General features: G+C 39.7%; 1 protein-coding gene across 2 annotated transcripts; it reads right to left on the bottom strand.

Annotated features, from left to right (window-relative positions):
• Positions 1-45,856: 45,856 nt before the first annotated feature.
• On the bottom strand, positions 45,857-108,569 carry C1H1orf87 (chromosome 1 C1orf87 homolog). Of its 2 annotated transcripts, XM_032889320.1 has the most exons (11): positions 108,463-108,569; positions 93,025-93,259; positions 85,024-85,161; positions 84,152-84,415; positions 79,705-79,826; positions 75,893-76,058; positions 69,316-69,413; positions 60,138-60,202; positions 53,450-53,523; positions 50,254-50,452; positions 45,857-46,017 (listed from the first exon to the last, which is right to left on the bottom strand). In XM_032889320.1, the coding sequence occupies exons 1-11, from the start codon at positions 108,567-108,569 to the stop codon at positions 45,857-45,859; spliced, it is 1,629 nt and encodes a 542-aa protein (XP_032745211.1). The 2 variants fall into 2 exon arrangements, with proteins under 2 accessions (XP_032745211.1, XP_032745216.1); XM_032889325.1 differs by lacking the exon at positions 53,450-53,523 and having other exon boundaries at positions 50,254-50,442.
• Positions 108,570-144,179: the final 35,610 nt, after the last annotated feature.

The following is a 144,179-nucleotide window of genomic DNA, read 5'->3' as shown; positions in this document are numbered from 1 at the left end:
ATGAATTCAGTGTGTCTGCAAGATTTTTCCATACTCTGAATATTTTCAACATCACCTGCAAGTTCAAATCTAAGTCTTCTCTCACAGTCAAAGCAAACTTAGTTATGAGTCCTTACAAAATAAAATAATAATTGCATGCTTCTAAGACATAATGGGATAAATTAAGCATTCTAATTATAAATAAAAGGAAATAGGTCAAGGCAACACTCAAATCCAGCAGGACATGAATTAGACCCTATCTCCAAGTCTCACCCCTTGCTCATAGAATGTAGAAACACAATTGTCTTCTATGATATCCAAGGGATTTGGAATAAACAATATCTTAGGCTTTGCCAACTGCAGGTCACTTGGCCACTGTCTCAGTTTGGCTGTCCTTAGTGCCTATCAATTTGCCTATCAATTTCCTTGGCAGAGCATCAGTATTCCTGGCATCTCTAACATTCTTGAATTACCTGTGTGGCATTGACAACACAAATGCAGCTCCCTGCATTTCCCTCTCAGTGCCTTCTTCCTGGCTATGACATTGCCCATGCTCAGTGGTCCTCATTGTAATGGGATCAATAGTCAGGTTCACTTGGAGTCTGCTGCAACAGCTTTCCAGGGTTTGGATAGATGAACAGAAGGAAGTGAATCCATTAAAGCCATACCCTTTGGCAACCTCTGTACAGTCAAGGTTACTCAGCACTGTGTACTTCTCAATGCCCATTTTCCAAACAAAATTATTTCAAACATCTATCTTTACTTCTTTGATCTTGTGGATAGATTTTGCTGAATCTTGGAATGACCTCGAAGTATCGTTCCTATTGTCTCAGGGAAAAGTTGTAGCTTCTTTTTAATGGCACTAATCTCTCTAACTACCATAGCCACCCTGTCCCAAGTTTATGGGTATTTTTTGATCCTTAGTCATCCTGTAAATATGGCTAAATGTTATAAACTCTTGTGCCAAAATATGAGTTATGTGCTCCTTTGACATTCATCTCTGTTTGATCTTTTAGTCCACCACTTGTGAACTCAGCCTCATGTAACTTCCAGAGCACAGGAAACAAGAAAACACATTCTCTGTATATTATGTTGGCCTCTACTCCAATATGTGGTAGTTTTCTTTCCTACTTTGAACCTCCTGAGCACAATCTTTACTACCCACATTTTCATCAGCCATCTGGTTTCCTGAGTTCCTTAAAGAATCACCCACTAAGGATTCAGAATCACACGATTGGCATAATCACGGCAACAGCCTCATTTCTTGGTACCAATTTTCTCTCCTAATCAGTTTTGTATTGCTGTGATTAGATAGCAATACTAACTTAAAAGGAAGGGGATATATGTTGGTTTGTGTTTTCTGAGGTTTTGGTATGCAGTCATCTGGTTCCATTGCCCAGAATACTGTGTTGAGCACAGGGTGTGGTGACAGAAGTGGGTACTGGAGATTTCTGACTTTGTTTTGATTAGAAAGCAGAGAGATAAAGCATAAAAGAGTAAATATAACTTTCAAAGGTTTATTTCCAGTAGCCTACCACTTTCAACAAGCCTGGACCTTCCAGCGGATCCTCTACCTCCTAATAGTGACATCAGTTGGAGAATAAGCCACAACAGTGTTTGTATTTAAAACTCATGTAAAAATTCTTATTTACATCTCTGGGAAAAATTCATGAAAGCAGAACAATTGGGTGTGACAGTGTATATACTTAAGTATTAAATATAACCTGATCGCCAGGCTAGAGTCTCTACCACTATGTCCAAGGATTTCTGCTTTTCTGTGGTCAGCTCAGACCTTGAGATTATGCGCTGAGTGAAAACAAAACAACACAAAAAGACTGAGTTGCCTTTACTTCCTTTTAGCCCTTTAATTGCATTATTCAAAAACCCTACAGTATCATACATTATTTAAAAGATATTTGCCATTCCATATTTATTACTTATTAAAAAAAATCTCTTCTATTCAGATTTCTTCTTTTGAGTAGCTAGTTCTGTTCTCATTGGTTTGTACTACTTAATGGTTTAAATAGGAATGACTTCAAAAGGCTCATCTATTTGACACTTGGTGGAACTTTTGAAGGAGAATCAGAAGGTGTGTAGTCTCCAGGCTTCAATTCCAGCACTCAGAAAGCAGAGGCAGGTGAATCTCAATGAGTTCAAAGCCATCCCAGTCTATAGAGCGAGTTCCAGGATGGCGAAGGCTATTCAGAGAAACTCTGTCTCAAAAAAGAACAAAAGCAAATGGTGTAGACTTATTGAAGAATATGTGTCACTGTGGGTAGGCTTGACGTTTCAAAAATCCATGCAGTTTCCAGTTAGCTCTTTCTCTCTGTTTCCTATGTCTGTGAATCAGGATGTCAGCTCTCAACTACTGCTCCAGTGCCAAGTTGCTACCATGATGTTCATAGATTTATTCTCTGAACTTCCAGAGAAGTAAATGCTTTCTACTGTGAGTTGACTTGATCATGGTGTATTAGCACAACAATAGAAACATGGCTAAGACATATATGCTAGCATATATTAAGGGAGCTAAGTGTCTATCAATTATTTTATCTTGGTATTATTTCTTTAACAATTGATCAGGTCATTTTGCGAGCAGTATTGCTATTGCAAAGACATGTTTATTATTTTTTAAATATATTGTCAAAATTCTCAATCTCATTTCAGCAAAGCTTTGGAGACTTGGTGCCATGCTCAGATATAATATCCTTATTTAAAAAGTACAGTGTAATATTCCATATTTATAATAAATTTCTTGGATTAACTTTTACATTGCTTTTTGACTATCTGATACATTTCCTGCAAGAACTATATGCAGATATAATTTCACCTACTTCTGTGGAGGACTCATGGCAGTGAAAATCAGACACTTGGTTTTATGACTTTGCAAAGTCCAGTGTCACTGAAAGGAGAGGAAGCCATGATTGGAGAGAACAATCTTCATAGCCCCGGCCACACAGAGCTCCCTCCATTTCCTCATTGCCTGAGTAATCAGGAAGGTGAAATGTCACCTACATCTATCTTCCTCTCTTTCCCTTACCCTAACCCTGGGTGAGTTCATCTCCATGTCTTACATCCTGTTTATTATAAATCTTATCTGACACATGACCTCGCCGGTGGACTTGCAAGCATGTGCAGGGCTCTAGTGCTTCCTGTGCACTTGTATCTGGACCAAAGCCATACCTCTGGGAAAGGACATGGGTTGTTATTTCTCACAAAAGTAAAATTTCTCTCTGTTTTCTACCTACTTATTACACACACACACACACACACACACACACACACACACACACACACACACACACACACACCCCTTTCAATCAAAGCTATCATCTGTTTCTCATCTGTTACCTACCTACCACTTTATCAGTCAATCTGCCTGCCCATCTATCATCTATCTGCTTTCTATCTATCTACTATCTACCTATCCATCTTTCTATAGATCACCTACCTATCTATCACTAAGGTTCTGTGCAACTTCCATTGGCTTTGATATTACTACTGATATTCTTGAAATTAGAGAAAGGTAGTAATTTGTTTGAATAAATTTTAATGTTAGTCATCCCGCTCCACACCTTTCATTTGCTTTAGATATTTTCCAGAGATTCTATTGCTCTGTTTTAACACAGAGTCTTGCTATGTAGTACTGACTGGTCTGGAACTTGCTGTATAGACCAGGCTAACTTCAAACTTATGGCTATTCTCTTGTCTCAGCCTCTTAACTGATGGGATGGCAGGTGAGTAGTGCCAGGCTAAGTTTCCTAAACATCCTTTAATTATGATTTTTATTATCAACCTAGGCATTCTATGGCCTGGCAGGTAAGAAGTTCTCAAGGTAACTTGATGAGTTAACTATCCAGTCTGCTCTCCTCCCAGGTTTTATTTTTAGGGGTAAGACCTTCAGTCTTGTGATTCTCAGACTGAATATTCTGACATGTGTTATTTAGTTCCTAGACTTAAATGAGAGTAGTTCGATCTTCCCGCCCCTTCACACTATCTCTACTGCTAAAGCCCTTATAGCTCTTCTCTCCTCTGTACTTGTCCTGTAGACATTCACGCCCATTTTTCCTGGTGTACCTCGTTATAAACTAAATCAGATAATATCAGAGAGCTGCTCAAACAGATATCTACCAGCTTCTCCTAAAGGCTTCACCATGTCCTGGATGGCCCCTATATTTTGGGCATTGTAATCCCCCAGATCTTGCCCACTACTTCCTGTTAATCCTCCTATAGTCACTCTCCCTCACTGAGGCACCAGTCATATCCCATAATCCCTTCCCCACTTGCAGCATCAGTAGCTATGTGGCTTTGTACACTTGCCCTTAGGGGTTTTGCTCAGAAACCCTCTCAACAGGGTTTCTCCAGTCACCTGCACCAACCTCATCCCTTCCTTTCAGTGGTTTCACCCAGCCCAGAGCACATCTGGATGTCTCCACTCTCCACTAGAAACTGAACTCCTCAAGGACAACTTTCAGTCTGCTTGGATCTTGGTGATATTGCTAGTGATTAGACCCAGTAAAAGCTCAAGAGTCATTTTTGCTGACCAAGCCCATAGATTAAAAAAAAAGAAGAAAAAGAAAATTCACACTCAGAAGTGAATACAAAAAACTGAGAGTACGTCAAAGATTTTAAAAGACTTGACTTCATAAGGTAAAAATAGAATAGTCTACACTAATGTAATTGTTTTAGTCTGAATAGCCCCAACACAATTTCTAACTATGAAAATTTAACCTTTAAAATTATAATTTTGCTATCAGAGACATGTGCTTTTTATTTACTGCTGGTAGTTATTTGAACATACTAAAATAAATTTAATTTGGTGTAAAGAAGGTGACACGGGAAAATTGAGGCATGGGGGTCAAACATATTTTTCCAAGTTATCTAACCATCCAGTGGCGAAGACAGTATTTGGACACAGCGCTATCTATTTCACAACTGTGTTTTCTCTGGCCACACTCCCCCTCAGGGATCAATTTTCTTACCTGTACAGCAGATGACACAGAGTTAGGCTACATGATGTGATGAATTCTGTAAAACAAATGTCAGTGGCTGCTGACAAGCCTTGGGCAACATCATCTGTGTGAATTATCTCTGTGTTGTTATGGACTAAAAGAACACATTGGAATTCGACCTGGAGAATATCAAGTCATAGTCAAATCTCTAAAAGTATTGTTACTGTTTCTAAGAGGGCATTCAGACAACCCAGAACAACACCCAAGGGCAGTGGCTTGGAAAATTCATGGGAAATTGTATTGAAATTTTGAGCCGAGTTTGAGCACATATGAGATAGGACAGCTTTGCGTTGCCCTCTCGTGGTCATAATGTGAAACTACAGAATAAGCCATATCCCCTAGATGCTGGAAACGGGCTTTACCTGTTTTCTTCCAAACATTGTGCTGCAGATGTAAGGGTTTGGCAAGACTACCCATACCAGTGTATTTATTTAAAAAAAAAAAAACAGGTTGATGGGGCCACCCACTCATCTCCAAATTTTTAGCCCGTAATTGCTCTTGTCTAAAGAAAACACGGAGACAAAATTTGGAGCAGAGACTGAAGGAAAGGCCATCCAAAGACTGGGGATCCGTCCCATATACCGATACCAAACCCAGACACCATTGCGGATGCCAAGAACTGCTGGTGGACATGAGACGGATATAGCTGTCTCCTGAGAGGCTCTGCTAGAGCCTGACAAATACAAAGGCAGATGCTCTCAGTCAACTATTGGACTGAACACAGAGTCCCCAATGGAGGAGTTAGAGAATGAATTGAAGGAGCTGAAGGGTTTTGGATGGCTCCTACTGCGTATGTAGCAGAGAAGGCCTTATCTGGCCTCAATGGGACGAGAGGCTCTTGGTCCTGTGAAGGCTTGATGCCCCAATATAGGGGAATGCCAAGGTGGTGAGGTGGGACTGGGTGGATGGGTTGGGGAGCACCCTCATAGAAGCAGTGAAAGGGAGCCTTGGGATAGGAGGTTTGTGGAGGGCCAATTGGGAAAGGGGATAACGTTTGAAATGTAAATAAATGAAATAACCAATAACGAAAGAAAAGAAAAGAAAAGAAAAACAAGTGATCTGAAATGACTTCAGAATAAGACATGGATTCATTAACTAACGCAGCACTGTGATCTGGGATCAATGCTTGCCTCCTTCCTGTCTTATGCTCCAAGTAAAGCCATCTGCTTATGGCCTTACCGAGGTTCTGATCGTATGGATTGTGGTATCCATCTGTGCCTTATGCAACTACATCTATTACAGGCTATTTTATCTGGAAATCCCAGCTAAAACATTGGTAGCCACTGACTGTTTATGCTTTGAGAGTTGGACAGTGTTTGATTTGCCTTTTGTATCTCCCAGAGCCTAGGACCTCAAAAAAGGGAGTACACTTGTGAGTTAAAATATACTTTTTGGAGCAGAGTGGTGGTGATGGAACCCAATGCCTTGCGCATGCTAATCAAGCACTCTGCCATTTCTATCACTGAGGTACATCCCCATCCTATGTATATGTGTATGCATATGTATATAATATATGTATAATATGTGTATGTACATACATGCATATATATGTAAAGAAAGGGTCTCACGCAAGGTTTAGTCTAGTGTTGAAATTTCTATGGAGCCACAAACTGATATTGAATCCTCAAAACTCGAGCTTCCACCTTCCAAGTGTTGGGATTATCTGCAAGTATCAGCACTCATAGTACCGGGGATGAATTGTGGATCCATGAGGCACACTCACTTTTGCATTTCTGTGCCCTTGCACATGCACAAGATAATCTTGAACACCTTTGTCTGTAATGTACACATGAATGAGTCCCCGACGATATTTCCTTTTTATGAAAGGATTTTTATTCTTTCTCTCTCCACCCCACCATGCATGTACCTCAGCAAGCGTGTGAAGGGTGTAGGACAAGTTTTGGAAGTTCTTTCTTTCCACCATGGATTGAATAAATCGAACTCAGATCTTTAGGTTTGCAGTGAAAGCTCTGTTACTCTGAGAGTCATCTCAGTGGACTGATGCCAGTGTATTTTTTGGTAAAACCACATGATCCCACTCTGTGGAACAGAGCAAATGCAATCATCATAGGAAAGATCCAGAGTCCCAGCTTGCTTTTACTTGTCACCATAGCACCAACCCCAGGGCATCTCCAGATTCCTAGCCTTTTTTGTATTTCATGGTTATTTAAACATTTATTTATTTATTTGTTTACTTATTTATTTATTTACTCACGTGACAGCCACTCTCCTCCCAGTCTCCCTCACACAGCCCTTCCCATATCCTCTTCTTCCCTTCTCCTTTGAGAAGAGCGTGGTCACACCCTGGTGCACCAGTCACTGAAGGCCTAGGCACATCTATTCATGCTGTGGCCTGATAAGGCAGCCCAGGTGGGAAAATAGGATCTGCAGGCAGGTAATAGAGTCAGGGACCTCCACACTCCAACTGTTGGGAGACCCCCATGAAGACCAAGCTGCATATCTGCTATATATGTGTTGAGTAGGGGTTAATGCTCACTCTTTGGTAGGTGATTCAATCTCTGGGAGTCCCCAAGAATCCAGGTTAGTTGATTCTGTTTTCTCCCTGCAGAGTTCCTGTCTTCTTTGGGTCTATCAATCCTTCTCCCAACTCTTCCAGAGACTCCCCAAGGAGCTCTGTCTGTTTGGCTGTGGATGTCTGCGTCTGTTTAGGTCAGCTTCTGGGTGGTGCTTCTCAGAAGACAGTTATGCTAGGCTTCTGTCTGCAAGTATAACAGAGTATCGTTAATAGTGTGAGGGATTGGTTCTTGCCCATACGATGGGTCTCAAGTTGGGGCAGTCATTGGTTGACTGTTCCTTCAGTCTCTACTCTATCTTTGTATCTCAGAGCCAAAAGGGTATGCATGATATGTACTCACTTATAAGTGGATATTAGCCATAAAGAACAGGAAACCCATGCAAAATTCTACAGATCCAAATAACAAGAAGGGCTCAAAGGGGTATGCTTGAATCTCACTTAGAAGGGGAAATAAAATGGAGGAAAATGGGGTGGAGGTGTCAGGTGTAGAGAGAACTGGGGAGAGAGGACTGGGGGAATAAACTGAAACTGGCACTGGGGTTTGGGGAGCATCTTTTGGATGTGCCAGAGACCTGAGATGGGGGAGGCTCAAGGGAATCTGACTCTAGCTGAGACTTTTAGTAGTGGGGGATATGGAGCCTAAAGTGCCTACTTCCTATATCCAGCCAGGATTCCCAGTGAGGGGATAAGGACACCAACCCACCCACAAAACACTTCTACCCAATTGTTCTGCCTATACGTAGTGCAGGCACAAAGGTATAACAGATCCTTAGTTTTGACTCTGTCCACATTTTCTAACTCACATTCATTAAGTTAGTATGGTAGCTTGATTCTCAGAAACACTTTGGATTGTTGTCTCCTCCTATGACTCCCTGTACTGTCACCTAAACTGTGAATCTGACTGCCCCATTATGCTCACAGTGGAAGGAGAAGCCATGTCTGTCTTTTTCTCACTACTGTGCAAGGGAAGGCCCAGGAATTATTGTGCTGCTTTAACTAACCAATAGCACTCTCTAGGATCACCCTGGGACTCTGACAGATTGACTGACAGAGAAAATATAATGAACTTCGTGGGGCTGTCTTTGTGTCTGTGAGGATCACAAAGGCAGGTTTTCTCAGTGGGGCTTTCCCCTGAGCCAATCAACTGAGCAATCCCAAGGGGAACCTGCTTAACATTGCCATAATGAACCCTGAGTCACAGGGGCCAACTGGTTGCTAATTCTCTATGCATATGGTGCTCTTTCTTGTTAAACTTCCCTAGAGCACCTCGGCTTATTTAACTTTCTTTAATAACCAGCAGATGGCTTCTGTCTGGGCAGTCATCAACTGGTGCTTAGCAATGGCAGATTCGAGAGGAGGCATGGGACTTGTTAGGGGTGGGGATCCAGATGCTGACATGCAGAGTGCCAGGTGAAGTTATCAGGCGTTGTCTAATTGGTGTTGAAGGCAGTGAGGACCACCGAGAGGGGATGACTCCTTCCTGGAAGAGGAAGACTAGTGTTCAGCAAATGCAAATCAGCGAAGGCAAAGGTTGTGGAACTCAGGCACTGCTGTAGAAGAGAAACTGGTTATTTTCAGAGCTCTCAGCATTACACATGATATCCTAGGCATATGAGGGTTTTTGTTAATGTAGAATAAATAGAAACTGGGAATCATCATTTATTCATCTACTTAAATTCCCAAAAGATTCGTTATGGCCTTGCAGTACATCAGGTTATATCCAGTGTACACAGCACTTGGAAACTAACAGTGAACTATAAATGGTCTCCTCCTTCTTAAAATATAACGTTTAATCATGAATTTTTATTGCATTTTAAAATCTGTATTATTATCTTTGATTGACCAATCATAATTGAGTAGAGTTATAGGGAATGAGATGATGTTTTAATGTATGTAAATAATGTTGCATTACATATATGCAAGTTAGTGTATCCATGAAGTATAATTACAGATAAATAGCTCCGTTAGCTTTAGTGATAGACACTTAATGCAACCGTGAATGAAGATGGTGAGCATCGGGAAGACAGTTTAGGATGCTGATGGATGAGGAGAATAAACATGAGTAGAGTCAAGGTAAGTCTCAACACTATCCTTGGGTCTGTCCATGTACTTTCTGTGTAAAGACTGCAAAATGTGACAGATAAAAGTATCCTGTAAAAGTGTGGGTGAGCATTCTTCACATGAATGCTCAGCTAGCCCCTCTCCAAAGGAGCTTCATTGTCTACTGCTCAGTATGGGAAGCAGCAAGCATATGTGCAACAGATATTTCTTGATCCATTTCCTTGTGCTTGATGCTGTTCTAGGGGTAGGTCTCAAATTACAGAGAGTGGAAGAATGGAGTGTTCTAGTCCTGGAGAGAAAAACAAAGAAGAGTGAAAAAAGCATACATGATGTCGATGTCTTTTTCAAGGAGTGATAAGGAAGAAAAGTGAGTACAGTAAGGGGATAAAGAAAGTGTGTGTGTGTGTGTGTGACTGTGTGTGTGTGTGTGTGTGTGTGTGTGTGTGTGTGTGTGTGTGTATGTATGTGTAGACTTGTATATGCTGAGACAGGCAGCAGATCATACGAAGATCTTAGAGAAAGCACTGTAGGTGGAAAGACTAAAATCGATTGTATATGTAAGCACTTTCACAGTGACGAATTAAAATTACAAGTATCAGTTTTACCACATGATTTCTAACAAATATACATATATGTTGTATTATTCATATACATATACTATATTGGGTATATTGTGTATGTCTAGTGTGCATGTATACTAGTGTATACATGTATAGACATACTTGCACGAGTGTATGCATACATATAGTATATGTGGGTATAAATTCAAACATAAATATAAAGATAACAAAAGACATAGAATGCAATGCTATATGTCAGATAACAGATTCAAGGGAGGAGAAGCCTGAAAAGCCATACTTCTGTATGGTCATTATAATGGCTGATTTGGGAAAGAATCATCAATGATCCAGACTAGAGTCACCAACAAGTCCCAAATTTAAAGGGACATTTAAAAGAAGAGTAGGATAGTTTTAATCCCTCAAGAATCTCTCTCCAGTGAATGATTACAGAGGACAGGAAACAACAACCACACAATTCAATATTGGCAACACTTTACTGAGAAATAAACAGTAAACATCAGCTCTGAGCCACATCTATGTCTCTCATGTTGCCTACATAACATGAGACATAACAGTACCTATCCTTTTGACTGGGCCACAGCATGAAAACATAATCATGTTTTAGGAAATAACAGATTAAGTCAACGTGAATAATGTCTGAATAAATGAAGCAGAGAGGAGGCTAGTACACATTCTTTAACATTTTTGATGCTTTGAAAATAAAACAAAAATACTGAGAACATAATAATTTAAAGAAAATTAAAAAGATGTCACATGAAAATGTTATTAAAAACATCAAATCTAAGGAATTTTCCAAAAATAAAATGTATGGGAACCTACTACTGAAGAATATTCCTATAGTACATCTACATACACGCATAAAATGAGTCAAATTAGATTTACAAAAAAGAATCCTGGCATCAATAAGGATTATTCCTTTTGGATTTGTTGTCTGTAAGGTTCTCCAGGCACTTAAATATTAGAGTTTGCTGCCAGTGCTCATGGTTTCCCTCTAGAACTTAATTACAAAGCCCTATTGCCAAAGACACCACATACATGCATTATAGAACATGGAGAAATCAAGCTGGTATTGATCTGGAAACTTCAGTCATATTGACTAGCTTTCATAATGCTAGAAGGTGCTATGCTATCTACTGACGAGAAAGATAATCATAAGTTACAGTCAGCTGTGAACCCAGCAATCTATAAGGACTGCCTAGATGTCATAACCCATGATGCACTAGGGGTCTGAACATCCTGAGAACAAGCAATCACTTTTAATTGGATTCAAGGGACACTCCACAAGATGCATTAAGTGAACCATTCTTAGACAGAGAAATAATGGTTAGGCAAGGCCTAAAGGAGAACATATTACCTTATTTTTACTAAATGGACATGATATTAAATCAACACTCAATAGCTTATTGTAATACCCATAGACCAATGTACCTCTCAGCCCTCATCCGAGAAGCTATTTATTTTTTGTAGTAGGTGACAATCATGATCAATACAAAGACCCAGAACTGGCCAAGGTGCAGAGATCAAAAGTTTCTGTGATGTTCAACCTTTAAGGGAACATATACACTAAACCTTCTACTATAACACTCAAGATAAATGGATGAAGAGGGCAAAGGAGTATAAGAGCCTGAGACATGTATGACTACAAAGATAGTGTCCTCTGGATAGAGCAAAGCAATTACACAAATGAACCCACAGCAACTGAGAAAGCATGCACAAGACATGGGCAAGCCCAAGGCACATCAAATTCCAACATGGAGGGGAGAATGGGGAGTGAAGTTTTACCCCTAGCTGAGGAGCCAATGGCATTTGTTAGCTAACGAGAAAACATGAGTCAATTTTATCTAAGAGAATAGCTCCTAGAAGTCAAGCTTGCTCCAGTGGAAGGCCACACATGCAAGACTTTTTTGACAAATTAACCATGATGAGGACAAAAAAAAGAAAAAAAGACAAAGTCGAATAAGAAGAAAAGGGAAGGGAAGGTCTATCTGGCCAGAGGCTAGAGATGACCAGCAAACATATTGTACAATTTGTTAAAAGAAATGAAATGTGTTTTCTACAACACTTAGTGAGTGGTAAAGGGGCATTCAGCATGGTTTTGTGCAACTTTAATCCCACAGTATTTAGAAAAATATGCATAAGTATGAATGCATAGAGGTATTAAATGTATACATACTTCTATCTACACACATGAAGGAGAGGGAAAGAAGACATTCAAAGGATGAGACCAATGGGAAATTGGTAAAAATGTTGCTTGCTGAAAGAAAAGGAAGAATGATCTATATAATTTGTCAATTCTTACAATGGTACTGCAAATTGGAAGTTCTCTTCAAATAAGAATAAGAAAAGAAATTCTGAAGAGTCATTGCATGGGACTGTTGGGAAAAATAACAAGAAAATACTCCGTCTAAATTCAATCTAAAATCATCTTGTGCTGCTGAATGAGACACAAAGTGTGTTTTAGTTCAGATGTTATTTAGAGAAGCTTATTTATATGCATATAGAATTTTAGGCATATTAAAGAATTGGTTTTTGAGTGTTCAGATATCTTGCCATAGGTTTGTCTTCATACTCAAACTAATCTTAATAGCCGAAGCAATTCTCAAGCCATAAGAGGCCTTACATTAGTGGCATATAGTGTGTTAGCTTTCTAAATGCAAATGAATGCCAATCTGACTGGCTGTCTCAAAGGCTGAAAACTTACATTACTACCCAAATGACAGCTATTTCAGCCTGTTTTTGAAAAAAACATTAGCAAGTAAAACATAATTCTAAAAACATTATGTAACATTCTGAAGTTACCTTCCTTCAAATGAGTCTATGTTGACTTCTCTGGAACCTGGAAATGGTATAGAAGATGAAGAACTGGTTACAATAGCAGTTGCTGATATACAAAGTGGGGTCATGATAACACCGTAGCTTCTGCCTACTTCCGGGAACTCCGGAATCACTGAAGACTCAAAGTGGCACATATGGAAAGACCACAGGAAGGAGTGTAAGACTCATGAAGAAATATTTGGTCTCCCTTATGGCCTGCTCCGGGACTATTTGACTAAAACTGTAAAACCACATGAGCCTGTAGTATCCATTCACCTGGGTGCATCTAGAATTTTGGTTCCACAACAGCTGCAGGAAAATGTAAATCTACTGTTTCGGGATGTATAACTGTCTCATGAAAGGCAAAAGATAGAGGTGTCAACAGAGAGGTCGGAGCTGTGAGGGTTTCATACCCTGTGTATCCCAGAATCAAAAAAGCAGCTGTCCTACATCTCTTTGCACTCTAGATCTCTCCATTTTACAGTGTCAAAGTTGTGACACCCAGTCTCTAACTGTCAAACCAGTGAGGTGTTTGTCATTCTTGTTTATTGGCATCCTGTTTCCTTTCTTTATTCTCACATCTACTCCTTCATTCTTCTTAGTGTTACAAACATTATAAATTCCCCATATGTGACTGTTTGCATATGCTCTTCCCAAGGAGGGGCACTATTAGGAGTTGTGGCCTTGTTGGAAGAAGTGTGTCACTGTCGGGGTGGGCTTGGAGATCTTCCTCCTAGTTGCCTGAGGATACTCAGTCTGTTCCTGGCTTCCTTCAGACGAAGATGTAGAACTCTCAGCTCTGCCTGTACCATATCTGCTGGGATGCTGCCCTGCTCTTGTCTTGTTGATAATGGACTAAACCTCTGAACCTGTAAGCCAGCCTCAATTAAATGTTGTTTTTCATAAGACTTTCCTTGGTTATAATGTATGCTCACGGCAGTAAAACCTTAACTAAGACACCATACCACATTACTAAGTTCTTTGGACTCATTTCCTTCAGCAACCTCCTCTTCATTTTGGCATGCTTTTCCTTACAAACACTTCTATCTGAGCTACTGGCCAAGATGGCTATTTCTACCCAGGTTACCTAATGTTTCTCCTCAGCTCAATAGATCATGTTTAATTAGTGCCTTTGCAGGCTCACCTGTTACAGTGATGATTTTATGAACCTTATTCTGACAGTGGCCTTTCCTCATATGCACTGGGTCTTGTTGTTAAAGACATTGTCCCCTTTTGCATACATCTCTGATGCCTTTTCTCTGCAGTTAGGCACCTCCTCACTTGCATCATTAATATCTCTGAAGTTGTTGAAACTTTTTTACAAATTTGTAAGCATGCCTAATATTATCAAACATGAAATACATTCAACTCCATATTTCTCTGTTATTCTCACTTAAGAAAATTCTCCAAAGGATTATACTTTATATCCCTAGTTTCTCCTTCAATATACACAGGTTGAAGTCAGGAGTGTTGTAACTCAGATGTCTCTCACAACAAACCTAGAGATAAAGAGCCTCCAGATAAGGATTTATCAGGGAAATAGCTCATTTAGAAATTATAAAGAGCAATGCTCTGGCAAAAGTGATTGAAGGAAAAAGGCCAATGAACTGCACTGCTAGCAAAGCCGACTATTACTGTGGATGACTGGAGGTAATTCTCAGAACTCCAAACATCCTAAAACAAATGCTGTGATATTGTCTGACCCAAGAGGATAGCAACAAGGGAAATAATTTTTATGAGGTAATATATCACAGTAATCTGATTCTTTTGTTTTGGTCCTTTTTGGGGGGGTGTATTATAGGATGGCCATAATTTAAAGGTATATAGAGATGTAAATATGTGGTGAGAAGTACTCTGCGTATACCAAAAGGCCAAGGTTGACAGCTCTGGCTATCACTGAAAGAACTTATCAGCCTTTTCACCACAGCATATTGAGACAATTCTTGGAGGAAGGTTGTTCCTATTCCTGCCTGAGTTCTCTGGCCCATCTTGAGGACAATTCCAACTTTTCTGTTAGTGGAGACTAGCTTCTGTGGTCTTGTCTGTACCAAGAAGACAACAGGCAATAATGGGACCTCTACATCACCCAATTCTTATTCCCTGCAATGTTCTGATTTCCTCTTTTCAGTTCCCTTTCTAGGATCCTTCTGAAGGACAAATGACCATCAATATCACTGATGTCAGTCAAGGTGGAAGAGTAAAGTGGGCATAAGAGAAAGATGACCTGTACTCCAGGCACACTTTGCTAACACACTTACTCTTTTGCATTTCCTTCTATGGGTTGAAAAGCATCAATAACTTTGCTGCTGAGCCATGATGTTTAATAATTGAGCTTAGAAAGGTGTTAAGCTTTCTCAGTCACCTTTGGATTACAATGCCTACCATTCTACACCCTGCTCTAATAAAGAACTACCTATGCAGGAACTCATTTGACTTGGAATTTAGGACTTTGGATTCTGTGCCCTGAGGAACCAAGGCTTGAATACAAATTGAGGGTCAACACTGGATTTGAAAGAGGTACTTGAGCCATCAGTCCACAGAACTACTAATATCAGCTGAGGAAATGACAGGCCTTCTGTTTTAGTCCTGTAGAAAAGAAAGCTTGCACCTTTAAATGAGAAGATGTATCACTGAGCACATAAGTGATTTGTCCAGAGATCACATCGAGATAATAGTTGTCTAGGAACTGTGTCCAATTCCCTTAGAGGACATTATTTTACCTCTCCTCTGTTGCCTACTTCCTGCCTCCTCCCATGTGAGAAGGCCCAGTAGCTTAAGAGCACATATTGGTTCCTCCTGTTCTCCTTTCTCTTTCTTTATTGGGCATCACTATCTGTGGACAGCACGAACGCAATGGCTGACCTGGGAAAGCATGAGCTCCATTCTAATTTCATACCCAGCCTCTCCTCTATTGGGATTTGAAGGTAAATATTTGCATAAGAGCAGTGAAGAAAATGAACAGCTCACACATAGAAGTTTTTCTCCAGGAATTTCTGGAAATACTATGTGCTCTCTTTTCTGAGGGGCTACAACAGGAGACCAGTCATTCTCTCAGCTGATATTAGTAGCTTTAGCGACTTATGCCTCAAGTACCTCCTTCAAGGCCCGAGTTGACCCTCAATTTGTATTCCACTGCTCGTTCATGTCTAGTATCTGCCTTGGTTTCTCAGGAAACAGAATCCAAAGTCTAAGATTTCAAGTCAAATGACTTCATGCATAGGTAGTTCTTTGTTAGAGCAGGGTGTAGAATGGTAGGAATTGTAGTCCAAAGGTGGCTGAGAAGGCCTAACAGCTTTCCAAACTTAATTAATAAACATCATTGATACAGAGGAGCATGGCTCAAAATTATTAATGCTTTTCAACACATAAAAAGGAAAGAAAGAAAGAAAGAAAGAAAGGAAGGAAGAAAGGAAGAAAGAAAGGAAGGAAGTAAGTAAGGAAGGAAGGAAGATGAAGATGAAGAGGTGGATAGGAAGGAGGAGAAGGAGAAGAGGAGGAAGAAGAAGAAGAGGAGGAAGAAACCCTCAACTTACCTCACTCCAACAGGCCCGAGCATTCTTTACTCACACCCCCTTCCTGGAGATACAAAGTTTGATCTATTCCAGCCTAAACATGTTTACTGCCCCGTTTAACTGAGTTATCACCACAGCCCCGTGCTGTGGATACTTCTTACTCTGCTGTTCCTGCTTTGCAGATGTAGAACCTGAAGATCAAGGAGATGTGTAATTGTTAATAGCAGAACCAGAGACAGATCAGTTTAACTCCAAAGCTGATTTTTTTTTCTGCTCTATTACACTGCTTTTGCCAAATGCCATATGGAATTTAACACATTAGCTGGGACTGAAACAAAACTGCTAGGCGATTTTAGTAGGCCTCACTTGAAACAATGCAGATGGGACTGATTCAAAGTCCAAATGGGCTGGAGGTCTTTAATAGAAACACCTATACAAAAAGGTGATTAGTTAAAACAAAAACAAAAACAAAAACAAAAACGAAGGCTCTCTCACTGTCTTCCCTTGATAATTAGTTTGTCTAAATTTAGATTGGAGTGAAGTTATTAAACATACATCTTTCATCCATTGTTCCAAGCCAAGCATGTTTGCTTTTTTCTTACTGTTTTTGTTTTTGTGTGTTTGATTGTTTTTACTTCTGTGAGTGTTAGTTTATTTATCATGTCATTGTAACCTTGATGCTTCAAGCTATCTCGATTTAGGAAAGCTAAGATGTTTTCAAGAACCTTCCGCTTTTTACTCTTCCCTTGAAACATGACCTCGGTTCCTGTTTGTGAACCAATTAGCCTTTGAAAAGATGCAGTTTATGGTTCAGTTTGAGACTTCCAGATTCAGAAGGCTACACGAGTTTGAAGAATAAGATGAGACAGCCATGAAAGAGGGGACCACAAAGCCAGGAGTGGCTGTGCCAGTCATGTACTCACAGTTCATGCAAATGTCTGAGAGGAGGCTCACACAGATACACATCTGATTTCCTCTTTGGAAAGGAGCTATTTCTGTTCAATAAGCTTAGCGAACTATGAGTCCAAAGGCTGAAAGAAGATGGGGTTTTAAAGGCCAGCCTATTCGTTAAGTAGAAAATAACCCATAAGCTGAATTTAAACGGCCCCTGCAGCAGGGAAAGGGATTCTGTGACCTAGGGCATTCAGGTGGGCTGGGACACAGGCTTTCCTTGCCTGCATCTGCTTTGTTATCTGCCTCCTGCAGATGACTCTTGCTCTGCTTCTGAGTCTCCTGGTGTGTATCCACGAATATTTCTGGGCTGTCTGGGATCTAAGTTTGATTGGGATGGAAATAATACCCAGTAAAGTGCCTGCCTCCTGTGTCTACATCTTGGCTATAACTCCTTTTACATTCCCGTCATATGAGAAGAGGTCTGTACTTGGTGTAGATATGGTGCAATTATAGTATTTTAGGCAGAGTATAGTGACCTTTAAAAAAAAACTAGAAAGTATTTTTACATATCTACAATTCAGTTATATTTGCCGTGAGGTAGAATCTACAAAATATTCAAAATATAAAATATCAATATACATGATATACAAAAATCAATATAAAAATTACACAACATATTTAATATACAGAAAGCAAAGGTGCTTAGTGGTCCAGCAGCACAGTCAGATCTGTCGTGAACTCCCAAGAAGTTCATGGTTGTGATTTCTTAGTTTCTTGTACAAGATCTTTTTTCTCCTTTCTTCCAGGACAACATAGGCTATAAATGGAAAGGCTTGCAGGCCATTACATTGGATCTCCATATATTGACGATAGTGTTAATGATGACAGTGATGAAATAGAAATCACTTACAACTCTCAATACAAAGTTTGTGGTAACTGACCGCTTTTATTCCTCAAACAAATAAACAAACAAACAAACAAGCAATCCAGAAAAAAAAACAAACCTTTTGTTCAATAAAGATTCTAAAGTTACCAAACTTCATGAGTTGTCTGAATCAAAACAAATGAAAATATTTAGAATGATTATGACATTTTGCTTCCTATATTTGCCCTGTTCCTTCCCTTTCTTGTTACTTGTCTCAGTTTCTCGTCGTCTCCCATCTGTTTGGTGACCCATACTTCACTGAGCTTATCCCTTCTTGGTCTATTTTCCCCTACTACAAGCAACTGAATCCTTCGAACAGAAAACATGCTCTGGAGAGCATGAAGTGGCCAGGGTTGCAGGGAGGAGAGATGGGGCATGGTCACAGCTTTGAGTCAGGGAGCAGGTTGGCAGCTTTGATTCTAGGGCAGTCCTTTGTAGGGAGTCCCAGCAGAGGCACCGGCATCCTAGTGCACTATCGTCATGGTGTGATGTCACATGGGTCACATGGCTCCATCAACAGTGACATCAGGTGGGTGTGAATGGCCTGACTAGAAAGGCTGCAGCTTGAGGATTACTACAGAAGTAACTCCGTGGTTTGCATGCAGTCTTGGTACGTTGAAAACTGGCCTGCTACCATCAAAGAAGAAATTCATGGTATCAACACCGTGTGTGTTAGGGACAGTAGGTACTGAACAAGTACCGCATGATTTCCAACTCTGCTGTAAAAGTAGCAGTCTCATGAGTCTCACAGGATTTGACTCAGGCTGGTAACAATTTTATGGCAGCACTCGCTGGAGAGGGACACTCTTATAGGATCTTGTCCAAAGAATCCCAGTTAGTTAAAACAAACAAAACATAAAAACAAGCAAACAAACAAACCACTTCCAGACAATGTTTGCCTAAGTAGGAATGTTCACTATGTTCACTTGTGAATTTCTCCAAACCCACGTGACTTTCTGGCCTCTAGTTACACGTACTGGCTCAAATAAATCTTTTCTTGCGCACACCTGGTTGTTCACTGGTTTAGTTTCCTGAATTTGTGAGACCGAGGTGGTAGGGAGCATCTCACTGCTTAGAATCTTGAACCTGGGTCTTACTTCCTTAGTGAAGCTGCAAGAGTGCTGAATCTGGAGTGAGCAGTCAGTGAGGATTCTATAACGGCAGGACAGGGGGTTGGGTGCCATATACATCTTTATTGGTTGGCACAAGAAATAGCAGCAGTGGCCTGTAAGTTCCTGCTTGCTTCGGGACCTTCTGCACGGTGTGCTCACCCATCTCACGCCAAGCTAGAAAGAGACGCAATCAGAAGCTGTGAGGCCTGCTGTTTCTGGTTATCTTGCTTTGTTTATGGGCTCAAAGAGGAATTCTCTAGTTCTCAAAGAGATCCAGTGTTCTTTTCATAGTTTTCCCTACATGTCCACTTGAGGGCGCTGGAACCCACATTACCGAACCCAGCAAGAGACTTATTCAGGGATGCTCAGAAGCTGTCCAAAGGGGCATGCTCCAGATGGTGGCACCAACCCTGCCAGCCTGTCTGTCTATGAGCGTCTAAATGTGCTGACTCGATGAAAGGGAAGCCATAACTCCCAGTTAGGAATCCCACAGCACGGGCTTGAGCCCATTTTTAAAGAGGCATTCACCAAGCTGGAGGGGGGTGGGTCGGTGGGAAATAATTGGAGGAGGGGACACCTGCCCAGGGATCTGGCACCGGTTGGTCAGAATGAACACAGATTTGGGGGCAGTGGGAGATGGCCCTGCCTTTCCGAAGGGCTTTTGTTTGGAAGACAAAATAGCTTCATTTGATGGCTCCTGCGGCTGAACTGGGGCCTATAAATAGTATTTTCTTCTCAGTAGTGAAGAACAAGGCAAGAGAGTCAGCAGCATGCTGCAGCAGCAAACTGTACCGAGACTGTTTCCACCCTATGGCCTGCACAAGACACCACCTTAGGGCTCTACAAGCCAGTTAACCTTTACTAAGCTCAGTCTTTGTACGAAACAGTATCAACAATGTGTCTTGAGGATGGCTATGAGAGCCAATAATTTAAATAAAGCGTTCGGAATAGGGCCTAAGAATTTTGTTTATCTCTATTTTCGAGAGTACAGCTAAAAAGAAAAAAATGTATAGCTGACCCTGAGGACCTATGGTGGGCTCCCATTAAAGGTGGCTGGTTCCCTTCATGCACCCAAGAGTCTGTAATTGTTAAGTGCTCCTACTTCTGCTTTTCAAAATGGGCAAAATCTGTGCTCAGAGAACCGAAGAGATTTGTCAAACTCTCCAGACCCTGAGATAGGCAGGCCGAAAGCCCAAGCCTGGTTTGTGTCTTCCTGTGGCCCCACGCCAGGACACGCCACTGCCTGTCTGTGTCAATGCTAGGTCTGCACCCAGAGGCCCCTAGGTCTGGTGAGCTTTTGGCGGGTTTATTCATCATACACAATGGCGCAGGGGCACATATGTTGCGCTGGCAAGGCCGGGCATATTTTCCAATGTCGGGGGAAGCAGTGGATGAATGAATAATACAGGCAGAGAGATCAACAGAAGGGGCAAAAGGAGGCCAGGGCCGTATCAGCTCCCCTGCCCCCAGCAGGGCAGCAGAAGGCGCAGCTGGCGAGCCGCAGACTGGTGCTCCAGTCCAATCATCTTGCCGCTGGATTTTTGCACAGCTTTCCTTCCCCATTCTTTCTCGGTTTTGACACTTGTGATTATTACCAATCCTGGTGGCGCTGACGCACGGAGTGCAATGGTTACCATGGCATGCTTAATAGCGAGAGCAGATGTTTGGCAGGGGAGCACCATGCATTCTAAATACACAAGGCGAAAGTCGGTGGAGGGCGTAATTGATTTGCTGACTGCAGTGGGAAGCCAGCCCATGCTTGCTCAGGGCCAGGGCACCCTACCACATCCTTGCTTTAACACCGCACAGTCTCATCATCAGCTGACCTCTGGTAGGCCCCTGGCTTTCCATGCTATCAATTCCCACCTGCTCGCTTGTCTTCTGCAGTACTTAACACCTGCAGCCTCCCAAACAAGCTGTGTCTGGTCTGTCTCCCGTCTGGGCTTGGCACAGCTGTTCCTACAATTCAAGACTAGGTTCCTTTGTCTGCCGAGCAACACCCATGCAGCCCCCAATTCTCAGCTCGATCCTCGGTGTGCCTTGGTTATATCTGAGTTGCTGAAACTCTGCTTAGTTTCTTCATAGAAGTTACGGCTGTGCCATAGCTCGCTTGACTTCTCAGCAGAATGGTAGTTTCTTGAGGTCAGGAACTCTGATATCTATAAGGAAAAAAAAATCTTGACTTTAACTGAAAGGGGAAACGACACCAAATTAAACTTTCAACCATTACCCTCAGGATTACATTTCTTGCAAAGTCCTGTATAAACTAGTAGCAGTGCCAGTGGCCACGCCCTCCCTCTACCCAGGCTAGTTATCTGAATGCACAGAGCCATTTCTTATTTCCCGACTTCTCCTAGAAATCTGCAATCCTTCTCTCATTCATCTCTACCTTTTCCAATCTCATGTGCCAGTCAAGATGCTTCTCAATTATTTTGCAGTTTCTCTGGCATACCCTCCCAAGCACGTGTGATCACTTCTTGCTACTGCTTCCCTAACACCCCATATTAATGGCTTTCTCATGGCTACGACAGAATTCCCTGACAGAAGCAACTTAAAGGAGAAAGGACTTGTTTTTGCTTGCAGTCCAAGAAGAATCCAGTCCATCATGACAGAGAGGCATGGTAGCAGGCAGAGAAGGCACAGTGGCAGGAGCAAGACCGATAGTCTCACTGCATTCAGGCTTAGGATACAGAGTGAGCAGGAAAGTGGAGATAGTCTTAAGTCCCAGTCCAATGGCCCCCTTTCTGTGACAATGCTCTTTAACCATTTTATTTCTAACAGCACCATCAGCTGAGGGCCAAATATTTGAAACATAAACCTGTAGGGGACATTTCGCATTCAAATCAGAAGGTTCATCCTTGAAACCTCTTCAGTCAACTTCAAAGGTCCATGTACTTCCAGCACAATCCCAGTACTCTTCAAAGTCCAAAGTTTCTTCACAAACTCAAGGCAGTCTTTAAACTGCAACATCCTGTAGAATTTATTTAAAAAAAATGGCAAACTTCCAACATACATTAGCAGGGTATAGATTCCTTCTCCAAATGGGACATAGTAATGAAAGGTAGAGCCGAAGCAAGACCAAAACATAGTAGAGAAAACGTTAAATTCTGCAGTTCTCTACCAAGCATTTGGGATCATCTTGGAAGTGTACGGAGATGATGAAAGAAACATTGTTGCACCAGGACTCTTCTGTAAGCATAAAGGAAGCACAAAGGCCTATTTGGAATTTAGAGGTAGTGTATTCCTCATATGACTATGTTTATCCTAAGGAAAAGGTGGCTTGGAAAACTGATGGGTATTGAGTGAGTCCCAGAACAGAAAACAGACAAACAAACAAACGAAACTCTTTAATAGGCCCGGGATCCTCTATAGGCTGCTCCACCACTTGAGTCATATGATCCAGAAGACTTGATGGCACCTGTTGGTGTCAGGTAGGGATGCTGTTTGAAGAGTTTGTCAGCACCCCCCCACACACACACCATGGGCCTTGTGATTTGAATGTGTAAATCATAATGGAGGCCCTTTGGAATTTCGGAGCATGGCTCTACCGTCATCTGTAGACAACCATTCCCACTTTGTGAGACAGGTCTTGATTTGATTTTGGGTCTTCTGTGGAAACCAAATGTTTGGCATGATCATCGTTATCTTGTAACCTGAGCTGCCATCAGGAGACGGGTATTAGCTGACCCTCCAAGCCATAATGTTGAGAGTGCACAGCAGAAATCCATAATTAAGTGGAAGAAGGTCAAGCAAGGAACCTGGTGCCATGTTGGATCCATTGTACAAATTTCATCAGGTAAAATGCAGTACTGGTCCTTACTAGGATAATATCCTGGTTATTGCTTTGTCTTTCTTACACATAATGCTTTTTTCAAAACCATCCATGGACTTACAGAATGCCTTATCCACCATAATGATATTCTATTTCTGACTGAAGGTTTCGCTTCTGATTGAGGGACTCACATCACAAAAAAGACTGTGGCAATGGGCTCATGATTATGGATTCTGCTGATCTCACCATGTCCCATTACCACGCTGAAGTAGCTGGCTTGATAAAACAGTGGAATGGCCTTCTACAGACACACAGGACCAGTTAGGTTGTAATACCTTAAAAGGCTCAGTTGCAGTTGTCTAAAAGGTTTTATGGGGCTTCCAATCAACACCTAATATATGGCATTGTGGGGTTTTTTGTTTGTTTGTTTGTTTGTTTGTTTTTGTTTTTGTTTTGTTTTTCTTTTTCCTTTTTTTCCCCTGTGACCAGGATTCACAGGCTCAGGAATCAGGGAGGGAAAATGAGAATAGTATCTCTCTCCATTATCCCTACACCCATTAGAAAAACTTTGCTTCCTGTTCTCATAGCCTTATGATTATTTATCCCGAAGTTTTATTTCTAGAAGAGGAAATGCTACTGCCAGTGAGGTTACAACAGACAATTTATTGAACTGGAAGCTCAGACTTCCTCTGGCCACTTTGGGATCTTCATAACTGATTCAACAGGGTAAGGAAGGAGTGAGAGTGTGAGGAGAGGTAATTGATGGGGATTATTTGGGGAAAATTACACTGGTTCTGAATAATGGAGGTGAGGAAGAGGTATGCAGGAGATTCTTTATGGTATATACTGGTGTTAAATGTCCTGTGATCAAGATCAATGGGAAACTACAACAACCTAATCCAGAAGGAATGATACCACTTCTGAGTGAAGAACCAACACATACTGAGGGGCTTTCTGAGAGTGAAGGAAATATGGACTATATAGCAGACAAAGACAGTTGCCAATACCAGGCGAGACCACGTAACTAGTTGCAGAAGTGAGGACTGTAATTGCCATGGATGTTTCCATCCTTTGTTAAGAACATTTTGTGCATTTGTACGTATAAATTAGGCAGATGTTTGTGTTTTCTTTCCTCTATTTCTTTATCATCTAACTTAGCACTGTACTCAGATATTGTGGGTAGTGTACTGTAAGTCTATCCTATACGATTTAAGTTATGGGACACTGAAAGACTAAGCATCTGTTGAGGGATCTTTCCACCTATCTGAGGGGACAATGATGGGTTTGCAGTTTTTCAAAAGATAGCTATGCCATGTTGGGTTGAATTATGAAATTGTTATAACTTTCATTTGGAAATCATTCATGAAACAAGAAGATAGGATTGGGTACAAGCTGACAAGAACAGGACTTGTGATAGTTAATCTTGGTTGTCAACTTTACTGGATCTGGACTCAACTGAGAGCTAGGTAGATAGGCACAGCTATGAGACATTTTCTTGATCAGGTTATTTGAAGTGGAAAGATCCACTCGAAATGTAGGTGGTACCTTCTATTGGCAGCACAGATCAAAAGAAAAATTATTTCTTTTTTTTTTTTTTGGCTCATTTGCCTTCAAGGCTTACTGGAGAGCTTATCTGCCTGTTCCTAAGTTCATCTACCCTCTTGATGCCACCATCTTGTCCTGCCACGGCTTCTCCCCTCTCTTCCTCCTGTCTCTTCCTCTCTCCTCATCTCCTCCTCTTCCTTCGAACTTCTCTCCCGCCCATCCTTCCTTTTCATCCAATGACAGACCTCCTTCTATCCTGTATCTTCCCCTCACCTGCATTTTACAAATTCAATGGGGAGAAGTTTCTGGTGAAGTCACCTGATTCCTGAGTATGGGACTAGGCAGCTGTCCTTGGGGCAGTGGAATTAGCATCAAAATACAGATAACTCCAGGGCAAACCACAACATACAGAAACATCTCTTGACCAAGTTCTGCTTCACTTTGAGATTTCTGAGTCTAAGAATAGTTTGTAGTTGACTATTGTCATAGATACAAGTGAATTTGAATATATTGCATCAAGGCATTCTGTACTCAGAAAATGAAGAGTAGTCTCTCTGTCTCTGTCTCTCTACCCCCCCTCCATGTGTGTGCATGTGTATGAGTGCATGTGTGGTTGGTGAAAGGTATGAGATTTTGTGAAAGGTATCAGATTTTCCAGGGATGAAAACATTGGAAATTTACCTGAAGAAAAAGAGAGAGAAGGGGAGAGAGAGAGAGAGAGAGAGAGAGAGAGAGAGAGAGAGAGAGAGAAAGAGAGAGAGAGAGAGAGATTTTGATGATACTTTACATAAGTCACAACTAAGAGTTGTTATCACTTTGGTGATTACAACAAAGGTAAGAAATGACTAGAGTGGAATAAGGACGTAAGCATCAAATGGTTGTGTGATTGTGTGAGACCTTGTGAGCAGAGGACCTATGTTATTGCCTCTCCATACTCGAGAGCTTCTGTGGCTTTCCACAAGAACAGCATTCCCAAATGTTCTATGTCCCAAAGAGATGGATTCAAGATTCTTACTTTATGACACTGATCTTATCAGGGCCATCATCCTCTCAATAGGAGAACGCTAGCATTGGACTCCACAATTTAAGTTTATGTGGTGACATCTTTCATTTGTTTACTAGCACTGTGAATTTTATTGATTCCCCTTTGATGCTGAACCAGCCTTGTAACCCTGGCACAGTCTCACTTGGTATTATACATTGTTGGATTTGATTTGATAATATTTTGTGAAGAATTTTGAGTGTTTAGTCATAGGAGGTTTAGCATGCAAATTTCTTTGTATTGTGTTGCTTTTGGTATTTGTGAAATTCTTTGATATGTTTGGTCTGTGCTACTTCCTTTTCTATATAGAAGAAAAATCTGTGTAGAACCATTTTTTTTTCTTAGATGTTCATTAGAATTTTCCAGTAGACTGCATCATTGTGAAGGGTTTTCGTGTTCTAGGGAGCCCCAAATGACCTAGAGTCCTTCTTAAATAACCAAAGTTTCCTCCTGAGAAGGAGGGGAAGGATGGGCCATCAGTGGTCCTGGATAACCTCCATGGCAACAATGTGTTTAGGGGTCCCCTATTCTTGAGAAAACTTCTGATGTTCTCCAAGCCAAGCGTTTCCTCAAATGGAGTCTCAGTCAGTCTTTGGAGATAGTGTGGTAGGAGGGTTCAGTTTTAGCCACCATTTATAAAATTATGATGGTTTCACTGGTTCCTTCTGCATCTAGGCATGGTAACGTTAACTCACTACGTTGTAAGGCTGGAATGAGGAGTTTGTTACCAAGTGTCTGACACCTTAGTGAGAACTGATTTTAGAATTTTTTAGTGAAAATAATAATAGTAGTGTGTGTGTGTGTGTGTGTGTGTGTGTCTGCGTGCGTGCACGCACGCGAGTCATGCAATTTTAAACATTTACACAATTGTATAGTGACTGGATCAGAAAACATTGTTATTTCCATCACCTGGAACATTTATCATTTCTTTGCATGGTACACTCAAATTCTCTCTACTCTATGCCTTCAAATGTACAATGGCCATAAAACTCAGGCACAGTTGCTGAGGAACCCGAGAGCTTAACTATGCCTATCCCTCTGCACCCCTCTACTTTGGGATCGCGGGCATTCAATGAACTCTACTTCCTTTCTCAGGAAATGGAGCCACTTTACTCAGTTTATGAGACCCACATCGCTAGAAATGCTGTTTACCTCTTCTGAATCTGAGAAACCCTTCCTTTTTTTTTTTTTTTTTTTTTTTTTTTTTTTTTCGGATCTGGGGACCGAACCCAGGGCCTTGCGCTTGCTAGGCAAGTGCTCTACCGCTGAGCTAAATCCCCAACCCCTGAGAAACCCTTCCTAAAAGGATCCTAGACACAAATGAAGCTCTCCTTTCATTCCCTATCTGTCCCCTTTTCTCCTCCTTTCCCTTCCCTCCCTCTCTTCAATCTCCAAGACCAATGCGTTCACCTTGGAAAGCTTCATTACACATTACAGAGTGGAAATGATTTGTAGATGGGAACACTCTGTTCTAGTGTTTCAACTCTAGCTTTTTGCCAGATTCGAAGAGGACTCTCTGTTAGTGAGTCTCCTGAGCCTTCCTGATGTGACTGAAGTAAAGGCAGCTTTTTAAACTCTAACTTCAATCTAGAAGGATAGTTCTTTTTGATTGGAAATAAAAATCATGAGTCAGCTGCTTAGGAAAATGCATCGCTGATATTAATACGTCAGTGCAATTTCATTAGTCTAGGAAGCACATTCAGGAGGCAAGACGGCAGGGCACGAAGGACAGAACATTAATAAAGCTGTCAGAGGTGATAATGCAGTTTCAGCTCTGGGCAGCAGAGGGAGCTCTTAGCTCCTAATCCTTAAATTCAAATTTGGCAGGCAACAACACAGTGTCTGGAAGAATACCCCTGGCTTTCTTGGCAAGTGGATTTGGTTTATTTCACTAGGAAGAACTGGAAAAGCAACACTTTCTTAGCTAAAACGAGAGCAGGTACAACAGGTAAGATTCAGACTGAGACACACACACACTGGTTTATATGTAAGTTATGAATTTTAATGTATTCAATTCTCACAACAGCAGTTTGAAGGATAAGTGTAAGGGTAACTGTAAGTGTAGGGTTATAAGGATTAAGGTTAGGGATTGAGTAAGTGTAAAGGTTAGTGTGAAGAGGTTGGGAATGGGGTTGGGGTTTAGAGTAAATGCAAGGGTAAGGGTATGGGTTACAGTTCTGGCAATATTGAAGAGATAATATGACTATGGCCTTTCTGGTTCCAAAGGAATTAGCAGAGATGGGATTTGAATGGAAGTCTTTTGACTCCAAAGTCTTAGCTCTTAATTATGAATAAGTTTATTATAAACACACTTGATTCCATTTCATGTTTCAAACAGTTGATATGTGGTAAGTACTTTTTCTTACCATTATTTCACACACACACACACACACACACACACACACACATACACACACTCATGAGTTGGAGGAAATAGAGAGGAAAGGACTAGAGAGGAAAGGAAAGGACAAAACTCATTAGCCTGAGAGGATAAACAACTTGTTTCAGGTCTTCAGGTATTGAAGTGTTCAGACATTTTATCACTAGCATGCAATATCTTATGGTCCTATGCTCTTCATCACTGATCAGTATCATAGAGTGTCATAAGTTTGACCCAGGCCTCAGTGTTTTGCTTCTAAGGCTAATATTGTTAAATATTCTGCTGTATCCTACTGTACTTCCTCTATGCTAAATTTTGCCACTAGAGGTCATGACATTTAGAGCCTGGAGACACCTCTCTAACCTCACCTCTTCTTGAGCTTTGGTCACTGAGTCAGAAACACAAAAACAGCTGTTGATTTTGTGCATTACAACAACCTGTTGTGTCTGGAAGATTCTATTTCATGGCACTTCTTTTCTCTCCTTCTTCGGTGATGTTTCCTGAGCTTGGGACAGGAAATGTTAATACAGATATCCCATTTGTGGATGAGCATTCGTAATCTTTTATTCTTAGAGCATGGCACCTCTGCATTGTTTGTTTCCTACTGAAAAATGTTTCACTAACATTAAGAAAAACACAGATTTGTGCATATAAACATAAATATTTAGAAAGTAGATTCATGATATTACCACTTAGACAATGACAAAACTAGGCTCCTCTGTAGTGTCCATGACCTCCCAAACAGTACCAGCCATGAGCAAGCCTTAAATCCAGTCAGATGATATATTGTTATCTTCATAGCAGCCATGCCATTATTGCCCTAGTGGATACAATTTGCTTGTCCAGCTAGTTTTGCAGCAGTCAGCCTTTCCAGATCTTGGGATAGCTTCTTCCAAATGTCATATTCCTATTGAAGTAGATCTCAGACAGTGAAGGAATTTGCCCTTTCCATCAAGATAGTTTATTGGGAATCTATAACATAAGTCTATTTTTCCAAGTTTCTTTTTCTAATATCAGATTCCACTAATATTATAATCTCACCCGACAGTGATTCTCTTCCCCTATTTAGTTCCAGGGCAGTGTCAGGACTTACAAGAAGGCATACCTTTCTCGTGTGATAATCTTCTGCCATTACATGCTACAGGTATTGGAAGACACGAACTGTCACGATCTCTAAGTCAGTGACTCCGTTTGAAACACAGTTGAGGAGTTGGTGTTCTGAAAAGAGCCTGTGTTTGGAAAATGGTCTTGGTTCTCTCATGTAAGTTGTGTGATCTTAGTCAAATCCTAAGCCTTTTCAGCTGCCATGTGGGCCTCTCTTGTACTTGTTGGTTCACTGCAGTTGTGCAATGACGCACACACACTATGGAAACAGGACCTAGGGTGTGATCAAATTCATGCAGAATCCAAGTCGAAGTCACTCTTCCAGCCTTCCTTGTGACTAGAAAGAACTTTTTTTCCATGCACTCTCATTACATAGAAAGTAATAACAGTGGGCAATCTTTATCACTAATATGAAATCCATCTGGGAGAATTCTTCTCTTTACATCAGAACTAATCAACAGGGCCTCATGACCCAGCTCTGTCCTGCTATGAGCTCATAGGAGCAGATGGAAAATGGGCTGGGCAGATGGAAAAACTCCATTTTCTGACAGGAATTATTTATTCGTGAAGTTGGAACCACTTGGAGTGACTATTTTGTATTAAGAGGATGAAATATTGTTATATTCACAACGGGGCCATGGAATTAACTAATGCACTGTGACGACTAGTGTCCCTGTTAGACAGGGAGAAGGAATAATAATGGGGCTTTTAAAAATGGTCCAAACACATAAATTATTTACTCAGTGTGTGTCAACCATTCCCTTGAAGCTATTTCTGCTGATGGTATTATCCTTTATGCCCTTCCTATGAAAGACACTGCTCTGTGACTGAGTTATTACAGAACATGAGCATTGCAAAACACACAGTTACCATTAGGAGACCTGCTTAGAGTTCACTGCTACGTATGTTACTTTCCATGTCTTAAGTCTGTTAGTTGTCCAAAGCAGTCACCTTAATGCTGACTTTCTAGATGAAGAATATAAAATTCAATGACATTGATTTCTCTACATCATACAAATAGCAAGAGTTAGGCTTCCCCTCCTCTTTGTTTTCTGAGTTAATATCCCAAGTAGAAATCAAAACCCTAATCTACCATATGATGTTCATGTGGCATCTGAAAGAATATTCAGAGATGGTTGGGTCTGACCCTACTCCCCTGGCTTTGGAGCTTTATCTTTTGTCTGGGTGGTCATTTGTGTTTGCAAACAATTCCATTTCCAGAGTAGACAGCGGATCCCTCACTCAGAAATTTTGCTTATCTTACTTATGCTGCCTAAAATATTCACCTCCGTTATCCATGGGTCTCATCTAATGCACTTTGGCCAGTTGCTTTCCGTCGCTTCACCTTGGTGTGGTCATTCTTTAGGAAACCTTCTCTGACAGCAGCCATGGTCCTGTTACTGTGCCCTGAGCTCTACTTGATCTTCCTGGCATTCTTTCAACATGTTGTTAACATGACATTCCGTTGCACTGAACAGGGTCAATGTCCAATTGCAGCGAAGCCTATAAGATCTGTCTTACTCACTGCTGCGTAGGATTCCAGCGTGACCCAAATTGTATTTTCTAAACTGATGAGTGAATAAATGAACAGATAGATGAACAACAGTGCCAAACGCTTTTTCCTAAATCACCCATAAGGTGTGTCTGCAGCAGTTGTGATGGCCTTAGATTTAAAAACAATATTTTACTATATTTTGGTAGGAGCTAGTTACTAATGCCTTGTTGGGAATTTGAAAAATGTTGAGGGAAATTGTGGTCTTGGCTGAGTGGTGGGAGTGGACATAAACATTTTTACTCTCTAAGTACCAGAGGGCAAAGTTACCCACAAGCTAATTCCCAGCCAGTACTAGTTAAATGTCCAATGTAATCAGTGGTGTTTGGGAAAGAACATTTTGGAAGAGGTCTGAACACAGCTTTGGAAAACCATTCAAATTTTCCCTGATACTTGTTATACAGTAGGCAGTCAGCCAATAGTTATTAAATAGTAAAATGTAAAATATACAGGCTAGGCTCTTTTTTATCCCCTGACAGGTGAGGTAGATGTCAGTAGAGGAAGAACCTTTTAAGACATTACTGATTGCTTCAGATCAGCTTGAACTAGAGGTAACCACATGTTCCACAGCTGGGGACCCCTGTACATAATTCATGGCTACTCTGCTATGTAGAGCCTCATGATGTCTTTTATAAAATAGAAATTATAGGCCCACAACATGTCTTCAATCTTGAGTGTCCTTCTCTTACCCTTAGATTCAGTGAGCCCTGGCCTGAAGTAACAGGAACAAATCGCAGAAGCTGAATGTTGTATGAGACCAACATTCCTTGCATCCTGCCAGCCAGGTTTTGCCTGACATAGGAAGCTAGATAATAGGGTATAATAAAACTATTTGAGTTTAATGAGAATGACAAAAAAATGTTTGGAAGTGAAAAAAATAAAAGAAGGAATTATAGAGAAGGAATCTGAGAATCATCTCTGTTTAATTTTTTCTGGTGCCATTATCAAATGTTACAGAACTTCTCTGAGCTTCATTGTCCTCAACTGCAAATGGCCACCATTATTCTTCTGTCCTACCTAATGTGACCCATTTGTATTTATTGTTCAAGGTCATGGGAACACTTACAAACATACAGCAGATGATACATAGACTATCACACAGACTGGTTACAAACTAATCTTTCAGGATGCACTGAGCCCACCAACCTAAATCTTTGCTTTCAGAAGAAAATGTGAAACTTCAGGCTCTGAGAGCTCCCCCTGGTTACTGGGCTTTATTTAACTGAGAAATAGCCATCCTCTATTTACATGAGATCTTCTAAAGCTTAAAATACCTGGGAAGACTTTGCTGTGTTTTCCAGTATGAAGGTGACTGTAAAAAGAGCATCAATGCCCAGAGGTAATGAGGTTCCTCTTCCTTTTCTGCCTTGGTGTTAAGGTGGTCAGAACTTGACAGTCATTCAGATTCTTCATAACCAAATTGTCTGTCATCCATAGTGTGTAACAGTTCTTCAGACAACTGCTACCAAGAACAGTGATCTACCAATTGTATTTGCAGTCACGTTCATCCATGCAATAGTTCTGTTTCGTAATGCGGTTTTCTTTATGTTCAATCAAAACTGGTTTTGCCACAACTTCTAACCTACCTCTACCCCTCACTCCACAGTACGTCTGGTACTTAGAGACCAGAGTCTCTTTCCTACCTGGTTTTCTGTTACTTTATTCTTTTTCCTAGATGCTGAAATAAGGGTGGGTGGTGCCATGCTGAGTAAAGGACAGGTGTTGTTCACCAAAGCCAGCTCTTTTGGGAAATTAAAATGAATAAAATGCTAGGCTGGTTTGTATCATGTTTTACACATAGAAGGTTAAAAATGGAGGCTAATGATTGAGTTATAGAAAGTTTTGTAGAAATAAGAGATAAGTGGTATAGTTATTGCAAGATAAAAAGGAGTTCAACTCTTTAACCAAAGAGGAAAAAAAGGCATTGCAAGAGATTATGGCACAAATAAAAGCATCTACGAACAGATAAAGTCTCTTTAGGAAGCAGGTGTGCTTCTCTGCCTGGGAGTGAATATGGACTAACACTGGTAGATGGGGGCAGGAACAGAGATGCAGTGCTGGTTTATAAAAGACGACCCAGGCAGAATGCAGTTACATTTGCTAGTAACTTTAGCTGTTTAGATTGAACTGAGTTTATGACGCTTACTTTCATTTCTCAACAGTGTTTATTTAATATCGCACAGGGCACAGCCCTGGACCTAGACATCTTACTGCAAATGAATCAATGGATGCAGTAGGAAACTTGGAAGACTAAGATTGTTGGAACATCACCTTGAATAGGATTTCCTACAATGCCTTGCATAGTTCTCAGGAATCCTTTAGGTGTTACTTGAAAATAAAAAAAAAGTACTTTCATTGACTACATTTGGAGTAACAAAAATGTTGAGAATTTTCTTTTGTGTTTACTTGATATTATTTTAATTGTGCTATGCCTTATACCATGAGACTTACTTTACTGGTGATAGTAGGAGATTGAGTTAAGCTGAATGAAGTTCATATTTATCTTCCTGAGGAAAAAGTCATGACTCATAGGCCAAATCTGATCAATGAGGGAAGAAAGTATTATCCCCCAGGAGAAGGAAACAAACTTTGAATAATATTTATTTTGAGAAGTAGTACAATATTGCCAAGAGGGACACAGAATTTTTATATTTTGTGAATAGGGCATTAGAATGTCCTGTGGGACTCTTCAACAACACAGGCAAGGGTCACATTCTTTTTACAAAAAGGAACTTCTATTTCCAAGTTCATAAATGTCTAAGACTATCCAACCCCAAGCCTGTGTCAGTAGTCTCTGGAGCATAGTACTCACGATGAAAAATGAATTCTCTGGTTCATTTCTGGGGCAAGGGGCAGATATGCTACATAGAGAGTTTTTATGTGTTAAGGAAAGTATACAGTATGACTTGACAGAAATCAGAAAGGAGAGCATATATGCTTGCTTGCTTGCTTACTTGCTTTATTTATTTATTTATTTATGATATTAATTACAGCATTTTCCCTCCCTCTAAACTTTCCCATATAACCTTCTCTGTTCTCCTTCAAATCCTTGGCCTCTTTTTCACTAAATGTTATTCCATGCATATATGTGTATAACTATATATTCCTAAATATAATCTGGTCAGTGCACATGTTACTTGTACGTAGGAGTTCATGGCTGACCATTTGTCACTGAACACAAGTTAGCATGGTCTTCCCTGTGGAGGTTCTGTTCTCAGCCTTCCTCAGTTGCCCATAGTTATTTGTGTGGACTGGAGGCTTTATGACCTTTTCCCTATCAACGCTGGCTTGCCGATCAGTGTCCTCCTTGTTCAGCTCATATTTGGATATTGGTAAGACTTTATGGGTGTAGCTTCTGACATTACTAGAAGACACCATTTCTTAGGAAACTCTCTGGTCCCTTGGTTTTTACTATCTTCCTGCCTCCTCTTGCCCAGTGTTTCCTGAGATGTAGGTGTGAGACTGATAGACATATCCCATTAGGCTGAACTCAACTTTGTTTTGAATGGTTTTGGTTATAATGGTCTCAGCCTGTTACAAAAAGAAAAGTTTTCTTGATGAGATCTGATGACTACACTTACCTGTGGCCATAAGGATGAATATTTATAGCTTGTTACTTGTAATAATGCAGGTTTAGTAAGGTAGAGTTTGTACATTTTTTTTCTGATAACCACAACTTCACTCATAATATTTGGTCTTTTTATACATGCGTTTCTTTTTGGTGGGAAGGTCATGTTTCTTCCCTTACTTGGAAAAATCCAACTCAACATTTCACCTGAGTTATAAGTCTTTCTCCCTCAGGAAATACCCACTGATCCATACCGTTGGAAACAACCCTTCCTTCTATTGTACCTGTTTTTCCCAGGAGAATTGTAAGAAAGAGCTTATCTCACCTACACAATGAATTATGCTCCTGTTATAATTTGAGTCATGTGCAGCATTAAAGACCGGCTGGAGTCCTAACCTCTAGACATTTATTCAATGTGACAGAATGCTTCAAAAAGGGGATGCTTGGTCACAGAGATAGACATGCAACCAAAAAAATATAGTTCTTAATTTTCATGGGAAAATTAAGTCAGAGACTAAGGTCATGCACCTAACATCCAAGGCCTGCCAAGAAATGTCAGCAAACTAGGCAAAGCTATGGAGTGACATAAAGCAAACCCCTTCTAGGTTTCAGACAGAACTAGCCTTGCCAGACTTCAGTTCTAGCTTTCTAGGACCTCTAGTTTCAATGTCTCAGTTTGGAAATTATAGCTTCTAGTCTATGAAGTAATACACTTCTACTTAAATCTCCCAAGTTGAAGTATGTATTTAAAGAAGGCCTAGCAAAGGACTAGGAAGATAACTCAGTGGTTAAAATAGAATTGAAGACCCAGAAATGAACCCACACACCTATGGTCATTTGATTTTTGACAAAGGAGCCAAAACCATCCAATGGAAAAAAGATAGCATTTTCAGCAAATGGTGCTGGTTCAACTGGAGGTCAACATGTAGAATGCAGATCGATCCATGCTTATCACCCTGTACAAAGCTTAAGTCCAAGTGGATCAAGAACCTCCACATCAAACCAGATACACTCAAACTAATAGAAGAAAAACTAGGGCAGCATCTCGAACACATGGGCACTAGAAAAAATTTCCTGAACAAAACACCAATGGCTTATGCTCTAAGATCAAGAATCGACAAATGGGATCTCATAAAACTTCAAAGCTTCTGTAAGGCAAAGGACACTGTGGTTAGGACAAAACAGCAACCAACAGATTGGAAAAGATCTTTACCAATCCTACAACAAATAGAGGCCTTATATCCAAAATTCACAAAGAACTCAAGAAATTAGACCGCAGGGAGACAAATAACCCTATTAAAAAATGGGGTTCAGAGCTAAACAAAGAATTCACAGTTGAGGAATGCCGAATGGCTGAGAAACACCCTAAAGAAATGTTCAACATCTTTAGTCATAAGGGAAATGCAAATCAAAACAACCCTGAGATTTCACCTCACACCAGTGAGAATGGCTAAGATCAAAAACTCAGGTGACAGCAAATGCTGGCGAGGATGTGGAGAAAGAGGAACACTCTTCCATTGTTGGTGGGGTTGCAGACTGGTACAACCATTCTGGAAATCAGTCTGGAGGTTCCTCAGAAAATTGGACATTGACCTACCTGAGGACACAGCTATAAGGCTCTTGGGCATATACCCAAAAGATGTCCCAACACATATCCAAGACACGTGCTCCACTATGTTCATAGCAGCCTTAGTTATAATAGCCAGAACCTGGAAAGAACCCAGATGCCCTTCAACAGAGGAATGGATACACAATGGAATATTACTCAGCTATCAAAAACAATGACTTTATGAAATTCATAGGCAAATGGAGGGAACTGGAAAATATCATCCTGAGTGAGGTAACCCAATCATAGAAAAACACACATGGTATGCACTCATTGATAAGTGGCTATTAGCCCAAATGCTCGAATTACCCTAGATGCACAGAACACATGAAACTCAAGAAGGATGATCAAAATGCGAATGCTTCACTCCTTCTTTAAAAGGGGAACAAGAACACCCTTGGCAGGGAATAGGGAGGCAAAGATTAAAACAGAGACTGAAGGAACGCCCATTTAGAGCCTGCCCCACATGTGGCCCATACATATACAGCCACCAAACTAGATAAGATGGATGAAGCAAAGAAGTGCAGGCAGACAGGAACCGGATGTAGATCTCTCCTGAGAGATACAGCCAGAATACAGCAAATACAGAGGCGAATGCCAGCAGCAAACCACTGAACTGAGAATAGGACCCCCGTTGAAGGCATCAGAGAAAGGTCTGGAAGAGCTTGAAGGGGCTTGAGACCCTATATGAACAACAATGCCAACCAACCAGATCTTCCAGGGACTAAGCCACTACCCAAAGACTATACATGGACTGACCCTGGACTCTGACCTCATAGGTAGCAATGAATAGCCTAGTAAGAGAACCAGTGGAAGGGGAAGCCCTGGGTCCTGCTAAGACTGAACCTCCAGTGAACATGATCATTGTGGGGAGGTCGGTAATGGGGAGAGGATGGGGAGGGGAACAGTAATATAGAAGTGGAGGGGGAGGGGTTAGGGGGATGTTGGCCCGGAAACCAGGAAAGGGAATAACAAATAAGAAATATTAAATTTAATAAAGAAAAAACGGAAAAAGAAAAAAATTCTAATTGCCCCTCCAGAGTACCCACATTGGACAGCTCATGACCACATTTAGCTCAGCGAATCTGAGTCTCTTTTTTATCTCTAAAGACATGTACATGCAGTACATATTTATACAAATGACACAGGCATAAACACACATACACAAATAAAAATATCAAAGAAAAACTTTTAAAATTTGTTTTATTTTGTGAGATTATAATTACATTTCCCCTTCATTATCCTGATGCCATACCCTCCCATATCCCCCTTTCCTTGCTATTTTTCAAATTCATGGTCGTCTTTTTTTTTATCAATAGTACACACACACACACACACACACACTCCTAAATTCCCATGTATACCTACACTCCTAAACACACAAATGTAACTTATTCAGTCTGTATGATGTTACTTGTTTATATATTTTTGTGTTGCTTTGCTTGTTTTCTCACAAATTGGTGGTGGATAGCCAACTGATGTGCTCTACCCTGAGGAAGACTATTTCTCCCCCTTATATTATGCTTTACTTACTTACTGTTCTTTGTATTGGGTTGAAACCTCATGGGATTCACATAAATATATCTACTGTTGTTGTCCCTGTTATATTTGAGCAGATATGTTGGTAAAGCCTTATGGCTGTAGTTCACACATTCTGAGGAGACTCAGGCTCACAGAAAGCTCCCTGATCTTCTAGCTCTTACAATCACTCTGCCTACTCTTCCCTAATGATCCCTGGGCCTTCAGTGTGGCAGTTGTGCTGGAGATAAACGGATATCTCTGCATTTTGATTGATTGTAATTTTCTTCAATGGTCATTGTTTGCTGTAAAGAGAAATTCCTTTGATGAGGATCAAGGATTAATTATACTTGTCACCGGGGCAAAGGATAAGTCTGTAGAATGTACTTAGAGCTTATGCCGTCTTCATAAGGTGGTAGCTATAGGTCCTCTTCCAAGATCCTTGACTTCATTACTCATGGGTATTTGCTTAGGTGCCCAGCAGGAGGAATAATTTCCCTCCTGTTGAATGGGTCTCAGTTCTTCAATATAAAGACATGGGCTGGCTAAATGGATGAAGAAAAATTACATGTATCTGCTTTGCATGAGAAATACATCTTAACTTTAAAGACATACAAGTCTTAGAAAAATAGCATGGACCAAGAGTAATCAAATGGAAGCAGGATGCAAGCAGGCATCACCAACATAATATCTGTCAAAATACACTTCAAACTAAAACTAATCAGGGAAGGTGGAGGCCTGCTTCATCCTAATCAAGGAAATAGTTAATCAAAAGGGGAGCTACCTTTTGCTACCACTCCTAAACTCCAGGAACAGACCATGCTACCAGAGAATATTGGATCTGCAGAGGAACAACACAGACACACACAGTTGTTCAATTTCAACTTGCCTTTTTGGCACAATTGCTGGGCACTATTTATCTCCCACCTGGAGAAGTATGCCCTTATCAAGACTCTTAGCTCCTCTCCACAGACTCTCGACTTTAGTTGCTCAGTTACATCTAGTTCCAGCTAAACATTCCCAACTGCCTGTAGCTCTGCTCTGTCTGTCTCTCACCTGCATGACCCAGCCCTACAATTGACCCACGGCTTCTTTATTGATAGATAAAGAATCAATTGGGGAACAATTGGGGGAGGGGACTTTAGCCTCAAAATGTTACTATCTAAAGGTATATGCACCAAATTTTAGTGGACCTAATTTCATAAAAATAGACTGCTGGATTTAAATTGTGTGTGCATGTATGCATTTGTGCAAGCATGTATGTATGTATGTTTTATATAACCATAATGCACACAATATTTACATAGCAGTTACATAACAATAACAGAAGCCAGAAATTTGAAACAGAATGGTCAGGGGCATGATTAATATCAACCCATTAATTGTAGGTGATTTTACTGCCCCATTTCCTTTAATAGACAGATGATGTAGACAATTAAATGAACAACCAATAACAAAAAAATACTTTAATAAAGAACAATATCTCCTAGACATAATGGAGAAGCTGTACCCAAAAATAATCTCAACAAATAGTATAATTGCTTAAATAAAACCTGCATAATGACCATCCCAGTCAGCATGGATGACCGTTTACAAGGTTCAAACCGTCAATGAACAGCTACAAGCAGTCAGTGACTGTTTCTCTCTCCCTCTCTCTCTCTCTCTCTCTGTCTCTCTCTCTCTCTCTCTCTCTCTCTCTCTCCAATATTTATCATTAATCTTTTTTTACACTCCAGTCATTATGCCCCTCCGAGGCTGCCCTCCAACATTTCCTCATCCCATTCCTTTTCCCACCTGTCTCCAAGATATCCCCACCCCACCTCCACAGCCCACTCTACCAGGCCTACCCACTCCCTGGGGCCTCAAGTCTTTTGAATATTAGGCACATCTTTTCTCACTAAGGCCAGACCAGGCAGATTATCCAATCCCAAATTTTCGGCCCTCAGCACATGTAATAGAAGCAACAATAAATTGAATCAGTGTAGGTGTATACATATGTGCGTGCGTGTGTGTGTGTGTGTGTGTGTGTACGTGTGTGTCTGTGTGATAATGAATGCATATGTATTATGTATGTATATAAGTTTTTTAATGCTTATGTAACAATAAAGGCCAAGAATTAGAAAGAGAATGGGGGAGAGGCCATGAGAAGACTTGTAGGGGAAGGAGTGATGGAAAGAATGTAAACAATATTCGTATATGAAAGTCTCAAAAAGTTTTAAAATTATAGTAGAAGCCCTAGTAACCTAATGCATTTATTTATACATGTTTCTCTAGCTCCCTTTACATTTTGAACTTCCTGAACATGAGTCAATACTTTAGGAGAGAAACAAGATTCCCATTTCCCTCACCCTTACACCTTCTTTCCTTCTGCCAATAAGGCCAGGCACAGGGTGGCAGAGTCATCAATCTACATTCTCTATGTCCACTGGGAGGAGAGAGACGGCTTTTGGAAAAAAAAATTGGACTTGTCCGAAGGGACACAGTGGAGCCACTCTTGGAAGGTGTCTAAGCACAAGGAAACCCGAGGAATCCCTGCTTAGAGCTGGCTCCTTGAAAGCAGAAAATGAGCTTCAGTTGTAATCTTCTGGGGATTACAGAACTTTGGAATTCTGACGAGACAGACTCTCAGTCTAAATCTCTCTTGTAAGAACAGGAAACTGTGTGGGATAGCAGTGTGTGTGTGTGCTTTAGGGCTTGGTACCAAGTGCCAATTGCTCTTCACAAGATAAATCTCCCTTGGCCTTTGTCAGAGCTCAATCTGCCTATGAGTTTTCCTGGACTCTATCCCCAGAAGCACCATCTGCTAGTGATTGTCCTACCATCTGACCATTTACCCTTTGTCAACTGTCCTCCTCTGGGCAACCGCACTACCAGTTGGAGTCTACCCATTGTCCATTTTGGAAAAACTGAGTCTGAAGAGCAACAAAACAGAAGAGGGGGAGGATGGAAACAATGTACTTTGCAAGGATCCGAGGCCAAGATGTGATGTGGGAAGGCCTGGAGTCTTTGCTCAGAACCTGGGGTGGGAGCATGTGGCCAAGCCAGAGCCATATTGTGTCCCAGGCAGCCTGATGGCTCCACAAATAATATTGATGCCTTTTGTTTGGAAACTTTTGTGGCAGCTTCCCACTTTCCAACAAGCCGTGGTAAATGCTGGGCCCTCCCCAAACCACTTTGCCTTTTGCATGGTTTCTGGCCAACTGTGCAGGCAGATGAGGCCCCTCGATGCTAATGAGGGAAAGGGCTGGCATTCCTGAGGCACCCAGCTCTGGGAAGCCCGCCTTTGTTGCTAAGGAGCATTGGAACCGTAGCTGAAAGGCTCCTAAAGACAGGGAGGAGAGGGAGAGAAGAAAGGCACGCACTTGTTTCCAGAACTTCACAGTTCTCTCGATGGCACCAAAGCTCTCCAGTTTCTGATCCCAATTAGAGCATCACCCCCTCCTTACTGTTCCTCTTAATCATCATGGGAAATTCTTCAGAAGAGTTAGAAAACATTTAGCAAACACTGGACTCTACTCTCTCTTCTGTTATGTTTTCGCTTTTGTGAACATCTCACCTCCAGGTGGCTGGAGAAGGCTTTGTTACTTGCTCAGAGGGGTATGGAGCGGAGAGAAAGCAGCTGGGGTTTGCTAATGTTCCTGTGTGGGCTCCATTCAGTAGGTGTTCACCAGTGACCCACATGATGAAGGATCTGGGCTTTGGTGCTGGTGAAAAAGTTGAAGAGGCTTTGCTTCGATTTGCTGCCAGGCCTGCTGAAGAATCAGACCATTCACATGGCAATGTTGTATGAGTTGTTTGCTGCCAGCGCAGCCTACATAACATTGTTGGGCTTGGAGTTTACACAACAGTTTTCCACTCCTGGCTCAGTCAGTCTCACTAGGCCTGTTAGAACCAATGTGATTTCAGCAGTATCCCGAGCTTCAGTTTTTTCAACCGTAGAATGGGTATAATAATGCCAACCTATTTTGTAAAGTTGGGAGAAGCAATTACAGGCAGGAGGGTAATGTAAAAGGCAGTTTCTGCTGATCAGGAAAGCACTCTGAAAATGAGCCAAATGCTAGTTTCAGTATCTGGAAAAGACCTAGGAAAAGACAATAATTAGGCCTGTTGTGAAGGGAAATACTGTATAAAAATAGAGGATACTTGTTTCCTCTGTGGCACTTCTCTGTGGCATGCAAGATACACTGCTAAGCCTTTGATGCAGTATCTCATTTAATGTGAATGGAAGGGTGTTGCTCTGGTAAAACGTAATTGCTCAAGGCTATATGGTGTGAGAAAGTCTGCTCTTGGTGAGAAAATGCCTCTATCCTTTACTCTCCCCGTCTTTACACTTTGTGTGGTTCTTGGAAAGTTAGGGCATACAACACACACACACACATACACACACACACACACACACACACACACACACACACACACTCTGCATCATCTCTAAGAAGCTTACTGCATAATGTTGCCCACTTAGGAATGTCCTGCTTTAGGAAGTTTATCAATCAAGAGACACTGGCCTTTACTCCTCTATCTTTATTAGAACTCCCCAGTGACACACAGCGCACATTCAACAAGACACTATCTGAAAAATCATAGAGAATAGCATTTGCGATGACAATCTGAAGCATAGTGATGTCATATTACTATTGATGTCAATATGTTGGTTTCATAGCAGACCTCATATAACCTCTACTGTCATATTGTTACCTTAATAAATAATCTTCTCTATGAATTTAAGTTTTATTTCCTTAATTTTTACTCAGACAAAAGTAATGAGTATACTCTCATAATACACGCACATGCAAACAGACAAGCATAAAGACAATCCCCAGGCCAAGATTTTCTTCTTGGCTAAATTCTAACCATCCTGTGATCATGTAGTCTGAGTTCATGTGGCCTGACCCTAATTTTGTTGAACATTGACTACAAGTTCCCATTTCTCTTTGCCATATTGAAGTTGGTCCAGTATCTCTCCTCTAGGGTATAAATCTCTCAAAGTAGTCCCTATGCTACCATCATAGTTATAAGTAAAGTCTGTTTTATTGTTCTTTTTAAAATAATGTATGCTTTATTAATTCTTTGAGAATTTCATACAACAAATTTTGATCAGATTTACCCACATTTCTTCACTGATCCATCTTTTCCCCATAATCTCCCACTTCCTGTCTCCCTTTGTTTCAAAACAAACACACACATACACACATACACACAAGTATACACACACATACATACTACACACACATATACACTCATACATGCATTCACACAAACACACAAACATACAAATATGCACACCACACACATGCATGTACATACATGTACACACACACATATACACAGACACAAATACGCACATACATACACGCATACACATACATACACACTCATACACACAGGCACACACATATATGTATATACAAACACAATACACACACACACACACACACACACACACACACATATATATATATATATATGCACATACACACATGTAGGGAGCGGCGTGGCAAAACAAAGATGGCGCCAACAGCCAGCCCCGTCTGAATGTAAACAACTTACCACGCATGCGCAGGCTTGTCCCCTCATCAGGGCAGCTGTATGATCCGGCACCCTCCTGTGGTGAACAATAGTACTGCGCATGCGCGGGTTTTGCACCTGGTGTCAGTTGGCCAGTAATACGCTAATGCGGGGGCGGTACCATGCTGGTGAGGTGATTCGTTCTCCACCAATCCCTGGAGGACAAGTAGTGGGGTGATAGTGGGATGACAGTGGGGTGATAGTGGGGTGACCCGTGCCCCACCAATCCCTGAGAGATTATTAGCATACTGTTGTGTATATAAGGCGAGTGCTCTTGCTGTTTGATGTCCCCTGTCCCTGTTAAAGAGAGCTGTACAGTAAAGGCTTGTTCACAGAAGAATCCTGTTGCCACGCGTCGTTCTTACTGGCGAGACGTTGGGCGCGTGACACACACACACATACACTTACACACATATACACACATACACACAATCTTAGGGGTAAAGCTGTGAATGATTCAAAAGAAATTGCTACTTGTACCTAGAATAAGAAAATGTATTTCAAAATTTGTTTTGGTATGGTAATGGCCCGATTCTCCTGTTTATCTACACAGGCCATTTGTTCAGTTCTTTTTCTTTTTGAGATTTCCTGAGAGTTTATGTCTCATGCATACAAAGAGTTGTAAAAATGGCATTGCTTCCAGTGTTTATCACACTCTTACAAAGCAGTCCAATTACTTCCTTCTTATAGACAAAGAAACAAGTTCAGGGGGATTAAGTCACTGCCAAATCTACTGCATAGTGAATGGATTTTAGCTGTTTTGAGCCTGTTCCTTTTATAGTCTTGGTATAATCTGGATGGTGAGGGTAGAAAGGGGGTTGTGATCTGATCATGGTGTTCCTCCATATAAAAATATCCATTTGGCCCAAACAAAAGGAAACACTGGTTAGAGTCACAAAGCTCTGGGAACACCTGTTACATTGCAGTGTCGTCTGTAAATAAAGCCCTGTCTATTTACATCAGCTGGTTACTGAGGCTGCTAGATCAAGAGCTCTATTGGATGTTGGCTAGAAAAGCCTGAATGAGGGAAAATCTTTGCTGTTGAAGATTCCGACTGAGTTCATTAATTTCACATCAGGTTTAGAGTTCTCTGCACCCCAGCTGCCTCTCTAGTCCATCTGCCCAGAGATAAAGGGTAGACCTTGATCTATGGCTCCCCAGGAAGCTACCTCTTTCTGGCAAATGACTACCACAGCCACAATTTTTATACTCTCTATTTTTCTGAGCCTGCCTGTTTATCTGTGAAATGGACCCGTGAGACATCTTACGGGATATGAAAGTTGGGGAAATAAAGTGCCAAGTTTCTGATACTTAATAGTCGTATTGAACTATTAATCCTAAAGCCTTCATTTTCTTTACTTGTTTCCTTGTCAGGAGGAGAAAGCCATGTCTATTCTTACTCTGTTGACTTACCAAGGAGGTCTAGTGGTTCCAGAAGGTAAGTTGTTCAACATTAATGTCTATTTTTCTGAATCTAGGTGTTTTTGCTTTTGTTCTTGAAGGTTTGTTCGTGAGGTGCTGTCCTAACACACCACACTATAAAATGGACAATATGGCCCACTCAGAAGCTACTTTGTTTGATTGTTGCCTGACGTGACCTAATTCATTCATCTTATCTTCCATACTATCCATGCTCAGCATCCAGTTTAAGGTTCATTAACACGGGTCCTGGGATCATCTTATCTCTGAAGCTTCAAGATAATGCTCCTTCAGATGAACCTATGGCTATTTCTCGGCTGCTTGGGAAGAGAAGAGGTGGAGAGCTGGAGAACATGTTAAAGATAGAACTACATGGTTGGTGAAAACTCTACTAGATTTTCCTGCCCTGGGAGAGCACTTCCAAAGTGTAATCCCAGGTGCCCTTCCCTGAAACTTCTCTCGGGGACTCTCAGAAATATCCCTGAAGCCACTGCTCACATTGCCTAGTTTTGCTCTGGGAAAGGTGCTATACTTACATAGAAAACGCGAACTTTAAATCATTGTTCTGCTTACCGTTAAGACAATGTCAATACTTTTATTTTTTATTTGTTCGTTTTTTTCTCTTTGAGACAGGGTTTCTGTGTTGTAGCTTTGGCTCTCCTAAGAACTCACTCACTAGACCAGGCTAGCCTTGAACACAGAGGTCCACCTGCCTCTGCCTCATAAGTGCTGGGATTTAAAGGTATGAGCCACCATACCTTTTGTTACTTATATAGTCAAAATCATTCCTAGAATAGAGGCAGCATGGTGGCCTATTTAACTACATAGTAAATTATGTATTAAAGCCCTTAGGAATCTGAGGCAGTAAGATTATGACTTGAGGGTCCAGCTGGACTACATGTGTGTACACACACACACACACACACACACACACACACACACCTTATCTCAAAATCCAACCCAACAAAAAGAACTATTAAGCTCTATTCTGTACCAGACATTCTGGTGAGTTATTAATATTAAGAATGCATTTTGACACATGAACTCATGTTTTTTTCAAAAACAGTTTAACAATTTGTTAGAAATGTAGAAAAAAATCTAACACATTGATAATACCATACTGAAAGAACAGAAGAGCACTTCAAATGATTAGACTCTTATATCGGAAGAGAAAGCTGCATCTCTGATCATTGTGAACTGTTCCTCCTCACAGCCAAATCCTGCTCAAAACTGGCTAGAACAGCTACATCTGTCTTAGTTATGACAAAATCTCTGCGCAGCCCTCAACCTGAGCAGAAGCACAGGTCCCCGTAAAGGGGGCATGAGAGAGACAGCTGCTCTCACAATGTGTGCTTGTTCTCACAGCTCCTTTAAGTACTGAAGTGCTGGCTCCAAGATTATGTTTTCTCCAGAACGGAATCTTCGAAAGGCCTGGTCGATTCTCCGGGGACTCAGGGACAAGTTGTAAATGAGGTTGTAGTTGTCAATGAGGCGCTTGGCTCGCTCCCACTCCAGCACTCCTGTGATGACATGAGTAGATAAAGTTTATTATTTTTTAAAGAGGAAGGGAGACTAAAGAACAGATATGTGTTCACTTGAATGAGTTGTAGGTACATGTTAAACACTAATTTCTATGACTTTAAGATTCTTAAAATTTACTTAAGATAGTTACAGTAAGATACAGCTTAGAGACCAAAGACAATGACTTTGGGGTAGAACAAAGCAGATAGATCCAATAACATCACAGATTTGTTCTAAAGAATTTAAGCTTATTCTTTGTATACATACTTAAATTTAAAGGCAATTTTTCAAAGAAGAAGTGTGCTTGCTAAGCATGTTCCTAAATATTCAGAAGTTTTCTTATGAACGTACCTACGAATCTTCCCAGACATGGAAGAGTTAAGCTGCTGCTCCTTGACACACATTTTCTGTGACTGTCTTCAACTAACATGTATGATAGAGGTGTGGATCCACAGTAAGCATTCTGTCATCCATATGTCATCTGTCTCAGCTATGACAATGTCAGCATGCTTTATGCATGGAGGTTAGGTGTTAGAATAGCTGCAGGGAGGCCAATAGGTGTAGATTGCAGCAACTCTAATGACCACTAACTGCTATATAAGCCTGAACTGTGAGCTTCAACATGTTAGATGTTGCACTTGGGAATACAGAGAAGCAATCTGTTGCTTATAGAAGTTCTGCAACCCACGGAGAAGGTAAGTTAGGTAAAAGATTAACTGGAATGGAACAATCTTTACAATAACAGACATTTACCTATAAATGTGGCCTATGTCTCAAGCTCCATCTCAAGCACTGTACAATATTAATTCATTTGGTTATCATTATCCACTTTACATATTGAGAAACTGAGTTCTAGGGTTGTTCAATCACTTGCTTAAGTAGTTAAATTAAACAGTTAATTGCAAAGGTAACGACTATATCACATTATGAAATGAGGTTAAAAGATTATCTTAAATGTGGGTTATAGTATCTGCTAATTTTGTTCCTTGAACTATGAAGGTCTATGTCATAAAGTGCCAAAAAGTTACCCAACATTTTAAAAAGATGTAAGATACATCCCATGTGTCCTGGTTAGTTAACTTCCAACTTGACAGAACCTGGGATCTCCTTGGAAGGGTATTAGTTAGGAATTATCTAGGTCATGTTGGCCCTTCAGCCTGTCTTTGGAGATTGTCTGGATTGTTAATTGATTTAGGAAGATACAAGTCATTGTGGGAAGCACCATCCTTAGGCTGGTGGTTCTGAAGAGTTTTAGTAGTATATGAAGTTAACTGAAAAGAATCTGGACTTAGATCTATATCTTCTGACCCAAAATAAGCAAAACCTCATTCTTCTAGTGTAATTTTGAGTACCAGATATAGTGAGAAGTCAAGGAGAGCTAGGTTTGAATTATGAGTCGAATTCCTACTGGCCACTATGTCACCATTTTGAGCTTGAGTTCTTCCTCTGCAAAGAAGAGTACCAAGCCTTCAGTCTTGCCGATGTGAGGATGTAAAAAGAAAACGCATACAATGTCTAGGCCCATGTCCTTTAAGGCATTCTGCCTCTTTGGACTTTATATTTTTTATTTAGATTTTGGTTCACTGGCTGAATTCTTAGTGGACCATTTACTCAGCCATTTGTTTCCGACACTTTCTTTCTTTAGAACACTTGTCATTCTGTGATCCTTCTCTTTGAGGCTATTTTCTTCACAATCCCCATTAGAGGATAAGCCCAGTAGGTTCCCAGAAATACTGATTTGATGATGGATGGTCTGCTGGATCCTGCATAGGGACTGCACTGGCCTACTTAGCTCCTTGCACATAGTAAAGAAGGGTGAGTCATCTGTGGGCAGGGCAGGTGCTGTCAGTTCCACATCTAGAAAAGGCCTTCATGGTCTGTGAAATACTGTGGCCAATGAACCAACAGCGTGACCTTAGCTAATCCTCTTTCCCATTAGACAGTTGTAGATGTTCCCAGATCTGGCTGATAGATTTTTTGGCTGTTGAGCAACTAGCAAACTTCATAGAAACGGAGAAAACAAGCATAAACAGTTAAGGGGGCATGAAAAAGGCATCTCAGAGCCATCAGGATCTGTCCCCAAAGTCAAGAAAAACACATTTTTCCTGAGACGGTTTTATTCCCATTAGAAAGGTCCAAATCTTTGGAGAGTCTTTTAGCAACTAAGTTTAGGATCCAGGATACATTATCATGACATAACGTGTTATTTGGGAATAGTTTTCCTTTCCACTTAGTATATAGCTAGGCTCAGGGTCATTTCAATAACCTTTTAATTTCTCTTCTTTACCATAGAAATCTTCCCTAAATAATTTATTTCAGCTTTCACAATGACCTCCTTTGCTTGAACTTGTGTGCGTGTGTGTGTGTGTGTGTGTGTGTGTGTGTGTGTGTGCGTGCGTGCGTGCGTGCGTGCAAATGCGTGTGTGTGTGTGTGTGTGTGTGTGTGTGTGTGTGTGTGTGTGTGTGTGTGTGTGTGTGTGTGTGTGTGTATTCTGGTACAGGAAGATGCCTGATGCTAACTCGCAGGATCACAGTAAAGGCTCAATTTCACCATGCATCTAATGACCAAATGCTACATACTTCTGTGCCTGTCCTGTTCATTCTTTTCCATGTCACATGAGTCAGCTCAACTAACATTTGGAGAAGATGGCTTCAACTTAGAATGGCTTGATGAAGCCACCAAAGCCTTCCTCACATCATGTTTCAGGTCTAGCTCTGTCTCCAGAAGAAGTCTTTGGCGCTTACGTTCAAATTACATGCTAAGCGTCCCTTCCGATCTGTTTTTTTTTTCTTTCTTATATGAGGAATTTTAATTGATACATTTTTATGCAGTGCCCTGTGATATTCCATTAAAAATAAATTCTGTATAATTTTAACCAGAGTAGGCGTATTTATCTTCTCAGATAGTTATCATTTCTCTTAATAAACATTCCCAGAATTTATTCTTTCTAGATAATTTTCCAATACATTGTCCGTTAGAACTCCTTTCTCATATGTAATAGTATCTGGGCACCTGACGTCTTCCCTTTGGACTACTCAATTTTTAATTTTTCCTTCAATCATAAACTTTATTACGTATCATTTCTTTCCCCTTCTCTGTAATGCTGTTAAACTACTGCCATTCTGTGGTTTACCTAGAAGTTTATTCTTGAGAGCAGAAGCCACAGCTCAGTCTTTCTGAATTTCTTCTTGGTCTAGACTCTATCCCAGTTCTGGAGTCATTAACATAGTTTTAGTAAATATTGTATTATTCAACTAGCTTCCTCTTGGATTTAAGGTTTTTATTTCATTCTAATTTTTTTCCTTCCATTCCCATAATTATTAAAAATCTTGTGCTAAATGCTATTTCATGGGGACTAAGAGTGTATTAAATATGCAAAAGAGAAAAAACACAAAGAGAGTGAAGACTCACACGAGTGCCTTTGCAGGGCACGCTGGCGCTCAAACTTTAGTGATCATTTTAACATTAATGAAGCATTTGCTGATCCCACAAAAGGACTCCTCTTTCTCTAAATGCTCACATGGCATAATCTAAGAGCACTCGTCACATTGCATGTTGTATTAATTTATTCACATACTTGAAATTATTTATTTGCTTTAATACTACTGAGATAACAATGGACCTTGAAGTAAAAAAAATACATGATATCAAACATGATGATAGATATTAAAGAAGCTGGCAAGGCCAGAGGACGTCTGACCTAGATCTGTCTGAAGCCCCAGAGAACAGTGATTTGATTACAGGTATAAATGATATTAAGGAGAAAGAGACCAGGAAGACAGAAGACTTAAACAAATGGGACAGTAACGCATGTCTGAGGAAAAGCAAGTGACACAGTACTCATTATGACTATGTGAAAAATGATAAAAATAGAAATGGTAGAAAAGGCAATTCAGGTGGGCAGGCACCAGATTTAACTTGCTAAGTAGCTTGGAGTTTATCTGGGGAACAGAAAGGAGTTAAAAGAATTAAAAGAATGAAGCACATGTTCAACTGGTGATAGAGTAGAGGTGGGGATAGGAAACACAATGACATTGTCAGTCACCTACGTCTCAGGGAATTCTCCTTTAATTCATCTTTATACTTTCTGATCTTTGTAGGCACCCATTTTATAGATAAAATGTACTGTTTACTCATGACATAAAACCTAGCCAGACATGAAGAGAACAAAAAGCCAAGTGTGCTTAGAACATGAAGAAAACTGGGTTGGTGGGCTTTGGAATTCATACTTTACCTGTGTTGCTCAGGTCACACAGATAAAGGGCATTTTCCAGCTTTCTGAACCTGTCTATCCATAACTCAGGTTGTTCATCCTTCATCATGGCCCGATGCTCACCAGGCTCGGAGGCAGGCCTGTACTTAAAAGCAGTCACAGGGCCTTCTGGGGCTGAAGTGGTAGAGGTTTTTGGCTGCAGATTCTTTTCTGAAGTTTTCTACCAAAACAACACAAGCATTTTATGCTTTTGGCCAAAGTCGAAGCCCCACACCAGAAAGATGTCTTGTGAGGTCTGGCTTTGGAAAACAAGGAAGAATCTGACATATTTGGCAGTCCAGGGTTCTACCTGCCAAGTTTTAACTCAATGTAAATATGCCAAGTGTATTTCTTCTCTGATAAGGGTGACAACATCACTTTTATCTCATTTTCTGATTTGTAACAGGCAGAGGACTTGGGACCTGGGTGACATTCTGATGTTCTATTGTACAAGAGCTAGAGCAATCAGTAGGGTATAGTCTTCTGGGAAAAGCCGTGAACTCTTTAGTGGCTTTTGGTGAGAAAAATCACTAGGCCAATAGTAATACCACTTTTGGCCTGTGAGTACAGTTTAAAGAATACCTAAGAGTCTCTCTGGCTATAATTTAACAAAGGAAATCAAAGTTCAGAAAGAACGAGACACTTAGAAGATTGAGCAGATCTCATACTTGACCCAGAACTATAAGGAGGGTGTACATGTGATGCTTAACTCACTTCAGTATCCTAATCCCATGACCACTGTGGAACAGAAAGGTGCTTTTGCAGTGAGATAGACCCAGAGATGCCAAAATAAGGCATCCTGACACCTTTCATGTGGAGACAAAGTTAATATCTACAGCCTGGTCAGTGCTGCTCTGATCCTTTGGGAACTCTGCCTTCTGCCTGACCAGCCCACATGGTTATGGGAAGAAGCAACAACTTCTATTTACATTGTTAGGGACTGGGCATCCACGGTGAAACAAGTAGTATACCTAAGAGTCTCTCTGGCTGTAATTTAACCAGCAGAGATGGCGCAGGGATCATGAAACTCGTAGTAAAGATGGAAAAGTTTGTCCAGATTTCCCTCCTCGGTTTAGTTCATGTTTCATTTCTGTCCATAAACAACACAGTCAAATTTCCAAATTTTCCAGATAATTAAGCTAGTAGAGTTAGTTCTGCTCATTGCAGTCTAAAATGTTCATCACTTACTGTGAAATGATTTGTACCACTTGCATTCCCTTCCCCCAACGTTCAAGTGTCTGAAACTTTGCCGTCATTTTGGATGTCAAACTTTCCCTGTGTAAGTGGTGAACACCCCCAACTTCCCACAGAGGAGCAGCTGTAAAAAGAAACTTGTCTATGGACTGGGTAACAGACATGGACGAGGTTGCTCCCGGGAATGTGAAGAATTTTTTGCTTGAAATACTAGAACACTGTGAAATTGCTCTGACACGGTTGACAAGCAACTGGTAGATTTTCAGGATGAATATGAAATAATTCCTCTTTGATAAAATTAATTTGGGGACAAAGAGAAACTTTTCACATAGAAAACCAAAAAGATGATTCTTATGGATTTTTTGAGCTTTGAACAACGTTAGAAAAGGTGAAAGCTTTAGAAAAAAATCTACTTACTTGATGCCCTTGCATACATGGATATTTTTATTACAAATTATTGCTTTTTAAAATTTTTTGGATACTTCCCGGCTCTCTGACAATTAAAGGCAAGGGGAATTGAAGACTTTGAACCCAAATTGGTCTCAGTAAAGGAGCAAGTAGCTAATATACTCTATATCACTTTTCTGTACCAGGAGAAGTCCAAATTCTTTGCCTGTTCAGGAGATGTTGATGCTTTTTTGCTTATTTCTCCAGCTTATCCCTTCCAGTCTTATATCATTCTCTGCAGGTACATAAAGCTTGACAACCGAAGATGCTGTTTATCTCTATCTCTTTGTAATGTCACTCTCTTAGTTACATAAACCCTTTTGATGCTAGTGCCTGGAATGATTAGGCTCCTATGCAATTTTCAAGACCCACTTCATATCCCATTCCCTGTACTGTCTTTCCATATAGCCAAGAATGGCCAAGAATTTCTTCATTTTCATCTATTTGTCTATCAAGGCACTTACCACTGTCTACTCTATTTGTCTAAGTATCGTGTTCCCTAGAGGTAGTTACTGATATATCATCAAGGCCATATGAGAAAGTTATTGAAAAATCTTCAAGGTCTAGTTAGTGGCTGACAAGATGCTAAACACATGCTTGTTGAATGAATGAATGAATGAATGAGTGAGTGAACATATGGATGGATTATTTTCTCTGGTATAATAGACAGTTGTTTTATCAAACCTCTGCTTCATCTCTTTTTTAAAAAGTGGGGCAATGAAGATTGTTTATACAAGGATCTGAGAAGAGTCAATTATTACAGAGATTAAAAAAAAGTTCTAGAAGAAGCAAAATAAAAGAGCAAAATGCATTTTTAAAACTCGTATTCACAACAGACTTAACACTCAAGGAGAAAGCATTTGCGGTTGTTTTTCACATGGCAAGATGCTTGCCAAAATGGATACTGTTTTCTAAAATACTTCCATGTGTGAAGTGCATGAAGAGACCTCATAGCATTTTAAGATGAATTATGTTCTAATTCAGACATTTCAAAACAACAATAAAAAAATTCATGCTACCTTTCAATTTTTCATTAACTCCTGGCTAAATGCTGAGACTGTTAAGATGGATCTTTAAGCATCACTTTCTCTCTTCCTTCCTTTTAAAAGTCAGAGAATTTGCTACATTTTAAAAGGTGTCCCCTTAGCAAAAGGTCACCCTCAGGTTCTGGAAACTGGAATTAAGATATGAAATGTTCTTCTGGTCACTCTTATGTCTGTTGACAGTTAGTGGTCACAAGGCCTGGAAGTTCTACTGTACATGTATACAAGAACAATTGCTTAGGGCATGGGGCAATCACATCACTGAGCAGGGGCAAGAGGCTTCCTCATACTAACTAGATTAGGAGTTAACCCATATTTTGGGAGTTAATTTGTCTCCATTTTCTGTGTGAGTCAGGTTCTAAAGACAGTCAGACAATAGGGTGGAGGATAGAAATAAAGAACCCACAGGAGAGGGCCCAGCCCAGTAAGATGTGGAGGACAGAATCAGGGGTCTTCACGGCCCTCCCAGGTGCTCTGCATGCCCAGTTGCATACCACATATTCAGTGTTTCTTTGGGTTCCCTCAGGGATGTTAACCAAGTTCTCTTGGACTTCCTTTTTATTCTTTCCTAAACAAGAAAAGGACAGAGAGAAGGGTTAAACTTGGCGCACACATTTGGCATACACATACACCCAAGGCAAAGACCACACCCTGGCTCTGCTGGCCGAGTTGCTTATAGGCATTAGGGAGACTTGGTAGATAAAAGGCCAGGTTCTTACCTTGTGGATCTTAGAATAAGAGAGAGGGGATAAATCGTTACTCAGATGTGCTTTTTAAACACCATTATTATACATGCTGCAGAAAAGCAACATATGGATATAGGAAAACATTTAAGTTTACTTAGCAGCAGTGGACATGGTACAAAGTGACTATTATTGCAGTAAATGAAACAAATTAATGAATAGAAAGATAAGCAGGGGTCATCTGGACAAAGGCATGGTGATGGTACCCATACAGCAGTGGCATGAATCAGCCCAAGTACAACCTGTGGAAGACTCTGAACCAGAAAGGTCCATGCAGCTTATCGAGGAAGACTGTGTAACTCTGTCTCCTAGAATGGAAGCACTGTACCCCCTTTTAAATTAAGGGTGTGAGCACCTACAATTGCCAGGCTGCAGGCTGCTGCCTTCATGGATAAAACTGACTTGCTTTAAATGCGGTCATCAAAGGCCTAGGGAGAACCCTATTGACTCTATGTGATTATCACGTAGTGCCAAGTGAAATGTAAATATATAATTAATGAAAATACATTAGTTCTCACTTGGGTCTCACTATTTTCAATAGAAATGAACCAAAACATTGAAGCAAAGTTGGAAGGAGTTGGTGTAACACAGTGGGTAACAATATCAGGTCTGAGCCTAGAAGTCTTGGATTTAAATCATGGCTACTTTTGTTATAAGATCTATGACTGTGAACATTCTACTCCACTTCTTCGGGCCTCAGGGATTTTCTACTGACAGAAGGAGGGCACCTTAGGTGACTCTTAGGACTAAATGGAATTACCTAGAACACAGTAAGTATTCAATAAGTATTACAAAGTTAAGAGTGTTTCCTCAATTTCCACATCAGGCTTAGATCTCCTTTATAATAGTCTATTAGCATTGCCTTCCTGGATCATTAGGAAGTATCTTCTTCAATTACTTTTTGTATGTTTGTGTTTGCATATGCATAGTACAGGTGTGTAGGTGTGTGTGTGTGTGTGTGTGTGTATGTGTGTGTGTGTAAGAATGCACTATGAACATGAGTATGTTTGTATGTAAAGACCAGAGGCATCTGTCTCAGTTACTCTGCATCTTGTATTCTTGAGACCGGGTCTGCCCCAGAATTTAGAGCTTACTAGTTGTCTAGACTGACGGCCTAGCAAGCAGCAAACTCCAGAATCTTTGTCTCTGCATTCCTAACCCTGTGGTTACCGCCATATCCATATGGTTCCCTGCTTTGCCTGGCTTTTTTTTTTTTAAAGCATGGGTGTTAGTAACCAAACTCAAGTTGTTCATGTTTATGTGACAATCAATTTATGAACTGGGCCATCTTCCTAGCTTGCCTTCATTTTCTTTTTGATGGAGAAGACAATGCAATTTCATGTTTGCCTGGAGCCTCAATGCTTGCTCTTGGATGAATGACCATGCACTTTTATGTGACATTTAGAAAACAAAGCTATTTATTGTGTAGTTCCTTTCTCAAATGTCTTTCTCAATCCTCTGAGAAGAAGAATGTTTCTTCCCTTCTTTATCTCTCATCCCTACCCAGATGCCATAGAATAAACTCAAATGATGCACACTGAAGATCATGATGGCAATTCCTTCAAGGTAAATCTGAATATATCTATTAAAAATTTGAGTTGTCATGGGAACCCATGAACACCTAATTGTACTGAGATCTGCTCACGGTACCAAGTGTGTGAAGAAAATAATTTGTTCTTTATTGCATGAGAAAATGCTTTCAATTACTCTTAATCACAGAGATGGACAGTTAAAAGGACTTTAGCAGCTGTGTATAGCAGAAAGGCAAGGGTGTTGAGTCTCAGTCAGACAGACCTAAACACTAACCCTGTGTTTTTCCTTACCAACTGTGAATTTTTGGATCAGTTCATTTGTGAAATTCCAGAAAGTTGCTATAATATCATGAAGTAAAAATCATGTATGTAAAATATTCAACAAAGGAAGGTATTCAACTTTAAGCAAACAAACATCATTTTGACAGGAGAGGATTTACCATACAACATGCCCAGCACTTTTCTGGGTGCCAGTTAATGTGTAAGACTTTTTAGAATAAGTCCTAGAACCTAGACTTGTCTCTGTCTAGCTCTTCCTTTCTATGTGAAAGTCTCAGTGTTCTCTTTGGAGAATATAAGAAGAGTCTACTTGGTTTCTATGTCTCTGTCTAGCTGTTCCTTGCTGTCAGTGTTCCCTGAGAGAGTATATGAAACATCTACTTGGTTTCTATTCAGTTTACCATTTTCCTTTGTCAGAGCTGATGGCATATACAGAGGTAATTGCTTGCATATGTAAACATTGTTTGAATGACCTGTGCTGGAGATCTCCTTTTCTTTTTCTTCTCCCTACCACAGCAGGGAGGGTAAATGAGAACCATCTGTCTAGTCAGCAGCTGGAAGACTTGCACTGGGGGAAATAGGCCCCACTGACTTCTAGAAGTTTCCAAGTGTGAGAAGGACAAAGATTTATAAAGCTACCAAGGAATTGTGATGTTGATACAACCATCCCTCCTTCTGTTTGCTCCCACTAATTATTGAAGTCAGTGCTCATTCGTGCTGGTTGGACATTAGCTCTACTTGGGGAGCATTAAAAATGATCAGTGCTCAAGTGTCTCATCAGACCAATTAAATCCTGATTTTTACTCAGCAGAACCCAGCATAATACTTTTTAAGGGTATTCTCTAGTTGATCTTAAAATGAAACAAGGTTGGAAGCATTTGACTGAGGTAAAATCTTCTGGACTCTTGGATCCTAATGAATGAAGCTTGTGTGAAGCAAACTAACACACTTCAAATGTTTACCAAATACAGGCATTTCCCACATAATCTAAAGAATAACTCTACAGGATGGAAATTACCTCTATTTGACTGTAGATGATCTAAGACAATAAAAATTTCAGTTCTCTTCTTAATACCAAGAGAATACATGTTTGTTTCCAATTCATTCATTCATGGGGGACATACTATTCAAGTGCTTACTTCAAGCTGGCACTGTTATTGGAAGGACACTATAAGACAAGTTCTTTCTTCCTATGCATTGTGCATTCTAGACACAAAGCCAGGAAAACATATTAGTCAAGTGCCTTCTATAAGCTGGCACTGTTATGGGAAGGACACTATGAAAGTGACCAAGACAAGCTCTTTCTTCTTATGTAATGGGCATTCTATTCTTGAAGCCAGGCAACAGACACACATCACCATCAGGTTTCCAACACAACCAAACCCAAATTCAGGGCTGAGAACCACACAGGAATCACTGAGGAGTTCATCCAAAGAATTCAGTTAAGGAGAATACTGAGTAGACAGCAAACATGGGTACAAGCCATGCGAATACCTAAGGAAGAAGCACAGGGGAGTTACAGGGAAAGCAAAGGCCTTGGCAGCAATACTTAGTGCATTCAACAATGGCTTCAAGGAGAAAGCTGGTGTAGCACAAGGCAAAGGGAGGAGAAACAAGTGCGTGAGTTCCCAGACCTCCTGGCTGAGCCTTAGCACTGATGCTAACTGCTGTCTCTTTAGCTTCCAGCCCTGGTGATTCTCCTCTTCCTTTTCACTTTTGGGCACAGAAACTGCATTTTTCTTTCTAGGACAACTCAGCTACCATTCTAATGGACTGTGGTTTGGTAGGACTGATCTTCTGTTCCAGCTCTGAGACTGTTCTAGTTTATCTACACCTCTAATAATATCTTAACCACCATCTTTCTTGACCCAAAGCTGGACATCAAATTGATGATGAGACTCTGATAAGAGAGAAAATATTTGCTATTTAATTCCCTTCTTCTTGGAAGGATATAGTCGATCTCCCTCTCGCTCCTCCACCTTCTCCCCCCCTCTCCTCTGTGTGTGTGTGTGTGTGTGTGTGTGTGTGTGTGTGTGTGTGTGTGTGTGGAAGATCTGACAGTTGGTGATATGGGAGGGAGGGCAGGAGTTGCCCTACATTAGTGATAGGAGCGAAATAGTTGTCCCCTGTAAGAGCAGCAGGTTTTTCTAACCATTGAGAAATCTCTCCAGCCCTTCCTGCATATTTATTTCATAATTGTGGATAGTATAGTCAACCATTCTTAGATTTTATTGATGCCTCAATATTGATATTAGATATCTAACAATATCTAAGAGTTGGAACTGGAACTATTAAACTTAGTTCATATCACAAATCCTGAGTGTATATATGTATATACACACATGAATGTATATATATATATGTATATATATATTCTCCTATTATACATATCAATTATATTTTCCATTTATTTTGTGTACTTTTCAGTTTGTATCTTCCAATTGTGTCCTTACTCTAGATTGAAATTTTTTGCTACCACTCTCAATTTTGTTATTCTCATTCAACACTTAAGAGCACTTCATCCTTGTAGATCCATCACATTAATGTTCAGCAATCATGAGGCCATAGCACAATGCAACACCAACAATACTACCTTGTCAGTCCTCTTGCTGTACAGTGACTAATATTCTCTGCTTTGTTTGTCAAACTCTTTGTCACTCTGCACCTAATTGAACCTATGTCTCTAGCATGTTCACTATCTCCTCTCCCTTTCTCTTTCTTATTTTGAAGGTGATAAAGATATGTCAGAGCACCGTAAAGGAAGTAATCTGATAGAAGGTAATTAGTCCACTACAGAGCTGACACTTCAGTTGTGACACGTGCTACAGGATGAATTGTGTTTCTGTAGCACACAGATACTCTAATGCCAGATGGCTAGGGGTGTGACTGCATTCTGAGATAGGGTGTAAGGAAATGATTGTTAAACTGAGGCAGTTTGGATCCATACCAACAATTCTAACTGATGACCTTAGGAGAGAAGGAAATAGGGATCAGAGAAATGTCAGGATGCATGCAAACAGGGAGAAGCAAATGAAGATGCAGTGAGCATCTACTTGGTGATGAGAAAGGGATGAGCTCTACACTGTTCATCATTCTCAACAGGAGTCATGTGTGAATCTACAGGCACATGACACCGATTTAATGATCTCAGCACTATAACATAGTGTCCTGTTTGAAACACACGAACAGTTACTGTCCCAACTATGTGGCACTCTAATAGGCAGTTTCACCACCCCTCATGGGGGGTGCTTTCTCCAGCTCCTTGATTTTTCCTTAGAGATACTTGGCCATGTATGTAAGAACACTGCCTTCTAGATTTTTGACATAGTACACCAATATATACTACAATTTCTGCAGTTCCCAGAATTGAAAATGCTTCTTGGTCCCTAAAGTGTGGGTTTTGTCAAAGTAAAGTATTGAATTGTGTCCATTTCTCCCAAGAGATATGTTCGGCTCCTGCCCACTGGCACTTGTGAGTTTTCCTTATTTGGGAAGCAATTTTAAGATGTGATCAAGTTTAGAAGAGATCTTTATAAGGGGAAGGAGAAGGTATTTGGATACAAAGATAGAGAGGAGACATAAGAAGGTCAAATGGAGGTGTGGACAGGGGATAGAGTTATATGGAATGGGCTAAGGGAGGCTTAAGGCTACTAAAACCTGGAAGAGGCAAACAAAGATCCTTGCTTAGAGACTTCAGAGGGGCTCTGGCTCTCGATGCTACTCAGATTTAATAGTCCAGGTTTCAGAACTATGACTGAGGCATTGTCTGCCATTTTAAGTCATATGATTGCAAACATTTGTTACAGAGGTCAAGAAATGAATACGTTCTTCACACTGTTTTCAACACTTTTAGCCTCTGATTCATATATGACTAATGTCCTGTGTGCATTTCTATGTTTGAAATATCTTGTAGGATATTTTTCCCTACATGGATATAGATATCATCATCACACAGCACACACAACCACACCTACCTAGTGCCTTGCACGTACTCACAGTAGTCAGAGGATGTTTAAGTAGAGAAATCCTTGCAAAAGATTAATATAAATGCACATTTTTACCTGTTATATTTAAATTTGCTAATTGCTAAATATTTTGCCACCTTCATCTTTATAATCTTACTTAATGGTATGTCATGGAAATCAGTCTGTAGCAGCCCAGTCATGTTGTTCTATAATTCCACAATTTAATTAACTGGTTGTACTCTAATTTAATTGAATGTTGAATGATCCCAGAAGACTCTTCTCACTGCTCCCAACTTTACAACATTTATAAAAGCTGCTGCACTAAACTTATATCTATAAACACATATAATATAGCTATGTATTTATATGATATTTGATGATTTATCAGCCAAATATTACCAACCTGAAAATGCTACAGAGATTATGTTTCAAATTTAAGTCAACTCCAATTTCCTGCATAAGTGTTCTAGGTTCATGTCAAAGACTTACTACAAAAAGTGAAAATACGGAGCCTTGAGATTCATGTGTCTTTTCATCCTCCTAACACAGAAGAGTAAATTTTAAGGGAAAATTTCAGTCCTATCTTTTCTTCACTGAATATTTTGGGGAAGAATGAGTTAAAAACCCAGCTAAGTTTGCTGAGGCACAAAGCCTAGCACTCACCTGCTGGCATATCACATTGCAAATCAGAAGAAGCCCTGTTCAGCCACTTAACAAAATTCTTCCACCTGTGTAAGAAAGGGAGACAGCATCTGAGTCATGAGAAGTGAGCGAGCTCCCACCGCGTGGGAAGCATGGTCAGCAAAGCCAAGTTTTGCTGTTTGGTAGTGATACTAAAGGGAGATTTGATATCAGTGCAGGAAACAGGTGCTTTAGGTCTATTTGCTAGAAAGGACTTTGGTGCAGGGAGTTAAATGCTCTCAGAGTTACAGCAAACTCTTATGGTGGCCTAGGCCACTAGTATCAGAATATCAGGGGGAGGGGTGGTAACTGAGGCAGGAGGATCAAGAGGTTGAGGCCAATATAAGCTGTAAGTGACATCCTACCTAAAAACCAAACACATAATCATAGAACCTAGGTAAGAAACCCAATACCCCCAAACAAACAAACAAATTCTGCAAGGCCAGCAGACTGGAGACTGGGGTCTGCTGGCAAGGTCAGGACATTCAGAAACAAGGGAACTCTGGGAAAATCTGGCTAATGCAGCAGGTGCCTCTAGCTATGAAATCAGTGACAATTCTGATGTCAATAAAAACTAGCCAGTTTTTGCATTGTTACTACTATAGGGAAATGAATAAGTCTATGGCCTGTCTGTGGTAGCACCATTCGGCCCTCTTTTCCACCTCAAAATTTTATGCATTTACCTCTTAGTAATAAGTTAAATCAGTCATGAGATCTTCATGCCAAGTGACTATTAGAAATGCCATTTTTTTCTGTCCTAAGTGTGGAAAGAACTATAAAACATAACAAACATAGAAGGGAGAGAGTTATATGTGGTAGACTTAGATAATAGTTAATGAGTTGCTCAAGAAGAAATTGTATTGGGTATTAGTATATTATAACTGAAATCAGTTATCTAAAGCTTGACCTAAACCAGTAGAGCTTTGGCAGTGAAAAATCACCTATATTAGCTTGCCTAGCAGCCATTTATATGCTAGGTAAATATGGTTTTCTCTGTCAGTAATAGATGCCTGGATTCGATATATATATATATATATATATATATATATATATATATATATATATATATATATATATATATCCTACTGAGCCAAGGCTGTGACCCACCTGTCTATGATTTTCTTCACTCCTTATTCTCACTTCTGTCTTACCCTCTGTTCCTGTTTCCATTTCTGTCATTAAATTTGTTTCTGATCCTTCTTGATATTTGTTTTCACCTAATATTACAAGTTTTCTCATGTTATTAACACAGAGACTCACAATTGGTCAAGGTGCATAGAATAAGAAACTGTTAAATGCACGGCCCTAAATGATCAATCTGTACCATATTCCCTTCTCCCAAGGGTCAGTCATCATGGTGGAAGAGGAGTTAGAAAGATGGGACTAGCCAGAGTAAGTGGCTCACTAAGAGAAAATTGTTCTGTAGATACAACCAAACAGTTCACATATACATTCATAGCAAGTGAGACAGAATGCTCAAGATCTGCACACGTTTAAGCAGGCAATATCCTAGATTGGAGACGAGTAAAGGCATGAAATCCTACCTCCTAACTATGTGACCCTTGAGAGCCTCTGAGAGAGATCTCTAGTGGTTTGTGCAAGCTCCCATTAAGGTTATACATTCAAAACTATATACGAAGCCCAAAACTTAATCTCAGGAAAAACAGCACAGAGTCGTGTGGGTGGGATGAGGGAATAGAAGCAGGAGGAGTTGGGCTATGAAGTGAATGTGATCAAGATGCATTGTATGAACTTCTCAAAGGATGAGTAAAAGGAGGAAAGAATGAAATTTACATTCTCTCCTGTTGATGAAAGAGAGCTTCTGATGCCAGCAAACTGGGGAGTTTTGTTGCTATCTCACCCTGCAGAAGGCAGACTGAAATGGAGAGGAAGTTGGCAAACATGTATCAGGTTTTCTCAAGGAGTTCTAATGTCATATGATTTTATTCTCTTTAAATAGAAGTGATACTTTAAATATGAAACCAGTTTGTTTTGCTTATACCTCATAAACCTTTTCCTATACATGGGTCACATGTCAGAAGATTTCTTTGATCAACATGTGTATTCTAATAGATGCTTTGAACATGTGGCCTCCAGAACTTCCTGTGAGGGAGAGATAAACCATGATATGTAATGCTGCAACCAGAATATCTGGTGACTGAAGACCTAGGGAAGTAAAGAAAAGATGGAGGACAGGAAGCTCTCATGGGGAGTGGTAATAATCATATAAGCACCAGCTCAGCTCTGGAAACAAACAGCAATGGATCCATTTTTTAAAATTTCTTTATTTCTTCTTCTGAGACACTTTGGAAGTACCAACATATACCTAGATCATCTTCCAATCTTTTGACAATGAAGCACAACAAGGAAGAGCATTGATCTATCGATAGTCACAGACCATAGTCTGTTGTTTTTTGTTTGTTTGTTTGTTTCTTTTTTGTTTGTTTGTTTGGTTTTTTTTTTTTTTGGCAATGTCAGACTATGTTCTCTTTGACACCAAGAAAAATAGAAGGGCCAGAGCGATGGCTTAGTCAATTAAAACCTTGTTATATAAACTCAATTATCTGAATTTGATCCCAAGAACCGTCAGTAGAATTCCCAAATGCTTTCCTCTGATCTCTATGGTAATAATAGGCACTAGCAATAACGAAAGTATTATACCAAGCTCTTATCTTCCAGCTAGGAAGGTTAGGACTTGGGACAAATACTATGTTCTTGATTCTAGATTCAGAAGGACTTCATCTCACATTCCAGTTTCAGGGTTGGGGAGAGGGTAACCAAGTGGGTAGAATGTGTGTTTAACAGTCATGAGTTTGATCTCTAGGGGGAGTATTGATTAGTGTCTATCATGACAACACTTGTAGGGTAGAGACAAAGGATCAAGACTTCAAGGTCATCCTCAGATACATAGAAAGACCCAGACTAGCCTAAGTTAGGTGAAACTCCTTCTCAAACAGCAGCAGTAGCAACAGTAACAGCAACAACAACAACAACAACAACAACAACAACAACAACAACAACAACGTTCTAAGTTACAATTTCAAATGTGTTTATCTTTTTAACATAGATTCCAGAGTGTTTTTGGTACCTCTTTGTAGCTTCTTGTATTATGCTAAAGTTTCCCCAAAACTTACTTGCAGTGTCCCTCAAGTTGGACTGAGGGACCCTGCTGCCAGTTGGTTTTGATTTGTAAATAAAGTTACCAGAGGCCAATGGCTGGCCACAGAGACAGAGGAGGGACTTTTAGGATTTTGGGAAAGGAGTCAAGGAAGAATGGGAGGAGAGAGAGCCACCATGCCAGTGGAAGGAGAGGAGACATCACTCTTGGGAGGTGCAGAGGGCAGAGAGCATAGAAGTCATGTAGGTGCCTGGGATCATGACCCAAGAAGTTTCTATGTCTGGGTCTAAGGCAGCAAAGCTGGACTATAGATTTAAATAAATAATAACTTGGGGATATTAGAGGGGGGCTGGATCAGCCATGTGGAGGTTAAGGAGTAGCCCATTCATTGATCTCTTTAAGGCACATTAAAATATAAAAGGCTGTGTGTGTGTGTGTGTGTGTGTGTGTGTGTGTGTGTGTGTGTGTGTGTGTGTGTGTGTGTGTGTTTTATTCAGGAATTGAGAATACTGGGGAGGGCACTGAGGAGTGCCACAGCCCTGCTGCCTGAGTCAATTTGAGAAGTGATAATTGGGTTCAACTACACCTATTATTCATTATTTTCTCTCATAGAGACTGCCATTATGAAAGACATGCAAGTCACTTACCCCAAGACACAGGTTAATGGTATCCATTCAAGAGCCAAACCCTTGTTTTCTTACTCCAGATCCACAAGTTGGGCAGGTTTTACAACTTTCTATCCATGTTTCCCACTTTAAAATTATGGTCATTGTTTCAGTGTCATCTAACATTTACTATTTTAGAAGCCTGAGATTTTTATTCATTTATATTTAGTTTTCTCTTTCATTTTGTGTTTTGATAAGATCTTGTCAAATTTTATTCTCTTTATAATACAAATTCTCATTGCAATACACAAACTCCTCCATGTGTTCTAGGTCATACTGAGTTCTTCCTATTTGTATACATAGGACTGCAAAGTTTCCTTAGTTGGTGCTATCCCTTCAGTATGGCTTGTGTGGGTCACTTATGGTTTATGCTCTTGGCCTTCACTCTATGGCATGGCAATGTTGAAGCAGTCAGATTTATAAGAGTCAAAGCTTAAAGGAAAGTTAGTACTCATCAGGACTATTAGCCTTGGAAGAGATTAATATAGTTCTCAGTGGATACTGGCAAATTTCTTGACGATTAATTGTTAAAAAAATAACAACACTGTTCTTCCAACTCGATGGCTATCTGTCCTGCTGTGCAATCTCTCCTTCTGGAGCATATTTCTGCCATACTTATGTTATGCTGTGACATCGGCACAGAGGCCCCTGCCAGAGGCCATGCTGATCAAGCTACCTGATTTTGGATTTTCAGTCTCTAATGCTTTCAGCTACATACCGGTAAAAAAACACACAACAGAGAAATTCAGAGTCTTTCACTATATCAGCAGAAAATGGGCTATCATAATCAGGACTTTGGTTTTAATTCAGTTCGATTTTGTTTTGTTTTCCTTATTTTGTCACTGGTTTCCCACAATGTCAAGTCACTTTAGGTTGAGTCTCTGTTCTAGTCTCATATCTAATATTCCCTGTCTTTTTTTCATAGTTACTTTTGGGTAGGTTCTGCAGAAGCCCCCTATATTTAACATTGCCTATTACATTTTTCTCATTTATATGTGCCTTTGTAAAATTGATTCCTAGTGACTCTTAATTCTCCTTGAGAAGTGTACTTTCTTGGAAATCACCCATTCTTCCTCATGCTCTCTATGGTTTTATCAAATATTCTTTAATGCTATTTTTAAAATTATTTTATTATATTTACATTTCAAATGTTATCCTCATTCCCAGTGTACCCTCCATGAGCCTTGCACCCCATCCTCTTCCCCTTTGCCTCTAAGAGGGTGCTCCCCTACCTGCCCACCCACTCCCACGTCACTCCTCTCACATCCCCCTTCTCTGGGGCACGAGCTACATTTTTATCACTAGTTTGTCTCACTACGCTTATTGCTTTCTAATTCATTTCCATAGAATTCATGGTTTTTGTATCTTTGAAAAAACCACAATAATTTCTTAATTTTTTCTAGTTTTTAGAGCAGAAATACTTTTAAAATGTTATTAAGACTTAGAGCATGAAGGGCTGCACTTCTTTTCCCATGTTCTGCAATGTTCTTTTTGTTTCAGCATTTTTATCTTGTAGGTGACTGAATAATACTCTTTTAAAGTAGGCTTTATATGCTGAATTTTCTCTGTATTCATCATCAAGTGAGAGTATGTCCACATACAGTGCAACCATACAGATACAGTCTCCTGATTTCTACGGTTCTGCTCACCGTCTCCTTAAGCCTACAGACAAGGGACATATGGCCATTCCTGTGGATCCTTGGCACTTCAGATTCTTCTCTTTGCGCTGCCCATGTGATATGCTCGCCATACTTTTGGGAACAAGATACTTCACAGTGGTATCATATATCATAGTTCACACTTTCCTAAGTATGTCCAACTACCAGCTGTTTCTGTGCTAACTGACAAAACATTAACTTTCAGCGGTGACACTGTCAGATATAGACACTAAGCTCATCCTTCCCACCTTGCTCAGTTCAACTCTCTCCTTTGATATTTCAGAGAGAGTCACTCAGCCTAACTGACAAACTTATTTATTAGGTGCATATAGGTTTTGGTCTCTCTATGCCGCTTCAGTTTCCTCATTTGAAAAATAGAATAGTAACTACCTTTAATTCCTAGCTGTTGCAGGAATTAAAAGAGCTAATTGTTAACAGCACTTGAAATATTGCTTGTTATTGTTTAAGCTTTACAAATGATCTCTATTAACAGTAACAATTCTCATCATTCTTAGACTGTGGACTGGAAAGCTGTGTTGGCTAACTAACACTGAGGCAAAAGGCAGACAACAGCAGGTCTCTAATAGTTCTTTCCTCAACCCTTTTCCTATTCCCTTTGAATAGCCATTGCCAAATAAGACACCTCATGTTTCCTTTGTCTCCTAAACTGTTGCCTTTGTCCCCAGGATTGACAAAGACAGTCCTTTCCAACCTAACTCCATTTTCAATAACGGGCCAGATGTGTATGGTAAGTCCTACTTGTGGCTGTGTCAATTGCTCTACTCTATTCAGGAAGCCTCCATAGCAGCTTTATTATTTCTCTCCTCCCCCAACACAATTTGGCGTGTGCACGTGTGTTCTAAACTGGTTTGAAGCATTTAATTTTGCCAATATAATTTTAGAGTATTAGATTGCCTCCTGTTCTTTCTCTGTCCTCCTTAATTACCATTTATTACAAAGTCACAGAGAATTCACATTAAATGTGAATTCTGACTTCCATCTCCCTGGCCAAAAACAGGGATAATAATTTCCATCCAATACAACCTGAGCTCATTTTACATGAGGGTGATTCAGAGCGGAGATTAGAAATCGTAATCAAGTCTTCCTCACAATCGCCTTACCCTGGCAGTCATTCACTAATGTCTCTGCTAATTGTGAGGAAAATGGAAAAATAAAAACCAAATCTCAGAGTTTAAAAAATTTATTTGAAACTAAACAAAACAATTTTCTTGCAGGGCTGGCAAAATTGCCCCTCTTGTCAGCTCTTGCAACATGCTAGTTTAAGGAGAGAACACAACTCATTTTATTTTGGCTAGATGGGGCTAATCCCACATCACCACAATCCCTCCTGATGTTTTATTGATTCTAAAGGACATTTAATCAGGAAGCAGCTCAGCACTAGAATCCTGCTAATTAGCAGACAGCCACATTCCAAATGGCTTTCCAATTGAACACAGATTAATGGACAATATGTACTAAGATAATGATTCAAGCATTCAGCTCCTAAAATGTGTGTCTAAATTGCATCTTTAATCTCTTAAGGATATAGGTTTGCATACAAAGCCTATAATGGAATGGGTTTAATTCATAGAAGAAGCTTTAGCCAATGACTGTTTACAGATGAAATAGGTTTATCTCTTATAAACACATTTTTCTTTGATTCCCATGGTGTTGATGTCCTAGAATATTCTAAGGTCAAAGATAGCAGTTTCCACTCATATTCCAGATCCCTGCAATATTGGTTCTGAGTTAGCTGTTAATCAATGTTACCAGTAGACTCTGAACTATGTCCTACATATAATGTGAACTTGATTTGGTGCTTGATTTTTTTTTCATTTAGACTAGAGCCTCTTTGGGAATCCCCCATTTGTTTTCTACTTTGCTCCCGACTCATCTTTCTGCTTTTGAAGTTTAACCATCTCTAAGGTGATGCTCATTTCCAAAGTGGCCCTTAGAAATTCATGTACGAGGTGAGACTCTCGGTCTTATTTACTCATCTCTTGTCAAGAAACCTTCACCCACCTTATTTTCTCTTGTTACTCCTGAAACCTTGATATATGCCATATATTATAACATACATTTCTCATCCTAACTAGAATATCCCTATATGAGGAAGGGACTTTGTTTTTCTCATAGCTGTACTCCAAATGTCTGGAGAAACAGTATATTATTGGCTCATTCAATTTCATTAAATATGCACTGTGTATTTACTTTGTGCCACATTGTAAGTTAGAAGCTGTGATCCTTTAGTGTTACGAAAGCAGCTATGTTTCTTGTTGCTGCAGGGGGATCATTGTATAGACATAAATTATGAAACCACAAAAATAAAGCCAATATTCAATAGAGTGCTAGAAAATAAAATGACTAGGTACTGTTTAAGTCCTTAATACAATGAACCTGATTTCATTGCGATGTTTGGGAAAGGCACCATTCAGTTTGACCATGAGCTGAGGACTGGAAATATTTTGAGATAACTTCTCCCCTAACTCGGTTCATCATCACAAATTCTACTGCTTTAGATATTTGGGATATAGAAATGAATTAAATATAGAATCTGCTTGTCCTAGAGTACTGCAGTTCACTGTTTACTACAATATGGCAACAAAAAAAACCATGCTAAGTAAATGGTATTTTATTTATTAGAAGTTGAGGTGAGTTGGGGGACATTACTCTCAGTGTATAATATTTAGTTATATGAAACATTTAAAAAATAAGTTGGGGGGAAACTGGAGAGATGGCTTGACAGTTAAAAGCAATGGCTGTTCTTCCAGGGCACCCAGGTTCAATTCCCAGCACCTACATGGCAGCTCACAGCTGTCTGTAACTCCTGTTACAGGGGATCTGACACCTTTACACAGAGATACATGAAGGCAAAACACCAGTATACATAAAAAAAATAAGTTGGAAGTTCTGTATAGCCAGAAATGGAAAGCAGGTAAAGGATAAAGAGTGGGGCATTGGAATTCTGAATAAAATAATTATATACCCCACACAGATTGAGTAAGCCTTAAGAAGTTTTTCTATCTTTTTCTTTCCAGGGCTATGAGCAGTTTCCTAAATTTATCCGTCAGTCAGTACCTATAAGAAGCCTTGAAGGTAACTCTCTAACATCTCCAGAGAGACTCGTGGGGACTTGGATCTGTACTCTTGGTAGGGTGTGTTATATTCTCCTTGCTCCTCCTAACCTTCAACTCTATCTTATTTGCTCATTTAAGATTCTCACCTGTTCAATTTCCTCTTGCATCAAGTTAAGGCAATCTCATTGCTTCCCTTTCTTAATAATCATTGTTTGATGATGATGCTTGGTCCTCAACCTTCTATAACACTGCTTAATCTGTTTGGTCTGTTATGAAGCTATTTATGGTGGACATATAAGTAGTGATAGTTCCTAAGGGCTGAAAGAAAATTCCTGATTTGTGTTTTTATGACAACCGAGAACGTTTTGTCTTAAATATTTAAGGGATTATATTTATTTATTTTGTGTATATGTGCATGCATAGATGTGGAGGTCAGATGATAACGTGTGAGAGCCAGCTCTCTCATTCCACCATGTTGGATCCAGGGGCTGAATTAGGTCACCAGACTTGACAGTAAAGGCTTTTACTGACTAAGGTATTTTACCAGCCCATGTTTGCTTTAATAAACAATAATTCTTTAACTCAGCTGTCAAGGGATTGAAATTGATTGGTTCCCACATGAAACTCCTTCAATCAACTTACTTTATTTCACCTCGGTAACCCAAATCTTGGTGGTGGAGCAATGTTTCCAGCAGGGTCATAGTTATATGCAATCCATGCTTGCTACATATAGACATGATCTAGAAATAAGGCAGAATTCGAAGCTTCAGTAAAATGGAATTAGTGTTCTAATTTCTTCCCGTTATTATAGCCTACACAGTTCTAACAAAGACTCATTGCTCAGAAGTATATTGTGCCATTCAAGTATCATTCAGAGTCAGAGTTCCAGCTCAGTGCTTATAGGTAACAGACACCTTCAGTTGAGAGACAAGTGTAGTTTATTATTCAGAAGCCACTAAGCTTTCTATTACTTACATTTTTGTCAACTCATGTATAGTTAAGGTGGAGGATTGATCTGCCCTTCTTACTGTTGCTAAATTGTAAAACGTTTTATATCCTTTACTTTGATTTGTAAAAACAAGTGTGTTACGTTCATGGTTAATAGCATTTTTTTTGTTGTTGTTGTTGGTGGTGGTGTAGGAAATTACCCCTACAAAAGCAATTTAAGGGACAATGGGTTTCAACTAACTCATAGTTCAAGGTTGAGTCCATCAAATAATAGCGTCAGTAAGGCCGGTGGGCACATACAGCAGATGGTCGTATTGCATCCATATTCAATGAGCAAAGATCAAGAAATGCATGGTAGTCCTTAGCTTGTTTTCTCTATTTTCTAGTCTAGAATCCCCAGCCCATGGACAGTTCTCACCTACAATTAAGGAGGATCTTCCTTCAACAATTAATATTAACAAAATAATCCTCACAGACCTGGCAGAAAACCCACCTCCCCAATTGTAGGTTCGACAAACTCACAATGAACACATTACCCATTCCAATCTCTGTCTTGCCCTTCTTAGGTTAGCTAATTACCAGAGAGAGTAGAACACTCAGTTGAATGTGAGCAAACAAATTAAAGAAATGGCTTTATAAGTGCCTCCAGTATTCTACTACTCCTCTGAACTATCATCCTTGGATATAGGACCAGGATGGTTTCTAAACTGTCAGAGTTCAAGAGAATTATTCAAACTAGTCAATCTTGAGCTTTCTTACCCTGCTTTGCTCATTCTTTCCACAAGAAAAATAGTAACAGGCTCTTGACCACACTTTCTATTTTGTCCTGAACCTGGGAAGCCTTATGTGGTGTGATCTCTTCTTTTCAATAGCAATTTTCTATAGATCTATTAGTGAAATCATAGCTAAACAATAACGGGATCTACCTTTTAGACAGCAACAGGGCTTAGCTCTGTGTAACATGTCCCTGGCTGAGCCAAGGTCTCGTGTTCCTCCTCAGCACATAGTAAGTAAGAAAGAAGGCAGAGGTCAAAAGCTCATGTTTCCTTTTTTATGAGGTTTTTAAACAAGCCTGTTACTTTCTAGATGTAAAGAAATTAAGTCAGAGAGACTTGCAGAGGAAAATAAAAGATTTTTCTGAAACATAAAGAAGAACAGAGTTAACTAAAAGTATAAGGAGTTAAGGAGAATGCTGGGTAGAAGACAAGAAGATATGAATAATAGCTGAAAAAAGGTACAGAGCAGTATAGAATTGTGTTATGGTGCTACCCATTTGATAATTGTTTTATGCCTTTTTCTGAGAAAGCAGCAATCTTACTGTTTTCTGAGCTTCCTTGAGAGACAGTATCTTTTCCAGGGTGGAATGGTGCTCAATTCATTTATTTTTCTTACCACTATTGTTTCACTGTCATGAATAATAAAGGTTCAATTAAAGAATGGATAAAATGGAATGTGTGTGGGAGGGGTTAGCAAAAAAAAAAAAAAAAGCAAGACGATATGGAAATTTCTACCACATTCTGTCACCCCTAGTTAGTAAAAACTGATTATCTTTTGTAGTGATTAGCATGTACTGATATGTTTTTGAACACCTATACTGAAATTCTATTCTCAAAATAGATCACTCTGTCAATGTTCAGTTTTGCTGAAGGCTAAAATGAATAGCAGATTTTAGAAAGAGTACAAACACGGTATCTAGACACAGACTGATTGATGACTGCTAAAACGTAACTGACTGTCATGAGGAGCAATAGAAACATGTACCAGAAAAGTTAAAGGCAGGGTTACTCTGGATTCCTCCAAGGCGTAAATATCCATACTAATGATCCTTAGTAGGAAATGTTTAAGTTCCTTTGTTCAATGAGGAAATGTTTTCAATAAGGAGTAAATAAATGTTAAAAGTCAATAAACTATATTATTTAGCAATAATACAGTTTCCTCATGTTGCGTTTTACACTATCGCTTGACTCAACCATCACTATCAGTTAAAGGAACCTCTATGGATTTCTAATGACCAGATTTAGTCCTATTCAAAGAACTCCTTTTTTGCAGCATGGGGTGGCTGTGTCCTGTTCCTCCAAACTTTCTCTCATAGTTTTCTTCAGTACTCACACATCGCCTGTGATAAATTTTAATCTCTTTCACTGGCTTCTCTTGTCTAAATTCTCCATAATGAATGGCTTCTACAACCTGTTTCCTGCCTCACACTCCTCTGTTCTGTAGTGGTCTACACTGCTCCAGTGATGTCTGCTACATCTTGAGTCTCAAAATAAGTAATTTCAGTCTAATTACCAAGATTAACATGTTCAAAAAGTTGTCCATAAGAACTTATTCTACTAGTTTACTTTACCCCTGTTTTGTTTCCTATCTGAGTAAATGGCATTGTCTTCTAACAAGTTCGTGAATTTGGAGTTAGTTTGGGCCTATATCCAGCGACATATCAAAGCTGACCTTATCTTGTCTAATGTCTCCATCTCTCCGTTTAGTGTGTTACTTGAGGCATCATTATTGTTTGCGATTTTCCTGGAGCAGCTTCTTACAGGGATCTCTTTCCTTTCAGTTTTGCTTGAAACTTTGCCTTAAAAACTCTCCAAATTACATTCAAAAGTCCCTCTGGAAGTTCAAATATGGTCATATCATTTGGACATTTAAAATGCTTCAGGGGTTGCAATGGTTTTATAGGATAAAATATAAACTCCATGGAAAGACCCTTCTTACTAGGCTGATACTCTTCATTAGTTGAACACAAGCCACTCTTTGAAGTGGTCATAGTTTCCATGAGTCCTTCCTGACTCTGGAGATGGTTCACACTGTTCATTTGACCCTGATCACCTTTTCTATCATTTTACATCTTCCCCATTTGTTCTTTGCCAAACCTATATGCTGACCAAGGCTCAATATTTATATAATCTCCCTAGTTTATTTTTAGGATAAATTATATTGATGTCTAGTTAATTCTACATTCAAGGCCATGGCTATGCCTTATGCTGTCATAGCATATCAAAGGCATTTCCTTCCCTGAAGCTCCTGGTGAACAGGATTGAATTTGTTGTCATTAGTGCCTAGAACTAATTAATGTATCATACATGAAATTAAATATACCATGTAGATCAGAAATACGACTATCGTATTAAATGTAGAGAAAAATTATGGATTAGTAGAAATATTTGGAGTGTTTTATGACAGGGATATAGAAAAAATTAAATATGAAAAGGGTGTCTGAGAAGTTGCAGAAGGTGAATGGAGATTCAGATGTTCTAAAGAATGTTCAAAGGGGAAATTTGGAATTTGTGTAAAAGTGTTAAAGTCAGGCTTTGCTCAAGAGCTAAGTTTCTACAGTCCTGCTGAAATATATAGATTGCTCAGGAAGTGGGAAGGCTTGATGGCTAATCTCAATTATCAACTTGGTGAGATACATAATAATCTGAGTTGTCTCTGGGCATAAATGTGGGAGATTATCTTTAATAGATTTATTAAGGTGGAAATACCTGCCGATTGTAGGTCACATGATATAACACTCTTCTCTAAGACATAATTGTTGAATCTATAAGGGATGGTCATTCCCTAAGCTATAATTATTGAATCTATAAAAAGGAGAAAGTGAGGTGAGAACAATCATTAATCGTGATTCTCTATTTCTTGACCTCAGATGCAATGTAACCAGGGGCCTCAAACTCTTATTGCTATAATTTCCCTGCCAAGATGGTAGTAACTTCTGCGAGCCAAAATAAGCCAGTTCTTCCTTGATTTTGCTAAGGCATTTTGTCACAGTAACGAGACGAGTACAGCAGTGGAACAATTAATAAAGAAATTAATGTGGATCCACCTTGCATTTACAGTCCCGACACACCATCATTACACTGAAGATGCACAAGATAACAAGATAGAGGAGTTCACAGATAACAAAGACATATTTAATATGTTTCTATACTTTCTTATGATTGATCAAATCCCAAATGATCTGAGTGACAGGATCTGTATGTTATTTTTGATAATATTTATTTTTCTTAGGAGCCATAGGTTCTCTGAAAACACTTTGAATTAAAAGCTCTTTGGGTGTTCACATTTCTACTTCATTCTCACTTTTGTTTTTATGGCAGGGAGCAGGATAGAGCTGTCATAGATTACCCAATAAAGTTCATGACTTTCTCTTTCACACTTTAAGAAAGTCAAGACTTACAGGTCCAAAATATCAGTGCTTCTAGTTCTGGCCTTTAAAGTCTGCTCTCAAGCTTGGATCCAGCAGTAAGGAAGTTGTGGTGTGGTTTGTACCCTTTGCTTCCTGTATCAAATATCCCTTGGGCCTTAATTTGCTTCACATTCTGAGGAAGCAGAATTCTATTTAACATGCCTCCCAGAACTGTATTATACTCATAGTGAGTTCCAGCTGTCTTAAGAGATGCCAGATGGCTCATGAAAGACATACCATCTCTAAGGAAAATACACCCCATTTCCATGGATCTGAACCACAAAGTTAAGCTTTCAAGGACAGCTGTAGACAAGAACATTTAAGGGTTCCATGACAGATAGCTAGTGTTTAATGTTGTATCATGTGATCACTGAGATCTCAAAAACTGATGTGTGTATGTGTGTATGTGTGTGTGTGTGTGTGTGTGTGTGTGTGTGTGAAGGTTAACCTATTTAAGTCTTATGCACCAGACTATATACAAATAATTTCATAAACTTAAACTCATTTAATCTTCACAATAGTCCAAGGAAGTGACTATTTGGAACCCTGGTTTTCCAGATAAAAATCTAAGACCAAAAGAGATTAGGTGAATGTCACTTAATTTTCAACCTATCTGTGTTGTAGTTTATGCATAACATCTGTAAACACAAGCTTCACCAATGGCATTACGTGGTTTACAATCTAACAAAGGTCTGCTGCTTCTTAATCTTTTCTTTCTGAACACAGGAAAGACAAGTCATAACTTTCAGACTACCCTGCAGTATTCTCTTTTTACTGAAACAAATTTGTATGTACAGTACACATGTACACAGGTATACACACACACACACACACACACACACACACACACACAGACATTAGCATAAGATTAGCTTTTCATGGTGGCTGCAACATGAAAAATGTACTACATACTTTCTCTGTAGTACAGAGAAAGGCAGCTTGTTTGAGAATAATAGCCTATTTGTAAGTCACTACATCTTTGTTTTCTTAGTAAATAAAATAAAATTAAAAAATAAAAAGATACTCTAACTTCTTAACTTTTAACCCCTGAATATGCTGTGATGCTTCTGAAAGTACTTTTCTCCTGTAATTCCCAACCTCCCCTAATTCTCTAATTTTTTTTTATTTATTTATTTATTTATTTATTTATTTATTTATTTATTTATTTTGGTATTGTGCTCAGTAAAAACTTCTGGATATCCCCTCTTAATTGCATTCCCTCTGGTGTCAATTTCCAACCTGTTCTATACTTGAAATGTGGGCTCTGACCCTGTGTCCCAGAATTCAGTTAATTTTTTTTTTCTTTTCAAAATTCGGAATTTATTTCACTTATAAAAGGGCAGTGCCAACGCCTACTTACATTTCATGATTTTGTGTAAGGAGTTAATTTTGTTGAAATTCTAGGATATCGTGTCAGTTAAGCATTTAGCTCGGTGCTCAGCACCTCGTTAGAGTGAAGCAGTGTGAGGTTGTGATACTATCAATGCAGTTACAGTCATAGCAACAATCATCATTCCACCGCTGTCCTGGATAGCTTTGCGACATCAGTTTATTTGGCTACAGAAGATTCATGAATTAATATTGTTCTGGGTCCTCTTCCATGAAACACATCTGCACTGGTAATTACTGTCTCAAATCAGCATGCTAAGCTCTATCTGCAATAAATTACATCAGTCCTAAAATATGGTGTTCCAAAGGCTTGAGAAGCCACATGCTGACCCCAAGTAGAGGCTCAGAGAGGATGTGAGAAATGAATTTGGCCTTGAAAAAGTACTTGTTTGCATTGTGAAATGTTATTTGGATATTATCATATTTTCTATTATTAACATTAAACATATCCCAAACATAAGTAATTTCTGGACCAATTCTGCATGCTTCATAAATCTCTTCTCTATTTTGTTTTCTCTTCTCAAGAATACACACACACACACACACACACACACACACACCCCAAGCAGTTGTAGTATAATGTAATCTATAGTGAGAACATAGAACATAGCTGTGCCTTATTGTTACTATAGACTCAGTATTCTACAGTAAGTAGCCTGCTGACTCTTGTCAAATCTGACATGTAATTTTGGTTACCTTGGGCAGAGGCAGGCAGCCAGAGAATGAGTGATCTTCTTTTTGAAAGTTCAGGTTGAGGCAGTCTACACTGAACTTGCCTTGGTATGTTCTTAGTGCCATCTTCAAAATCTGCAGCAGGCTCTTGTTCACGTCAGACAGTAAGCTGGAGTCTTGAGGTGGGGTGCTGATTAGACAGGTAAATAAAGGCTATGAAAGAACAACCAGCTAAAAGGCTCTGCAGGCTTTGAGGTTGTGTTTATCAGTCCAGCCACTTACTGAATCTCACTACCAAATCTTAGTTGTCTGGATGAGGGCTGCATGTGCAGGGTTCATAGATTCACACGCTCTCTTTTCATTAGAACGATATTTATACTTTCTTGTCAGGAGGCACAAACCTAGCGGGCTATTTCACAGACCTAAACACCTAATCTGTCCTCCAGCTCTTTTTCTCATTTGAAACTAAAATAGCAACAAGTTGTGAACCAAGTCTTGACCTACTTAATCTTACTGTTTTTAAATTCAGTCCATTACTAATAGCAAATTAAATTCCCAAATCATTTATTGTCACAAACAAAGCTGAGCAGATGCTCCCATATAGTGATGGGGGATTTTTATGGGAATTGATTTGCCTGTTACTGGGCAGAGGAATTATTACATACTTTCTAACCTACCTTTTTGTGTCTTGAGAACTGAGTGATTCAGAAATAATGTTTACTTACAGTCTTACATGCAAATGTGTAAGTACTGAGACAGTTATGTTTGACTTTTTCTTATTTAAATAAGAGGAATGAGAATGGGGCACTAAAATGTTATTCTGATTTGTTTCATGAACCCGTTACCTCCAAATTGAAGTGTTCCCCTGATCCATTTGAATGACACCCTCCTTGTGAAGTTGAAACTGACTTACACTTATGAAGGGAAGTCTTATTCCCTCAGAAGGAAGCTATAACATCTCTATACCTGACATCCACATACACCAGGCTTCTTTCAGTGATTGGTACTATTGGGAATTTACTGTGAATGGCAGGATTTCTGGAAAGGCTGTTACAGGAGTGTATTTCATCTGGCTCATTTGAGGAGATGAGGGCTCTAGCCCTCAAGTCACAGAGCTGCCCCACTCAGGAGATGATAAAGAGATCTTCCTCCTGAGCGGCAGGCTTAGACCCATGTTTCTACAAACACACTGTCTGGTCTGAACAAAGCAATTGTCTTCTCCAATGCACTCAGAATGACGTCTTTATGTGCTTCTGTTAAACAGAGATTCCTAGGTGTCCCTGCAACTCCTATCATGGAACATCCTGCGATAACTGCAGATGCCTTCTTCTTCAATAGCTATTCATTGAGCTCCTCAGATAGGCCAGTAACTATGGTAGGACTGAGACACAAATTTGGCTAGGACAGACACCATTCCTAACCTCAAATGCCAAATAAGTAATTCCAAATGCAATGCCTGTCAGGAAGGAAACAAGTTCAGAACCATGAGACAAAGAAATGTAATAAGGTACAGGAGCCAGAAGAGACCTCCCACCTGGCACTGGAGAGATCTAAATAGTTGGTAAATTTCCAGGGCTACAATTTCATAATCTTTAGTAAATGAAGGCTGGTTGCTACAACCTAAAATATCCTATCATTCATAAATTTGTTTATTAGTAAGACTAAGAGCCCAAAGGGTAAACCCTGATTTTTATGGTACATTCAGCAACTTTGGTTGAACCAGCCAAAATTTCCAGTAATAAAATCAACTCTACTCTTCGGTTCATGGACATTTATGTGCAGTGATATAATTTCTAACTATGAAGTAACCTTATTTCTAACTGAAAAAAAGACATAATAAAAACACTATGCACCAAGCACTCCTTGAAATAACACTGTGCTTCTTTCTTTCTCTCTCTCTCTTTCTTTCTTTCTTTCTTTCTTTCTTTCTTTCTTTCTTTCTTTCTTTCCTTTCTTTCTTTCTTTCCTTTCTTTCTTTCCTTTCTTTCTTTCTTTTCTGAATTTTAGTTACTCTAGTGCAGACTTTCACTCTATACCTCTGCCTTCCTTTATCTTGTTGTGTAGAAAAGGTTGGCAAGGAGCTCACAGCTATCCTGTTCCATTGCATTTTGACATTTTCACACTCATGTCTTATTACACTTTGCTATCAATTATCCTGTTCTTTCTGTCCCATTGTCCTCTGCACACCTTCGACTGCTCCCCTCCCTCCCTCAGGAGTAACCCTTCTACCTTTGGGACATGTGCATTCGATTGCTTTCTATTCTTCAGCTTTCTTTCTGGCCTTCCATGATTACCTTTTAGTTTCTAATCACACAGATATAATGTGTACACACACACACACACACACACACACACACACACACACACGAGCACACTTTTAAATCTAAGATTGAACAACTTCAGTAAAAGGAAAATCTTTGGCTTTGTTACCAGTTAGAAATCAATGTAAGAAAGATTATTTGATTCTCCATTTCCAACTGGACACTGAAAGCAAGAAGGAAGTAGATGGAGTATAGAGTGACAAAGGAGAAGAACCCAGGATTTTGGTGATGGAACCCATGTTTCTGACAACTGCCTTTCCTCCCTGTTCTTGGCAAACACAGAAAATGTCACACTATACTCTTCTCCATCTCTAGTATTTCTCTCACACACACTTTAAAAAAACAATCTGTAGTGCCTTTTGCTTAAAATTATCTAAAAAAATTATTGTTTAATTTTAAATTTTAAAACCATTTGTTAATACCAATAATATAGGACTTCACTGTCCAAACCTACTTTCTGAGCTCATAGTTTAACACTGATTTCTGCCCTACGTGATTCTTTTTTTTTTTTTTTTTTTTTTTTTTTTTTTTTATTAACTTGAGTATTTCTTATATACATTTCGAGTGTTATTCCTTTCCGGTTTCGGGCAACCATCCCCTCCCCTCCCCTTCTTTATGGGTGTTCCTCCCCATCCTCCCCCCCCTTGCCGCCTCCCCCAACAATCTAGTTCACTGGGGGTTCAGTCTTAGCAGGACCCAGGGCTTCCCCTTCCACTGGTGCTCTTACTAGGATATTCATTGCTACCTATGAGGTCAGAGTCCAGGGTCAGTCCATGTATAGTCTTTAGGTAGTGGCTTAGTCCCTGGAAGCTCTGGTTGCTTGGCACTGTTGTACATATGGGGTCTCGAGCCCCTTCAAGCTCTTCCAGTTCTTTCTCTGATTCCTTCAACGGGGGTCCTATTCTCAATTCAGTGGTTTGCTGCTGGCATACGCCTCTGTGTTCGCTGTATTCTGGCTGTCTTCTCTCGGGAGAGTTCTACATCCGGCTCCTGTCGGCCTGCACTTCTTTGCTTCATCCATTTTGTCTAATTGGATGGCTGTATATGTATGGGCCACATGTGGGGCAGGCTCTGAATGGGTGTTCCTTCTGCCTCTGTTTTAATCTTTGCCTCTCTATTCCCTGCCAAGGGTATTCTTGTTCCCCTTTTAAAGAAGGAGTGAAGCATTCACATTTTGATCATCCGTCTTGAGTTTCATTTGTTCTAGGCATCTAGGGTAATTGAAGCATTTGGGCTAATAGCCACTTATCAATGAGTGCATACCATGTGTGTTTTTCTGTGATTGGGTTACCTCACTCAGGATGATATTTTCCAGTTCCAACCATTTGCCTACGAATTTCATAAAGTCATTGTTTATGATAGCTGAGTAATATTCCATTGTGTAGATGTACCACATTTTCTGTATCCATTCCTCTGTTGAACATCCAAATCTAGCTACCAACAGCACTGCAATTCACCACAGCAGTATGACTTAGATATGCAGGAATTTTATGACTACAAAGGGGAAGAGCATACCTTTGTTTATCGTGGCTTAGACTTGGAGTTTTCCTTGGGTTACTATATACAGCTGTTCCATTTTGCTGTAAATTATCTTTAGTTGCTTCTTTCAAAAAACAAAGTAGCTCTCCATAATTCACCTGAAAGTTAAATATAAAATTTAACAGCTTCATTTAATTTGTGTCAAAGGGAAAGATGCCCGTTGCAGTCAAATGTATTTGGAAAATGTCTACTACTGATAATTTTCAAAAAATCTTATTTAAAAAAATGCAGGTCCATAATTATTAGTTAATTATTAATGGTTTTAGCTAAGCGGTCTTATCTGGACAAATGGCAAAACAGTCCTTCCTCCTCATTCTTGCCTTATGGTTGGGTAAAGCAAAATTACTTAAATTCTCAGCAAGAGCACAACATATACACTTCTAATTCAGTTGCATCAATACCAGTGAGCTGTGCCTGAAACACCATGCTTTGGATTCCAGGCAACTGTGTACTTGGAACTGCAGGGTTCTTACTATTCATGGAGTTTTCTACCCATACAGAAACACAGTGGCTCAATTAAGAAAACAAAGATTTTAATATCCTATACAACTACTCTTCAGCATATTAGGGTACAATTACTGTATCTTTAGATTATATTAAGTTAAAATGTCTGGTTTTAAAAGCTGTTGTTTGAACTCCTGGCTTGATTTTCATGAAAATCAATTCAGTTATTTTGGATTGGGATTAGGACAGAATTTTCAACTTCAGAAATAGTGCTAAACAGACCTTTGATAATATGAAGTGCACTCAGACAATTGGAAATAGAAGACCTAAGTATACCACTCTTGGGCATATACCCAAAAGAGGTACCACCATAACACAGGGGCACATGCTCCACTATGTTCATAGCAGACTTATCAGTGATAGCCATAAGCTGGAAAAGACCCAGATGTCCCACAATGGAAGGTTAGATACAGAAAATGTGGCTCATTTACACAATGGGATATTATTCAACTATTAAGAATGAAGATATTATGAGTTTTGCAGGCAAATGGATGGAACTAGAAAATATCATCCTGAGTGAAGTAACTCAGATCCAAAAGTATATGCATGATATGTACTCACTAATAAGTCAATATTAGCCCCCCCCAAAGTACAGAATACTCAGGATATATTCCACTGAAGTCAAAAAGTTTAACAAGCTGAAGGGCCCATGTGAGAATGCTTCAGTCCCACTTGTGAGGAAAAACAAAGCAATCACAGAAAGCAGAGGAAAAAGGGACATGGGAGGGGAGGGGACATGGAGGAAAAGGGGAACCTTATTAGGTATTAGAGGTGGGAGGTGGGAATCAGGAGAGAAGCTCTGAGGGCCAGCAGAATGAATGGAAATAACCTCAGGGGCTGGGAGGTGGAGGGAGGGTGGCCTCTAGAATGAACCAAAGACCTGGTGGGTGAGAGACCTCCTGGTGAGGGAGGGACCTTAAATAAAATGCCCAACACTGGGGAGAGGGAACCTGTAGAGTCCACCTCCAGTAGAAAAACAGAGCATCAAGTGTAGGGATGTGGTTGCTATCCCTCAGTCAAAAACTCTGACTAAGAATTGTTCCTGTCTAAATGAAATGCAGGGACAAAAAATGGAGAAAAGTGTGAGGGAATGGAGTTCCAGTTATTGGCCCAACTTGAGATCCAGCTCAAGAGGAGGCTCCAAGGTCTGACACTATTGATGATGACATTGATGCTATGGCGTGCTTACAGACAAGAGCCTAGCATGGCTGTCCTTGAGAAGCCCAACCAGCAGCTGAGTGAGACAGATACAGATACTTGCACCCAACCAATGGACTAAAGTCAGGGACTGCTATGGTTAAATTAGGGAAATACTGGAAGAAGCTGAGGAGAAGGGTTACCCTATAAGATGACCAGTAGTCTCAACTAACCTGGATCCCTGAGATCTCTCAGATACTGAACACCAACCAGGCAGCAGATGGTTGGAGACCCCCCAACTCATATATAGCAGAGGATTGCCTGGTCTAGCCTCAATGGAGGAGGAAATGCCTAAACCTCTAGAGATTTGAGGTCTCAGGGAGTGGGGAGGGTTAGTGGGCATAGATAGCCTCTTGGAGACAGGGAGGAAGAGGAATGTGATGAGGAACTATGGGTGGGCAGACCTGAAGAATGGTAATGACTGGACTATAAAAAATAAAAGTAAAAATATATTAAAAATTAATTTTTCCTAGCAATGTCATGACTAATTGATTATCCAATGCAAAGTGGCCACACTTAAAATTAACCATATTCACATAAGCTACACATAAGCAACAAAAACTGGTTCAGCAGTTGTACTTATGAATTTTTATATATGTAATAATGATCATCATTGAAGAAAAAGAGGCCATTTGAGTAGGAGGTGAAGGGGAGGGGTTTGAGGTAGCAAAAAAGAAGGGGTTATAATATAATTATATTTTAAGAACAGATAAGGGGCTGGAAAGATGGCTCAATGGTTAATAGTACTTGTTGCTCTTACAGAAGACTCAAATTTGGTCCTCAGCATCCATATGGTAGTTTACAACTACCTGGAACTGCAGTGCTTTGGCATCTCTGCTTTCTTCTAACCTTCATGGGCACAAGGCATGGCATGCATACATGTATACACGAGGGCAAAGCAATCATATACATAAGATAAATAAATCTAAAAGTAATTCATTAAATAAATAAGCATATTTATCTCATTAGTGTACAAACTTGCTTTAATATTTTATAAATATTAAATTTCTATGTACACCAAAGGATATTGTTAACAGTTCTTTGCGATCCATTATCAGTAATTGTTTGTTTACCTATTTTATATATCTATATACCTGAGGTCACATCTAATTTCTTTAGCAAGAAAATGACAGTTTACAGAACCATGGGAGAGCCATGTGGCTAGTTCTGAATAAGGTGCTATGAACACCATAAGCTCCCTGCATAAAGGCCTTGAAAGTCTCTCCTTTAACCCTCCAGTATCACCTGTAAAAGAAGTCCTGAACAGCTGTTTCATTAGGATGAGAGTCCTGTAGCTTAAACAGCATCAGTGCCTACAAATATAGTGTGAATTTAAAAACTAACAGCTAGCAGGAATTAGGAATGTAGCTCAGTTGGTAAAGTGTCTGCTACAACATAATTCTTGGGTTTGATTCCCCACATGAAATAGAACATGATAGCACATGCCTCTTCTCATGGCTCTTGAAAGGGGGAGGCAGGAGGATTAGAAACTCAAGGTCATCTTCAGCTACATAGGTGCCTTCAGATGCCAGTTGTATCAGAACCTATTTCAAAACATCAATAAGTTATAGGTTTTTAAAAACCACTGAGAATGTGGGGTTGTTAATGGGAGGGAAATGTAGCGTCTAGCTTATTTCCCCCATCTCACATCTCAGAAATGGTTATTACATATAATATATGCTTATAAGTTTAGATGAATTCATATACCCTAAAGACAAGAATTTATTAGATTAGATGAAATAAGCCAAGATTGTTTCCCAATGTAGTAAGGGATTGAAGGATGGTCACTGATTCCCACTGCTAACATAGATGCCATCCAATGCTTCTGGATAAAAACCTCCAGAGAACCAGAGGTACAGCCTTGGAAAGAAGTTAGGCAGTCTCATATACAGTAGGTCTTAGGCTATAAAATTTTACTCAAGTTTCATGTAGCTTGTGTCATGTATTGGCCACATACTTCTAAATAATTCTCATAAGGATAGAGCAGGTTAAATTATGATAGCTTAGGAGAGAGAGAGCATTTATTTGAGCATCTACTAAGGGTTCGATACAACATTAATAATTTCCATTTGTTACATTTCTAAATCAAGAGATGATGCCTGTGGTGTTGGTTTTTACTTGGTTTCCTAGATGAGATCATTGAGGTACCAGGGACACTGAGGTCAGTCACATGGGCTGTATGCAAAGCCACTGTGGCTTTACTATAAGTGAGCTCACGTCTTAGCTCCATGTCTTCCATTAATCCCTTGGTTCCTTCAACCAATTTCCTTGACAACCTGGGCCTCAGTTTGCAAAATGGTAGCCATAAATTAAATTTTAAAGACACCTCTAACTTCTAAGAAACCGTCAGAAAAAAATTTACCTTAGTTTACTACTCTACTCTTACCTTGAGGCTCAAAGACCATGCCTGCTCACCATTGGACCCAAAAAGGCTCATTGATTTGAATCAGTATCAGGCTTCATATGTTTAGAACAGACAGTGAAAGTTGAGACAAGAAAGTTCTTTAAAGAAAAATTGAACAGATCTGAGATCCCAAACCTTATTTTATCATCCAATATTTTCTCATGTAAACTTTTCCACTTATGAATATGCATAAGCTTAGAGGTCCATAAGAAAGGTCTTGGTCAAGGAAGAAACTAACTTCTTAATTTTATTACCCTGATGGGTTAAAAGAAGAGACATTAAAAAGAACCCACATTTAAGATCACATAATATCCATACCCCTTCTGGAGAATCCCTTCTAGAAAATCTTTGGCAGAGGAGCTTGAGTGTTGGTAATGGCAGAGGTACTTTATGCCTTAGGAAGAGGCGGTTCAGCTGTGACTGGTGGAGAAAGCCTGAAGATATGGGGTCCAGAGTCTTCAGCTCTTTCTGAAGTTTGTCCAACAAATTGGAGCTCAATGGGCGTGAGTTGAGTTCTCTCCTGACCAATGCAATTAGAAAAGAATCTTCTCTTGTCATTACACTTGGCCTTCGGACAATTTCCTAACAATAAGGGATAGAAATGTGAGTAGAATTCTGAGCAAAGACAAGTAAAAGAAGCAAAAAACAACTGGCACAGGTTTCAAAGTTGGACCTGGCCTAGGGCAAAACAAGATGGTACCACCTGATACTGAAAAGTATCTGTTCTGGATAGATTGATTAGTTTATGGGACCTTGGACCTCTTCCTTAGGAGGGAAGGAAGCAACTCTTCTTAGAGGACATAGATGCTCTTTAATACCCATCATCTATCTTTTGCAATTGAGGAAAATGAAAACATTTCATCTTGAACAGGCATTTAGAATAATAAATCTTACGGACTTTTCAGATTGGGGAGTTTAGTGCTGAGAGTGTGACAAAAGATGAAGGCTGAATTGAGATTGGATCAACTGGAATGATAGGAGCCTTCTAGGAAATTTGGAGTGAAGGAAGTTGAGATCTCCAAACTTGCCTGAAAAGTCACCAAGGAAGATTCCTGTGAATTTGGGGAATACGAGGAGTATGGCATCTGCCAGTTCATTTTCTGATGTTCTAACCAGTATTTCGCAGGAAAATACATTCAGTGACCATATACACATTTAGAGAAAACAAGCCAATAATTCAGTATACATACCACAGCTTGACCAGAGTTGTTCTTTGTATTTTCCAAGCACCAGTCCATAGACTTTCTTCTGGGGAGACTATGCATATAGGATAGAGATTGGTCTCCTGCTGGTTCAGAGCTGCAGTGGACATTTGCCCGATGGGAAATCTTAAAGAAAGAAAGTAAAGAGCAGAAATATAGAGGGGAAAAGAAAACAGAGCATGAGTGAGCCAAGTGCATCTTTCAGCGAATTCCCATTCTGACTGAAACTCAGGCTATGACACCATGGAGTAACTAAATTTCCAGTGAAGAACTCTTGTTCCACAGCATTGCAGCCTTAGACAATTAACACATGTGTAACAAAATGGCAACAATTAGACACTGTTTCGTCTGTGCGAGGAAGGTGTTTTTGACAGATGCACATAGGAAAATAGGTAGGATACAAGGTGTTTGTAGACAAATGTGGAATCTTACCAGAAATGGGTGTCTTTGTAGAATGTTTTTATTAGCAAGTTCAGTAAAGGGTGGTGAAGACAATTACGAACTTTGGCAAGAAGAAATGAAATTAAAAGTGTTACTCTCCAAAAATGTTATTAAAGTTAATAACCAAATATTAGAGGAGTTAGGGTCAAAGTTAAAATCTAATCTCATTTCCACAGAATATGGTGAATTATTGATATTTGAAACTCTTTCTATATTTTATGATGGTTTATCATGTTAGTGTGCAGGGCCTTGATAGCTGGGGAAAATTGCTCTGCCCAGGGCTGCCTAGTCCGGGCAGCAGTAGACGACCTGCTTCCAAAACACTTTCCATAAATTAACTAGATCCTACCTTTATAGAACATTCACATTTTCAATTCTCCACTAACTAATCCAGGATTCAGATGCTCAGAAACAATCCTGTCCCAGTTTGCAGGGGAAATCTTCAATGTAACTGGTGTTAAACTGTACTGTCTTTCCCCAATGACTCTAAGAAGCCTCATAAAAATTTGTGCCTTTTGCTTCCAATTCATTTCAGGTTCTTAGATGAAGTTTGGGTTTTCTCACATGCCCTGAACGGGACAACATATCTTCTCTCTCTTGGAGAAAACAAAACAAAACAAAACAAAACAAAACACTAAAAACAACCATTCTTTCCAGGATGTTTACATTCATCACTTTACAGTTTGGGTTTATACCCAATTTCAAGTAAATCTTGAGTAAAAATCCAAATCCGTGATTAGTATTAGTCTCAGATAATTAAAGATATTATCATAGGGACTGTGGTAGCTTACTCTTTTCAGTCAACTGACAGTGGTCACCAATAACTGTCAGTATGACAGCAACCTACAGGTGCTGTATAATCATGAAATATTTTAAGGCAAAATCAAGAGGCTCTCCAGAGTGGGCAATAATATCAGTTATAGAATATGCATGCAAAGAAGAGTTGGTTATGTTACACACTCTGAACAAGGCACTATATGGAGATATAATCAATTTTCCTCCTACAGCAACCCTGTTGTCTTAGCTCCATTTCATACCTGGAAAGGAGAGGTTTGCATACATGTATGTATGTATGTATGTATGTATGTGTTTATGTATGTATGTTTGTATGTATGTATGTGTTTATGTATGTATGTTTGTATGTATGTATAGAGTTTCCAAAAGTCTCTGCCAGGCACTTTAACAGGCCCTAGAATGAACAGAGCAGAATCTTCCATTGTTCTCATAACTTGCAAACAGTGAGAGGCACAGTAAGGAACCATGACAGTAGGACAACATAGAGTAGAAAAGGCATAGATAGAGTAGAACAGTGCATAGATTCACCTAACATGGACTTAGCAGTTCAGGTCGTCAGGCAACGTCACCTTTCTCTAGGCTTGAAAAAGAAGTTAGATTTGACAGGCTAACAGGGTAGGGAGAAGAAGGGAAGAAAGATGACAGAAAACGGGAAGTGAATATAGAAAATTCCAATAGAGTATACACTGAGTGAGTGAGAGACAGAGACAGAGACAGAAAGAGAAAGAGACAGAGAGAGAGAGAGAGAGAGAGAGAGAGAGAGAGAGAGAGAGAGAGAGAGAAATTGTATCAGAATCTAGTGTTTGGGAAAGGACTTTTTATAGTCTGTGCTTTATCTGAAAACAATACAAAAATCCTGCTTTTGGATGACAAAAACATCTGCAGTACCTGTAGTCAATGCTAGTTTTGTGATGTTGGCTTGTAAGAATTGTTAAAAATAAAGCACAAGAATTCTGCACACAGTTCATTTTTCCAGGGGCTATTAGAGATGTTGGAAGCCAAATGAATCTTAACTCTTGATCAATATGTGTCTAATTTCATTCTTCTGCATCTGGATGTTCAAGTTTCCAGCACTATTTAGTGGAGATGCCCCCTCTTCTCTAGTATGATTTTTTGGCCTCTGTGCCAACTATAAAATTTCCGTAGTTACACGCACTTATGTTTGAGTCTTCTATTTTGTTAATTTGCCTACCTGTCTGGTGTGTGTGTGTGTGTGTGTGTGTGTGTGTGTGTGTGTGTGTGTACACGTATCTGTCTGTCTGTCTGACTGTCTGTCTGAATACCTTGCTGTTTTTATTCCTAGAACTACTCAATAAATCCTGAAATCTAGACTTCTGGCACCTCCAGAATTGTTCCTTTAACTTAAAATGCTTTGACTATCCTGAGTTTGGTAGTTCTGGAGGAATTTCAGGATTTTTTTTTCTGTGAAGAATGTTGTGGCAATATTGATTGAGATTGCATTGATGCTATAAATTACTTTTGATAGACTTATCACTTTCACAAGATTAATTCTACCAGCTCATGAGTATGAGAGGCCTTTCCTAGTGTCTTCCTCAATCTCTTTCTTCAATGATTTAAAGTTTATTAAAGTTCTTTGGAAGTCTTCCATAACATTCTTTTGTTTAGATTTATTCCTATATAATTTTTGAGACTATTATGAATGAGAGTGTTTAATTAGGGAAGAGGTCATGAACTTTGGAGGATGGAACATGGGGCAGTTTGAGGGAGAGTGAGAAAGGTCAGAGTGACGTAGATAATGTATCAAGTTCTCAAAAATTAGTTATTTAAAATCAAATAGTATAAAAATTATGGAAAAATAAGAGAATTCTATTCATGGGGTGGAATTTTATTTTAGTGAAAAGAGGCAGAGTAGATAGAATTGGATGAAAGAGGTTTAATTTTCTATCATGGCAATGGGGATTAGCAATAGATTTTAAAGGTTTGAAGTGGATCCTAAAGCTGAGAGGTTTTGAAGTTAGTCCTAAAAGATGTAACACACACACACACACACACACACACACACACACACACACACGCACACACACACACACACATGCACAGAGAGAGAGAGACCACATGCATACTGTATGAATACTGTTTTATTGTCATTCCTCTCTTTCTCTCTCTCTCTCTCTCTATATATATATATATATATATAATTTAAAACATTTTAACTACTTTTTTATTTTTGAGATTGTAAACATCATCTACCTTTTCCCTTCCTCCTTCCAAACCATTCCATATCTCCTCCTGTTCTGTTTTTAAATTCAAGTTTTCTTTTAAAAATCGTTTCACTTTTATTTGTGTGTATGTATATGTGTGTGTGTGCATATGTGTGTATGCGTGTGTATAAATACACAAATACATAGTGTTTAAGAATACATACCATTCTTCATATATACAACAAGTATATAATGTATTACAGGAGAAATATATATTATAATAAAAAACACAATAAAGACAAAATTAAGAGAAATAATACCGGAAACAAATTTACAGTTTAGAGACAGCCTAGCCAATCAAACTGGGATCAATAAAGGCTGACCCAGTTCACACTTGTTGAAGTAAGTACACATGGTAATTGCCACAAACCATCAAGTGCATAATATTATGTAACAAGATTTCTTATAATAGCCCGTCAGTACAAAAAGGGGAGTTTAAAAAACAGAAAATCCAGGGGTGTGAAGATTATTAAAATCTGTGCAGTAAGACAGAATAGGACTCTGACTAGATTAAAAACAGAAGAAACAGGCACAGAAGAAAGAACTAATATAAGGAACTCAGTGACTGGCTGGACATGGGAGTTATGGAGTGAGAGGAGGAAAGCCTATCTTGGTTTCTTCCTGGTACATCTGGAAGAGTGGAGCTGAGAAGTGCTTGCTCATAGGAAGATGAGCAAGAGCAAAGACTCTATCTACTTTGAACATGTGGGATTGAGCTGCAAACACACATCCAAGTGGGAAAGGCCCTGGTATCTGCCTATTCATCTCTACAGTGAAGGCGAAAATCATGGGGTTCTAATGCATAGCTGGATGTCATCTATGCAAAAAGGCTTTGAAGAACACTGTTACCAATTGGCTGTGATAGCTATTAAAATGAAAGCACTCACACTTTTACTTTCATGCTGCCAGATGCTATACGCACACTTTAATTTATATTTTAAAATAGTGTCACTGTCTTTGATGTTAGTCACACATTCTTTAAAAAAATTATCAAAGAAATCAGAACTTATGTTTCTGAGAAAAAGATATATATTAAAAACATATATGTGTATATGTGTTACACACACACACACACACACACACACACACTTTCAAAGGTTTTTCCAAGGGAAGAAAAGAGTATTGACAATAGCCCATTCCTCATCTTAGGAGACCTTACACAACTCCCCTAAGGCTTGTCCAGCTCATCTTTAGATGTACTACTATTCTTAAAGATTTAAAATGTTGTGTTCTTATGTTAAGCCTTACCTCCTATTAAAGATGCCCTTTGCATATCACCTACTATTTGATGCTTGCTTGCCCTTCTTTGTACAGTCCCATCCTTTATCAGTAACTTCTCTTTTGGAGCAAATTAATCTGTCCAGATTGTGGGCCACATCCCAGGCTTATTTTTATCTGCGTGTGAGTGATAAAGATCTAGAAGTCATTTTGATTGGTGTGTTTCTATAACTACAGCAGGATTCCATTTACCACTTAGTCAAGGTGGTAATGAGGGTTTCTGTACCAGGCAACTGTGGCTGCCATCTGGCAAGCCAGCATTACATGCCTGCCTGGCAGACAGAACCAATTAGTCAGTCTCCACACCTCCCAGGAGGCCTTCCTGTATTTGGTAGCTAGGGTCCCACACTGAGACTCAAAAGCCCATGATGAATTCTAGGTGGGGAGAAGAAAGTCATTTCGCTTTGGTGTTACATAGCCAGCAAATTCTCCAGATTGAGGAAGTCCATGAGCTGCACTGCTGACACAGCAAACTTCTTTCTGGTGGTCATGGTAATCGCTAGGTCCATGTCACCAGTGAGGAGCTGACTATAGGTGAGTGGACATGGAATGTGAGTTAGCTTCTGTGCTACAAAGACTTTGATTTTCCCAAGCAAAGGAACAGATCCAATCTGGAATCAGCAGTGCTAGAATCTCTGCTAGAATAATTAGACTGAGACTTCTCAGCATCATGATATTGGCAAGGCAACTGCCTTTGTCTGTTTCCTTATCCGTGAACTAAAGATGTAATTGTTCCTAAGTGTTCCTTGCATCATTGAATGATCTGTGGTAGAAATTAGTTAATACGCATAAACAGCTTAGAGTAGTGCTTGACACATGGCAAATGATATGTGCTAGCTCTAAACGAGAATAAAGAATTGCTGAAGTTACAGTGTAGGGAGAACTTTTTTTCATGCTGATGGAAGAACCCTTGAAATGAATTGAGGAGGAGAGGGAAAATTATACACATAATGATTCTCACTCCATATCAACATCTAGAGGGTAGAAAGCCACTAGTTTTCTATTTTATGTTTTAGTTTTTAATTATTTTTATTATGCTGTTTTCTAGTAATTATGTAATATTTTATGATTAGGGGAATCAATTAAAATTTAAATGAAACAGAAGGCTTACTGTGTAGCTCAATTCATAGAATGCTTATCTAGCACACACAAGCCCCGAGTTCCATCCTCACTACCGTATAAACCAGGCTTGATGGCTCATGCCTGCAATCCTAGTGTTCAAGAGAAAGAGAAAGGAGGATAAGAGGGTGAAGGTGGTCCCCAGCTACACAGAGTTTGAAGTCAGTTTGCAATGCATTAGATCTTGTGTAGAAGAAGAGGAGGAAGAACGAGAGAGGGATGAGGAGGAGTAAAAGAAGGAGCAGGAGGAAGAAGATGAGAAGGGGCAGGAGGATATGCAGCAGGAGAGGGAGGAGAAGGAGGAGGAGGAGGAGGAGGAAGAGGAGGAAGAGGAGGGGGTCTCAGCACAAAGCAGTGACAACAGTGTCAAAAGTGTGTCAAGTATCCTATCTCTGCCCTATGAGTCACTTTAACTTGGAATCTCAGGATGTCATCCATCACAGTAGAGAAACGACAGTGACATGTGCATCTGGTAATGCAATGCACAGAATGGGAATAATGTCTGAAAGTACCTGGCCATAATAAAGAGGGTTTTTTTTCTTTTGTTAACTATAGTATTATTACTAAAGTCATTCTTGAGAATGACAAAACAGAAGAAATACATTAATGCTAGAGGAAATTAGGGGAAAACTCAGAGATTTTTAGGTGTTCATAAAATACTATTTTAATATATAAACTTGCTTGTTTATTCTTTCCTGCTCTAAACAGACCATGCCTTCAAGAACTCACCATGGGAAAGCCAGTAGAAGATACTAAATGAAGGCCAGAGTTTTAGCCTTAGTTGTCCAACTAACTTACTGGTCAAGTTACTTTTATAACTGTTCAGTACCCCAGAGAGCATCCTGACATACACTGGTGGGCTGTCAAGTATTCCACATACACAGTCTTTTGCCTAGTTCTTATGCACAGAAGGTTAGAAACCATAGGCATTCTTTTCTTCCTATGGATAAAATATAGCTAGCATCTTGGTAAATTTTTAAAGGGCTATTAAAATTATAAGCTAAAAATATTTCTCTCTGAGTTTTATGCTGACTTTAATCAGTATTCTACTAAAATATCTGGCTGTCACTTAATGCTTGGCAGCAGTGCAAAACGCCCAGTCTATGTATCCATTTAATTGAAATTTCAGTAATTTTTGGAAACAGCACTTTGCTATCAATGAATCATTAGTTTGGTCTTGATTTGGATCCAGGTTTCCATTGGTGCTATACTTGCCTTTTAATTTCAAATTACTAATCACTTGGATTTATCCTTCTCAGGACAGTTTTTATGGATGGCTCAGATGGTTACTGGTAAAGTCTGGTGATATGTATTTCTATCAGGAGAGTTCAGGGCCCATGGTTTTTGATATTTAGACAGGGATGTGCGGGGTTTTGAAAATTAATAATCTTTCTTCTTGTGATGTGAAAGCAGACAGACTTTTCTTCTCCAGGAGGCTGGAACCTCGCATGGTGTTCTGGTTAGATTCTTGTCAACTAGACAAAAGGCAGAGTCATTTGAGAAGAGGGAACTTCAATTTAGAAGATGCCCCCTTCAGACTGGCTTTTAGGCATGTCTGCAAGGCATTTTGTTGATTAATGCTGATGTAGGGATGCTCTGCTCATGTTGTGTGGTGCTACACTTGGTCAGGTGGTCCTGAGATATATAAGAGATCAGAATGGGCAAGCCATGGAGAGCAAGCAAATAAGTACCATCCCTCAGTGGTCATTGCTTCAGTTCAGGACTCAAGGTTCTTGCCATTTTATATCTATGATCTACTTTCATGGTGGACTATAATCTGTCAGATAAAACAAAGCCTTTCTTCCTTCCTAAGTTAATTTTGATCATGGTGTTTATCACAGCAAAAGAACATAAACTTAAGACACATGGCTAGTGACACCCATTTACTGTATCGATTACTGAGTATCAGTGAGTTTGCCACAGTTATGCTGTCCAACTCAATTTGTTGTAGACAAAGTTATACTACACAAAATCCCCTCAAAATTTGTTTTCTAGTTGAAAAGGAAGTATTTGTAATTCTATTCTGTGAAAAAGTACTTATTTCTACTTTATATGTTTGTATGAATTTATGTTTTCCTCTGTACTTTTTTTTAATGAATTACCAAGAAAAGCTTGACTATTTCTTGCTACTCACCATGTCATCCAGGAATCTGTTACCGAGCACTGTGGTTAGGAACTTCTGATCGCTCTCTGGTTTCTGGCTGCTTCTTGGGTACTTGCTTTCTCCCTTCTCAGCTGGGTGAGCACTTATTTGTTGCTCGGAAGAGTCAGTGGGTCCTGGCAGGTCTCTGCGTACCTGCCTTGAGCCATCAGTCCCGGGTTCCTGGAGTGGGGTTTGAGGTTCTGTCTTCAACTTCTCGTTCTGCCTACTGTGAAGAGAGTTTGCACCTTGTCAGTCATAAGGAACACTCGTCATCATATACAGCGCTGGCACGAGAAGCAGAAGGTGTGTGAACAGCAGTAGCAGCCCTGTGAGATGTAGTGGTAAACATGGCTGTCTGTCTAAGCACCGTGTACCCGAGAGCACCATGCCCCTGTCTGTCTTCTCAGGCTATTTTTCTCTTCTCACTTCCTAATAACCCGAGTATCTGCTCCAGATCACTTACTAGAAGAAGTGAACACAGTCAAAACTGAGCACCAACCATGATTACATTGCTCATTTATAAGTCAAATAAGCCTTTGCACCCAGAAAGGCAGGATGTCTTGTGAGCCCCAGGCCTGCTCTGTCTCTCCTCAGTTATTTGTCCCCAAGACTTCTGTTTTCCCTCTGAATGTTCTCTCACGTGCTCCACTATTTGTTAATCTGATCCAAGTTAAGCTATGAGCAGTTCTTTGAACATATGTGTAGTTTTATGGTCATCTTTTTGTTAACAACAGCATGGAATGGAAGAGAAAGTTTAGAGAGAAGTCAGATTAACATCTATGGACAAGAAAGGAGATCGTTTCTAAAAGTTGAGTGGAAAGAAATTTCAGGGAAGTCAGGGGAGAACCCAGGCGCATTGAGTAAAAAGCAAAACAAAAAAGATGTTTCTAGGAAGAAGCTCAGACAGCAGTTTCAAATGCCAGAGTGTTCTGCAATGGTTTAGCCATACGAACACTGCCATATCCTGAGCCAGGGGTCAGAGAGCTGGTTTCAGTGAACTTTGGAAGTGGAAACTAGAAGAAAATGAGGGAAGGGAAGACAGAGATGAGGAACCATAGAGAGGAGGAACCATAGAGAGGAGGAACCATAGAGAGGAGGTAGATAAAACAGCATGAAGAAGTCTGGCTGCCTGAGTAAAAGGGTGTGGCAACAGGTGCATAATCTGGGTTTTCAGACAGCTCTTTCCTACGGTTGTCTTTAGAGATGGCAACACACATTGCAACACTGATGGGGAGAAGATACCATTGAAGAAGCACAGAGAACCAGATACAAGAGGTTATGTCAGTGAGGCCTAGGGCAGGAAAAATGCCATTGGGGATATGTGCCGTCCCATTTGTGTGTTTGGTGACAACAGGTTAGTAACTTCTAACCTCTTAATGTTTTCTCTGCTAATCAGACAGTTACTTGATTGGTCTCACTCAGAAAGGAAGCAATGGGAAGTCTGAATTAAGGAGAAATGATTTGAATTATCTGCTAGGCAGAGTGAGAGACCTGGTGGCTGAATGAGAAAGGAGAACAGTGTGCTAGTCTGTTGCGACGGAGAACACAGACTTATGTGACACCAGTTTGAGAGCATGGATGCTCTCCTCCGAGAGTGCTCGGGATTCTTCATGGAGATGCAGAGAAAGGAGACAGTGATGGTCACCCAGAACTATGCCTTCACCAGACTGGTGAAATCCAAAGACAATAGTGAAAGGCAAAAGGCTAGAAAAAGAAAGTACAAATTTAACAAATATAACATTGATCTTTTTCAACATACTTAAACTTTCATTTAAAATAACACAAACTATAACATTTAGAATTGTTCTAATCTTTGTTCAGAAGTCAGGATAATGGTTACCCATGAGGGTTAATATAGAGTGTAGAAGGGAGAATGTGGGACTTTGGAGTACTAGGACCTTCCCCTTTCTTGAACTGGGCATTTGCTACATGACTGCATAATGTTTGAAAAAAACCAGTGAGAACAAACACAAGATACAAGCTTTTTTTTTTTTTTTTTATTTTTTTTTCAGAGCTGGGGACTGAACCCAGGGCCTTGTGCTTGCTAGGCAAGCGCTCTACCACTGAGCTAAATCCCCAACCCGATACACGCTTTTATATCAGTGCAAATATAGTCCTCTAAACATCTTGAGAAACTGGCATAAATCTCACAGATATACATGCCTAACATATCCATGTCTAGTGATCAGTGCTAAGAATTAGTACTATTTGGTGTTCAGAGGAGAGAGACATAACTATGGTCTGTGATAAGTAGTAAAACAAAGTATTCCTGATTGTTTCCTTTTATGCTGTCAGCTCTATAGCCCTTTCCATCTCTTTGGTTCCTAAATCCATCCCAAAGAAGGTATATGCGCCTCATTTCCACATAAAGAAACAGAGATTCAGAGATTTTAGGGCAGTATATGGCTTTTCAGTGGTAGACTCTGAAAAACTCTACTAGAGTTTCCAGCCTTATATCTTGTAGACAGTCTGGTCATAGGGTGAGCACGGAAGCTTGGGGTTGAACGAGGATAAAAAAAAAAAAAAAAGGAACAGATCACCAAAGCAGGAAGTATAGACTTTAAAGGCCATGGAGGAGACACAACACTCCTGTGTGGAGGCAAAGAGCCTGTAATCATCTTTGCTTTATTTACCTATGAAATCCTTCATTTGGTAGACTCGAGACAGCAATGCCCAGGAAATTCTACAGTGTATCTGCCTGTCTTTTAGAGCAACTACGGTAGATGTGAAACCAAAAATAACCTGTTAGGTCTGTTTCAAGTAAAAACTGTCTTTAAAAAAAATACATAGCACTTTAAAAATTAGCATGAAATAGACTCTCCAGCTGAGAAACGACATGTGTCTCTGCTTAGCGCAAACATCTCTTCAACACACATTTCTTGTTGTGTTGTTCACAAACTCACAGTTCTTTCTTCTAGGCAGCGTGCTAGCTACCTACTTTACTGAAAATAGAAATTTGCCATTTTAAAAGAAACGGGGAAAACACAGCATTCGTCGTGTGTTGGAAACCTGGCAGTTAGCTTCCTCACATGTACTCCTGGCCCCAGCTTCTGATCCTAGGGTTACTATAAAGAACTCAGTAGCATCCCTGGCTAGAGTAATTAGGGTTGATTACAGTGCTGCTGAGTGATCAAAAATGAGGGCAACCTGCCCAACTCTTCTCTTGCCCACACTGGAGACTTCCTGCAACTAGGCTTTTAGGGCTCCCACTGATGAAGCTCAGAGTGCTGAGGCTGAAGAGAAACAGTACAGGGTGAGTGGCAGCATCCTTTGCCTTAGTGATGCAGGGTCCCTGATGACCCTTCCATGCAACTCCACCTCAATGGTTCACGCATTTCATCTGGATTACATAAAATCTCAAATAGAGTACCCAGGGGATCTCAGTTAAAGGTCACCAGATGCCATCCAAAATGTCTGCCAGCCTTGGCAGCCAATCAATGCCTCCAATTCTCGATCATGTGCCAACTATCCTCTAGAGCATCCTCCGGGACTGTGACAGCACAGGGACTGGAGATCTAATTTTCATTTTCGTAAAATGTTCTTATTGAAAGTCAGAGAGATATCAGCACAATTGGGGTCTTTCCTCTCCTCTTAGGTTTTAGAAAGATGTTAGACATAACATTGGGGAGGTAATACACCTGAAATACACTGTAACTGAAATATCATGGTTTCTGAAGGACAAAATCTGCGATACAGTATGCTGAAAATGTTATTGTGAAAATGTATAAAGGTATTATACCATTGTTTTTTCCTTTTGTAAGCTGCGTGGATATGAGAAAAGAGATTTAGTTTCCAGAAAGATGTTAAAACGATGTTAATTCTGCTCCTATGTCTATACTCAATCAAATCATTGCTCTGTCACTAGTGACATCATAAATGTATATATCATCACACATAAATGTATGTCATAGTGTATACATACGCCACACTTCAAGGTGGATTCACAGTTTGCAAAGTTAGTATTATTGTCATGATAAAAATCATTGATCAAAGCAGTTAAGTAATTTACTCACTGCTCATATTAGAGATTATGACTTTAATCCAGACTCATATGGCTACAAAGCCTGTGTGCCTCAACTTCAGATCTATAACTTAAAAGCGATTCGTAATTAAACACTAGGGGTTTAAATCTTATCTTTAAAGTATAAATGCACATTTTAGTGAAGACTAACCTAGAGTTGTCTGTATTCTAAGCCAGTGTCTCTGTAGGGCATCAAAGTTCTCATTCAGCCTATGTCTACACTTTCCCCAAGACAGAGACGTTACAGTCCCAAAGTGGCTCAACCCCTTATAACATTGAGCTGTGTTCTGGCATTAATGAAAATAGTAAGTTTACATTTCCAACCCATTTACCCTAAGGGTGTTTTTGGAGAATATAGCAGATTTCTCAAATGATTGTGATTTTAAAGGGTATAAAATTAGAAATTAATCCACCCAGCCATTATCTTTGCTGCAATTTCCTTTTAAATTTTGAATGGTATCTCAGTATCTCTGCTCTCCTGAAGTATTTATTTATTACTGTTGTGTATCTTGTACCACAGACCTTAAATTCTGTTTGTTATTATTACCTCCATATTCTTATGGTGGTAAACATCTGTCTAAGCTAGCCATTGTACCCACACTGTTTAAGCTTGAAGGTCTCATCAAAGAGGGGAAGTATCATTTAAACAGAAACTTTCAATAGTATGACAATTGAAAGATTCTAAATTATATAAAAAGAAATATGCATTCTAAAGGAGGTTAAAACTGCACCTAAAGATCAAGTGGCATCATGAAAGAATTATATATAAGTCACTATTAAAAGAGAAAATACAATAAATAAGTAAATAAATAAATAAATAAATAAGAAAAATGTTCTGAACAAAAAATGGATCAACTGACTCTTGGGAACCTATGAAAAAACTATGAACCAGGGTCATATTCATTTACCAATGAGTTCAAGGCCATCACGAACTAGTAGGATTATTAAAATTTAAAAAAGGCAGAATGACAAAAAAGAAGGCTGGAGAAAAATTTCAGTTAATGAGCACTTGCCAAGTATGCTCTATGTTCATTCAATCTCAGTACAGAATGAGAAGACACCATGGGACTTTGCCTTGTGCTCAGAGGCCCTAACAAAGGGCCATTTAGTATTGTTTTTATGGTGTTCCACCATCGCAAGCACCCCCTCATTACCCAGGTCTCTAGTCGATGCCTTTTTCTCTTGAGTTCTAGAGCTTGCTTTACTAATAAGGATTCTAAAGTTCAAGTGCACAGGTTGTGCCAGACTTCAGCCAAGGGAAGTCTACACTGATCCTAATGTATCTGGATACCTTATTACTTGATAATCATAATAAGTAGAAGCTTCAGGAATTGCCGACTTGAAAAAGCAAAGTGTGGTTAGTATAAAATCAGCTCGTCAATAATAGAATTCTTTAGTTTTATGGAAAATCCAAGACCAATAATAGAATTCTTTAGTTTTAAGAGTCTTAAGGATTTGTGTCATTTCTACTTGCTTTCTCTCCTATTTACTTGGCTATTGCAAACTGAGGCAGAATGTATAACTGCACAGTGTCTTCAGCAAGTACCTCTTCACATTAGGGGACTATGTCTGAGTGAGGACTTCTCACTAAGCTTGGAGGGCTGCACGTCTTGTATCCACAGTGGGATGAGGGTAGTTTGAACTTATCCCATGAGACACTGGGCAGGTGTCGGGCTGTAGGGAAGCACTGAGGCACCATTTTGTGGTAGGAAACCACAGTCTGAGACAAGGGAGAGCTAGCCCAGGATAGAGGTAGGGGGTTGAGAAGGGGAGCTTGGGCTTGTCCCAGCAGAGATGATCCTTGGCTTGATAGGCAGCAGGCTTGTTGATGGTTGTGGCTGGGAACACAGAGAGGCCTTCTACAGAAGATCAGGCAGTGGTTCTGTAGGTGAAGGCCTTCTCAATGGCTCCCTACAGCGGATCTTGATGAAGAGAGACAGTCTGTGGTTCCAAACCATTTATTGTCATTGTAGAAAGTGGTTGTGTACCATACCCCACTTATCAGGGCGGCCCGAGATTAAATACCTTTTCCAAGGAGGAAGGTCTCAGTAGGGAATCTTACTGGCAATGGCCTCTGGGCTTCTAGATACATCCATAGCATAGAGATCTCTATATTGAAGTCTATGTGACCACAGGTCACATATGTTTTCCTATGGTCTTGGTCTGAGATGTTAAGAATGCCTCATTTACATGTGAAAGGGCTTGGGACCTTGTCCTTACATGTCTGATAGCTACAAGTTTATGTGGGTGCATGGATATGTGACAAGGGCCTGGTTCCCTGAAGCAGGTGAAGCTCCTACCACCCTTTCAAGTCTCCAGGGCTTCAAAGCCTTTAGCTCAATTGAGAACCAGGCTCACAGTCCATGGCCCCACAACACTGAAAGGATATAGGTTCTTCTGTAGCCTATCCTAGATCAGTGGGTCTCAACCTGAGGGTCATGAACCCCACAGGGATTGCATATCAGTTATCAAGCATAACAAATATCTACATTATGTTTTATAAAAGTAACAAAATTTGTTATAAAGTAGCAATGAAATAATTTTGTGGTTCTGGGTCACTACAACATGAGGAACTGTATTAAAGGATCGCAGCATTGTACAGTTTGAGAGCCACTGTCCTAGATACTATACACAGTTTTATGTGGAAACCGTAATCATTGTCTATTATTTTATCTGATTGAATTAGACTAAATCAATGATACATAAAGAAATCATGGATTTAATACTACACTATGCAAATAGAAATGGGTTATCTTGAATTTTTAACTGGATGTGTGAGATCATCATGCAAAGTTGCCATATTCAGGCACAGATACTTTTATTATCTTCAGATTTTTAAACCAAGAAAAAGAAAGATGAAATCAAATCGTGAATATTTTAAATCTCTGGTTGAGATTAAAATATGGGTAAACTTACATATCAATACTTTAATTTCTGTATACTTTAAATATTTAATAGTTTCTCACAGTGTCAATATACAAGAGTTTAACCTATCCTGTACCATTAAGATATACTTTGTCACAAACTTTTTTTTTTATCAATTTGAACACCATGTTCTGTGAAATATATTCCATACTGAGACCCATGCCATTCTCTTTCCTAACAAGCTGTCCAAGTAGGCTCTGTTAGCAACTCCCTCTGACTCTGGCTGGATAGCTTTAGTGGAGATGGTTTTCTGCCTACAAGTTGCCTCAGTCTTCCTGTAATCTCTGTACTAAAGGCCACTCCCTTCATTATGGTGGCTTGTGCTACAGAACGCTCCATTTAGTTGCAGTGGCATTCATCTTGTGATCTTTTCAGACCGATTGCTGGTACCCACTTTGCAGATACTGACCCTGTGCTGCACATTGAAGTTTTTTTACTCTGATTCTGTATCTCTGTAACTATTCCCATCATAACCAAAACTTCCTTATTGTGGAGGGTAAATGTAAAAATCTGTTTCCTACTGGAATCCAGCCTTACAATTTGTGAAAATCTATAAAATTAACCGTTGTGTTCAAGAATGACTGTTACAACAGGATTGAAGCATAAGTATAACACTTAGGCCAAAGTGTTATTGGTTGATTGATTCATATTGATTGATTAAGGCACTCTCTTTATTGGGCCCACATCAGGAGTCCATTGGTCTTGTGGGCCTCCATGTATGCTCATCTTCTCCACATTCTTTTGTGCCTGTTTCTCAAGTCTAATGAGCTGCGGCTGCTTCTTCCAAAGGTGAATCTTGGCTTTTCCCTCTTATTCCTCAGAGTGGCTAATCACTGCCTCATACTTCTGCTTAACCTCATGAGTTTGATGCCTCAGGTAAGCAAACTTTCTGGTAGACTCCAGCCAAAATAGCTTTGTTGTCATAGGTTAGAAACTGAGTATTCCTGGGCAGCTTGGCCTCACTTGGTCTCATGGGGCAGCCTTTCAGAATGAGCCAAAAAATTCTGCTGCAATCTTGGAAGTTGTAGAGGCCTGATGAAAGGTTGGTGTCCATCTTTTCAGAGAAAGGCTATGCGCTTTAACTTTTTCTTCCGTAGAAATTCCCAGAAACATTAATGCCCTGGCAGAGCATAACCACCACCTTCCAGCCCAGGGGTGCTTTACCACAATGGCCAACAGGTTGTTCAAAATATGGACTCGGCTACCCAGTACTAGAAGCTGTCCCTCTACAATCTTCAGCAGCTTCCCAAGAAAAGGGTATAACCATAATTATTTTTCTGGTTACCTTGCTACAAGCTAGGGTCATTTGCAAGAAAGGATCACAATGAGAAAATGTCCCCACTAGATTGGCCTGTGGTCCATTTTCAATTTTTATGGATGATTGGTGGGGAAAAGCAGTGCCACACCTGGGCTGGTGGTTCTGGCTTCTATAAGAAAGCAGGCTGAGCAAGCCGCGAGGAGAAAGCAATAGAGCAGAACTCTTTCGTGGCCTATGTTTCACCTTCTTCCTTCAGGTTCCTGCCCTGACTTCTTTCAGAGATGGAGTGTGACCTGAGAAGTATGTGGTGAAATAAACTCTTTCCTTGCCAAGTCTTTATGATTTGGTGTTTTATTCCAGCAAGAAAAACCCCAACTGAGACAGAATCTGACCTCATGCTTTTATTATACGGAGGTATATACATAGCTAAGGTCTTTGATGAGCACATACTTTTACAAGACATGCACATTCTCTAAACCTTGTCAACTCTGGATATTTTCATTTTAAAAGTATTTCTAACTTGATTTGTAAAAAATAATACCTAATTGCTATATACATTTCTTCTAATACAATGCAGGCTAAACTTTCCTATCAGTTACTCATTTCTTCTTTTGTGAATTAAGTGTCTGGGTCTGTTGTCAAAAAATTTTTTTAAATTTCTCATATTTACCTTATTCACTTGCAATAGCTCTGTTCATGCTAAGAGTTATTTTGTCCAGGGCATGTGTTACAGGCATCACAAATAGTGCTTGGCATTTGAGTTAAAGCTTTCCTTTCCTTTTGAAAAACAGAATTTTAAATGATAAATCAACAACTTTTATCATATAGATGGGATCAGTGGGTACACATTTTCCTTATTATTCTACAGGATGTCATAAACTGAAGGTTTCTGCATGTGCTTTATACTATGTGCGTGCATTAAGAACAGCAGTGTCTTATGTGTCATTGTACTCACAATACTTCAGGTAAGCACAAAACCAAACAGAAGAGATCAACAAAACCCATGGGAACAGTTAATACTGTTAACTCGGCAGGATCAAGAATCACCTAGGAAACAAACTGCCATGCATGTTTATAGGAGAGTTTCCAGGTTAGATGAATTGAGAGGGAAGACCCAGTCTAACTGTCTGGGCTGGAGTTATGGGGTGAGTAAGGAGAATGCAAGCTGAGTCCCAGCATGCTCTACACTCCTCACTGTGGAGGCAGCGTGACCAGCTGCCTCATGCTTCTACTGCAGACCTGACTGAGAACCAACAGAAACTTTTCCATCCGGGTGCTGCTTCTTGCCACGTGTTTCATCAGAGCAAATAGGAATTTATCTAATATGGCCATAGTAGGTGAAAAAGGAGCTGCTAAACACAGTATGAAAGGCTTAGGACAGAATGATCTTAGGACATTCATCATTTGGATCTTTGTCAATGGACACAGCATCATTTACTCTGATGATCAGTTATTTTTACCCAGAGGGTGCCAGATCTCCTGGAGTTACAGAGAGTTGCAAACAGCCATATGGGCACCTGACTCCTCTGCAGAAGCATCAATGCTCTAAATTAGCTCCCAAATGTATATTTTAGAAGATTGTAGGTAATATTTATTCACCCTATATTCCCTTTGTCCCTTGATATTTCCTCCTTCCTTAGTATTCAAAATTAAACTCCAAGTCTAGCACATTCTAGATAATTATTGCATCAAGTTTTATTCTCAGTCCTGTAATATTCTAACCCATCCATACATCATGCTCTGATGTCAAATTTTTACATGACAAAGTTTATTCAGAGTTTACATAGAAGCTACAATTTCTCTTTCCCAGATTACCCTTACAGTGCCCTAAATGGTCTCTCTCTTTCCTCTGTCACTCCCAGTTTACCTATCATTCAGCAGCCAGAACCATGTTTTTGAAAGTGTAAATATGATGTATTCTCTGTTGCTCTCAATTTTCCAACAGATTCTCATCCTATGTAAAGCAGAGTTCACACCATGGCTCACACAGCACCTGGTCTGAGCTTGCTGGCCTCTCTGATCTCACACATTTGTTGAGTTATGTTCTTGTTGTTGTTTTGCTCTGTGCATTCTACTTAGTCACCTTCTTACTTGTTGCAGTTGCTAGAAAGTCCAGTTAGCTGATATCTGATTGTTGACCTGTGGAAAGTTGCAATCTCTTCTTCAGAACAGAAAAGAGTGGAATCTAGTAGGACCATGGCTGCTAGAACACTTGTAGGGTCAGCTCAGGTCCTCTTACTATCTGTGGTGCTGTGGTCATTCTTATGCATGGACCTGCTCTATTTCCACAAAGATACAGGCAAATGCTGCCTGTCCATAAAGGCGTTTTGAGAATTCATTTTGTATCATTTCCTCTTTTTCTGATTATACTGTCTCCATCTGAGTGGTCACAGCTTGCTGTGTCTCCTGCTGCTAATATTCTATGTGCCCTACTGAATCCCCAAGACTCAGTTATTAGAAAGTGCTCCTTCATACCTGTGGAGAGGACAGTGATGGTTTTCCATGTAATACATTAATTTCTAAATCTATGAAACTTCAAACAGTTTTTAAAAATCATATAAAATTTATTATTGTGAAAGAATTCAGAGGACTAAAAGTGACAATATTTTGTTTTCTAAGAGAGTTCCTTGAGAAAACACCAGAGAAAACTTGGACTTATAATACCAAGGTAAGCTGCTGTACGTGTGTATAACCTTCCCCTTAAATCTTTGCATATAGCCTACCTAGTGTCTAATACTGCTCTACTGATAACTGACTACCTAAAAACAAAAGGATGGGTTACTAACCTTTGACATTGGAAGCAACTATAGAGGTCAACTTTATTTACTGGAAATCAATTTCTTAGAATATGCACATTTCACTTATGTTCATGAATTTAACATCAATATATTATCAATTTAGCAACACTTATTATAGCTCTGTCCTGAGGATCTTCTCTAATACTCCCTGCTGCCTTCATCTTTAATGTGATGGGGTTCCTCATACACTGATCTAGAATCAAGCAGAGTCCTCCCTTGAGTGCTGAGTAAAGAGGGGGAGCACATCGCTCTGAGTATCTTAGTGCATGACCAGCACAGACACAGACAGGAACCTAAGCATTTAACTCATGTAACCATGACCATACATACTTATCCAAGGAGAAACCTGCTATGTTCCATGTTGATTTGGTTGTTAGCATATTTAATTGCCAGGGGCCCTCATCATTCTTTTATTACATCTTTGCCTCAGTGGTTTTCCTTGACTGTATGTTAGAAAGTACCACACATAAATCCCTCACCCTACTTTCAGAAGGTCGAATTATCAATCATTTCATCACTTAACAACAAATATTTTGATGTGCATTTTAGTTTTAAGATGGTCTGTGCCCTCCAAAACTCATGTTGGAGTTTATTTTCCATTGAGAGATACGAAAGGGGAACATTCAACCAAGCTATTATTTTTAAAGTGGGGACTTTATGAAGTGTTTTGGACTAAATGAAAGTCTAGAGTAGAATCAACCACATGATAGACTCGTGGGATTTGAAAAGAAGAATGGAAAGAACAGATAAAATAAACATCATGCCTACACTATTTCTTTATCTGCCATGCATTAATGCAGCACTCTAAGACCATGAGGAAGTCCTTCGTCGGATGCAACCCACCTCAACCCCGGACCTCCAGAACCATGGGCGTGACTAAACCTGTTTTGGTCAGATGTATTTGGTCTGTGGGACTGTGCTGTTAGCAACAGCAAAATAAACAACAGGATATCCTTACCTCAAGAGCATGCCATTGTGGGAGAGATGATTCATCAGAATTGACAGTAACACATCTTTTCATTCCTTTCATTTGGGCCTCATAGTCCCAGCAGTAAGGAGAAGGCCTGTATAATTGAATCTGCTTTTATCTGCTTTTTGTCAAGATGCCCTGACCCTTGGAAATCACTGCTTTCATGTTTAGTGCTTAAAATTGTTTGGCTATAATTTGTCCAAGGGTTGTTCACAAGCCTCTGGATTTCGTCCTCCATTTTTACCTACTCTTTTTTGGAGATGAGATAAAGGCATATCTTCCTATCAAGGAGCTATCAAAGACTATTCAGGAATCCTGAGTAACATCTGCATGCTATTTGAAAGCTTGAGATCACAGGCCTGAAATCCTTTAAAGCAAGGAAACATTGTTAGATCTTTACTTTTCTTGGCAACTGCGTTACTCTAATTCACTTACTCAGCTTTCAACATATAGAGGACTTTGTACTTTGTGCAGAGGATACAGTTTTGTGCACAGGACTTCACAGTTAAAGGGGAGAGACAGAGATATAGGAAGTCTCAATGCAATAAAACACTCAAGGGTGTATGGGAGCTAGCAGGTACAGTAGATTTGTATTTTAGAAGGATCCTTCTGGCTGTGGTGAGGAATGGGGATTTTTCACTCTAGCATGTGTAGGAGTCAATAGGGAATCCATTTAAAAAGCAATTTGGCTTAGTCTATGTGCACAGGGAGCTTGGGATCTGCTCAAGTGGGATGAATGCTGGTCGTTCATGCATGGCACTGTAAAAGCCAGGCTTCATACAGTCCACTAGGGACAGGGAAGGCAGAGGCAAAGGGTTGACTTGGAAAGCTTGGATGAATCTTAGAGGGAAATAAAGACGGTACAAACCATGGGAAATTTGCTTCAGTCTTCAAAGCCCATAGATTAAGTTTCTTTATATTAAATAGGTCTTGAGTATATTTTTTAAATCTAATAATGAATGTAGAAAAGAGGGGTGGTGACATCTATTTCAATCTTAAGTAAACAGCTTCCCTTAGCTACTTTATGTGTGGCACAGATGTGTGGTTGTTATGGGGTGAATTGTATCACCATCGAGATCACTATGTTCAAGTCCCAAATCATATACCATTATATATATATGCATATTAATATATTATAATATATCAATATAATGGGCCTATAATCCAGTTGACTAGTGTGTTTGTGAAAAGAGCAACTTGAATACAGGTGCAAACATGGAAAAGTCACACAGTACCAAACCCTAATGATAAGCAACAGTGCACAGGACACATGGAAATCTTTTTCTGGCCCCTCTGGAGGGAATTCTGCTGGATGCTTACCTGAGTGATAAATCTCTAGCAGCCACAACTGTGGAAAAATAAATTCTGTGGTTTCTGGCACATTGACAGAGGAACAAGATCATGCACAGTTCTAGATCTTCAAGTTTGACATAATATTTCCTCTTCCATAATGTCCTATAGAAAATCTCAGCTAAATGTGTTTCCACTTCTTTTCATTATTCTTTTGCTTTCGTCTTTAAGTCAGATTTTCCTGTTGATGACACCTCCTTTGTTATTAGTTAAACTTCTTGTGCAGATTTTTACGAATTGGTTCAACTCAAAGGCACAACCTTTCCAGATTTAGCTGCTCTGGTTTGAGGTATTTTGGGACTTAAGGGGCATGATGGCTGTTGATCTCCTTTACCTCAGCAATAAGTAGGCTGTTGACAACTGTTCACTTTGAACTTCAGAAGAGTATTCTAACAAGGCATGTTAATTGCTTATGGCAGTCGAGAAACAGCAGCATTAAGTTCACAGAAAACTTGTCTTACTATAAAATAATTCCACTTTTATAGTGTCTCATGAGCAAGAACTGTGGCTTTTCCTTCACAATTTACTTAATGTGCCATTTACTCCTTTACTTTTTAAATTAAGCAAGGGTTCCTCCTCACTTTCCTTTTAGAAACAAACTACACTTGTCATCCTTAAAACAAGAAGTTTTGAATGGAATGGAGCTAATCAGCTTTATGAAGAGAAACAAGGGTGTGGCGGTATTGTATTCCTGAGAAAAGTATGTTCTGTTGCTAGTTCTCTTTGCTTTCTTACAGTGGCAGAGGATTGGTAAAGATCTTAAAATGGTTATTTACCTCATCACAGTTTCTTCATCTATAGAATAGAACATATCCTGCTTCTTAGTCATAGAATATGACAACCTTTTCATAGGATGGCATATGGTTTTCATTAGACACTTTGTATCCTTGGAAGCATATACTTCAATAACAATAGCAGAATCGCTTATGAGGTACATGAGACATTCCAGGCACTGCAAATTGCCCACATACTTTTAATCCTCTCAACCTACTATGCAGGTGTCATCAAATTCCTTCTTTATAGATTACAACAGAAGGCCAGACATATTGCTACATTTTTCTCAATTTCAACTGACCAGGAAGAAACAGATCTATGATTAAAACTCCCATCACTCTACTCTGCAATGTTCTCAAAGCCATGGACCCCATCCTGCCTTGCTCACTTGCTAGTCTGTGCAAACATGACTGATGACAGCCTTCGTGTTGGAATTGCTCTGGGTGACAATGCTGGTAGTGAAACAGCAAGGCGGTTGGTGTTGCTTATCCATTTGGAAGACAATGGTCATAAGACCTTCACTCAGAGACTCTGTATCAGTTTGTCTTAGGTGGACCACAGGTGCTCATTTTCAAGTATGCTTTGGGTGATTGTCTTGACGAATAAGCATTACTTCCCACAGCTATGTTCAATGAAGCAAGAGCAGAAATAAGCAAAGGAATCATCTTAGGAGGGAAAGGCAACTAGCTATGGATTTTCCCAAAGAAATTAAGTCTAATTGGCATTCTCTTCTTTTAAAAACAGCTGAAAATCTGGAGGAAAGAGCTTATCATGTTCTTTTGTGCCAAGTACCCAGTTAACTTTAAAGATGTCTGAATGACCCTCCTCAAACATGATGTCATTAACGGAAGGGAAGAAAGGCATGTTGGCCCAGCTCTGAGAAGTTTGCTTAGAGTAGGAGCAAATGTAAAAAGAATAAGGGAAAACCTTACAAGCTGTGATTTCTTATTAATCCCACCCCTGTAATTCACAACAAATTGACTAACAGTCTGCCTCCCTGTCTCCCTCCCACCACTAAATTACTGCATGTGGTGGATTACAAACTTGACTAGGAGAAGCAGCAATACTCCATTAATATTTATTAGTGTCACAATGCTCATATTTCCCATCTATTGGCAAAATCAGCCCAAGTAATTAAAGAGAATTGGGGAATTATAAAGATGAAAATATCAGAAAAATTGTTCATGGAGTTATCAACACTGTTTTATTTCTACTTTTATATTTTAATGGCTTAATTTAGTAAAAGTTTGACACTTTGAAAAGTTCTTAGCTTAAAAAAAATCAGTATTATCTAAGAAACACAGTCAATTTTTTTTTCAGAGAAGAAACTTACATCACTGGCTTTTCTACGAAGTAGCGAAAGTGTTTACTTCCAATAATTTTCACTATCATCTCTGGCTTTGGCGCCGAACTAGGTGGGGTCTTCCAAGGTGAAGACATGGCCTCTCTCCAAATCTTGTCAGATCCTTAAAGAAGGAAAATAAACAAGCCCCAAGTAGCTATAGATTTCTCATCAACAATAACACCAGAACCTACTGGCATTATTCTTGTGAAGGGATCATATAGACTACTTAAGTAGCGTGACTAAGTTAAAGATATTTGGGGAAAAAAATCAAGAACAGTATGATTATTACATTCCACACTTTTTCCTAAAAGCAGATGAAATTCTTATGTAAGGAGTGTAGCATCCTTATCCTTTGAGAAGTCAAGATCACAAGACTGAAAACCCTTGTTAAAATAGCTCTCCTCAATTCTTCCCAAATAATCCAGCTGCTTTATTACAGCTAGTCCTTATCCAGTTCACCATCTTACTAGGGGTTGGGGAAATGGAAGCTTCCATGCTATGTACAACTTGCATGACATAATGCATGTGCTTCTCTACTAATAAATCACAAGGCCTAGGAAGATTGGGTATAAAGGATGTCACCCCTATACTTCTTTAACACTCCCAATAAAATTACCTACTACATCCTTAAAATTACATTCATGGTGTGTGTGTGTGTGTGTGTGTGTGTGTGTGTGTGTGTGTGTGTGTGTGTTATACAAAGAAGAATCTGCTGCAATCAGTTTTCTGCTTCTCCAATGTGTGTTCAAGGAAGTAAACTCAGGTTGAAAGGCTAAGCTGTCTCCTTAGACTGGGTGGGAGATACTCTTAATAACCATGGCCATTCTTGCTTTACTAGTGAGGGGAGTGGTATGTGTAGCTAGGTCTTTCAACCTCAGAAGGACTGCAAAGCAAGGGCATCGAGTCCTTGGGAGACTCCATCTTTCTGACTGCAGGGCCTGGGATGGGACTGTCCTGAGGCCAGAGCAGAAAGCCAGGCATTAGTAGATCTCTTGAAAAATTGACACTCGGCCCTGATACTCCCTTTCCCCATTTGGGAATTCAAGAGTATTTCCTGTGATGCTCAAAGACTTTCTGTGAATGCAGAGGAAACAGTGCTTGAAGAAGCATTGTATATCAAAAAGGGAATTAATTCTCTCCAATGTGTACCCACAGATGCCTGACCCTGCAAATGAAAACCAGCTTAAAGTAAGCCCTGGGTGTCTAAGCCGGAGTGGTGCTAGGTGAACCTGACTGACCCCTTCTTTTCAGAGAGTCCGAGGGGCCTCTACAACGTACTCTTGTTTAAATACTGGCTTTACAGATGGGAAACTAAGCTCCAGAGAGGGTATGCTGCCTCACCAAGGAATTCCAGATTGGAGGGGGAAGGAGAAGGTAGAGGTCTTTCCAGTATTCTGATTTTCTGACCGCTGTAGTAGAGACCTTCCTATGATTTCAGTTCAGTTATTGTGGACTAAAACCCCTGAAGAGACTTTATCCTGCCCACCGCAGGTTCTTTGAAGCTATAGGTGTGGAAAACCAAACACAGATTTGAGACTATCTTGTCCTATTCCCCCCCTCCCCCCGCAGTGGGGCATCAACCTTGAGACCATCCCCAGGAGGGATCAGAGGGGCAAGCAGTCTTACCACCAAAGTGGCGCTTCCTACCCTGGAATTCAGAAGCTCAACTGCTTCGGTCTAAAAAGCCACCCAGAACGTTGGGTGTGGAGCTCAGGAATCCAGCCAATCACAGGGCCAGCTCGCGGATGGGGTTTTGCAACCCTGTTGCTAAGGACGCAGAGGCTGTTGCTGGGCGGGAACTAGATTTCCCCTCACCACTGACTGCAGAAAGACCTAGGGGTGAGGGGAAAGACCAGGTATCCCAGGTTTTGACTGCTGCCTGGAGCGGGTTGTGTTTTGAGTTCTGTGCTTTTCCAGAATCCCCTGTGGACTGTCCTGCTCTTCCACTAAGATTTCCTTCTAGTTAGTAAAACATACCTGGAACTGGATACTTTAAACTAAGTCACACTTCCAGAGACATGGCTTTAGGTAAACGTCTTCTTTGCTCCAGGACTGTTTTCTGCCCTACATTGACAGAAAACGACGACAAACAAAAAGATGATTTTGTTGACATTAAATAAGAAGGCTGACTTGTTGATGTCGTATCTCAGTTGATATAGTGCTTGTCTAGAATGCATGAAGATCTGGATTCAGTCCCTAGTATGAGGACCCGGGTTTGTTCCTTAAGACTGCGTGAACCAGGTGTGATGGTGAGTGTCTGTAGGCCAAGCACTCAGAGGATAGGAGGACCCGAAATCCAAGGTCCTTCTTAACCCCTTATTCCAGGTCTTATTACATGAGATTCTGTTACAAAATAAATAAAAACAAAGAAACAAAGTAATATAACTCTAATAATAGCCTTCTGTGCCATCTATAATCCAGAAGCTTTATTTGAACTGGGGAAATATTGCATTATTGACAACTGCCGGCTATGTGTTTTACTTTTATTTTAAAGTGAAAGAAAATAAAGTTTAGATATTGAGAAACTACCAAGACCCCAGGAGGGAAATGGAGGAGCTCAACCATCTCAGAGACTCTCCTCTAGTCGTTTCTCAAACATTTCTTCAGGTCTAGAGAACCATGGTTTGCATATTTTATTCTTAATGAAGATCTCTCAACTCCAGCCTAAACTGTGTGGTTTCTGTGTGAACAAATCCCTAGTATGGTGAGTTCTCAGCCTTCCGGATGCTGCATCCAAGCTGTAATATAGTCCCTCATGTTGTGGTGGTCTCCCAAACATAGAATTATTTCTTTGCTACTTCCTAACTGTAATTTTGCTACAGTTATGAATTCTAATGTAAATGTTGCATATACAGGATATCTGATATGTGATCCCTGTGCAAAGGTCATTTGAACTTAAAGGGCTCTTGAACCATAGGTTGAAAACACTGTTCTAATGGCTGGTGAACCCAAGGGAGTTTGATTTACGCAGTATAACTCGGTATATCCATCCTCCTGTATAAGTTTTCCATCCAACCCAGACTCCCAGGGTCTCTGTACTGTGTTTAAAGACTGTAAATGTGAATAGCGTCACTTAAGTTGACTCCAAAATGATATAATTGTTTCAGCTCCAAATCTAAGGAACCATCTTTGGCCCCCGGCTTTGCTGTTTTTCCAGTTTTGCTGCAGCCTCTGCTTCCAGCCGTAGGCAGAGGAGGTGGGGCTGGCTTCTGAGTCTCGCTCTGTGGAGGGCAAGAAACACAGGCACACGCCTGATACAGCTTGCTATGGGAGCAACCCTGTTTTCACAGTGCCTTCCAAAGACCCAGCTATAAAAAGGTCTCCCCTCTACTCATGTCTTAGGGATCATCAGCCCCAGAGTCCCATGGCTTTCAGATTCTGTTCTCAGGATCGACCTCTCTCTCCAGACTCTGCAATGTTGATTTGCACAAACCTCGAGTGAATAGAGCACGCACTGGAGTTAGAGTTACTCGCTGTAACTTCCCAACCTTCTGGATCACTTTTCCATTCTACCCTTTTTTGGATGCTTTTTTCCCATTCCAAGTAATCTTTGTGAGGTTGCTCACTTACATTGCTCTTCCAACACTCCATCATGATTGATCAAACTATTGATCAACGGGCTTTGGAAAGCAAAGAGGCTCAGCACTGGTGGAGCTACCAGCGAGGATGGGTGTTGACATTTCCAGTGCATGTTTGTATCTGCAGATTCTCTCAGGGAAGCTGGTTAGCAGAAGGAGGCAGAGCTGAAAATGTTGCAGGTTGAAAGCAGAGGACATCACAGAGCCTGGCTGTAGAGTTTAGTGATCTCAAACACAGGCGTAAACAATTTCCCTTATGCTGATGATATTTCAAGATGAACTGTCATTAATATTTACGCCTAAACCACTATTGGTTTTCTTGAAAGTTCAGATTCTTCTTAAAATATAGACGTGTCACTCAGTTCATTCACTAGATATAAACTCTGCTAATTCCATGTGAACCTTGAAGGAACAGTAAATTATGTCCTCTGACTTTTGCTTGACTATAGGTTTAACAATGGCCAACTTCAACTAATGACCTTCACAGGATCTATTCAGCCCTGTAACCAACTTGATTGTTTTCAGATGACATATGGTGTGTTTCTCAAAGCAAGGGGAGTTCTCCTCTGCCATTTCTGAACCCATGAGCATGCACTGCCATTAGAGTGGAACTGTCCGTAAAGTGGAGACAACTAACTAAGTGGTTGTTTCAGGACTGCACATCAGGCGCTTGGAAAGATCCTCAAACAAGTAATAGGCTGACAATAGACTGTTCACTTACTTGTAACAATGAAAAGCACACAGGAGATATTTATTATGTGCTAGGAACTGCCAAAGAGTTTTACCATCAACACTCCATGTAACAGTCATAACAACTTTACAAGGACTATTTACTCCCCTGTTTTAGAGAGGCAGCTGAGCTTAGCAAAGACACCTTGCTTGTGGGAATGTGGGTGGGAAGTGAGGAAGGTAAGGGAATTCCAGGTGTGCCTGATGCCGGGCATAGTCAGCCTTTCCCCACAACTCCTTTGTGGGGTCTAGTTGTTGTCATCATAATCTTGAATGTTAGTGTTCCTGTTGCCATAATAATCACTGGTGTCCCTGTTGGTGGTCTTCTGAGGCTTAGATCTCCCCCGGCATTGCAGGGAATAGGACGACTCTGAAGCAGGGCTGTGGATTTTCATCTCTCACTCTGCTTTATGAAATGACATAACCAAGAAACACCTCCCCTGCGGTTTGTATTAAACAAGGCAAAACAAGAAGCTCTGCAGTAAATGTCTCCCTAAGATTAAATACTGTGGTTAAAACCACCTTCCCTGGATTCAGCAGCTTTAGATTACGAGTCACCAGAGAAAGATTCCACAGAAACGTCTCCATCCGATAGTCAGCTCTCTCTCTCTTCCCCCCCAAAGAAAGACGAATTGCCGCAATAAGAAAACCAAAGAGTGCCCCCTTCCCAGATGTCAGAACGTTCCATTGCCATCAAACAGAGGAGGGAAGGGAAAAGGGGGGTCCACTGCTTTTCTTTGGTCCATATAAGTCAAAGTAGAATGAGCATATAAACAGGAAACAACAAAAACTGCTCTTTGAACAGCTTAATCATAGGTCTATAAAAATGAGGCATTTTGTAGTGAAGTCCCTGACCAACAGAGAAGACATCAATACCAAGCCGTATTCCAAAGAATAAGTGGATTGCACTGTTTCATTCCTTTCTTTTTCCCTTCCCCGCTTTCTCCCTTTCTTTACCCTTCCCTCCTCTTTCTCTTTCCCTCCCTTCTTTCTTCCTTCTCTTTCATTTTCCCTTATCCTACCTTTCACATTATTTTCTCCAGGAGACAATGGTATGTGTTGCTAAGGGGACTTCAGGTAATAGGACAAAGCAGGGCAGGGTTGTTTTAGAAGAGAACAGAGAGTAGTTCACCTCCATTCCTCCTCTCTCTCAACTCTGAAAGAAGACTGTAGCATGCTGACTAGATGGACAAACTTTAGATACTGCTGCGCAAAAGTGCCACAAAATGAGTAAATTTAGTAACAGGAATACACCCTTGCCCAACTCATGGGGCAGTCCATGTTGGCAAGGCTGGTTCTGTCAGTACAAAGGGCATCCTAACTAGCTACTGACAGCTTGCTGGCCATTCTGGCATTTCCTTCTTGACTTGTAGATAAATTTGAGGTTCACAAAATGTTCTTTTATGCATGTGTGAGTCCACATTTTTGCTCTTTACAAGGACACTGGTGATACTGGATTAGGCTCTCATCACCGTGTGACTTTGTCTTTTCTCTGTTACTGAACAACATCACCGTGGAAGAAACTGAAGGTTAGGTTAGTCTTGTGTGGAGAGATACAGGGACACAAAAATCAACCTTGAAGAAGCTCAGATGCCTGATTTGTGCTTATCATGCTTTGGTTACTACTTCACACAAACTACCTTTGCTTTCTGTGATCGGATTTCTTGGATAATACTAATTACATAAATATGAGGGCAAGATGTTTAAAAGACTCTAAGAAAAATGTTGGTATATGGACAAGGTTGCTCTCATTGGCCTTTTTGTTTGGCTCCTAAGCCCTTATGTCTATGTATAGTATTTCTCTTCATAGTCAATTACTGGTACATGCAGTCACACGTTGCCAAGAATGACTGCATGCCTTTGTGGACTCTGTTTGCTGAGAACCAGCAAAGCTTCCTCATACCTCAGTTCCTGGCTTCTAAGATTAGCTAATATTTAATTCTGTTTGTGAAAACGTCCCACAATGTCTCATGAACTGAACCAGTCTGTTCAGTAAGCCAGTAGTTTTAATAAAAATGCTTTTCCCATCATAATTACTGCTTTAGTAATTTACCCCTTCTCAGCAGCATTTTACTTTTCTTAAAAAATATTAAACTTTCTCTGTAACAATTTCATCCATGCATAAGATGACATTGTGATCACTCTCTTTTCCTACTGTTTCTTATCTTCCTCCCATCGCAATCATATCCCCAACAACCAAACCATTTTGAAAATTCAAAAGTTTCTGTTATGTTTTACCTACCTGGCTTTGTCCAACTACTTAGTCTATCTTCCTTTAAACTATTTTCAAACAGAGATTACTATTATCATTAGAGACAGGTTCTCACTGTGTAGCCCTGACTGGTTTGGAACTCACACTTTAGACCAGGCTTGAACTCACAGTGATTTGCCAACCTGTGCCTCCCACATGTATGCAATCAAAGGCATACACAACTACACCTAGTTATATAAATTACATTTTTAAGTTTGGTTACACAAGATACTCGGTGTAACCATATGACTGTTTCATATAGTGTGTGTTTGTCCCTCTAGAGCAAAAATTAATGTAAGCATCACAGGTCCAAGACCATCAAGACCAATCAACTTTTTTTACTGGACAAAAGATATATAAGGCAGAATCAAATAAAACTGTTGCTTGGACCCTTAGTCTAGATTTCTGTGGTTCAGAAGTCTAAGTTAGATGAACCTGGCAGGAGATTGAATAACTTTCCCAAGGTCTTGCTAACTGTAAGTGGTACAGCCACAAATCAGAGTCATCTCCATTGCACTTACTTATTATTATACATTATTATACATTGCATTATACTTATTCCTCAGAGTAAGTTTATAAACTGCAAAGTGTGACAGTAGAGGCAGAGGAAAAGTGACAAGAAAATCCCCAGAATTTACTACACAGCAGAAAGCTTCCTCTGCTATGGATTGTCAGGAAAGTTATTTGCTTATATGTTTCAAAATATCTAAACAGAATCAATACTTAGACGGAACCTACCCCTCCACCACCTCATACGCTGACCAACCCCCTTCCCCTCCAGGTGACAGTCTTAGGAACTGAGGCTCTCGAGAAGGAGCTGGCGGCTTTAGATGCCCAATTGACTAAGTTATAACAAGCCAGAGCTCTGACTCTGAAGCCAGAAGCTCTGGGTTCAAGTGTCACTCTGCCACACCCATGGCCATTTTTACTTAATATTAAAATATGCCAGTAGTGGATATTAGTCATTATTCCTTCATTTTGTAGAATGGCATTTGTTATTATAAAGCAATATTTACTAAGTAAACTACTCTCCAGAAAGTTGTATATTCTCTCCAACACAGTAATAATTTTTAGAGTAAGAAATGTTTTATCCACTGAAGGAAACAGTGACAGGGAGAAATTAAACACTTTGTACAAGATGGAGGTTGGACTGACTTCTCATTGTACAGCCATGGTCTTTCATCCTTGGGAAGATCAAATACACATGTAACACATGGGCATTGTACATTATGGGTCTGGGTGTACCTTACATCCTCTGTGTTGGTCCCTGCTGTTGTCACTCACAACCTCTGACTGCAGTCTGGCTGTCATACTTGATACAGGAATACTTGAGGAGAGCAAGAAAGCTGTATCTATTTCCTAAGACTACTTAAGTGTCTGAATGAAGGACGTGTGTGTATATTCAGGAGTTTTTTCAATGCCTAAAATCCCTACCACTCATCAATAAACATAACTTTTTTGTGGGAGAAACACACTGTGGTCCAGAAAAGGGATGTTTCATGGTAGCACTTCCAAGTGGTCTGAATTGAAATGTGCAGAGAGATATGCATATTTCACATGTGAGTAAAATCATCTATCGGGTTACTCAGGACAAAACAAATCTCATATGCCAGTATATATTACATCTCAGTGCTTAATAGAAATGATAGTCAAGCCTGCAAGATAGCTCAGCACATAAAAGTCTAAGGACGTTAGTCCAATCCCTAGGAACCATACAGTGAAAGAAGGGAACTGACTTTCAGAAGTTGCCCTCTGAATTACACACACACACACACACACACACACACACACACACACACACGTGCATAGTGAATACAATAGTAAAAGTGAATGAAAGTCAAGTTTTCATTCACACTGTGCAGACATTTCTCTAGGACAACTATTCTTGATGTGTGGTTCAAATGCCTGGTCCAAGTAGATCGCACGGCATCTTCTCTCGTGTTTCCTTGACATGTGTAGAAAGAGGAAAAAATGTTGTAGTGTTACCTAACTTAAGAAATATTGTTTGTTTTATAAAAACCATATGCACTATTTCTGCTTGCAGCACAAGTGGTTAATATGAGAAAACCTTGCCTCCCTAAATGACCAAGGAGGAAAGTCAATGAGTAGTTTTGCATGTAGCTGGAGAGAAGTGTCTAATGATAAGTTCCCTTGTCTTCCATCCTCCAGTTGTATACAAGTCACTATGGTTCTGAACTTCTCAACAAGTTTGTGCTTCAAACAGAATGTAGATATGTAAGATTTCCAAGAGGCTCTTAACAGGACTTTTCCATCTGTTGCCTTTACTACTTTCAAACATAGGAAATGTTGTTTACTGTTTATATCTACTCACGGCACATATTGAAAGAAAGTTACCTACTTATATCTGTAACCTGACTGCTATTATATCTAGAGGGGTGTGAATTGGTGTGCATTGCATGTGATGTGGGCTTTGCTGACACACAGCTTGACGTCTCCTTTGGATTCAGCTGAAAGCTTCATCCTTAGCCATGACCAACCAGCTTTCTTGTCACAACATGCTGCGAGAGGATACAATGCTTGGAAAATAAAGGAGTTGTGTACAACATGAACCCACATCCACATGTACATAGCCTCTGCTGTCTGATAGTTTGCTATACTATCTCAAAATACTTTCATCATATATGTGATAAAACGAAGTTTACATGCTTTAACCAAAGTTCCTGGACTCTGGGGTCAGAAAATATGTTCTAGGAATCCAATTCTGTGAGTTAATAGCACTGTTATCTTGAGTCTCAGTTTCTTTATTCTTAAGTTGCCATTGAGAACAATGGCATTGTTGTAAAACATGTTAGCTAAACTTGAGAATCTGGTGTGTGCCCGGGGTTTTACACATTTGACTTTCTTGCTTATATACTTCGGCCTTTCTCTATCTCTTCTCCTTCCTCTCTCTTTCCCTCTCCATTACTGGTGGTAGGGGACTGTGTTGTTGACACAATTCAAAGTACTGGCATAGGACTTAACCATACTTACAAAAGTAGCAAGAAAACTTTATGTAAAAAGAGCAATAGTACAGGTCAGAACTATGCTGCCATGACTGAAAGTTGGGCCACATAAATGAAGATCCTCAAAGATCCTGATTGGTGTTCTTAACTCCTTTTTATGGGATTCAAGAGGTTGGGTTTTTCTGATAGAAGATTATCATTTTTTATAGTGCATGTCCTTCCCATAATGCATCTGATTACAATCATATGCAAACCCAATTATTCATAGGGGTAAGATGATAAATAGGAGGTGTATGTAAATGGAATTATAAATTCTTGCTAGCCCACATAAAAGACACACAGTTCAAGTATTTTATTTATAAACTGTAAGCCTAGATCAGGCAGATTTTGGAGCTATTCTAACTTAATCCCAACCATATGTCCCTTGTTACTTGCTGTTTCTCCTGGTTATGAGTTCATTGTCCACCTCCTAGCACGTCAGCTTTCTCGTGTCTCCCTGTCCTTTCTTTTTCCTGCATTTACCTGCAACCCAGCCCAGTTAACTGAAAACTTGCCTACCTCTATCTGTTGTCTAAGCCTAGGGTTTAACCTTTTATTGACCAGTTACCTCGGGGAGCAATGTGACTTAGAATCACTTGGTATATGTGAAGATCTCATTGGGGTCAACCAGATCTTGGGGTACAAAATTTTGCATTTAAATATGAGCAGCATCGAAGCAACTTCCTACAAGGGTCTCCTTAAAAGTTCACATGAAGACTCAGTTCTGTCGTACTTTATGCTTACCCAAGATCAGTTCAGGTTGGTTGGCTTTGGATATATTGGGAATATATTGGAGAAGAAATTGTCACAGTTTGATTTTTGTTAGGGAAAAAAATCTATTATGTTTTTCAGAGAGGAAAAACATAATAGCCCAGTGGAGGTAGGGTCCAAGGTTATTCGGTGAGTTGTTAGAAAAGAAATATGTGTGTAGAATGCAGGCAGGTAAAGGAGTTTGACCATTAAGTGCATGATTAGAAGATGGGGTGTGCATTAATGTGCCTTATGCTCGCCTACCTTCCTCCTTCCCCTTTTCACCTATTACATATATAATCTGCCAGTTGTCAGCACATGAAAGGAAAATTTAGTTTGTTCAGTTTGGAAGAAGTGGAAGAGGAGATTCCAGTTTGATTATAACCTGGGATTTACATAAACCTTCTGAACTAAACTGACATGTAAATCTTATGGTGTGAGTTCAGGAGAGGGTTTATTTTTTTTTCCTGTCATAGGTGGGAAAGAGTTGTAGAGAGAAAAGAACAGAGTAGCTTTATGTGAGTTGGACTAAAGCTGAGGTAGGAAAAAATTGTTTATCTAAAATCTAGGTCAAGCACCCCAGTCTACACATTGCTAAGTAATGATTATGGAAAATATGTGGGAGACTGTGAAATACAGAAACACATGCAATATTTGTTTAGACAGCAGGAGATTGTCACTCAATGGAGAAGTGATGGGAGATCTTCTACACTGGCATGAGGCCCAGTGTGACCTCCACATAGTGAGGGTCCAAAGAAAGGCAGCATTGTGGTCATCTCCCAAGAGAGATGTATTTAAGCTCTCTAGAAAACATCCTTGGCAGGTAACTAATATTCTTCTTGATATTCCCCTCATCTGAGACTGGCAAGACAGTACTATCCTCGAGTTGTTTTCTTGATATCCTAAAGAGAGGAGGAGAAAAATCTACAATGAAGTGTTGGTGAGAATGAGCAGAATACCTAGCAGGATAGTTTGGACTATATAAGAGGAAATGTCTGTTCTATCAGATGCATCCATTCTAATTGAGGATTTGCTATGAAGGCCCTCAGAAACTGTGGGTAGAAAGGAAATAAAAGATGCATAGTTGTCTCTGTTGTCTGGGTGAGGCCTTATTATTGCATTTGAGACAGTACTGGCATTCTTCATTCTAATGGACTGTCCAGAGCACTGCAGACCATTTAGAATTCCTAGTTCCTAGGAACTAGCATCCAGAAGTGTGAAGCATTTGTTGTAGTACTGCAATTACTGATCAAAGGACTCTCCGCATTGCCGTGTTGGCTGAGGGCCAGTGTTTCTATGGGGACCCATGCAGCTTCTGCAGAACAGACCCTTTCTATTTGTGTGCCCAGCACATGTGACTGAGGTTTTCTTTTTCTTTGGTGCTTAGTGCCCTAGGCATCTCCCAGGCAAGAGACCCACTTCACAATCCATCATTCTTGCTGGGACAATCAGACTTCCCAAGTAATTTCTGTATTTTCTTGAGAGATTGGACTTTGCTCTTCAATACCACCAATGACTTGGTCCCTGCTCAATAAATACTAAAGATCACAATTCTGATAAAAAAAAAATAGATCCTTCCGATCTCCCTACAAGTGAGTTCATGCCAGGGGTATGGTCTAGACTAAAGAACAGACTTCTATGAGCTATGGTTTTAGCGAAGAGATTCTTGGCTCAGAGATGCAAGCTTCTGCAGAATAAAATACCAAAGGGGGATTTTTTTTCTCCATCTTTATTAACTTGGGTATTTCTTATTTACATTTCGATTATTATTCCCTTTCCCGGATTCCAGGCCAACATCCCCCTAACCCCTGTCCCTCCCCTTCTTTATGGGTGTTCCTCCCCATCCTCCCCATTACCACCACCTCCCCCCAACAATCACGTTCACTGGGGGTTCAGTCTTGGCAGGACCAAGGGCTTCCCCTTCCACTGGTGATCTTACTAGGATATTCATTGCTACCTATGAGGTCAGAGTCCAGGGTCAGTCCATGTATAGTCTTTGGGTATTGGCTTAGTCCCCGGAAGCTCTGGTTGCTTGGCATTGTTCATATGGGGTCTCGAGCCCCTTCAAGCTCTTCCAGTCCATTCTCTGATTCCTTCAACAGGGGTCCTGTTCTCAGTTCAGATGTTTGCTGCTGGCATTCACCTATGTGTTTGCTGTATTCTGGCTGTGTCTCTCAGGAGAGATCTACATCCTGTTCCTGTTGGCCTGCGCTTCTTTGCTTCGTCCATCTTATCTAGTTCGGTGGCTGTATATGTATGGATCACATGTGAGGCAGGCTCTGAATGGGTGTTCCTTCTGTCTCTGTTCTACACTTTGCCTCCGTATTCCCTCCCAAGGGTATGTTTGTCAAATGTAGATATTACTTCTCATGTTACGTTGACAAAATGCCTAACTGAAACAATTTAAGGAAGGAAGAAAGGCTTTCTTTTGGCTCTCAGTTTGAGGATAGTATCTTCGATGATAAACATAATATCATGACTACAAGATTTGGGACAGATGGCCTCATTTCATCAGCAGTCCTAAAACAGAGAAGTGAATGCAGGTCAGTGTTTTTCGCCTGTAACTTGCTGCTAGAATAACGCTAGCCCACATTTAACATTTGTCTTCTCACCTCAAAAAACCTACACTAGAAACTCCCCCATAGAAATGCTCATAGGTTTATCTGTAATCTGGTTGTAGATTCTTTTATGTGGGCAGACTATATTAATCATCATACCACATTCCCTGATAAGCATTAAGTGCTCGTCCTCCTGGGAGACAATGACTAAGCAGGGGGTTGAAAAGGATATGAAAGGCAGGGAGCTTTCTCTCCATGATGTGGAAAACAAGATAGGCTAAAGACAAAAACAATTACCCCTTTAATGCATTATATCTTGCTTCATTGACCATCGGGATTGTTTATTTTCTATTTTATCATAAAGTTAAGTCAGGTGATCTTAGAAAAGTAAGAATCTTACCTTGGCTATTCTGTACATTAGAGAGCCTAAATTTGAACTGGACTTGACTTCAGTCTTATGTCTGTTGTGTATATGCACTGCATATGGGTATTTTTGTATATTTACTTATGTATACATATAACTCTGGATATGTGGCAAATTACATATAAATATGCCTTGCCTGTCCATGAATGAGTATGGACACCTAGATGGAGCTCTTATTTTCAATTTCCTTCAAGTTTTCCCTCTCTGCAATGGAGATTGAGACAATTTCATGTCACAGACTCTTTAATAAGATTTTGGTTGCTTAATTCCAAATACACACTCCATGTACCGTTTAATATTTGTTTATATTATATTAACAGGGCTGTCGTAGCAATGTCCTGCAAGGCATGTGGCATAAACAAAAATTTTTTTTCAGTTCTGGAAGGTTGAAGTCTGTGTTCAAGGTATGGACTTGGTTATCCATTCTCCATCCTACAAATTGATACCTTTTTATCATGTGCTTATGTTCCTGGTTTACCTCAGTTCAAATATTCTCTTCTTAAAGAACAGCAGTCATAATGAATGAAAATGTACCTGGTGTCCTCATATTATCTTAGCTATCTTCTTAATTCTCATCTGCATAGAAAGATTTTGTGAATATAGTTTTGCTCCTATTATGTGACGATGTTAAAATACCAGAATTGTCATTTAAGGATTGGAAAGTCTAGAGTCACTGAAGCAAAGAGGACTTATTAAGCCTCTGTTATGGATTAGTATGCTGAGACAAGAGGATCTAGAGTGTGGAGCCAGCTTAGGCTACAGTAGGGCCAGACTGTCTCAAAAAAACAAAAACAAAATAAAAACTGAACAAAAACCCAAACCAAATATTCTTTACCAAAACTGAAAGCCAGAGGAACTGAATTTCTCAGAGACAAAATGTCTGCCTGATGTAATAGGGGATCATTCATAGGACGGACCGATATATTCAAATGGGACTATATCTTAGGTATGTGTTTGCCCGTATGTATTTGCATGTATGTGTCTATGTTTTTATGTGTGTAGAGAAGATGTTTGGATGAGGCTCACAGGATGAACCTGTCAAGAAAGGGATCTTCATCTCAATATTTCTTATTTGCAACTTACAATTAAAAATAAAAACATCCTCCTTTTCGCTGCTTAACCAGCAGCAACGATGCTGCCAATTCTAATCTAGACCACTTGGTGGCAGTAAAGCAGAAATGTCTGCAGAAAAAGTAGAAATCCCTTCAGAACTGTAATACATTTTATAGACCAAGACAACTGCAGTTGTAAAACATTATCGTGTATCAATCGGCATATTTTCTGATCAAATCTTTATAAGGCTCAAATAGGCTCATAAATACTGAGCTCTCTGGTTTGGCTTACTCATGCTTCATGCTTCCGTTTAAGATATTTTGGAGGGATGGAAATCTAGCAAATGGTTGAAATATCAAAGCAATATGCCACTGCCAATTTGTTTTCCTGCAATCGAGGGAAAATATATGTGCCTCGATTAGAAACACGACCCAAACAAGAGGAATCTGCCACATTCGAAGCTGAGCTCATTTTACATGCAAAGCACAGCCCAGGCTGGAGTAAACCAAGAGCTAAATCGTTCTCCTACTTGATTTTCATAAGTAAGCTCCAATTTCTATTTCCACAGGGTATCATTATGCAGTGGATTTTCTTTCATAAATAGTTATTGCCGGATGATAAAATCAGCCTTGATGATAAACACTTAAAATCGCATGGCAAAGGGTGTCAGAAAAGCAAGCTTTCCCTTAAAACCTTAGTCATGTTTTCTTGGTGGAAACGAAGTCTAGAAAAATGTGGTATATGTACACAATGGAGTTTTATTCAGCAATAAAAAAGAGTGAAATCACCTTATTTCCACAGAAATGGATCAAACTGGTATTCATCATGTTAAATGAAATAAGCCTTACTCAGACAGGCAAACCAATTTTTCTTTCATATGCATTATCTAAATTTATAAAAATAATTGACATGGGAGACCAAAGAATAAAGGAATAAAGGGAGGGGACTAGTGGGAGGGAAGAGGTAACAAGGAGTGTAGGAACAAAGGATATAATGAACTTCTACGGACATGGCATGATGAAACCCAAGTTTTATGCATTTAAAAATTAAGAAGAAAAGAAAAAAACTGTGTTGGTTTATGACTGTCCCAACACACCAGTGCTGAGACCGAGGCAAGGGGATTCAGTGACCTGCCAAGAAATAGCACTGTTGAGTGGGTTGCCAGCTGGTGAAGTCAGACTTCCCGCAAAACAGTGTTAGGCTGTGGAGTCCATTCATTTGGACTCATTCACCACTCCTTACCTCCAAAGCTGCTGGGTGGCCAAGCTTTCTCTGCTCTCATTTTGTGCACAGTGGTCATCCTCGAAAAAGAGTTTGCTTCAGAGAAAGCCCTATCTGCACCATGTGAGTTGCTTGCGTTCCAGTCGTACCTTCAGCAGATGGGGGGTATTTACATTATACTAGCAATCTCTTCCCTAGATTTGGTGGAGTCTGGCCTTTCACCTCCAGTAGACCTGCAGATGTATTCTGTCCTCTGAGTTTTCATTCTGGCAAAAGCTCTTGAGTCTAGGTGGAGTGGTACCTCCTGCAGGTTTCCAAACGCCTTGTCTAGGTACTTTCCCAATGAAGCATCAGTCTTTGTTTTTCATTATTTTCAGGTCAGATAATATTCCTGCTATATCACTGGGTGTTAAACAAATGACCCTTAATTAACCTGGGTGATAGGAGGAATGAACCTATCTCTTCTCTTCACAGAGTGCCTCTCGTTTTAAACAATAAACTTAATAAGTTAGCATGCAGTATATAATGTTTGAGGCATATTATATATTATATACTTGTACTTATTTTTAATAATTATCCTCTTACATATAAATGCATATATTACAATTATCTATGCATATATATTATCTATGTATTTTAATTTTTAAGATATATACACACAATTTCTTATTTTGCATTAATAATCATTATTAACATCCCACTATGCACCAGGCAATCCATACATCTTTCAACGTATTTGACATTTAAAAGTCTTTAAATACAAGCTGTTCTAATTATGTAGAAACATTAACAGTGCACTTTGATATAGTTTACTATCATCCATGCTCCCCTTAGAATCTGTTGTCTTTTAACTATGCAGAGTTATGGGCACGTGACCTTCTAAACGGAGATGGTGGTGTGACTGAGTGGTAGACTCAGACTTCAGACTTTACCCATCTCTCTCCTTTCAGTCCCACATCCCCATCTATATAAGGAGAAGAGTGGATAAGACCTTCTTTTCATGCAACCAGAGTGGTGCCACAGATTTCCAGATTCTATGAGGCCTGTGCTCTCCATTGGTTCTGTTTACACTGACAAACATATTTATTTGACTGTTGCCTGGGATCTATGTGAACAGATGCTAACTTGTGCCATTAGCTAGTTCACAGAGCCCTGCGTCCTTGTGACTTTAACTACTGCAAAAGTTTAGAACTAGGAAGTGAGGATTTTGTAATGAACGTCTTTTTTGTAATTCATTTGTTTGCATGCAAAAAAAATATATTTTCCAGCTTTCTTGCTCAAGTGGCTTTTTGCCTAAGCCATATTGCTGTGCATTTGTCAAAGGAGTTTGTCATTTCCAATTTGGATAAAGCCCTTTTGTCAGAGAAATCTAGACACCAGAATTTACTGAGAAATGTATTTGAAACAGTTTAAAAAATGAGAATGACTGTATTTCCTCATAACAAGGAGAACTTTTTTTTTAAAAAAAAAATCAATAATAAGAACAACAACTAATGGTGATAATGTCTTCCCTGACTCATAGGGATATTTAAAAGTAAAATGATGTAATTGATGGGAAACACTTTGTAAAACAAAGGCATCATGCAGCCCAAGATATCCTGATTACCATACCATTGCCCCTAAGCACAAATAAAAGTGAGACTTTACCTCTCTGAGGACCCAGTGTCATCCTTGATAAGTCATATGCACAATTCTCAGGGTTTATACGATGTTATTGGGGCTCAAGGCTCTTGTGCTTATTACTGCATCTTGGTTGGTGAGTTAAACTATGTGGCCAAAGGCAAGCCAGAACCTCTATTAGGTTAGGTGCTTAGGTTCTCAAAGCTTAGAGATGTGGACTAGTATAATTAACCATTACCACTATGTACAGAGCATTTCTAATCATCTTGGAGGTTCTCATCTATTTGGTTACAAGAGGCAAACGAGCACCTTATTTAATAGATGAAGTAAATGAACAGAATATAGGAGTATTTAGACCAAGTGACCGCTAGATTCAGTGAATTGTCTATAGAATTCCATGAATCTTAACCTTAACCAAAGTATACTGAATTCCATCGTCAAATTTCAGGATCTCCAGCATGCTTTTATCTAAACCCTTTGCTCTTGAGAATTGCCCCTCCCTAGAACATATGTCACACTTGTGATGGAGCTTCAAAGATAGATCATGTACCTTCATGTGTCATGGGAAGGCATGTGGCCAGGCTCAAGAAGGAACAATAATACTCTCATTCCAGTCAACTCTGGGGGTTGGTGCAGGGTGAAAGCCTTACCATGCAATTCAGTGGCATTCATGTGAACCAAAGAGGAGGGACTTTTGTGTCTAGTAGTTAGAGTGTTGGCCAGAATGCTAAGTTTTAAAAAGATGGTTTATAGAAGAGAAGAATGAAGTCAATAAAAGACCGAAAGCAAGAAGTGAAAACCACCATGAGGTATTATTTTTCTTCATAAATTAATTAATGTATTCATTTTAACATCCTAATTGAAGCACCCTCCCTCTTCTGCTAGTACCACCCTTAATCCTTCCCTCGTTGTTTCCTCCCTTCTCTGAGGAGAAGGGAAAGTCCCCTCAGTTACCACCTGCCCTGAGGTCCAATTGAAGCTGGACTAAGTACACATGATGCATTAGTTATAGCCAATGACTCATTAAACTAGACCGTCAAAAGAATTTATGTCAGGATTCAGGTTCTACTTAGGCAATCATCTTTTTAAGATTTCATGAGTGCAGCTTTCCTGACAAACAGAACACACTATTTTGAAATAAATGACCAGGGCCTCTGTTTCTTACAATCATTCCTCCCTCTTGGACTTAAGTTCTACTCCGTAGGAGGGTCTTCATGCCTGTTGCTGTAAATCTATTCACAGATAAGTGGGTGAAGCTTCTTTCTGCATCAAATTGAGAGAGGAATAAAGAACAGGTCAAATGTAGAAAACAATATCCCATGGAGTGCCTCTTCCACCTTTAACTGAGCCAAATACATCTTTCCTCAACTAGGAAAAAGAGAGGCAATTATAGTAAAATTGAAGACAGGAGATGGTTCATAAGTAGATATTTGAATAATATTTTGCAAAATAATGTTTTGTGCAATATAATATGGATGTCTTATATTGTTTGACAAAAACAGAAAAATAATAGAGAGAAAGCAAGAGTATACAAATAAATAATTCTAATGTGAATATTTAGTAATATAGAGGAAGTTTTTCTGCATTTATTAATATAAACCATTTGACAGCATTAGAAAAATGCAATGGACCAGAAGCAGCTGTAAATATTTTCTCTTGCTTTTTCATTTGAATACCTCTGAAATAGGTCAACAGAAATTGTTATAGGTACAGAATGCTGTCCCATATCAAATTTAGTTTCTAAGTCTTGCCTAAAGATCACTATTAGTCAACTTTGACTTTGAGTTGACAGCAAGACTGCTGCCTCAATTTCCTAAGTGTTGAGATCACTGGTACTTGATGCCAGATTTCAAAATTTTAATACAGATTATTGCATATTGGGTTGTAGAGATTTCTTTTAACATTCTTATGTTCTAGTACTCTGATTACATTCTTTATTATTTTAGTGTTGGCTTGTTTAAAACATCAAAATCATAGTTCCTTAGAGTTCATATCTGACAACTATAAAATCAGTCTGGCGTGGGTCAACATTTGTCAGATACCATTTATGAAAACTTATGGTATTTTTAAGTAATGTCATCTTCCCCAGAATGTGTTCATCACATCTTTGAAATGCTTACATATCTGTGATATGTTAGGTATTGCCTTTTGCTGACACAATCCCGAGGAATGGAAGCAAGGTTTATCTTTATGCAGCTCTATACAAGAGTGAACAATCCACTTTTCTAGAGGCCTCTTTTTCCCAAAGGTTTCAGCATACACTAGCCTCTTTCCAGTAATTAGTCACATATCCATGCCCAAACTTCATTCTGCCCAAGGAAATATTTGGTTTACACACTTGTCAGGGATAACCTCTTAGGCTGGGAAAAGGGATCCACTATCTGATCACATAGTCATAGTGAAAATGAAAAATCAAAATTTGACTTGACAAAAAACTGGGATACTAAGTAAGTGCCTTCTAGGTTGATAGCTATCTCTCTTTACAGAAATTCTCTGCAAAGCATAGTCCAGTGATCTTTTGAGTTTTAAATTATAGGAACACTAATATTTGAAGAGTTTAAATGTCCAGCACAAGGTCAAGTATATAGAATCATGTCTGTAGTCTTTACTTAAATAAACCTCTGATTTTGTGCTCTGAGCTCTTTTAACCTATCATGTTCTGATTTGCATATCATTTCTTTTTGTGTCACTATTTATAACCTTCCCTATATTGTCTTTATCTATATAAACTAAGATAGGTAGCATAGTTACTTTCCTATACATCCATCTTTTACTAGAAGGATCCACACTTTCAGGTATGATGAGGATGCTGTGTAGAAGGTGTTAATGACATACAGAGCTAGCATTACCTAAAACTGTAATTCACGTGTTTGTAAAATCTCAGCGGGAATGGATGTGTGCTGTTAACATTGCCTTGTCCATGTCCAGGACCCTAACCTGAGGCCCAGACAGAAGTGTCAAAGCCTTCCCTTCTGGTCCCTGTGTGGATGTTGATAATGTGTGCAAAAAGATCTACACCATAGGTTTCTCCCTCAAAATATTTACAACCTGAAAACTTCTCTCCTGCAGACACTGCTCCTAAGATTAGCTAAATCATTCTCCTTGATCCAGCTGTATAATCATAAACCCTGATTCCTTGTTCATCTCTATACCCTAAATCCTGCCTCCTCCTTTAGCTCTCTGCAGTAACCCCTTATATACTAAACATGCTGAACTCCTGGTGTACTGGGGTTTCTCCATCAGAGGGACCAGTGCACGCAACTCCAGGTTTTGTCTTTGTGTTTCCTCTGTCTGTCTTTTCTTCATTCCTCACTGCCCCAATAAAGTGTGCCCCTGAATTTGTGCTGGATGTAGCCTAGGCATCGTATTGGGCATTCTTCAATGTGTGATGGCCATAAGCACCCAGAGTCTATGCAGAATAAGGTGTTGCTATGCAAGCAGGAAACACAAGGGACTACTTAGATTTTTCACTTCCATTAGCAAATATGATTTCTGTCCACTCCTCACTGTCATTCATAATTCTGAATTTGTCTTTACTTAAAATGTTTCCTCTTGGTTTCAGCTAGATGATTTTCACAGAAATCTGTCTCTTTGAGAAGCACCCTAAAGTGATTGATTAGCTTCCCTTGCAGCATTTGCTAAGCCTGGAGAACATTAGCCATTTCCATTTCTCTCTGCCCTTCCAAGTGGAGGTGGGGAGATAAGAATCCCTGCAATCCAGGGAGGAGGAGAGGACATATCTATGACGAAGCAGCTAGTACCAAGGCAATTGCAGCCCTTGAGAGCAGCTCACGCCATGGGGTCAAAGGAGCACCATTTTATGTTCTTTTGTAGAATAAACTGAATATTTTTATAAGAAACAAATCCTCCCTCTATGATCCTGTTCCCATTAGTGGGTCAGGGTAAGAGCAAACCAGAGCAGCTTAATTTACTTAGAAGACATTCACTATAAATACTGTATTCCCTTGTGTAATGTTCTTGTTCTGTTAGCCTTAATATGTGCAAGCAAAGATGACTTAAAGTTTTGATATGCTCAGAGACCACTCTTCTTATAACATGGTTCATCTTTTAGGCTCGATGTCAAGAGTCAGAAAGTCGACATCAACACAGCATGTATTTGCACGCCACTAAACTACTCTACAATCTGTAGCTGCTAACCCCACAAGTTTGAAAGTTTACCTTAACATTTGTGGGAAGCAGATGGTTTCCATATACTGCCAACCTGTTGTTACCAAAGCATTTTCTAAGAATTGTTTTCCAACCACAGTCATAAGCATAATTAACCTTTCTGTAGATTGAATAAATAAGAAAATGATCTCCACTCTGCAAGAAAGCTAAATATGCGATTCAAGCTTGCCTCAGGGCAAGCCCCAGGACAAATGTAAAACCACACACATTGCAGTGACTGATCCATGTTTGGTATGGTTTCTCTGGATGCTGTTCTGTCTTCTCCCCCATTCATTATATAGTGCCCATCTCTTTCTTGTTACAGGCTTCTATGTGCTTGCTTCCCTCTGCAATCATTGGTCTGACTTGGCTATGTTATATTTGTTCTCCATAAAGTAGAAACCAAGCAAGAAATTTTTAGGCTGTAAGGGGTGATGACTGATTTTGCATGGGATTTATCTCACTGTCTTTGGATGTCTATGGGTTCCCTCTTGCATTTCTGACTACTTGTGTTTTGACTCTCCTCTTCGGATTGGTTTTTGATCTAGTGTCTTGCTGAACTTTGTATCTTCTCTAATTAATGTTCAGTGTTTCTCATGATTTTCTTTTTTTAAATATTTCCATTTAGAAGCAAGTATATAGTCTTGCATAGTCAAGTGAAACCCCTCCCCCTGCACTCCCCAGAGATAGGTAGAGAGTCTGTCTTTATCTTTCTGACTTCTACATCTCAAATAACTATACTAAAACATGACAGTAATAAAGCAGCATTGTTACAACTTATGGTGTTAGTCCATGTTTTTATCATTGTGTGTGTGCTAGCTTGTGTGTGTGTGTGTGTGTGTGTGTGTGTGTGTGTGTGTGTGTGTGTGTGTGTGGCTTTGTCTTTGAGACAAAGTCTCACATGTCACATACTGATTTCAAGCCTTGTGTGTGGATGAGGTCTTGAAATTCTGATCTTCTCAACTTTATCTGACGTATGCTGACATTTCTGATGGTTTAGTGGTGCTAAGGAGCAAATTCTGGGATTTATGAACAGAAGAAAGCGCTGCACTCTATTCTGCCCTATTCCTGAATTTGTACAAGAATCTTCAGTGATTTGCTTGGCTTTAGCATCATATTCTTTAAAGGTGTAGGTCAGGGTTGTCAGATGATTTATACAAATTTGTTCAGTTGCTCTTCCCAAACAGTGAAAGAGGGGATTGCTATTCAAGAGAAATTCAAGAAAACCTCACAGGGGATTCCTGAGATCCTCTAAACAATGACGTGCTCTAGTCAGTAGTCTCTATCCTGGTCCTTCAGCCACGACACAGATCATGACTCTGTTTACATGTGTTTTTCATTATGCATTTCACAGTTTGATACAGAGAGCTTTGTAAGGGACCCTGCCTTTTAGCCACTCTGCTTCCTAATTGACAACCTGTGCTCTTTGTTTTTCTGGTTCTGACATCTGATAGTGAATCAGAATGCCCAATAATCCATAATAACTTGTGCCTTATATTCTGGCAGGACTTTTTGAAGCTCTCCTATTCATATAGTTGGTTGATCTCCCCAGCACTGAAGGATTCAGGCCTTTTCTGGTGTGGGTTGTACTGCTGCTACAAATTTTACTTTGATGGACCTGGTTGTTCTACAACAGTAAGCCCAGTTGACTGAATATTTATCAAGTTCCATGGATTTTTTTTAAGGCTCCTTACATCCTTTGAACAAGTTTGTCCTAACTATCTCATCAGGTTACTTCTCAGTGATCCTTAGTCTATTGGTGATGACTTAGCTTTAGAGATCTCAAATGACTTAGCAACAGGCACAGTGACAAAATTAGTATTAAAATTTGAGTATGACTTTCAACTTGAGCTTACAGAAAATACTATCTGCTTTTATTTTAATTCTTCTATCATACATTACATTCCAACCACAATTTTCCTTTCCCCAACTCCTCTCAGTGCTTCCCTTTCCCCTCGCCCAGACCCACTACTCCTTCATTTCTGTTCAGAAAAGAGCAGACATCCCAGGAATATCGACTGAACACAGTATAACCAGTTACAATAATACTAGGCACAAATCCTCATATCAAGGCTGGATAAGGCAACCCAGTAAGAGGAAAAGGGTTCCAAGAGTGGACAAAAGAGTCAGAGATACAGTCAATTCCACTGTTAAGAGTCCCATAAGAACAAAAAGCTGTACAACTATTTATTAAACATTCCTGTATAATAAAAGAACTTCCAGAGATATCACCATTCCTAATTTTAAGCTCTACTGTACAGTCGTAGTAGTAAGAACTCCATGATATTGGCATAGAAACAGACTGATCAATGAAATCAAATCACAGACTCAGATGTAAATCTACACATGTATGGACACCTTGTTTAGATAAGGAAACCAGAATTATCCAATGGAATAATAAGGCATCTTCAACAAATGGTGCTGGGCTAATGGATGTTTCCATGTATAAGAATGCAAATAGATCCATATTTATCACCTTAAACAAACTCAACTTCAAGGCGATCAAAGGCCTCAACATAAAACCAGAAATACTGAACATGATAGAGAAAGTGGGAAATAGCATCGAGCATATTGCCATAGAAGACAACTTCCTGACCAGAACACCAATAGTATAGGCACTAAGATCAGCAGCTAATAAATGATACCTCATGAAACTGAACAAGAGACCCTGTCAATATGACCTAATGGCAGTCTACAAAATGGAAAAATATTTTCATCAACTCTATATATGACAGAGGGATCATTTCCAAAATATATAAAGAACTCAGAAACTAGACACCAACAAAAACAAATCCAATTAATAAATGTGATACAGATCTTAACAGATATATCACAAATGGTTGAAAAACACTTAAAAGAATGTTCAATATCCTTAACCATTAGGAAAATACAAATCAAAAAGTCACCGATATTGAATATTATACCCCTAGGAATGGCTAGGACAATAAAATACTAATAACAGCTCATGCTGGTAAGGATATAGAGCAAGGGAAACATTCCTCCACTGCTGGTGGGAATGAAAACCTATAAGTCCACTATGGAAATCCATGTAGTAGTTTCTCAGAAAATTGGGGATGTATTTACCTCAAGACCCAGCTATTCCACTCCTGGGCATATGCTCAAAATGTTCCATCATACTATTTCCTTTTTTTTCACATGATTTTTTTAAATTCACATTTCATCCTAATCACAGCCCCATCTCTCTCCACTCCTCTCAGCCTGACCCTTCCATGTCCCTCCTCCCATTTCCCTCTTTCTTTCTCCCCAGAGAAACGGAAGCCCCACTTGGGTACTACTCCACCCTGGAACATCTAGTCCCAGCAGGACTAAGTACCTTCTCTTCCACTGAGGCCCAACAGGCATTTCAGATAGGAAAAGGAGATGCAAAGGAAGGCAACAGAGTCAGAGTCAGCCACTGCTCCAATTATTAGGGGATCTACATGAAAACCAAGCTGAACATCTGCTACAAATATGTGGAAAGCCTACGTCCAGCCTCTGCATTCACTTTGATTGGTGGTTCAGTCTCTGTGAGCCCTTATAGGCCCAGTTTAGTTGACTCTACGTGTCTTCTTGTGGTGTCCTTGACCCCTCCAGCTTGTTCAGTTCTGTCAACCACTTGGCCTGATGTTTGCCTGTGGGTCTCTCCATCTGTTTCCATCTGCTGCTGGTTGAAGCCTCTCAGGAGACAGTTATGCTAGGCTCCTGTCTGCAAGCATAGCACAGTGTTCATTAATAGTGTCAGGGTTCTGCTCTCTCCCTTGGAATGGGTCCCATGTTGGGCCAGTCATTTGAACAGACATTTCCTCAGCTTTGCCGTCCTTATCCCTATGCATCTGGTAGGCGGGGCAAATTTTGAATTTAAGGTTTTGTGCATGGGTTGGTTTCCCCCTTCCTCCATCAGAAACCCCACCTGGCTACAGGAATGGCCACATCATTCTCTTTACGTCCTGCTGGTAAGAATCTCAGGGGCATCCCCCATAGCCTCCATGTAGCCTATATCATCCCACAACTCCAGCTGGTCCCAGAGGTGCCCCTCCCCCACTGATTTCTGTTCTCACTCACAAAGCAAGCTTCAAGTATATTCATAGCAGCTTTCTTCATAATACCCAGAACCTAGAAACAACCCACTTGGTCCTCAGTCAGACAATGGAAAGAAAATGTGGTCTATTTACACAGTGGAGTATTACTTGACTGTTAAAAACAATGACATAGTTGAGCAAGTGTCTTTGTGGAATGTTGGAGCATCTTTGACCCAAAGGATGCCCAGGAAGGGTATAGCTGCATCATGATGTGGGACTGTTCCCAGTTTTCTGAAAAACTACCAAGTTGATTTCCAAAGTAGTTGTATGAGTTTGCACTCTCACCAGTAATAAGGAAGTGTTCCCTTCACCAGCATGTGATGTCTCTTGAGCTTTTGACATTAGCCATTGTGCTAGGTATAAGATAGAACCTCAGGGTTCTTTTGATTTAGATTTCCCTGAAGACTAAGGACTTTGAACATTCTGTAACTTCTCAGCCATTCAAGACTCACCTGTTGAGGATTCTCTAGGTTTTTTTTTTGAATTGTGTAATTTGGGCATTGGTGTCTAGCTTTTTGAGTTCTTTTTAAATTTTGGATATTATCCCTCAGTCAGACATAGGGCTGGTGAACATCCTTGCCCAATCTGCAGGCTGCCATTTTGTGCTATTGACAGTGTCCTTTGCCTTATGAAGCTTTGCAGCTTTATGGGATCCCATTTATCAATTGTTCATCTCAGAGCTTGAGATATTGGTGTGCTGTTCAGGAAATTGTCTCATGTGCCAATGTGTTCAAGGGTATTTTCCACTTTCTCTTCTATGAGATCTACTGTATCTGGTTTTATATTTATTTCCTTTATCCACTTGGACTTGAGTTTTGTGCAGGGTGATAAAAACAGATTTATGTCCATTCTTCTACATGTAGACATCTAGTTAGACAAATATTATTTGTCGAAGACAGTTTCTTTTTTCTACCATATGGTTTTGACTCCTTAATAAAAAATTAAGTATCTCAGTCTGTGGGTTTACTTCTGGACCTTTGATTTGATTCCATTGATCAACCAATACCATGTAGTTTTTATCACAATTTCTCTGTAGTACAGCTTGAGGTTAGAGATGGTGATTCCTTCTGAAGTTGTTTTATTGTTCAAGATTATTTGAATATTCTGGGGTTTTAGTTTTCCATATGAACTTAAGAATGATGTGGTACATCTACACAATGGAATATTACTCAGCTATCAAAAACAATGACTTTATGAAATTCGTAGGCAAATGGTCGGAACTGGAAAATATCATCCTGAGTGAGCTAATCCAATCACAGAAAAACACACATGGTATGCACTCATTGATAAGTGGCTGTTAGCCCAAATGCTTGAATTACCCTAGATGCCTAGAACACATGAAACTCAAGACAGATGATCAAAATGTGAATGCTTCACTCCTTCTTTAAAAGGGGAACAAGAATACCCTTGGCAGGGAATAGAGAGGCAAAGATTAAAACAGACACAGAAGGAACACCCATTCAGAGCCTGCCCCACATGTGGCCCATGCATATACAGCCATCCAATTAGACAAGATGGATGAAGCAAAGAAGTGCAGGCCGATAGGAGCCGGATGTAGATCGCTCCTGAGAGACACAGCCAGAATACAGCAAACACAGAGGCGATGCCAGCAGCAAACCACTGAACTGAGAACAGGACCCCTGTTGAAGGAATCAGAGAAAGAACTGGAAGAGCTTGAAGGGGCTCGAGACCCCATATGTACAACAATGTTAAGCAACCAGAGCTTCCAGGGACTAAGCCACTACCTAAAGACTATACATGGACTGACCCTGGACTCTGACCTCATAGGTAGCAATGAATATCCTAGTAAGAGCACCAGTGGAAGGGGAAGCCCTGGGTCCTGCTAAGACTGAACCCCTAGTGAACTAGATTGTTGGGGGGAGGGCGGCAAGGGGGGGAGGATGGGGAGGGGAACACCCATAAAGAAGGGGAGGGGGAGGGGGATGTTTGCCCGGAAACCGGGAAAGGGAATAACACTCGAAATATATATAAGAAATACTCAAGTTAATAATAATAATAAAAAAGAATTGCTCTTTCATATTCTACAAAATATTGTGCTTTTTTCCTTTTTTATTGGATTTTTTATGTTTTTATATTTCAGATTTTACCTGCTTTTTCCCCTCTCACATCCCCTCTTCCCTCTCCTGCTGCTTCTATGAAGATATTCCCACTCCCACCCACCCACTCCCATCTTAACACCCTGGCAGCATTCCCCTACACTGGGGAAAGGAGACTTCACAGAACCAAGGGCTTCTCCTCCTGTTGATGCCAGACAATGCCGTCCTCTGCTACAGATGCAGCTGGAGCCACAGGTCTTCCATGTGTACTCTTTAGTTGGTGATTTAGTCCCCAGGAGCTCTGGGGGCTTGGAGGGTGGTTGGTTGATATTGTTGTTTTTCCTATGGTGTTACAAACCCCTTCAGCTCCTTCAGTCCTTCCTCTAACTCCTCCATTGGGGTTCCCTTGAGTACTCCAAGGGTTAATTGCAACCAACCTCATCAGGATCAGTGTGGCTCTGGCAGAGCTTCTCAGGAGACATCCATATCAGGCTCTCAGCAAGAACTTCTTGGCATCCACAGTAGTGTCTGGATTTGGTGGCTGCATATGGAATAGATCCCTAGGTAGGGCAGTCTCTAGATGACCTATCCTTCAACCCTTGCTCCACCCCTTGTCCCTGTATTCCTCCAGTAACATTTGGTTCCATCTTCTAAGAACAAACATATCCACATTTTGGTCTTCCTTCTTCTTCAGCTTCACATGGTCTGTGAATTATTGCTTGGGTATTCAAGCTTCAGGGCTAATATCCACTTATCAGTGAGTGCATACCATGTGTTTTCTTTTGTGATTGGGTTACCACACTCAGGATGATATTTTCAAGTTCCATTCTTTTGCCTAAGGATTTCTTGTAGTCATTGTTTTTCATACCTCAGTAGTACTCCATTGTGTAGATGTACCACATTTTTTTGAATCCATTCCTCTATTGAGGGATATATTGGTTCTTTCAAGCTTCTGGCTATTATAAATAAGGCTGCTATGAACATAGTGGAGCATGTGTCTTTGTCATACGTTGGAGCAACTTTTGGGTATATGCTCAGGAATGGTATAGCTGTGTCCTCAGGTAGTACTATGTCCAATTTTCTGAGGAACTGCTAGATGATTTCCACAGTGGTTGTACCAGTCTGCAGTCCCACCAACAATGGAGGAGTGTTCCTCTTTCTCCACATCCTCACAGACATCTGCTGTCACCTGAGATTTTGATCTTAGCCATTCTCACTGGTGTGAGGTGAAATCTCAGGGATGTTTTCATTTGTATTTCACTGATGACTAAGGATGTTGAACATTTCATTAGGTGCCTCTCGTCAGTTGACAATTCTTTGTTTAGCTGTGTACCCCATTTTTAATAAGATTATTTGGTTCTCTGGAGTTTAACTTCTTGAGTTCTTTGCACATATTTTGGATACTACCCCTCTATTGGATGTAACAGTGGTAAAGATCTTTTCCCAATTTGTTGGTTGCTGTTTTGTTTTATTGACAGTGTCTTTTGCCTTACAGAAGGGTGGCAATTTTAGGAGGTCTATTTGTCAATTCTTGCTCTTAGAGCATAAGCCATTGTTTTGTTCAGGAAATTTTGCCCTGTGCTTATATGTTTGGGGCTCTTCCCACGTTCTCTTCTGTCAGTTTCAGTGTATCCAGTTTTATGTGAAGGGCTTTGATCCTCTTGCACTTGAGCTTTGTTCAAGGAAATAAGAATGGATCAATTTACATTTTTCAACATGCTAACCTCCAGTTGAAACATCACCATTTGTTGAAACGGCTGTCTTTTTTTCCATTGGGTGATTTTAGATCCTTTGACAAAGATCTATTGACCATAGGTATGTGGGTTCATTTCTGGGTCTTCAATTCTCTTCCATTGATTTACCTGCCTACTTCTGTACCAATACCATGCAGTTTTTAATCACTCTTGCCCTGAAAGACAGCTTGATCAGAGATGGCTTCATCCAGCAACTGATGGAACCAGATGTAGGGAACCATAGACAAACATTAAGTGGAACTCAATGAATAGTACAGAACAAGAAAAGAGAGGATTGTAGAATCCACAAGGGTCAGAAACACAAGAAAACCTACACAACCAGCATACCTAGATATATAGGGGCTCACAGAGGCTGAATATACAATCAATGAGCCCATGTGGGTATAACCTAGGAAGTCTGCTATATGTTCTATATGTTATATTTAAGTAGCTTGATGTTTTTATGGAATTCTTTTTTTTTTCTTTTTTTCAGAGTTGGGGACCGAACCCAGGGCCTTGTGCTTGCTAGGCAAGTGCTCTACCACTGAGCTAAATCCCCAACCCCTTATGGAATTCTTAACAGAGGGAGTGGGAACTATTTTTGATGCTTTTGTCTCCTTTGGGGACTCTGCTCCTATTGGATTGTCTTGTCCAGCTTTAATATGGTGCCTAGTCTTACTGTAACAATTTGACATATTTGACTAATATCTCAGTGAGGCTTGCCCTTTTCTGAAGGGAACTGGAGGAGCAGTGGATGGGCAGAGGAGAGGTGGGTGTGATAGGGATGGAAGGAAAGGAGGGAGGGGAACTGTGGTCAGGACATAATATATAAGGGGATGAATTAATAAACATAACATTTGACACACTACCAATAACTGAAACCTGGGAGAGTTCACATACAAATCTGGCTGACCAGCCTTTCATAATAGTTCAGCACAACTGGCCATCAATGTGTGATCTACTCTGAGCCTGCGATTTCAGATTTGCTACTGTTGCCTATTAACACTTTTCCTCCCGGTCCTTAATGTCCTGCAGACCTACAAATATTTGTGGCTTCTCAGAGAACCTATTAGGGGAATGAAATTTGGAGTCAAAGTCCTGGTTAAAAATCATAGTTGGAAGAATTAAGCTTATGTTCTCTCTTGTGTGGGTTTGTGATGGGTTTGACCAATAGAGTAATATGCATCCTGACCTCTTTAGACTGTTAAAAGTGGAGTGAACAAAGGAAGAAATTAGTTGAACCACATGTAATACACTATTATGTAAAATCAAGCTAAGATTATTATGAGTTACAGAAGGTTTATAGCTTTGGGGCAGTTTTTTATTCTTTAAATGTATTATTTGACAACTCTGTACATGTCTGTATGTCTGTAATCCATACTGTCTACTCTCTTTTCTTCACTCTCTGTTATTCTTCTCCCACCCTGATTTCTACCTGTCTTCATCCCAGCAAGTCCCCACTCACTGTCATGATTTTTTGCTCTGATTTTTCCCCTCAGATCTGCTGAGTTTAACCATGGCCACTTACATGGTCATGGGTGAAGAGCTGTGTGCCAGAGTATGAGAGACTCCTCAGCCGTCCCATCAATAAAGGCGTATACTCACTTGCAGCTGATAGTTCCCAACTGCCATTCACTCCTATGTGACCGGCAGGGCAGGGCCTCATATCCCAGCCAGAATCTAAGAATGAATGTTTATTGGCTCAGTCTGTGTAGGCCCTACATAGTTTATTGCAGATGTGAGTTCATAATGGCTTAGGCCATGTCATGCCTGCCACCCAAAAATAAATAAATAAATAAATAAATAAATAAATAAATAAATAAATAAATACATATATACATAAACAAACAAACCCAAAAAACAAAACAAAAACAAACACTGTGCTTTGAAGCCCTCTGCCTGTCATTTATTCTTTTAGTCCCACCTACTGCAATGTCCTGTAAATTGTGGGAGCTACATGCTTCATTTTTGCTGTACATATGGGGCAGAGCTTGTTCTTTCTTGATTCCTTCAACAGGGTCCCTGTTCTCAGTTCAGCATCTCGCTGTATTCGCTGTGGCCATGATCTGCATTCATTTTTGATCATCCGTCAGTTTCATTTGTTCTAGGCATCTAGGAGTGAAATTCAAGCATTTGCTTCTTATCCTCATGTATTCTTTATCTCTGGGTTAGCTCACTAGGATGATAGTTAGTTCAACCATTTGCCCTGACTTTTCAGAAAGTCATTGTTTTTTGATAGCTGATATTATTCATTGTGTAGATGTAACATTTTCTGTATCATTCTCTGTTGAAGGGAGGTTCATGTTCCTTTGATGAACATAGTGGAGCCGTGTCTTTTTTTAATTCATCTTTTGGGTATTCCAGGAGGTTGGATCCTCAGGCAGTTCTTTGACCTCAGACTGAAAGATCTATGTTCCTTTCTCCATCCTGCAGCATCCTAAGTTTTTTGGCCATTCTTACTGGTGTTTCTCAAGTTTGTTTTGAATTTATTTCCCAGCCTTTCTTCATTTTCTCATCAAAAACCCCATTTTTTAATAGGGTTAATAACTTCTTCTCTTTGTGGATAAGCCCTCTATCAGGAGGCCAGTTAATAGTTTCTGGACTGGTTTATGAGAAATTCCAGCATAAGCCATGGGTGTTTTGTTCTTTTTTCTGAGCTTCCAGTTTTTCTTCTGTTTGAAATGAAATGCCTTAAAAGCATGGAGATCTGCATTCTTCAATACATTCAAATATCATCTTTTATCATAGCTGCATCTCCATCTGGGAAGCATGTGAAATCAAGCCAGTAAAGTACTTGAGATTAAATCTCCAAGAAAGGACTATATGAGAGAGCAATGAAAATGGAGGTTGCTGCCCATGGCTCTAAGTCAAATTAACTTATAGAGTTCAGAGGAATATTCCTTGATCTACTCAATGTATAATTTTTATGCTCATTTAAAAAACACAGTATTCCAAAGGTCTAAGGTTTGCTGATTGAACATTTGAGACTTATGTCAGTTACTGAGAGATTAATACAAAGGCTTCAGGGTGTCCTTCCCCAGCCTCTACATGGCTTCCAGTTATAAGATATAATCACTTTTTCCTGAAATTGCTTCTGTTGTCTGCTCTGAGGATCTCAGCTTCCAGACCTGTAATCTGAATAAAGTTTGTTTTATAAAGTTACCTTGACTCAGGTGTTTGATTATAGCATTAAAAGCAGATTAATTCAGCTATGAAAGCTTTATCAGTTTTGTCATTGGAAATGATACTCTGGGCAATCAAATTCACCCAGCCTTGGCTCACTTTCACCCATCTTTCAAGATCTTCTTGCTGCTTCTTTACTAAACATTTTGCTTAAACAATCTAAACAATGTTCTGTTCTTCCTACAGTCACCTTGGTTGGTGGGTGGCTATGAAACATTTGTTTATTGACAGTCATTTCTAGAAAGAAAACTATGCTGGACTCTTCTATGATATTCATACCTGGTACTGGGTTTATACTTGATGAGTAGATGGAAAATAATTATTTTCAAACTGTTTATAATAAAAATATAAAATCAGAGACTTAAAAGACTTAAGAAAAGGGAAAAAGAATGTCAGTCATATATTCTATGTACATACTCTAAAGTTAGGATATTTTCATGATTCCTCATAGCATTTTGTAGAAAGTAATTTCATTTGCTAGAACAAGGACTGAAAATTAGCAAGTGTAGTAAATATATACAAGGCACATAAATCCTAATTAATTCACAACTTACTTTTAAGCCCAGGTATTCTAAATGGTTTGTCTTTTGTTCTGTTCTCTATGCTTCTGGGTGAAATAAGTTTGTCTACTGCTGGTAAAGTGCATTCTGGGATCATTTCATTTTCTAGATGTCCATTCAGTGGTTGAGGATGTTCAAACACCTCTGAACACCAGCCTCGTCTCTACTCAGCAATTTGCTGCTTACTTTCAGCATAAAGCATTATCAGACTGCAGACAATACAGTGCCTTGCATAAACATGTGGAGCAATTGTGCTGTGCGGACCAATGTTAGACATAATACATGTCACCATTTTGATGTATATAATTGGGTAAATTATATTTGTAATAAAACCATCATTACCATCATGCCAGTTCCCTTGTGTTCTTGATACAACCTCAAGAGGAACGTTCAACACAGATGGTGAAACCAATGTCCTTGATATTGTTCTCTTCTTAGGAGAAATAATTCAGTCTCTTGTCATTCATAAACTGTTGTCAACTGTGGTGGGTTTGCAGATACTTTTCATCTGGTTGAGGTTATTCCTTACCCTTCTCATAAAAACAAAATTTGAGTTAAATGTTGTAAATTTCAGAAACAATTTTTTGAGATGATAGATTTTCTATTACTTCATTAACAAAGTGAATTGCTCTTAATACATTAACTTTTATTTTAATTAGTTAATTAATTTAAAACAGGGTTTCATGTAGCCCAAGCTGTCCTGTATAGCTGCCTATGACCTTGAGCTTCTGATTCTCCTGCCTCTGTCTTCCTTGTGCTAGGATTATAGGTGTGTGTGGCTATGCTGCGTGTCTATCTAACATGTTCTATGATTGTGGTATGTAAATAGTAAAATTTGTCTTGGTCAAATTCTAAGTGTATATGAATCCAAGTGCTAGAAACTAAACATGTAAATTCAGCACAGATATAGCAAGGACTTTACAGTTGTCAGGTACATAAGTTAAGTCATTCATATCACAGGGCTTTTGTTAATTGTTTTGTATAAAAACAATTCCTGATTGTGCAGTTTAGTAAGTTTTAAACAGATCCATGCAATCACTCCAAAAACAAAAATAAAACACCAAATATAATAACAAAAACATGAAATGCATAGTTTTTTCTCTCTCTCTTCTCTCTCTCTCTCTCTCTTCTCTTTCTTGGCAGGTTTTCTTTCTTTTTTCTTCGAACCCTAATGGCCATTGGCTTGTTTTATCCCTGTATTGGAAATAAATACTTATTTCCTAGTTATCACAAATTTTGCCTTAAATACATTGATATATTGATTTTTTTTCTCTATGGGATCACATAATATGCTGTTCCTTTAGATTGCCTTTAACCCTCATTCCTGTTTTTGTCTATGTAGCCTCAACTTGTCTTGACCTTGCCATGTATCCCTAACTGGCCACATTCAGAGATCCCTCTGTTTCATCATCAGTGTGAGTGGATTTTATACAGTAAGAGTAAGACTGATGTAGATATGCAGAAATACAGTCACTATACTTAGATTTAGCAAACAATTTCTGCTTTTCTCTACAGTAAGGGTAATTTCAGTTCAGGTCTCATTGGTCAGATATTCTGAACAAACAGACATACCAAAGCAGGAGGGGAGCCAGAAGCAGATCCAGAAGATGAGAAAGCTTACATCTGACAGAAGAGAGGAGAGACGCAAGTAGCTTTACTTCTTATCCATAATTACTCTCAGGTTTTCACCAACCATTTGGGAATGTATAAAATAAATTTCCTGTTTCCCTGTGTGCCACTGCAGTTGTATTATATTGTTATGCATACCACAAGCTATATGTCATTACTTCACATAGAAGGGCCAGCTGGTGCTGTAGTGGTCTTCCTAAGGTACCAAGGGAAAGAAAAGGTTCCATACATGGTTTTGAACACTGATTGGTATATCCGAAAAGAAGCATTCCACAGTCACAGAATGTTAACAAGCATGAAGGAGCCTTCAGCATACTTATCCTTGAACCCTAAGGAGATGCTCTGGGGTATTTTGAAAAACTGGCATTAACACTGGGAAGGACAGCTTGAAGTAGAATATAGCAGAAAAAAACAATTAATAGATATTGGTTTATTGATTTATTTAGTGAAGGAATTCCATATACTGTTTATTGTCGTGCATGAATTTTCCTTGCTACCTGAAACAAAATGACCAGGGCCAAAGAAAGTAGAAAGTCCCAACTCCAAGGTGTTTGTTTCTCTTAGCAACTTTATTACAAAAGCTAACACCTGTTAACTATAGCATACGCCTTTTAAAAAGGAAAGCAAAGCCCACAAACTACCTGAACTGGAAATTCTGGTTGCTTGCTTATTTACCCCATCTTGTAGTTTTAGTATATAGAATAAGATTGAAAATTTGGACTGGAACTGAAGTTTTTTAGGAACGATCCTACTCACTTCCACATGTGAATACATCTTTCTTCCAGTCTCATTGATGTTGGAGTGCCAATTCTAGAGAGATTCCTGCTACAGTGAAAAGTAAAGTTCTCTACCAAAAGGCAGTAGGGAGCAAAGTGCTAGGCAGAGGCAGTTGAAACTTACAACAAAAACTGTCAGGCACTCATTCACAGGAAATGTCAGATTCCAGACACCAACTGCTAATGTGTTAGAGAATGTTGATTAGGGATTACGGAAGCTGCCTGTAAACTTTATATTACCATTATTTAAGAACATCAGAAGTAACTTGATTCTAATTCTACCAGCATTTTATGTTTGTCTTATAGGTTTCAAATATGAGAAAGTCAGCATTTAT

Source organism: Rattus rattus, chromosome 1, assembly GCF_011064425.1.
Source record: "Rattus rattus isolate New Zealand chromosome 1, Rrattus_CSIRO_v1, whole genome shotgun sequence".
In the NCBI taxonomy this organism is placed as follows: domain Eukaryota; kingdom Metazoa; phylum Chordata; class Mammalia; order Rodentia; family Muridae; genus Rattus; species Rattus rattus.
Note: the sequence above shows the minus strand (reverse complement) of the source record. Positions and strands in the feature narration are given on the sequence as shown.

Bases quoted from the DNA above. Each gene is read 5' to 3' on its own strand.
- C1H1orf87 (XM_032889320.1), bottom strand. From the start codon at position 108,569: ATGTCTTCACCTTGGAAGACCCCACCTAGTTCGGCGCCAAAGCCAGAG. The intron at 69,414-75,892 runs GTAACCAAAATT...CCTTATTTCTAG, and splicing joins GCTGCCTGCCTCTGCCCAAG to ATCATGTCTATATGTAGCAA. The intron at 60,203-69,315 runs GTAAGTTGATTG...TTTCTTACACAG, and splicing joins GGTTACCGAGGTGAAATAAA to GTGGAAGAATTTTGTTAAGT.